Below are 144,179 nucleotides of genomic sequence, written 5' to 3'. Positions count from 1 at the left end.
CGCTTAAATTTGTCATAATTGAGAACTGGTTTATCTACTTTTCCTGCTTGTCTTTTTACCCCCCCCCCCCCCCCCCCATCCAAAAAAATGAAACATGTAGGTTTGGTATATTATCTAAAACACATATCTAACATACAGCGGTGGCGGCGCACGGGTAGTTTTGTACGGTATACCGTTAGGGTCATCGTGGTTTTACTTTATAATCGATGACGACAGTGCGATGGCGACAATACGATAGTGCGATAATACTGTCGGGTTGTCGCCATCGTGGTATCGAACTGTCGTTATCGCACTGTCGCAATTCGGCTTTTGAAAATTTTGAATTTCGATCATCGAGCTGGCTTGAAATTCAACTCCAGCTCAATATATATTTTTTTTTAATTTTAAATTTCAGTTTGGTTTACTTTGAATTTCAAAGTGCTAGCTCGATATTAATTATGCCAGTGTTAACTTCTCGATTAACTTCTTATACTATATTGTCAGCAGATTTAACGTACTGTACGTCATGCGAAAAACTGATGACCAGTTAAACATAATTATAGTAGAATCTGTTGACCAGTTAAACTTACAGTGAAAATTGCTGACCGATATATAGAGAAAATTATGTCTAGACGTAAATTTCGTATTTTTTAATAATGTTAGTAAACATAATAAATTCTATATCTTACAAAACAATAAAACCACTGATGACAAATTACAAATCTGAAAGAAATTACTTAAGTGAGTTAAGCAGTATTTTTATAGTGAACAATGTTAACCAGTGAGCTTTATAGATGAACTTTATTTGGATAAATAGAGAAAAGTTATTTGCCGTAAATCATATTTTCGGTATTTTCGCTTCTAAATTCAGCCACTATACAAAATTTTAGGGCAAGTATTTCAAATAATAATGTCAAAAAGAGAAATATATATATAATGTACTGTAAGTACGGTATTAGTTAATGCAAATTTTGTGTTTCAATTTTAATTATCATGTAGGGAAAACAATCTTAAGTTCTCTGCGACACGTGCTGTAAATTTGAAAGAAAACGGTTACTTTTTCAATCTCCTAATTCATTAATTTCTATAGCATGAATGATAGTAGGAATTAGGATAATCATATAAAAGTCAATAGTGTTTTATCATATACATCATAATGAAATATTGAAAAATATTGATGAAATAAAATGCGTAATTTTCATATTTTCAATGTAAAAATTCATTTTTCACTGCAGTGAAAAATATTCTACGTATTTTCACTGGTGTTTTGCCGGACTTTTGTCTTCTAAATGCAGCACAGACACAAAAGTTAAGTGGAATGTTTTCAAATTGTAATGTCAAAAAAGAGAAAAATGTATAATAAATTAAAATAAACAGATAATAAAAGTTTTTTTTTACTATAAATACAGGATTTATTTTAATCTTGTGGTATGAAAATTATCATATTTCATTCATGGCTACCGCCACTCCTGAAATATTTATTTTTATACCACTAGATTAAAATCAAACATGCACAGGTTGATGAGCAAGTGTTGCAAAGTTCACAACATAAAATACTCGGAAGGAGATGCCCAGTAAATATTTGTATATAGCTGCTTTAGCAATGATTTAACAGTTATGGTGGTTGATGTGTGCCATTTGCGAACCCGCCAAAAGAAAAGTTGAGAATTAACAAGTTAAAATGGCGGGTCGGGCATTAATAAAATTTTAATTATTAAACTTCGCCCCCCGCCCCCCCCCCCCCCCAGTAATCGGTAATCAGAGTTAGTAATAAAATGAGCACCCCGCCGTTTTATTTCTTAGATCTCGATCCGCGCGTCTGTGAATTCTTGACTTTTCTCTTTGCGGGGTCGCCGGGCGAAAAAACGAATGGCACAAATCAGACACCATAAACCATAGAAATATGTGAACCAAATAAAAACAACATGACTTTCTTAAACTTACACAGAAAAAAATCTGAACATATATGCAGAAAAATCAAGAAAGATGAATAAAGTACATACGAAATATTTTCAAATTTTAAGAGTTAATTGTTCATCTAAACAAAGTAAAAAAAACCTTAACTTAAAAATTTGTCTGAAAAGGATCAATATAAGCACAATAAAAAATGGCTTGTTCTACAAGGGAAAACTGATTTTGCATGACACGAGGTAATGTGTGGGGCGGGTTTTGTTTAAGGATGAAAAAAAGTAATACAATGAATTATTAAGCTAATTCTTTTAGCTAAACAATTTAGCAGTATGTTTGGCTACTTTTGCACATTGAATTAATGAAACAATGCAATACCTCTCGCATACATGTCACAGTGAATCAAACCCTCTCATATATATGGGGGCATTGAAGCAAAACCTCTCATAAATGAGGGGCAATGAAGCAAAGCCTCTCATATTTTTTCAAATCCCTCCCGAGGCGTGCAGAAGACACACGACAGGTCAATGTCAAGTCGTCTTAAATACCAGAGACGATTGGTTGACCTTTCGTGACTAACCCGGAGGGTGGCACTAACAAGAGTCGTTCTATGTTAACCACCTGTCTGCTGCCATCACGGAACATGATGCCTTGCCAGTATTGTCTTTTCCTGCAACGAACAAAGAACAGGCTTGAAAAAGACGTCACCGATGTGGCTTCAAGAGTGGACCGGCATGGACGGACATAATATTATGGAATGTCCGGGACCGAGCTAAAATAAAAGTAAAAACACACACAAAGCCTCTCTTATATACATTAGGGATATTTAAACAAAACCTCTCTCATCTATGGGAAATGTGTATGTACATGTCGTTTATAGGAATAAGCTACTATATATTACACAAATAAAACCATACGACTAGTGTACGACTTTCGTTACTTAGAAATGTATTTTAACGCTCTTTTAATGCTCTTTCCCCGTGTCTTCCGTCTATATTTTTATTACTATAAACATACATTGTATTTTAATGTAATAAAGTTAATTAGTTATAGTTGAGAAAATCAAAGTGGGTAACTGAGGTGATCGTTTGTTTGTTTGTTTCATTTTACGCCTTTTCCTAACAGTATTTCAGTTATATAGGCGGGTAGTTTCCTAAATGAGGTGATTCTATTTTACGAAAATTTTGATCAATCTTATCTAGTGTTTCCATAAAATGAGAGTACCATAATTGACTTTTAATCTAGTAATTATATCAAAATGAATTTTTATTCTCTTTGCCCTTTGGCATATAATAATAGGAAAAACATCAACGCGTTCATTCAAAATGCGTGCATCTTGTTCAATATGTTACATTTTCAAAACCTAACAAAAATCCATTTATTCAGTACCGACAGTATCTTGACGTACAGGAATGCGGCAAGAAAACGCAATGTTCTTTTTGTTTAGCTTGTTTGAATTGCGTTTTTATACAAACTTAATCAAACCGACTCTGCTGCTTTCATGTTATTTTGTTGTTATTAATGCTTCCAAATGATAACCCTTTTTCCAGATTTTAAATTATAATGTTACGGCAGCCGTATGCGCTATTTCATTTTTATTATACTCTTTTTCATTTTCATCAAATTTCGATTTATACAGGTGTTATATATCGATTCAAATTCGGCGTAACTTTTGAATTTCAATTCAATATTTCATTTGGCATTAAACTACATATTAAAATACATTTTGTAAGTATTTATGACAAGGATACGAAATTAATTAAAACATATTGTTTTATTTTATTGTTTTATTTATTATGTAAATTATTTTAAATGTATAGTTAAGCATACATTGCATACATGTTTAAAAATTATTTCATTGTTTTTTTTTTATTATGTCAATTATTTAAATATTTTAAATGTATAGTTTAGCATACATTGCATACATGTATACAAATTATTCTCTTATAATTCTCTTCTTATTATATATTTTGTCTTTTGTATCGTCGAATATTATTATCGTATAAGTACCTAATCTCACACCCAACCTATTCTCAAACCTTTCATTCATGTGCTGTTATTTTTTTACTAGAAGTGACTATGATGTCCTGAACTTGTGTGCATAAAAGCTTTGTTTCTGACAGACATGTCTGCTGATGTCAAATGAAAACAGTGCATAGGAACAAATATTTACATAACATATTTTATTACTTAGCGTAATTTCATACAAATTGCTATTACCTTTGTAAGTCCCATAAATACACCATTAACTATTTGTGAAAATGAATATTATAGACAAAATATCTTAAAGCAGGTAACTGCATTGTGTAGGGTACTTCATTGTCATGTGATAGTCATATAACAATCACTTCATTGACTAAACTAAACAGTAGAATTTTAGAGATACTTGAAGGGGTTTGAGATTAGGTTCTTTATTTTAAGAGGCCATGTTAGTTTTAAAACAGAGGGTTGTGCTTTTCCAAGATGGAAATAGAGCTTTTTTAATAGTTGAATTTCAGTCAAATTTTACAGAAATGTTACATAAAGATTAAAGTGTACATATGTAAAGACTTTTTATAAAGATATATTTTTATTTACATTAAAAGACCTCTTGAATGCTTAGAGGTTTGAGAACTGGTTAGTCCACGATACATGAAATCATATATCCATTAATATACATTAATTTGGAATAAAGAATAAAAGGTAAATAAATGAGCACAATATCTGCGTTATTTTCAACATGATAATATCTAATTAAAGATGACGTAATTGACTCAGGAAGTGAAGGTGTCAAACTGTCATATTATCCAGATTGTGCGATCTCAATTCTATTGAAAATGCTGGTCATTATAATTGTCCGGTTTCCTGTCATAAATTTGTCCGCGTGAAGTAAATACTCAAAGTGTCATGCACAACCTGTATAAAAACCAGATACTTGCCCTGTTCAAGTCAAATTCATCAGTGACTTACAATATAAACTTTATATGAGAAATATTTAACATATGCGTGTTGAAATTACGTTTTATTACCAAACATATCGGATCGTTTTACATATACAGGTAGACTTTTACTTAATCAGTATTATAATTTACTATATGTATTATTATTATGATTATTATTTATTTTTTTTAAATAGGTACTAATAAATTTTAACCGGCTTTTTAGCGTTTTAAATTATTTTTATAAAAACAGTCGATTTACTCAACTGATTAACAGTGTGCCGATTTAAAAGTAAATGTGTTACGATTCATTTGAAATACTGCACACTAAAGCTTTTTTGAGGGCATTTCTGAGACATAGGGGGCATTTGATAATTTCAATAACTACGTCATATGTTTACTCAAGCTTAAAAAATCTCTATTATGTAAAATACTATTTAATACGGGCCTGTGTCGGTGTGTTGATGTGACATCCGTTACCTTGAGTAAATGTCATCGAATACAAGCGCTTGTTATATCACTATTGAGCACGTGAAATGGTTGTTGTGTAAATTCTAAACTGGTTATTATTGCATTATAAATGTGAGTATCTTCAGTTTAAGATTATTTGTATACGAATATATGCGTGAATTTTGGAATTGTCTTGATATGAAATGCACACTTGTTCGTTGTTTGTCTAATGTAGAAGTACGTGTTGTCATGTGTAAAGATTGAGCCATGATTTGATTTTAGTATTTTAAGCGGTAGCAAGACACTTCACCCTCCAGACACTTCACCCCTCAAATTTTGAAGACACTTCACCCCTCAAGACACTTCACCCCCCAAAATCAGCAAGACACTTCACCCCTCATCCAATTTTTTTTTTAAATAAGCCATAAAAATGCTTTTGTATCATGTGTTTATTTTAATTATTTTTAGTATATATTTTGATTTATAATTTTTAGATTAATGGACAATTTACAGACATTTCTAAGAGTAAATATTTGTTTTGTACAGTAAATAATTCAGAAACAAATAACACATGTAATTACACATGTAATAATTACTTCAAGTCATTTACATATAACATGCAATAAAACATAACATTTTACCGGTTCTAAAAACCACATTCTTAAAAATGTCCATAAATTTACCCACTTTCTCCAAGAACTCCTCAGTCCTTGGCCTTAATTCATGATCATCGTATTGCCCACTGTTATACAAAGCACATCCATTATTAAGTGTTTATTTCATGTCACCTTGTTTATTCAACTTGTTGATTGGTTGTTTATTCAACAGTTAGATAATTGGATTAAAAAGGTATAATTGTATGAAAATGAATAAATAAATAATAGTGTATGTAAAATAAATAAATAAATAATATTGTATGAAAAATAAATGAATAAGTAATATTGTTTGAAAATAAATAAATAACTAAATAAATTATTAATATGAATATAAAAGAATATAAATGAATTATTTTTTTTCCATTGATGTAATAAATAAAAAAAAGAACAATTTGTATTTCCCTATTTTCTTAAAAAATGTTGCTAACAAATTATTACCGGTATCACATGCTATGTGTTGCCAGTTCAGTTTGTATTCATATTTTGCTTTCTAAATTCAATTCATTAAACAAGATACTGTCAAAGACACAAAGGAAGTGTGAAAGAGATTATATACTTAATATAATATATCAAAGAAAAAAATATAATATATCAAAGGAAAATTCACGAAAAGGTTCACACAATTTAATAAAAGGATTTATATATATCACTTTCACTTAAATTGAAATTAGTATAAAAAAAAATAAAGAATTAACTTACTAATAACTTTGTGACATGCAAAAGAACAATATATATCCATTTTTTTTTGTCAGTTACATGATAAAATAATAATAAAATATGTTAAAACAATAAACATACACAATCAATATTGAATACATTTAACATTTTCTACATAAATAGTTGTTTAACACAAAATAAAAAATGGGGGGTGAAGTGTCTCAATCAAATTTCTTAAAATGAGGGGTGAACTGTCTGAGGGGTGAAGTGTCTGCAAAAAAGGGCCTAGGGTGAAGTGTCTGGGGGGTGAAGTGTCTGTAAACCTTTTAAGCCAGAGTCTTTCAAAATTGTTTTGACCAATATTTGACTAGTTCTGAAATTCTGACCGAGTCTCTCTGTTTTACACCATAATATGATAAGATATATTGTGGGTCTGTTGATTTTTTTATGCATGATTCAATTGTTGAATACGTAGCTTGAAATGCTTTTACAAAGTTTTGAACCGACATAATACGTTTTTGCCATAAATGTGATCTGGGTTCAAGATTCCAGTCTAAGAAACTAGAAACTGTGTTTTTTTTCCTCTAAGGTTTTTGTTATTGCGTAAAGGATAAGGCATACTAAGCATACTATCTATGTCTCTATTCAAGAAGTATCAGATTCGATTAAATTCGAGCCCCATCTTGTCGATTAATTCACGATGTAAATAATGTTAAAAAAGTCAGAAAAGGCCAGAAAATATAAATTCAGTTTGATGTTGTTTTTGTACCATTGCTTTTCAAAAAGTTGAAAACCAATAGATAGAAAGGACAAACGTTGATTGCCGATTGTATACATAGTTATAAGACAGACCTTTGCTTAATCAGTGTATGCACAGGAGCTTGACATTCTTTAAAAAAATTGAAAATAAGCAAATAATAAATCACGGCTAATATACCCCTAAATATATTATTATATAGCTGCGGGTGTTCAAATTATTACTAGTTTATTTGTAGGTATATATATATATAAATTATTGATAGAATGTCAATCTCCTGTGGTGAATGCTTCATGCTGTAACAAAATATGCACACAAATTATATAGAGGATATTTGTTTAGTTCAGTGTAAGATCAGAATATATTTCACCGAGTGAGCACCAAAAGGTATATTTCACGAGTGGCGCAGCCACGAGTGAAATATGAACTTTTGGTGTTCACAAGGTGAAATATATTTCGATCTTACACTAAACTAAACAAATTTTCTTTTTATTATATGCAAAGAAACGTTTTAAAAAGACATTAAACATAATACTGAATGAAAAGCGCGCCAAATAATAATACAACGTGACGTCATTTACAACGTCACGTCATTAAGTTGGTACCCAGTACTGTGCACGCTGGTATTTCACTGAAACAACGTAAGGGGCTTAAATTCAAAACAGTGAAATTATCAAAGTGGTAATTTCACTGTTTCAAACAGTGAAATTACCAGTTTTATATCACTGATATATTTCTATAAACCACCGAAAAGCATGTAATAAAAACCTTTTATTCTTTTTATTAACTATTTTACACAAAAAAGTCCCGTTCTGTTCGATTTAAAATTCTATAGCTAGTTTTCACACATTTAATTAATGTAAATAGAATTAATATTGATGGAAAGTACAAAGCTGATCAATCATCAAGCCATTTTGAGCAGAAAAATTTAGTTTGACCAAAGATCGCTTTTCTTGACGGTTCATTGGTTTGACGAAAAATGCCGGTTTCACTAAACCGTACATCCTTGCTGTGTGATAAACCACGTGTTTATGACATGCTCATATTATATTTCTATATAGCATATTTGCGATGTTTAGAAAAAAATTTTTTTGGAAGTAACCATGATAAGAATCTATGTCTCTGCCAAAATATAAAATTCTAATACTGAGCACAAAATTTCAATTCAAATACCTGACACCAAGGATACCCTGCTGGTACTAAATAAGGGGAAGCCGTGTGACAATTGCGTCACATCTATGACAGGAAGGTTATTATGATCAATTTTAATCAGGATGTTTATTGATTTAAAGATTTTTTATTTGTATGGCTTAAGAAAGGAATAAATAACATGCTAAGTGCAATCGGCAACTGGCTTGTCATATTTTTTAATCTGTTTAATTGGTTAAATTAATAATTTCATGTTAATCATTTCATTGGTTAATAGTCCGTTTACACAGGAACTACATTTGTACTTAAGTAAGGAACCTTTCCCAAGAAAGTCAAGTGTGTTTAGATTGTTGATTAAGAATAATAGTAAATATAGATTTCTTAAATATACCAGGATTAAAAAGGATATATACCGGCTAATTAAGGTTAGATTATATATTAGTCAACATTATATTGTTTTAGTTATATTTGTAAAATATTCAAAATAAGGTTTTAAAGCACACCCGTTTTTTACGGTCTACACAGTTCTTTGACTCATCAATCTGTATTACTTTGTTTTTTATATTGTTCCTTTTTGGAAAGTTAGTTCTTGTCGGAATAAGTTGAAAAGTATTCGAGCAGTGTTAGAAATATGGACCAGTTACAAGAAGTACGGAGTCTATGACTTGCCACAATTTTGATACTTGACTTATTCTTGAACTGTCTTTATAGCTGGTTTGAACAAAGTAAATGGTCACTTAGCCAATTATCACTATTGCCGAAAAAGATGTTTACAATTCCCAAAAATATAGGCTATATTTATTGACGCTCATGTATACATACTCGTATATACACAGCTATGTAAAGATTTTATACATATCTTTTTGCTATCATTTTAACCAAACGTAATAATGCACTATTTCTCATTATATTTTTCTTAAATTTCATTAAGTTTTGATTCATTTTTCATCTATATAAGGTTTGACAATTTTTTTTATTGTAAAGGTTGACAACTGTTGAAAACAAATTGATTCTGAATCACAGACAAATTTCGATCGTGATGTTACCAAATCTACTTTTTATAAGGTTCAACACATGAAGTCATATACTTATAATTATACTTTCAATCCGTCGTACTATAAATCAGTGAGATGTTTTTGTGTCTGTAGTGTCATTCTAACATCATACAAAGTTTAGATAAGTTATGTTACATGTATACCATACACCTTTAATTTAATAATAAAAACCAAACACAAAGAAGTCGGGGAATCAAAATAAGCAGCCTGTTTTGAAGTTACTATCATACATATCAGCAGATGATTTATATAATATATCTCAATGTTGATCTTTTTTCCCTTATTTGATACTGCTGTCAGCTATCATTTTGGAATCATGAGAGAGGAGCATCTTATAAAAAAGCTAATTTTGTTCCACTTTTCAATATATTGTCATTATGTTGATAAGCTGATATTAATAATTCTGATTTTCTTTCAGGGAAGTCATGGATGTTCCAGGTAAAAATGCCATAAGACGAGATTCATTGGCAACAATCGCTCTGGGTTCTGAAGAGGATCCTCGCGTTTATTGTCAGCCATGCGATCCAGATGGATCTAGACTTCCTGCTTATGGATATTGTACGAACTGCTCAGAACATTTGTGTGAAACATGTTACACACTTCACAGAAAACATAAATTGTCAAGAGATCACACTCTACTAGACAAAAGCAGCATGCCCCAGATCCTGTCACCTGTTACTCCAACGCAGTCTGAAAATTTCACCAAACCTTGTCCTACACACAACATGGAGATGATCAAGTTTTACTGCCATGATCACAAGACTCTCCTCTGTAGTGTTTGTGTAACACTGGATCATAAACTAGCATCTTGTCAAGTCAAATATATACCTGATATTTCAGACACATTCATCAACAGCACAGAATATCAAGATATATTGAAGAGAATTAATGACGTAAGTGAGATATCTAACAAAACACTTCAAGACACAAAGAAAATGATTGAAAACTCAGACGAATCTTTGACACGTGCATTAGAAGACTTTATGAAATTTAGAACAAAATTCGACCAGAGATTAAATGAACTAGAAAGACAAGTCAAGGAGGCAGTAGAAGTCAATCAAGAGGACAACAAGAAAAAATTGACGAAACTAGAAACAAAATGTAAAGACGTTTCAAAGTCCCTTAAGTCATCCTCTGGTGCCATTCAACGCTTGAACAGATCTACACAAGCTAACGACATGTTTATAGAGATGAAACATGCAGAAGAGATTATAAAAGATTTCCAATATCAGAGAACTATGGCTACGCTCTACGATCAAAATATTGAAGTAAAAGATTACAACTTTGAACCGAATGAGGTCATATCATATCTGCTGGATGAAGAGTTTTCATTGGGAACATTACAAAGTGAAACATTGATAATCCCGGATATGAAACCCAGACAATCCTCATACATGGATAAAATCTGTGTCCTAACATCAAACGCTAAAGGTCGTGTGTGCTGTATACAAGGAATGACTCTCCCGTATCCCAATACTCTAATCCTCACAGATGACTACGTGTTAAAAATGGTTGATATAAAAACACAGTCGGTCATAGCTGAACATTTCTTTCAATACACTCCTCTAGATGTTGCATCGGTGGCACATAATAGACTTGCTGTCGTACTACTAGGCAATGAAAGTATACAGTTCATGTCATTTGCAAGCAAGAAATTCAAGATGAATCACACTGTGAAGGTTGATGGACAATGCTGTGGCATTAGCTGTCATAGAAATCAAATGGTGGTGACATTTCAGGACCCTCCAAAAGTTCAAATTCTTCAGATGAACGGGACTGTATTACACACTATCGAAGATAGATCTATTTTCAAGAGCCCAATGTTCGTCACAACATGTGATAGTTCTGTCTATGTATCGGATTATATTATGGAGACAGTTACCAGATTCAACTGGAAGGGTGAGATGGGAGACAGATATGCTTGTAGAGATAAGCCTTATGGGTTGACAATGTCAGAAAATGGCACTGTGTTTGCTTGTGTTGGAAACGGTACCATTATAGAGATATCCGGGGACTGCACTAGAGGACGGGTTGTTGTACAGGATTTAGAATGCCCTTCTTCTGTCTGCTGGTCTGAAGAAAGATCAACATTGTATGTAAGCAGCATGGGTTGTAACAGTCAAGATGATGGTACTACAGAAGATGACTTTATCAGTATGTTCAAATTGACCAAATAGGGGGTATGAAGATAAACATTCTGGAAATAAAGGAACCGAGATTTCTTTTTTTGATCTATCCGGCAAAATTATATAAATGTTATAGAACATCTTGGTGAAAAATAGACCATATTGGTGAAACAATAGAACATTTTGGTGAAACAATAGAACATATTCGTGAAACAATAGAACATATTGGTGAAAAATAGAATATCTTGGTGAAACAATAGAACATATTGGTGAAAAATAGAATATCTTATCTTGGTGAAACAATAGAACATTTTGGTGAAACAATAGAACATTTTGGTGAAACAATAGAACATATTCGTGAAACAATAGAACATATTGGTGAAAAATAGAATATCTTGGTGAAACAATAGAACATATTGGTGAAAAATAGAATATCTTATATTGGTGAAACAAAAGAACATATTGGTGAAACAATAGAACATTTGCAAAGAGAAGTTAGTTAGATATTAACTTTTTTACTTTTTAAAAGTTGCAAGGTATACTTATGATAACACAACCAAATGTTGTTAGATACATGTTTCATTGTTAACTTTAATCTATTCTAAATAATAAGATTTTTAACACTTTTTTTAATACTTTTTTTTAACAATACGCCTCTTTCCTAGCAACGGTTACTAATTAATATGCAACAACTCAGACATTGTAAATACTCCCAGTTAAATATTCCATACATTAAAAATTATAAAAGTATGTTTTAATTCTTATGTTGAAATAATCTTACTCTAAAGACAATATTGATTGTAAATGTATTTATTTTAGTAAGAAATAGAATAAAAATAAAAAACTTGATGGTCATGGTTTGTTGTCTTCTGTAAGCGTTTGTAATGAATATAATTGTTCTTCGGAGATCATTTATTAAAGATATTTTCTGTAAAGCAACATTGACACATAAAATAGATCATACCTCGTGTCAATATGAAAAACATATCCTGAACTTCCCCGCATTCAGCCTAGGATCTTTTCATTTGGGTGCTCGATTTTTCGTTTTTACATATATAATTATGATACTGAAATCCATTTAACTAAAGTTAATGCATAGAGCAGGGCAATCAATTTTTATAATTTTGTGGGATACAAAAATCTTCAAAAGACAGTAAATGAAAGTTTGTCAATCTCATTTTAGTGTGCTAAATCAGTGTTTTTCAAGTTCAAAAGCCATTGTTTAATCATTCATTATCTAAGCTCTGTACATCTTAATGTGTTTTCCTGTGAATATAGTATTGTTTCATAATTATTGTCAATAATCATTCCTATTGCCAAAGATCATTCCTATTGCCAAAGATCATTCCTTTAGACAATGATCATTCCTTAAGCCAATGATCATTCCTTAAGCCAATGATCATTCATATTGCGTGAAGTTATGTCAAAATTATGTTAGGAATTTATGAGATATTGTTTTAAGTGTAAGACCACATGCATCATAGCACAAAGTCATCTCTGACCAATTCGTATTCAAGAGAGATAAAATGAAAATTATGTTACTGTCCGTTTAAATGGCATTTTACAAATTAGTATGTAACTAGGTGTTTTGCCAAGCCACTCACTGTCACTGTGTAGTGATGTAACTGCTATGAAAACATTCAGCAGTGATTTTAATTGGATAGCACATGGAAATTTTGAATTCATTTTTTAATTGTCATTGCTTCGGTTAAAGTAAGCACACTTTATGGAGAAAATTGATGAAATAACGAAAAACAACATATTTATTTGACTGAATATTTTATTTTCATTTAAAAGCATCAAGAAAGATTTGAAAGACAAAATAGAAAGCTTGCAAGCAAAATATAAAGGAGTTTTGAATGTAAATACACAACTTCTATCTACTTGTTCATGTCAAGGAACTATAAAATATAAAAATTGCACCTACATGTATTTTTTACTTAAGTAAAACAGAATATTACAGACTTTTTACAGTATAAAAGAAGTCATCAAACAAGACAGCCAAGAAGTGGAACTTGTGAAATGGCTACTAGTTTTACTAGTTAAAAAAAATTCACTCGGTAATACATTGGTCCCATTTAAAAAAAAAAAATATTGGTCCTCTATATGAACTTATTATCACATCAATAAAATGGCCCAATTCATACTTGGGCATTTTATACTGAATTGACATATATATAATTTACAATGGACATTGGTTACTATTCCACCTATATCATTTACTGGCTCATTTTAAGTTGGACACATTTAAAATGGGAATTTTTATATTGGTCCATAACATTGTTCCCAAGATGATCTGGATATATTGGCCCAAATCTGGATATTGTTCATAATCAAACACAAGTATTGTTCAAAATTAACAATGAGTGATGTCCAAAATTAACTAAGGAGGGTTGTACAAAATTAACCATGAGGGTTGTTAAAAATAACGAGGAGTGTTGATCAATATTAACTGATAAGGGTTGTTAAAAATTAACCATGAGTGTTGTCCAAAATTAACCATGAGTGTTGTCCAAAATTAACTGAGGAGGGTTGTTCAAAATTATGAGAATTGTCAAAAAATAACCATGATTATTTAGATTTCAGCATAATTTTTAGCTCGACTTTTCTATGAAAAGGGGAGCTATCCTACTCGCCCCGGCGTCGGCGTCGGCGTCGGCGTTGGCGTCACACCTTGGTTAAGTTTTTCGTACCACCCCACTTTATTTCAGAAGTATTACAAGTATGGCTTTGAAACTTACCATACTTGTTCACCATCATAACCTCCATCTACAGACAAGAGTACATAACTCTGTCAAGGTTTTTGACAGAATTATGGCCCTTTTTTGACTTAGAAAGTGTATTGAGCTTGGTTAAGTTTTTTGTACCACCTCACTTTATTTCAAAACCATTGGAGGTATTGCTTTGAAAACTGACCATACTTGTTTACCATCACGACCTTCATCAACAGACAAGAGGACATAACTCTGTCAAGGTTTTTGACAGAATTATGCCCCTTTTTGACTTAGAAAATACATTGAATATGGGTAAAATCCACTTATTGCCTTAACCCTTTGAGATATTGCTTTGAAACTTTTAATGCTATTTCACATCATTACCCCATCTGTACGCAAGAGAAGGTAACTCTGTCAAGGATTTGTTTTAAAAATTAAGGCCTTTTATCGACTTAGAATCTTGGTTAAGTTTTTAGTACCAGTCCACTTTTTGACTGAACTGTTTGAGATATTAATTTGAAAGTTGGAATACTTGTTTACAATCATGATTCCCAAACATGTCCAGGAGAAGGTAATTCTGTCAAAGATTTTATTTTGAATTATGGCCCTTAACTGTCAATGTTTTGTATTATAGGCAAGCACTAAAAAACTTAAAAAATCTAAAAAAATTCATTCCTATCCACTTGTTCACTTTACCATAAATTATGTCATATAAACATTGCTGTAATATTCAAGGGTATCAAACAACTAGTTATTTTACCAGTAAATCATATAACTTATATTCAGTTTCGTGATGCTACACTGTGCTTACATACAGAAATTAGGAGCATTCGAAGATAGTGAGAATGAATGTGTTCAACGAGATGCCCCAATTGGTAAAAATATACTCAATGTCACGATTTCATGAACATTTAGCATGACATTAAATAATGAATTGAACTTCCTTCATGTAATTCAAATATCAGTTTACAACGCATTATCTACATAGTGGACCCACGAAAAGTAACCAGTCACCCACAGCCTGTGTGAAAGAGATCCACTTGTGACCAACTGACAACATCTAAAAAAGCTTGATAAAATTTATCTATTACTTGTATTATAAGGTAACTATAATACTTTCACATACAAAGTCAAATCTATATATTATGCTGATTGTACAAAAATATACTGCTTCCTTGGCATAGATTTCTTGAAAAATTATGTTATTATGTCATTTACCAAGGTGTTCTGAGTGACGTAAAAATACCTTATTCTCTCAAAGTGGGTTTAATACTATTAAATTTATTTAAGGCTCAACTCAGTTTTTTTTTCTTTCTTACCAGCCCTCTTTTGACTTAAACATTTCAAACTTTGCTGCAGTGTTCAAGGGTATCACACAATTCAGTAAAATAATTCTTCACTAAATATCTTAATGCTCATGGCCATTGTTCACTTTAAAAATACAGAGATTCTTGTATTGCCTTTTACTGCAAAAACTTTTTTTATTGGCAAGCAATAAAAAAGTCGAGCGCGCTGTCTTACGGACAGCTCTTGTTTAATCAGACCATTACAAATATATGTGGCAATATATACACATTTTAAACTGATTTGAAACTATTCTCACACATACAATTTATGCCGGCACAAGACCCCAAATATGTACTTAAGTGCACAATATTAGACACAAGTGGGTAATTGAGTAAACTTGAGTAGTTTTCTATAGTTTTCTGTAAGCTGTGTAAGTTATTTTATACTAAATTTTTATTTTAGTACTATATGAAGCTAGAAGCTTATAGACACTCTCTAATTTGTTCCTGGAACCAACCAGTGCTTTACAACAAGTGTTAAGTTTCTTGCCCAAGGAAACAATGGCTTGCCCCTGATGGGGTTTAAACCCATGCGGATAGGGATCCTTAAATTTCTAGTCTGACACTCGGTCATGCTGCCACACAAAACTGTGTAACTTGACATTTCAATATCGTAATTGTATGATATACAACACAACTTTGTAAACATTCTGGTAAATAAATTTTAAAAAAAAGTTAAAAGCAAGAAGACTTCTTACATTATGAAAAATTACCAATTTTTATAAATTATCAAAGGTAAATACTTTCAAGAAAAGGTGGGTAATAAATTCCTGAAAAAATATAAAACAGACTTTAAAATACACATAGGTTAATACTTGCAATGAAATATAATAAAAACTAATATATAAAACTTGTAAAGTAACAGTAAGACATTGATTATAGCTATATCTGTTAGCGACATTGTAATTATGTTTGTTTGTTTGTTTTTGGTTCATTATTTTTGTTTATTATTTGATGAGACAAATAATAATTGAGCCGCGCCATGACAAAACCAACATAGTGCATTTGCTACCAGCATGGATCAAGACCAGCCTGCGCATCTGTGCAGTCTGATGATCCATGCTGTACGCTAACCAACCCTATAACAAGTAGAGAAACTGATAAAGAACAGCATGGATCCTGATCAGACCCAGCGTATGCGCAGGCTGGTGTCTGGATCCATGCTAGTCACAAACCCATTATGTTGGTTTTGTTATGGCGCGGCTCAATTATGTAAAATTTCTTATTTAAAGTGAAGTGGGAGAAAATTACATTAAATTTTTATGGGAATATATCAGTATAAAAAATTGAAAACAATTTTTTTACCTATTTAAACTGAGTACTGAGTTACTTTTGATTTATACAGTGGCATATAACTTTCATATGCCCAATGTATATAAACCTTTATTAATATATTTTTATCTAACTCAGTTTGTCTATAATTCTTGTACAACATCCCATCAACTTAAAGTCACCGAGAACCATCAAGCTTGTGTAATCTAGCCAGAAAGCTTTCATAAATAAAGCAGTACAAAGTCCGAGGCAAGATTCAAACACAAAGTTGATGAGCAAGTGTTTCAAAGTCCACAACATAAAACAATTGGTAGTTGATGCCCAATAAATTTCCGAATAGCTGTTTAAGCAATAATCTAATCATAGAAATATGTGCAAGAAATAAAAAAACCAACAATATTACTTTCTTAAACTTACAGAGAAAATATATTGAACATATATGCAGAAAAAATAAAGGCAGATATAAAAGGACATACAAAATATTTTCATATTTTAAAAGTTAATTGTTCTTGTAAACAAAGTAAAAAAAATTCAACTTAAAAATAATATAAAGAAATTAAATCATTTTGACTAGAAATTATTTTGATTAATATATCTGACATCAATTTGATTAAAAATTAATAATTCTTTTATGAAAAGGATCAAGATTAGCAAAACAATTAGGCTAGTACTTCAAGTTTAACTGGCTTTATATGACGCTAGGTAGGGTGTGGGTGGGATGTTGTTTAATAATGAGAAAAGAAAGCATAACAAGCATTTCTAAAATCCAATCTTGTTTTACTATTGTTCTGACATTTTTTGATATCCAAAATGACATATACTTATGACATACATGTCACATAGTGAAATAAAAACCTCTCATAAATGAGGGGTAATGAAGCAAAACCTTTCATAAATGAGGGGTATAGAAGCAAACCCTCTCATATAAATTAAGGACATTTAAACAAAACCTCTCTTACATATGGGAGGGGTGATAAAGCAATGCACGACCACTCAATTTAAATTCTACTTCAATTCTAGTATATCTTTCCAATAAAACAACAATTTTAAGGACTATACAATATGAAAACAAAAAGAGAGAAAAACAGAATCTCTAAAGCACAGCTTTTGTCCTCTACAGCATAGTACTAAAATCTGCTTCAGTATATCTGATGTAATATTAATTTTGTGATATAACTACATGTATTTAAAAACAACATGTACAGGAGATTCAGAAGAATATAAATGCTTTGAGTATAATACAGCAAAAACATTATTTTTTTTTATAAAACTATTGTTAGAAGTAATGCCTCAAATTTCTCAGCCATAGAGAAGTAGATTTTTAAATTGAAAAAACAATGTAACAAGGTATACATGATGCCAAAATAAATTTAATAAAATTCTTTACAAAAATATTTCTTATGATATGACCTACTTTAGTATATAACCAAATTAAATACATATTTAAATAATCTGATAAATAAAAACTTTTAAAACTTTCCAGAGCCCTGCTTGTAGAAAAAGAAAATTACATAATTAGTCTAATATAATCCAGTAAACTATAGCAATATTTTAACATTATAGTACACAAACTGGATGAAAAGGAAAAATACAAAGAAACCACATGTCAACACCAGATAAATGTAAACAAAATTTTAATAAAGATATACCAGTTTCAAGCCTATCTGGTTCTTCATCAGGGCACAAATTTATTTTGAAAAATTCCAATAATTTTCTTTTAATTTCATAATCTTGTCTTCCATTTGCTGTCCTTTAAAGGTCCTGTCTGATAATCTGATGTAAATCACAGATCCAAAAATCTACATTTTTTTTATTACTTAGTACATAATTTAGTCCAATAATTTGTAATAAATTACAAAAATTCTATTGTTATTCATGATCATTTACAAAAATTGTCAAGTAACCTGTTAAAATTATAGGTATTTTTCATTATACAAACATAATGATTTGATGAGTACAGAAAATTTTCTATGCCTTGATAGTAAAATATTACAGAAAAAAATCCTTCTGGCTACAGCCAGCGATTAAATTGCCACAAAGTGTAATCAAATCAACTGAGGCACATTGCAAAATCCAATCAACAGAGGTGAATCATAAAAATTCCAAACAATTGAGGCAAATTTTCATAATCCAATCAACTGATGCAAATAATAACCGAGGTAATCCATAAATATCCGATCAACTGATGCAAATTGTATTTATCAAATCAACTGAGACAAAACATAATTCATAAAAAAACTGCGAAAAATCTTATAACAGTTTAACAAAAATGTGGTAAAATACAGGTACCAGTATATTTCATTTGTCTGCATTTTTTTGAGATATACATTTTGTACAATATTAAAGCAAACAAAAACACAAAAATAGTCTACTACATTTCAGCAAATATTAGCTAATATTTATCTTCCTATAATCTTTAGTAAATATTTTTTTTGTATGAACTACCGGTATAACATACAAGTTTCAGATACCACTAGCAATCACTCAAGTCAATTCATACTGCATTGTGTATAAATATTACAAAATTGTTCATTCACTAACAAAATACATAAAACAGGATATACACATGTACTAATCTAGGGAGGAAAAAGAAAGCTTAGAGCAAATACAAATATATATCTGAAACTGATAATTACACGCTGTTATTAAATTCAAACTATCTAATCCTTCTTAATAACATATCAACTTTATTTACATATCATTTTATTCTATAAATATTCTTAAAAACTACTACAGTTCTATTTCAAGTAAAAAATTAACAAAGAAAAGATAACAGAATTAAGGAATATGTTGATAAAACGTTGCTCCATTTGTAAACTCTGTGGCCATGATAATTTCTTCAAAAATTTCCTACAGTGTGTATAATATTGCACCAACAGATCACAGACTTGTAGTTGTATTCTACTTGACTTGTTCGTACTTGGACTTGTTGATATTCTTGGCGAGGCAGCATGCCAGCACTGCTCCTAGAAGCTGAAATATACCAATAGTTGTTGCTTCATGTTTGTTTTTAAGATCAGCAGGCTGTTAAGCATTTAGCATTTTTGTAAATAACAAACCACTAACTGATAATTTCTGTGAAGTTTTTTCAAAATCTGCCAAGACAGTTGAAATATCACATAATGCTTATTTCTATTTTTACCACTTACCATTTTACATTTCCTCAAAATTTGTACAGGACCACCTAATGATCATTATTCTGCAGTTTCATCAAAATCTACCATGTGGTTGAGAAGGAAATGCTGATGCTGAAAGTTTTTTTTCTATTTCTAACTCTGGTGGTCTTTTTTGTTTAGATGACCAAAACAATTTTAGAAGTTTATGTAAAGGATCACCTATGGATCATTTCTGTTTCATCAAAATACATCAATCAACTGTAGAGGAGATGTTACATATATTTAAGCTTGTTACTATTTTCAGCACAGGTAGCCATTTTGTTCGACAGACCAGAACAAGTTCAGTGATTTGTTAATTAATTCCTTTATCATTATCTTTTCTTAAAATCTTAAAAATTTTGTTTTATCAAATTTTGCTAAAAACAGTTTACTTATCTAGAGGTGTGCAGCTTAAAAAACTTTTTTTTTGGTTGGGTTTTATGTTGCACCAACAAAGTACAATGTATAGGTCATGGCTGGCAAATTCCAGCCTTGGTGAAGGAAGACCTCATTTGTGCCCCACTACATTTTTTCAGGCACAAACAGGCACCTGAGTAGAACCACCGACATTCAGCAAGCTGGATAGCTTTCTCATATGTAGGATCCCACGACGCTTGAGCAGCTTGAACCTACAGCGGTAATAGGCAAGTGGTTTGAAGTGAACGACCATAACCACTCCACCACGGACACCCCCTTTGAAGATTTAATAGTTATCTCAATGTAAAATGGAGACATAGAAATTTGAAATTTACCGAGTGTGTGCACTATCTTAACTCTTACACTACATACGGCACTAGATTTTTTCCATGCGCTCCCCTGAGCATTTTCAGCTCTATAATTTGCTATTCAGTCAATACATATTTTAAAATTATTTCTGAAAATAGTGAATCGTTTTGTCCAGATTTTAAGATGAACAAGTTCATTTTTAAATACTCAGCTTGTTATGGGTTAAAGGAATTGAGCTAGACATACCTGGAAGAAAGAGATTCCCAGTGCTACTCCACCAATCAAGGCCATGTTCTTCTGCATGAAACCAGTAACTGTGTCATAGCAACCCTGAAAATATTCCATAAATAGCAGATATCCAATGTGGGTTATTTCAGTATTGAATTTATTGAATAAATAACACTACTACTAAATGGTAGGGAGCAAGCCTTCAAGCATTTCATTCAACAATATAAATACCATAAGTATTATGATAACTTCAGATCCTTTGACAGTGGCAGTGCATACTGTTTACCCAAGAATGGTAATTTCTAATGGTTCTAAGATGGCTCTAAGTATGATCTTATTTTACCCTACAAAATAGAAGAGTTTCAACAGTTTATTTCAAAATACATCTGGGGCAGTACCAATATGCCAATACATACACAGTATGCAAAACAAATAGGCTATTATATACTAGTAATCAAATGGTCAATATACAAACTTCTTGACTTGACTTGTCTCCCTTTCATTGTTTTTCTTTTTCAATTACAACTGTTTTACAACAATGCCTTGAAATACTAATCTATGTGTTGTGTTTATAAGTTTATTCCATGACTGTAAGTAGATCTGTTTCACCAGTAAAAAAACTAGTCAAACATGTGCATCTCTTTCAAAAATATAAAACTAACCCTCATATTCTAATGCTAATCATAATATTGAAATGAAATCAAAATCAAAATCTTACATTGGTGTAAATATCGAGAGTTTTGTTCATAGCATCTTTAGGAAGATCAAAGTGTTTGCATTTATTCTGCTCAACTCTACAGCAAGACGCTGGTACGGTCATTGTCAGATTCTTGGCTCGCTGTTCAACTTCCCACGGTGTGGTAAACCAGTCTTGATACTTGTTCTCACCACAGCAGTGTAGCTGAAATATACAGAATAATATTCTACATTTCAGTATATAATAATTAAAACTAAACATTGTGGAATTTCAGATATTTTTTTACTGTTTTCAGCTTAAAAAAACATAAAATTATGAAATATCTGATCAAGTTTACTCTTAAATCTTAACCTCCTTAATTTCTTAACAGATTTCTTCCATCATTTTCAAAATAATCTTGGTGGCAAATATCTGATAAGTCTTTGAATAAATGTAATTACTTCATTACTCATTTAGCATATCCAATATAAAAAGAAAAAAGTGCATAAAAATCAAACATTACTAATATATTAAAGTCCTCACAAAATTCATTCAATAAAATTTAGGAAAAATTGTTCTTAATCCTATACTTTTTGAAATTCTTCAATGGATTGGTATAACTTTCATTTTTTCTGGAACTGTCCATTATCAATTTTAGGGATATCAAGTTTTTATGTAAACAGGATAGACCCTATAATCAAACTGCATACATTTATACAGATAAGCCTGGCACAATACTGGTGGCAAAAATTATCACTTTTGATTCTTGCAAGGTTAATATTTTTTCTCTCTCTGTTTTGGATACATTATACAAAGGGCATGATACTTACATTTTCTTGGAGACCGTTAAAGGCTTTGAACTTCAATGTATCTTTGTTGTACTGTTTCAGGGCAGTACCCAATCCCTCCTTGAAACCTGTCTCAAGCTGAAAACAAAGTGAAAAGATACATTTTACATAACCTTTAGCAAAGAATTACATGTCTAAGAATATAGACAATTATCTATTAAGACATAATAGCCAAATGATAAAGGTGGTCTTTTATTACAGGTAGTCTATTTATATCAGTAAGTATGCCTTATACACTGTAATTGTTTAAATGGGAAAGCAAAGTGTTATGGTTTAGACCCTTATTTTCTTAACATAAGTTAGAAGTTTAAATTAAGTTCTTGCATTAAAAAATGCAAGAACTGCATTGACATTTTCATCCTGATTTCTGTAAATTCTCTCAGTTGAAAAAAGTCTGAATTTTCACTTAATTTAACTGTGTGTTACCCAATGTAAAGCAAACAGAGCAATGCCTGAAACATGGGATCAGTGGCCTTGTGGTTAATCTGTCTACATCTAAAAATGGCTTAACCCTTACAATGCTTGAACCAAGTGACCAACCTTTACCACCAGTATAGAGCCAGGCCAGCCTGCATATTCTTACAGTCTGACCAGGCTCTATACAGTTGGCTGACAATATTCAAATTTTCATCTTAATATGCTCAAAATTGATAATCGATAGTTCCAATAATGGAAACTGGATATGACCAGAAAATCCCCAGGTCAAAAGTAAAACCTAATGTTTCCTCATTTCATATCACTGGTTATATATAGTTCCATAAAGTAGACTCGAAACATGATTGATACAAAAGTGGCAAATAGTTATCAACCATCAAACATAAACATAAATATGTTTATCCCTCACATGTTAAATAACTTTATTGGATATGTCTGTATTTCAATCTAGCACAAACCAATCAGTTTTTTGTTATGGAAAATTTCAAAATATGTCCTGACTGAACAGGGAGCAGTCACCATTATTTTTTGCACACATATGCAGTCTTTATTTTGGTTTGCCCTGGTCTGCTGGTTTCATGGGTATATTCAGTGACACAGGGTAAAGGTTAAAATGGGTCAAAGACAGATAGGGCCTTGTTGTATACCAAATATCATGAGCCTGTAATGTTACAAATATTTTTTACTATTGACCATTAATGTCAAAAATTTAACTAAGTCAGTAAACAGGAAGTGGCTGAGCGACAGACCCCACAGTATGGAACCACGTGTCAATGCTCTATGCAAAATATCAAGAGGCTGTGATAAGTGGTTGCTGAGAAAACTAGAAATGTGTCCATAGGACACGGATGCCCCCACACGCCACTGTTCTGTCAATCTTATGACTCTAGGTCAAATATTTTTTGGACTACATGTGCCACAAGTTGAAAACTAAAAATCAACAAAGGGCCATAATTCTGTTAAATTTGGTCGCAGCAAAAATTCCTTACTTTAAAACCATCTACACATTAAGGTTGTTCATCCCTGGAAGTTTAAGCAAAATCTGCCATTTGGTTTAAGAGGAGTTGCATTCACAAAATTTCTACATAGTATATAGTGAAAAAATCAACAAAGGGCCATAATTCTGTAAAATTTGGCCGCAGCGAAAATTCCTTCCTTTACTACCATCTACACCTTAAGATTGTTCATCCCTGTAAGTTTAAGCAAAATCTGCCACCCGGTTTAAGAGGAGTTGCGTTCACAAAATTTCTACATAGTATATAGTGAAAAAATCAACAAAGGGCCATAATTCTGTAAAATTTGGTCGCATCAAAAATTCCTTCCTTTACTACCATCTACACCTTAAGGTTGTTCATCCCTGTAAGTTTAAGCAAAATCTGCCATCCGGTTTAAGAGGAGTTGCGGTCACAAAATTTCTACATAGTATATAGTGAAAAAATCAACAAAGGGCCATAATTCTGTTATTTTTGGTCGCAGCAAAAATTCCTTCCTTTACTACCATCTACACATTAAGGTTGTTCATCCCTGTAAGTTTAAGCAAAATCTGTCATCCGGTTTAAGAGGAGTTGCGTTCACAAAATTTCTATATAGTATCTAGTAAAAAAATCAACAAAGGGCCATAATTCTGTTAAATTTGGTCACAGCAAAAATTCCTTCCTTTACTACCATCTACATATTAAGGTTGTTCATCCCTGTAAGTTTAAGCAAAATCTGCCATCTGGTTTAAGAGGAGTTGCGTTCACAAGATTTCGGGACGTACAGACGGACGGACTGACGGACGGACGGACGGACGGACAAGTGCAACGCTATATGCACCCACATTGTGGGGGCATAAAAAATTTCCCACCCGACACCTGACATTCACCATACTTTATCCTGGGTTTGCACCTGTGCAATCTGGCCACAAATGACAAATAATTATTCATTTGTACTTTAGTTATCAGTTTAGAGATTAAACAGACTGCATAAAGTGTCATCGTTATGAAACAAAACAACATATTTACTTTGTTTACAAATCAATAAAACTGAAACATTTACTGTTTTCCCAATAATTGCTTTTTGATGATTACACGTGAGAATCACTACAAGAAATGGAACAAGAGGGCCATGATGGCCCTGAGGTCGCTCACCTGTATATAGCCCCCCCCCCCAACGTTGCAGGGCCAATTTAACCCAAGGGCTTTTATTTGCACAAACTTGGTAGACACCCATAAGATGTTTCATGCTAAACATCTAAGCTCTAGCTCATTGGCCTTTTTAAAAGAAGATTTTTTTCAAGTTTTTACTATACACATATAGTTAAAAACAATGACACCCCTGGGGCCGGGCCAGTTTTGACCCCAGGGCTTTTATTTGAACAAACTTTGTAGACACTTACAAGAAGATGTTTCATGCTTAATATCTAAACTCTAGCTATTTGGGTTTTTTCAAAGAAGATTTTAAGATTTTGCTATACACATATAAAGAAAATCAATGACCCCCAGGGCGGGGCCAATTTTGACCCCATGCTTTTATTTGAACAACTTTTGTAGACACTCACAAGAAGATGTTTCATGCTTAGTATCTAATCTCTAACTATTTTTTTTTCAAAGAAGATTTTTTAAGTTTTTGTTATACACATATAAGGAAAATCAATGACCCCCGGGGCGGGGCCAATTTTGACCCCAGGGCTTTTATTTGAACAAACTTGGTAGACACCCATTAGAAAATGTTTCATGCTAAATATCTTAGCTCTAGCTCTTTGGGTTCTTTAAAAGAAGATTTTTTAAGTTTTACTATATGCATATAGGGAAAATCAATGACCCCCCCCCGGGGCGGGGCCAATTTTGACCCCAGGGCTTTTATTTGAACAAACTTGGTAGACACCCATAAGAACATGTTTCATGCTAAATATCTTAGCTCTAGCTCTTTGGGTTATTTAAAAGAAGCTTTTTTAAGTTTTTACTATATGCATATAGGGAAAATCAATGACCCCCCGGGGCGGGGCCAATTTTGACCCCAGGGCTTTTATTTGAACAAACTTAGTAGACACCTATTAGAACATGTTTGATGCTCAATATCTTAGCCATATCTCTTTGAGTTCTTTAAAAGAAGATTTTTTAAGTTTTTACTATATGCATATAGGGAAAATCAATGACCCCCCGGGGCGGGGCCAATTTTGACCCCAGGGCTTTTATTTGAACAAACTTGGTAGACACCCATTAGAAAATGTTTCATGCTAAATATCTTAGCTCTAGCTCTTTGGGTTCTTTAAAATAAGATTTTTTAAGTTTTACTATATGCATATAGGGAAAATCAATGACCCCCCCCCCCCCAGGGCGGGGCCAATTTTGACCCCAGGGCTTTTATTTGAACAAACTTGGTAGACACCCATAAGAACATGTTTCATGCTAAATATCTTAGCTCTAGCTCTTTGGGTTATTTAAAAGAAGCTTTTTTAAGTTTTTACTATATGCATATAGGGAAAATCAATGACCCCCCGGGGCGGGGCCAATTTTGACCCCAGGGCTTTTATTTGAACAAACTTGGTAGACACCCATTAGAAAATGTTTCATGCTAAATATCTTAGCTCTAGCTCTTTGGGTTCTTTAAAAGAAGATTTTTAAGTTTTACTATATGCATATAGGGAAAATCAATGACCCCCCACCACCCCGGGGCGGGGCCAATTTTGACCCCAGGGCTTTTATTTGAACAAACTTGGTAGACACCCATAAGAAACATGTTTCATGCTAAATATCTTAGCTCTAGCTCTTTGGGTTATTTAAAAGAAGCTTTTTTAAGTTTTTACTATATGCATATAGGGAAAATCAATGACCCCCCGGGGCGGGGCCAATTTTGACCCCAGGGCTTTTATTTGAACAAATTTGGTAGACACTCACTAGAAGATGTTTCATGCCAAATATCTAAGCTCTAGCTCTTATGGTTTTTTAAAAGAAGATATTTAAAGTTTTTTCTTTCGGTTGCCATGGCAACCAGAGTTCTGCATGGAATTAAATTCTTTGAACAATTTTTAAAGGTGACCACCAAAGGATCATTCCTGTGAAGTTTGGATGAAATTGGCTTAGTGGTTTATGAGGAGATGTCATTTAAAGTAAAAGTTTACGGACGGACGACGGACGGACGACGGACAGACGGACGGACGGACGCCGGACGAAAAGCGATCACAAAAGCTCACCCTGTCACTTTGTGACAGGTGAGCTAAAAACAGAGATGCAGATATTGAAAAAAAAATAAACCCCTCTAACTGACGCAGGATTAATATCAATGCACTTGCGGCAGTAACAACTTGCCTACGCCAACAGTACACTGTACAGGATTGCAGCCTACACATCTGCCTCCATGAAATTATATTGACTTCTAGGTTTTAGTTATTCTGACATAATTGAAATCACGTAATCTCAACTATTGGCAATTCAATATTTAGATCTGGAAGTTTGCGATGTTAGAAGCCTTCTTTGTCAACAAATGACAAAAAACCTCACCATCTCTGGTATAAATACTAAAAAATATACATTGGAAAAAGACTTCAATAAACAGTAGGCTACTTCCAGTCTAATCCAGTTTTGTATTGATTGTAAATGTTGTGTAAAAATATGTTCTAGTATGTGATGAATAAAATATGTTTAAACAAAAGTTGGAAAAATTCAATTCCAGCTATGTGATAAAGAATTCAATAAGAATCTCTGCACTTCATATTATAATACTCACAGTTTGATTACTATTTAACAGCATTTTGATATTGATATCACTTAGAATTATCATTAGCCAGATAATATATTAAATGCTGGGAAGGTGTATAAGAGCTTCAAGAATTCAATATGTTTTGCAATAGGTAAATTAATATTACAGTCAGCCAGATGTTACCTTATTCTTGTAGACAAATCCAGTCACTCCTGCGCTCAGTTCCACCACAAACACTAACACCAAGAAACACGCATACTGTAACAAAATTATCCAACAAAAATCATTCATTATTGCTAGATTATATGTTTGGTAAAAGAACTAAAATGTATGAAAATATTAATTATTTAAGCTTCTTTCATAATATTTTTATGTCCTTCAAAATTCAAAGCAATAGCTATGCTATGCTATACTATGCTAACCTATACTATGCTAACCTATACTATGTTTACCTATGTTAGCCTATGCTATGCTATGCTAACCTATGTTATGCTATGTTAACCTATGCTATACTATGCTAACCTATACTACGCTAACCTATACTATGCTAACCTATACTATGCTTACCTTTGCTATGCTATACTAACCTATGCTATGCCTTAAATTACTTTATACAATTTTCAAGCAAGTTTGAGTATATCAACTTTGTTATTTGTATTTCTGTGTTAATACTGGCAATTGTGTTAGTTAAGTTTGATTGCTATGCTATGACCACCTGTTTACAGGTCAAAAATAAACACAAACAACTATTATAGAAATATGTTGCAAATAATATCTTATTTGTGTCATCATTATCTATGAGTAATATATTTTTTACAAAAAATTTCATTAGTCATTTTGTGTACTCGATGTTCACTATGATAATGATTATGGATGCCGTCTGCTAAACAACAAACATGACTGTGTTTGCAAGAATTAATTTGATCAATCTATAGCTAGCACAAATTTTACCAACCTTATATCATACATAGATAATGTTAGCACAAGGAATGTTTGTAACACCAATAAATATCCAACAATGTCACCATAACAAAGCTAAAAACATGACTGATAACATAGGGAGAAGAAAAAATTCTATTATTTGCCTTGATGACCATGGCCAAATCAACCTGAAACACTAACAATAGGTAAAGGTTCATTGGCCTGGTAAGGTTTATGAGGATAATTTATGTTGTTTGAAGAAAATTGTTGACGCCAGGCAACAGACACCCCTACACCCCCACCCCCACCCATATCATACCAATAGCTGACCAAGAACATTCAGTTCTGATGAGCTGAAAGACAGCATAGCTCAACCGTAAGCACAGAGCATACTGTAAAATCCTGTTTAAACACCCCCGGTGGCTTAACATTTTCCAAAAGGGGGGCTATTATTACAACACATTTTTTCCTAAATCCAAAAATCATTGAAACTACATTTAGTGTTAGCAAGTGTTGGTAATAACATTAAAAAGTGTTAAGGTTTTAAGGTTCATATGATATATTTTTGTGTTTACTATAAAATAAAATGGATTCTGAAGGGTTTGATTTAAAATTATGGATATACTCATATGTTCAGCACTGATGAGTAGATTTTTTCCATATGAAAAAGCCTATTAGGGAAGGGGTGTTTGTTAAGAATTTTACGGTATTTTACGAAACAAATTAGATTCACCACGGACATACATGTATATCAGAATGATATCTCTATTCCAAAGGCAAACACTTCCATTTCAAAATCTTTAGGCACTATATCTAACATCAAAGATGATTTTAACACTATATTTGTTAACATTTATCGTACCTTAAATTTATAAAACATGTATAAATGACTAGTCACTTGCAAATTGCTAAATATGGTATTGTCACAAGACAATTATCGGATTCAACAAAACCTAATTAAATGATTTCGCTGCAGGAAAGAAAATCAAATAAATGTTTTCCCCCTCAAATCAACTAGTTCCAAAAATCAATACAATAGCAACTGTAGCACTTATTACATAACCCAGTCTTATCGACACTTTTTAATTCCCTAAAGAATAAAATCGACTTCTACGAATGAAATATATGTCTGTAAATTTCCAATTCTTAGAACCTGTGATTAAATGACAAAATAGCTGTCTGAGACTGGCATTTTTTTCATATCTTGATAATAAATAACCTCATGTAAGACAAAACAGACAGACATATAACAAATTTAAACTACATGTACATTCACTTTTGAGACTATCTCTATATTTTCTATAAATGTTAACCCACGCAGGGAAGTAGACATATGTTTTTTGTGACAATGATAATCCTTGATCGATCCAAAGTCTTATATACATGTAAAGCAAACATTAATATTGAAGATTGACCTAAAAGTGCATTGCAATGGGAATTATGTTTATCTCAGCATCAAGAAAAAGTTCAAAATTTCTTCTTTCTTAAGGCTTGTTTATTTATGCTTCCTTTAAATAATACATTCATTTTTCAATGATCAATAATTATACACTCTCACACAGATCATAAGAAAATATTTATGACTATACATATATTACATGTACATGTATATTGGCATATTAATGAATATTTTATACAGTAACTTAATTACGAAAATCTGTGAACTGCGATACGGAAAAAGAAAGGTAACATGCAATAATTCCTTTTCTCTCTTTCTATCTTCGGGTAAAACCCTGATAATTGAATGTTTTTATTATTTAAACCTTTGTACACTGAAATAATGAACTATTATTGACACAAATTGTGTCAAGTACTGGAAATTTTCATCAGTTAATTACTTCACCATCCATTATTTATTCATGAATGATGTCTCACACTGTCTCATATACTCTAACTATCATGCAGCATCATGTATCACAACTTTGAGATGAAAATTTCCCTCATTTACAAAACATGATTAATTTTAGCACTGTATGGAAGAGATTTTTAAATTTTTCACCTTTCAATAACAGAACTAGAAATATGTCTGAAAGACACAGATGCCCCTGTTATATATGTTAGGACACATAAACTTGCTATCATTTTATTTTATTTACATAATTATAATTATAATGTACATGTACAGGGCTCATCCGGAAGGGCGATTCAGGCGAAAACTTCGCCGTGTATATTTCCATTTCGCTCTCCCAATTCACCGAGTCCAATCGTTCACTATGTTTCCCAGGCGGAGAACGCATGAAGAGATCAATTTTACAGGTGGAAAACCGATACTGTGGTAAGAAAATTGTCTTCAATTTCTTTGAAAATGCATATTTCACAAAACTTTATAGCCTATTCTGATCTCGTATGATTATTTATCCGACAGGCATTCAAACTAGCCAAATCTTTGTCGTTAACTTATTAAGAACTCATTAAATCGACAACGTGCACACGAAGAAAAGTCACAAAAAATTTGGAAATCGGCCTCTTTGATAGCAATAACTTGACATCCAAGGCAAACACTTTCTAAACCCATTTGTAATCGAGCTCTTAAGGTTCTTTAAATTAAACATATTCCTCAGATCAAAACCAAAACCCAGTTCTTTTTCTATTTCCGTATTTTTGGAGTAATAATTATTCGTTTTTAAGGCGAATTTTCCCAAAATGAACGCAATTGACGCCGGGAACTTTTCATGTGGTTTCATCAGAATTGCAAAACGAAAGCATTGAGCAGGCGGCTTTTTTGGTTACCTCCGTTTTCATGGATAATCTCACTATGTTTATCCCGATCAAGCTGAACTTTAAATTCCACAAATTTTCGTTCCCAAATGTTTGAGCAATCAGAAGTCCCTATTTTTCATACCTTATGACGAATTGCTTATAAGCAATAGATGAAGGGTAATGTTCGGTTCTGTGGAAATATTAAATAAAATCCTCATCTTCTAAAACTTTAGTAAATATTTGCAAAATACCAACCCAAAATTTGGTTGATTGGACTTAAAATTTCCTTTGTTGTTATATAAAAGGATTTTTTGGGGAATGGGGTGGTTCAATTAAATTTATTGCACGATTGAAAAAAATTAGTTTTAAACAAAGGCTCTCCGGCTCTTATATTATTTTTTAAAACGAGTGAAATTTAAATTTCAGTAAATGAAGTTAAAAGGGAATTTAATATTCTATTTTATCAAATCCCAAAAATAAAGCCCCTTTTTAAAAGTAAAAAAAGGCCCTTTTTTTCATAACAGGGGCCTTAGTATAACGCAAAACATTTAGCGCGTTTTTTCCCCCTATGTTTGTATAAACGCAAATGAGGGTAAAACGTCAAAATTATGCACGGCCGTGCAATACCATAATTTATTTTCAAACTCCTCACGAGCGGTTAGGTCACGCTTTGCTACTTTATCTAATCCTGTTTACAAGGGGAGATCACTGCGTAGGGTGATTGACCATATTTACGGAGTCGCAAATCGGCAAACGGGTGTGTGATAAATTAAAGGATGTAACATACACTTAAAGATCCTGTGACTCAAAATTTTATGTTTCTTATATGAAACATCTTTGGCTTAAAATAAAAGAATTAACAATGTTAAAAGTTACAGAAAACTTTTTGATAAGGATATTGCCAAAAAAGTTTAAAAAATTTCCCGATAAAAAAGGAGATAATTAGAAATCTGTTTTTGCGGTAAAAAAAAATCAGTTTTACATTCCAATAAAAAATTTCAACAAACCTTTTTTCTCAAGAAATTTCATATTAATGTGTTTAATAATGTCAACTTCTTAAGTATATGTTTTTCATAAGAACTTGACTTTATATTCAAACTTTCGCAAGGATGTTACATCCTTAATTATAAAAACAGGACATTTAAGCAAGAATATATATATCACCTTTTCCTTACAACAAAAATGAACATAGCAGAAAAATGTTGAAATAACACATAATTTTTTTAGGTTCTTTATAAGTTTTTTCTTTTAAAAATAATACACTTTTTTTATTTTAATGAAGAATAGGCAAAGTTTTTATCAAAAATGTGTTTTTTAATTACCCTCCCTTTATTTACAGAACTTGTTAAATTTCGATAATATCTATGTAAGATTTGTAATATTGGGTAATTTCTTTATTTTGAGTATCAGGTTTATCATATTAAACATGCATTAGACTATTAAAGTTTTTGAGGTTACACAGGGACTTTAAAGGAGTAAAAATACATATAGAGAAATAATAGGTTGGTGCCGTGGATTGAGAAAGTTTATCTGGCGAGGCGGAGGAATTTTATTGGGTGAGCCGAAGGCGAACCCAATAAATTCCGGAGCAGAGCCAGATAAAGCTTTCTCCATCCACGGCACCAATCTAAATTATTCTATTTATCCTGTCACCGTTTTTTTTAAAGATTTTATTTAGGCAAACAACCTTTAATCACACTATCGGAAATGTTTTCTATATAAGACAAAGAAGGCCCTAATTTTTTCTACACCAATGCTGGCTCGCCGTTCTTATTATCTCCCGTGTATTTTCAACATTGAGAGCGCCAATTTTATTTGAAAAATGTGAATAAATAAAAACAATTTTTTGTCGAATTTTGTTTGTGAAAACTATCTAGAATGAAAGAAAATGGTCTAACTAAGAAAATGAATTCTGAATACCAATATCTTTTATTCAGTCGTTAACGTTGTAATCAAGACGTTTAAAGTATTGTTTACGTGACGTCACAAATGTAGCGCCAAACAGCAACGTGCAAAACAATCAAATCAAGTACGGCTATTCTAAAATGTCGCAAAACAGTTAAGTTTTTTACATTTATTTCACTTTAAATAATTTTTATTTCGCTTTGAAAATTCATAGAGTGAAATAAAATAAACAAACAAAGTTTTATCAACGTTCCAAAATTCGTTATTCTACACACAGAAGCATTTAAACGACAGTTTTTATATTTTTTCTTGAAAAGTAGTCCGGCAAAACATGCATACCACGTGAATCAAGTGCCGTAGATCATTAAAAATATACGACACCTTGTTATCGGGCCGAAATTTGAGACAAGTGACGGAATAAACGCTATTATTTGTCGTTTTGTCCTTTGTTGTATTTGTTGTTTAAATATTATGCATGTATGATAGTAATTATATACAATTATTCAGGATTCATGTTGTAATTATCAAAAGTACATATTTTGTAAAACAATAATTTTACAATGCGTGCAAAAGGATTTTTCCAAAGTGCCATGTAAGATTATTATATTAAGACCCAGCTTAAATGTCGTCAGTTGTTGATTTTATTCAATCATGACAAAACTTAGTTATCTCTCCGTTTTATGTATTAAACACTATTAACAAGTTAACAAGTTTTCGAGGAAACTATTATGCTTTTCTTTGTCATCTTAACAACTGCTTTTGAGGAATTACTTCAATTTTACAACGATCTTTCCCAACAGACCCGTCGTACTTTTGCTAATTAGCATATATATACAGCGTACAAACGTATATTTTAATTTGTAAAAAGAAGTGTCTCTCATTTATTTTGGAATAAAATTTGAAAATTTTAAAGTTTGAATATGTTAAATTTGTTAGATAATTAAGAAAAAAACTTGAGTTTTAAAAATACCACCTGCTCATTGGCGTTCACTTTTCAAACCTATGAAAACCACATGAAAGTTCGGCTCATGCGTGTCATTTTGAAAATTCGCTTAAACGATATTTATACTCCAAAAATAACGGGAATAGAAATAGAACAGGCTTTTGGTGGATGAGGATATGTTATAAAGTGCCTTTAGAGCGATACAAATGTTTTTAGAAGTTTGCTTGGATGTCAAGTTATTGGCTATTAAAGAGCGATTTTACCAATTTTGTGACTTTCCTTGTGCAGTTTGTCGATAATGAATCTAATAAAGTTAACAAAGATTTGGCTAGTTTGAGATGCCTGTCGGATAAAGTAATCATACGAGATCAGAATAGGCTATAAAGTTTTGTGAAATATGCATTTTCAAAGAAATTGAAGACAATTTTCTTACCACAGTATCGGTTTTCCACCTGTAAAATTGATCTCTTCATGCGTTCTCCGCCTGGGAAACATAGTGAACGATTGGACTCGGTGCAATTGATCAAAGAGAAGTCAACATCGCCGATAAAATCTTAATTCCCAAACAGTAATTACTTGGCGATGTAAAGAGCAGGGATTGTATCCGCCCATATGACGACTGCTAATTATCATTATCCAATCAGTGCGTCGCTTTATACTACCCGTCTACCTGTATGCAAAGTGATAAACCGCCTACTCTAATCAGTAAATAATGAGAGCATCGGCCCGAAACGGGTATAATTGTGTGACAGTTTTGCGAGTTTAATACGGGATTAGGCGATAATTATATATTGTTTTTTCCCGATCATCTAAACACGTGCAAAATAATCTTCCCTAATTGATATACACGCGGTGTTTAACCCAAGTAAAGGCGATGTGCAATGGGTTTTTCACGGCTATCACAAAACTGTTAGTCAATTTAAAATAATCAATTTCATTAATGATCAGCGACTGGATTAAAATCTTAATCATATGTTGAATGATTTCAGTCTGTTAACATCAAATAAAAATTGTTATGTCGCTCACGTCATGGCTACGAAATGCCCAAAGAAAGTTACTGATTCTGATACATCTACGCGAAAATTTAATTAAGCCAATTCGCAAAAATCTTACGATTGGTATATTGTAGACAATGAGAGTGTTTGGCATTGTTATCTTTGTAGAAATGCCAAATTTGACACAGCTTACGCACGTGGGCACGACATCCCCGAAAAACTACGAATCATGATCGGCATGAATCATGATCGGCATGCTACATATCGGTCGTATATCATGAGTACATGTATATAACAACAAAATTTGTCAGGAAAGAAGTGTTCTTATTGTTTCAATATAGATATGAGTTTTTAATGTCATAATATATGACGCTCAGATTAAGATTTATCAATATTGTAAATATCAAAAAGCATTATTATAAAAAAGATATTGCCTAGTTTAACATTTCATGAAAATAAAGGGAGGTAATTAGAAATTTATTTTCTATAATTTCTCAGTCAAAGTTTTCAATAAGAAATGAATGTATATAATTTTAGTGATCAAATATAATGTGCACAAATGTTTGCAGTACATATTTTACATATTCTTCGATGTTTGAAAATTGTTTTATAAACATAATTATAAGCACATAAATGTGGCATTACAACATTGAAGGTCATAAAAGAATTTCTGTAATCAGAACAGTGTAGACAGATATTGTTAGTCAATATCCAATGTAGATATTGTTAATCAATATCCAATGTAACTTTATCTTGTATGGAATGTGAAGAAAATAATAATATAAAATTAGTTTATTCATCATATTTTTTCTTACACATTATTATCAATAAATCTACATGAAAATACATAAAACAAATATTTAGAGAAAACTTATAAATAGCTGATAAATAGATTGTGTTTATATTATAGTTAAAGGATGTATAGCCATGCATGTTAATGCATACACATTGGGTTGTTTCCCTTCTCCCTATTTTACGCGAGGAAGTCACTTCTCCCTAAAATTTCCACCCAGGATGAGCCCTGATGTATATCAAATTACGGTACCTATACATTTTATGATACAAATATTTCAAGAAATGGACATAATGTTATGAAAAAAACATAATAATTTTAATGTTCTTTTTTAATTCTTATGAAATATTTCATTAGATATAGAGAAGGATTTTGAATGAGTGTAGATTTTAATACTGAATTTATAAAACAAGTTGAACTGTTGATAATAATATTTAAGAGCATAATATTGTTTCATTCAAAGAGTTGAATAAATTTAATATTGAATCTACACATACAATATTCTATTTATCATAAATCTAAAATAAGGAAGGAAATTACAGTTAAAAAGAGTAAAGGTGCCAATAGTATAGCGCTAACAATTAGTGTCAGAGTTTTAACACTATATTTTAAACGCAAATGACGTCACATCAAAGTGTTATTACACTAGTGTAATATCAATTTTATTAAATGGGTTTGTCATGAACAGGTTTAATCAAACTGACCCTGCAACATTTTCAATTTTGCTGTGTTAGGCTTTCTTTATGGATTCTGTTTTTCTCTATTCTATATTTAATTACTCTATGACATAAAGCTTTATACTGTAATGTATTGAATTATATTTGAGCAGGATTTCTATACAAGAACTATATTGCGACTATACATTTCATCATGATATATAATCAAACAGTTTCCGATTACTGTCTATGCTATGTAGGGATAGCCGAAAATAGCAGACTTTGAAGTCAATGTTACCACATAATCAATATGGCCGTTATACAATGCTAAAATCTTTTGCGCAAATTTTTCAGTCTGCAGAAGAAGAAAAATATGATCGTGTCATTAGTAAGATAAAAACGTAGACGCAATAGTCTGCTCCTTTAAGTATAGTATTTATGTAAAAGATTGCAGACGGTCATTTCCGCACAAGATTACTTTTTAAGCTGGGAAAAAGTAGGCTAACTGGAACAGGCACAAGAACAGTTTAGATTCTGTTTAATTAAGTATTCCAATCAAATAAGTTACTCTTACTGCTTTTGATCAAGATTATTATTATATGTGAATATAAAATTGCTGTGAATTTTAATAACTAAGCACTGAATTAACACCAACATAATCGCATAATCGCAATGCCTATGCTTTTCAGTGAAACATCAGCAGATTTGAACATATTCAGATTGAGTATGGTGCTTATTTTTTATCTATTTTTTTGTTGCCAAATTTGAGGGAGAAATTCAGCTTACTGGGTATTGCTGAATTGAAGATTTTTTTTCCTTACATTTTTCATTGCTTTTTTTTTTCTTTCTTTTTTTTTAATATCTGTAAATTGAAGAAAACAAGAGGGCCATGATGGCCCTGAAGTCGCTCACCTGTATATAGGCCCCCGGAGCGGGGCCAGTTTAAACCCCAGGGCTTTTATTTGAACAAACTTGGAAGACACTCATTAGAAGATGTTTCACAATGTTAAGTTTTTACTACACACATGTAATGAAAAACAATGATCTCACCCGCCCCCCCGTTCCCCCTCCCTCCCCTTTCCCCCCCCCCTGGCAGGGCCAATTTTCACCCAAGGGCTTTTTATTTGAACAAACTTTGTAGACATCCATAAGAAGATATTTCATGCTAAACATCTAAGCTCTAGCTCATTGGGTTTTTTAAAAGAAGATTTGTAAGTTTTTACTACACACATATAGTTAAAAACAATGACACCCCTGAGGCGGGGCCAGTTTTGACCCCAGGGCTTTTATTTCAACAAACTTTGTAGATGTTTACTAGAAGATGTTTCATGCTTAAACTCTAGCTATTTAGGTTTTTTCAAAGAAGATTTTTTAAGTTTTTACTATATGCATATAGGGAAAATCAAGACCTTCGGGGCGGGGCCAATTTTGTCCCCAGGGCTTTTATTTGAACAAACTTTGTAGACACTCACTAGAAGATGTTTCATGCTTAATATCTGAACTCTAGCTATTTGGGTTTTTTCAAAGAAGATTATTTAAGTTTTTGCTATACACATATAAGGAAAATCAATGACCCCCGGGGCGGGCCAATTTTGACCCCAGGGCTTTTATTTGAACAAACTTGGTAGACACCCATTAGAAGATGTTTCATGCTAAATATCTTAGCTCTAGCTCTTTGAGTTCTTTCAAAGAAGATTATTCAAGTTTTTACTATATGCATATAGGGAAAAACAATGACCCCCTGGGGCGGGGCCAATTTTGACCCCAGGGCTTTTATTTGAACAAACTTAGTACACACTCATTAGAAGATGTTTCATGCTGAATATCTTAGCTCTAGCTCTTTGGGTTCTTTAAAAGAAGAATTTTTAAGTTTTTACTATATGCATATAGGGAAATCAATGACCCCCTGGGGCGGGCCAATTTTGACCCCAGGGCTTTTATTTGAACAAACTTGGTACACACTCATTAGAAGATGTTTCATGCTGAATATCTTAGCTCTAGCTCTTTGGGTTCTTTAAAAGAAGAATTTTTAAGTTTTTACTATATGCATATAGGGAAAATCAATGACCCCCTGGGGCGGGGCCAATTTTGACCCCAGGGATTTTATTTGAACAAACTTTGTAGACACTCACTAGAAGATGTTTCATGCTAAATATCTAAGCTCTAGGTCTTAGGGTTTTTAAAAGAAGATATTTAAAGTTTTTTCTTTTGGTTGCCATGGCAACCAGAGTTCTGCATGGAATTAAATTCTTTGAACAATTTTTAAAGGTGACCACCAAAGGAACATTCCTGTGAAGTTTGGATGAAATTGGCTTAGTGGTTTATGAGGAGATGTCATTTAAAGTAAAAGTTTACGGACGGACGCCGGACGGACGCCGGACGAAAAGCGATCACAAAAGCTCACCCTGTCACTTTGTGACAGGTGAGCTAAAAATAATCGCAGCCTAATGTCATCTTACTCAAATTCTAAAGAAATTTTCTTCTTCTATTTTGCTATGTTTGTTTATAATTTGTTGTGCTTTTTCTATTCATTTTATTTTTTTAAATATCCATAAAATCAATTGAATAATAAAAAATCACAGACTAATTTCATCCAACTCAAAAAAGTAATGTTGTTTTTTGAGATACACAAATTACGATTATTTTGAGGAATATAAATATAGAATCATATAATGGTTATAAAAGGTTTCTTTAATGTAATAAATCTGTCTCAGAGAGTCACGCCAGTCTATATCCTCTCTGAGACCTTTATGTAAATTAATAAACAAACTATGATGGAAGAAAATCAGAATTCTGTAGTTGATAAAAAATGAAGTGAAAAAAAATTATCCAAATTCAAAATGTTTTCGTCAAATCTGTGTCTAAATCTATTTTAATTTTGAACAATCCAGTTACTTATTATTTGTTTTGCAACAGGCCATTTAAATTGGGAAAATTTAACAAAAGCTTTTAAACCATGATTTACTTTGATTCAAATGTTTGTTGATGAAACATATCAATAATAAAGGAGGTTTTTTCAAGTATTAACTACATGTAGCTTTTTACTTTCCGAAATCAGCAATTTAAGAGATAGTTCTTTCAAAAATCAAAGGGTTAAGGCCTCTACCCAATTAAGAGAAAAAAAAACCTGATCATGATTCTCATAGATATAGATTAATGCCAAAACAGTTTAGCTGGTTTGATAAAATTCACAATTTTAGGATTTTTTTTCTTTTTAATATTCTATTAGAAATTTTCATATGTTTTGTCAATATTCTGCCTGTATTTTACTAAAAATATATCTCTGCAATCCATGTACTAAAGATTATGTAAATATTAGCATAGCTCCTGAGCATGCGGAGCAGGCTTTACATTTAAGTGCTTTTCAAGTGCTTACAAGCCAGGAATGTCAGCATATAGCATAAATTATGAGTTTTAATGAAAATAATCACATTACTACACTACAATTTGTTCTCACGTTGAACACTTGAAATAAAATGAGAATTTGTAATATTACTGGATTTATACTGGAGCAATAACCTTCCCACTCCTCAAACCTTCTTTCACTCCTCAAATCTTTCACAGATATAGAAATCTTTTAACGATTAGGGTTACCTTGTGTGTTTTTATTTTATTTCTTTTTGAAATGTTGATCTTTTTTTTTAAACTGAAAAGTTCGAGATAAGATTGCTTATTTCTTATCAAGGTAGGACTATGTCTAGGCACAACACAATTGTATCTTTTCATCTCACATGTGCACACACTAACATTGTGAAATTTTATTAAAACCAGGAAGTGATCATAAAACATTATCTATTTTAAGCCATTTATGTACACCTAAATTTATACCCTGAAATCATATAAGAGCTTCATCAATATATAGTTAAAAAGCATAACTTTGAAAGAAATTTGTATACCTAAATATATATATATACATGTACTTTATATACTTTTAAATCATCTAAAAGTTTTGTTAATAATTATGATAATTTCAGAATTAAGAAAAATTGTCTTTACTTTGTAGTAGTGTACCTTTCTTTGGATCAATATACTGTTTGCTATTTCTTATTAATACAGATAATCTTATTTTTGGTGATTTCAGGCTTATTAAAATGTTTCAGTGACATTATGTCCATCAAAGAGCACACTGAACAAGTGAAAGTCAAAATTGCATTTCATTTTCCCGTAATTGCTTTCAGTTTTATTATTACCTTCAAAGGAACGATAAATAACTAACCTAAGGAAATGTCTATAAATATATGTAGAGTTTAATTTATAAAAAAGAGTTGGGCAGTCTTTTTAGGCAGATTTATATTTTATTCTTAACATATTCCATTATCAACTGTTGGTGATTCTGTTATATCAGTTTATCTTTTTAAATAGACAGTCAATTCAGCTCAACTTGACAATGAAAGAATGAGCATAATACTGTGTCAAAGTAATCAAAAGATTATTCAGTTGTGCATGTTTTAAAATAATAAAAGTAAATTTATGCAAAATTATGCAGTATGTTAAAGATAACCTATTCATTCACACTTACTCATAGCTATCTATACACAGTCACTAAATATTATAATAAATATCTTCAGCATATTGATAACATTATGATTCATGATTGTATATACAATAACTTTACCATGTAGAGAAGAACTGAATGACCTTTGACTGTACAACAACATCCAAATGATCCAACAAGAACTATGATAGCTCCAACACCAATGAGAATATATGGGGCTTCCTCATAATACACTGTTGACAGCTCCATATAAATATACAGCTCCACCTTTGCCCATATTCCTAGGGCTAATACAGCTATTCCAGAAATCTAAAATAAAAAAAGAAATGAACCGCGTCATAACAAAACCAACATAGTGGGTTTGCGACCAGCATGGATCCAGACCAGCTAGTCCTATAAATATGACGTCGCTTTGAGATATTTTTGCTTCTGGGCAAAGCAACGTCATATCGAAATTGCTCAAAAACCCATAGCATGTTCCGCCAGAAAATCGGGCGGAACGAAAAACAATGAAGACAGCGTGTATTTACATAAGTTTTGACCTATTTATGAACAAAACTAAAAAATAAATACCTTTTGTCAAAATAATTAAACTGTCACATCCGAAAAATCATGAATAAATCCTCTCATGTATTTCAATTCAGCCGATAAAAAAGTGGCGGCCATAAAGTGCGCGAAATCTGATTGGCTAATTCAAATGCAAGCGTTTAACTGAGTCAGAACAATCTAACAGAATATTTTTTTAATGAAATAATATATTTTTCCGTTCAAAAATTTGGAATTAATCTGTAAAGCACCTTGCTTAACCAGTATGGCTGATGGACAAAAATAGATTGATGTTTATATTTTATTTTAAATTGATAAGTACATTGTTTGAGAGTTTTTGTGTATGATTGAGCATGAAATTGAAAGAAAAGAAGATAAGCTTTTGAATAAAGCTTGAAAGGCAAGACAATAGACATTTTTTGAATTTTTTATGATGCTATGCGTTTTGGAGCAATAACTATTAGACGTCAGGCTTGACCGACATAAACTATAACAAGCCTGTAACGTCTAATATATTGGACTATGAGTATGAATATTTATGCTCTGATAAAACTTTGAAACATTGCTTTTAACATAGCATGATGTTTTCAAAAGGTTACTGAACCTGTCAGAGCATAACACTGAACGTCATATATTTCTGTCAACTTGATCTCATCTGTAGAAATTATTTATGCATTCATAATCTTATTCAGTTATTGAAAAAAAAATAATTTGCAGGCTAACACAGTAACAGATTAACTTACCCAAAAAATAAAATTGAATATTGTCAGGATAGTTTTTGTCAGAGCCACAGCTGGTCCAGACGATAATGTTGAACTTATCCTACCTCCAGCCATAATTAAACTCCAATACAAATGCTTAAATCGGTTAAAATATGGTAAAATTCAACAGCTGTCAGCCACTGAATCCAATCTTTGTGTACTGTAATACTAGCACGTCGTGACTACTGGTACGTAATGTTGGGTCCTACTAAACACTGCTAAGGACTGCTAAGGACCGCTAAGGACTGCTAAGGACTGCTAAGGAGCCACAAAGGACTACTAAAGAGGGCCAAAGGACCTTAAAATACCTCCTAGGCCATTCTTACATTACATGGTATTATTTTTAGTGAAAAAAAAAAAAAAATTTTAAGAAAAAATATGATTTTGGTGAAAATTTTATGAGTTGTCGGACCGCTAAGGACTGCTCAGATACATACAAAAGACTGCTAAGGAGGCACAAAGGACCTTAAAAATACCTCCTAGGGCATTCTTATAATACAAGGTATGTATGTTTAGTGACAAAAAATGTATTATTTTAAAGAAAAAATATCATTTTAGTGATAAAATTTATGTTTTTTGAAGAGTTGTCGGAACCGCTAAGGACTGCTCAGGTGCAACTAACAACTGCTAAGGAGGCACAAAGGACCTTAAATTACTTCCTAGGGGCATTTTTATAATTATATAGTAGTAAGTTAATAGATAAAAAATGTATTTTTGTAAGAAAAAAATATAATTTTGGTGATAGAATTTTATGTTTTTGATGAGTTGCGGACCCCTAAGGACTGCTCAGGTGCGAAAAGGACTGCTAGGGACCTTAAAAATATTTCCTAAGGAGGCACAAAATGACGCTTAAAATACCTGTAAGGGCATTCTTATAATACATGGTAATATGTTTTAGTGATAAAAATGTATAATTTTAAGGATAAATATCATTATAGTGATAAAATTTATGTTTTTGAAGAGTTGTCGGACCGTTTAAGGAATGCTCAGGTGCACTAACAACTGCTAGGGAGGCACAAAGGACCTTCAAATCCCTCCTATGAACATTTTTTATCATATATGGTAGTAAGTGAATAGACAAAAATGTATTATTGTAAGAAAAAAATATAATTTTGGTGATAGAATTTATGCTTTCGATGAGTTGCCGGACCGCTTACGCCCCGCGCTAAGGACTGCTCAGGTGCGTAAAGGACTGTTAGGCAGGCACAAAGACCTATAAATATTTCCGAGGGAGGCACAGAGGACCTTAAAATAACTGTTGGGGCATTCTTATAATTTCAATGGTAGTATGTTTAGTGACAAAAATGTATAATTTTAAGAAAAAAATATCATTATAGTGATAAAATTCATGTTTTTTGAAGAGTTGTCGGACCGCTAAGGACTGCTCAGATGCACTCACAACTGCTAGGGAGGTACAAAGGACCTTCAAATCCCTCCTAGAACATTCTTATAATATATGGTAGTAAGTTAATAGACAAAAGTGTATTATTGTAAGAAAAAAATATAATTTTGGTGATAGAATTTATGCTTTCGATGAGTTGCAGGACCGCTAAGGACTGCTCAGGTGCGAAAAGGACTGCTAGGCAGGCACAAAGACCTATAAATATTTCCTAGGGAGGCACAAAGGACCTTAAAATAACTGTTGGGGGCATTCTTATAATTCCATGGTAGTATGTTTAGTGACAAAAAATGTATAATTTTATGAAAAAAATATCATTATAGTGATAAAATTCATGTTTTTTGAAGCGTTGTCGGACCGCTAAGGACTGCTCAGATACACAAAAGACTGCTAAGGAGGCACAAAGGACCTTAAAATACCTCCTAGGGCATTCTTATAATACAAGGTAGTATGTTTAGTGACAAAAATGTATTATTGTAAGAAAAAATATCATTATAGTGATAAAATTCATGTTTTTGAAGAGTTGTCGGACCGCTAAGGAATGATGACATTATAATAGCATAATACAAGACAAAGAACAGTGGAAATGTCGACAATACTTAACATAAATATGGATTACTTAACATAGCATGATGTAATAGTGGAGAAAGTCATAATGACAAACTCTTCAAGTATAAATACATAAATGTTGTGTTTAACTGACATATATATGTATAGTATCACATGATACACATGTAAACCAAAACATATACTGGATAAATGTTTAAAGTTTTAAACATATGTGAAATTACATATATTTAACAAATAATAGATTATATATTTAAATGTACTGGATATATCCATGATTCTTGCCATATTTTAAAACAAGAAATGTAGAATATAATTAATGCATATTTGATATATATATAAATTTTGGTAATAACATAAACATAATGCAACTTAACAATTATGTCTACTAATTATTTGTGTATTATCTTTCTTTTCTTTTAAATTATCTAATTGAGGCCATGTGCATACATTTTCAAATTTAATAATTCTATGTATTTTGGCATATTTGGACCTCTCCAATAATATGCTGGTACTATGAAATTCTATTTGTCTTGTAAGATGTAATTAGAAAAACATTTTCCATTCCATTAAACATCATATACATATACAAATACAAATTTAAAAATCAATTGCAAGGTTTCTTTTTGTTCAAAGGATAAATTCAGGCTTTATCATAACATGTGTACACAAACACACATTCAAACATCAAGTTACAGGCACATAACAAGAAAGCTATATACAAACACACTAACACATATTATGACAAATCAAATTCAGGTTTTCATATAACCTCCTAATTCATCATATGTTTAAGATAAGATAAAACTTTCATACAGTTCTATCATATTCATAAAAACTGATATTTTTTACATATCGGAGACAGTGAACTGAGTGAGGCTTGGCTAATTAAACTCCTGACACTGTAAAGGAAAACAAAGCTAAGAAAAAATTCAAGGTGAAATAAATGTAAAAAATATTCATGCTTGAGTAATGAATGTTGTCTGACATCATAATGGGGTTAATAAATAATAAATATATGAAGTTCGATGTAGAAACTATTAGAAATGAAGAGGTTATTGCAAAAAACATTTTCTAAGTGCAAGGGGGACAATTTAGGGGGGAAATGAGTGCTAAATATGAGTTATCAATAGTCAGTCAAATATCATGTGGGTAATGATAAGAAACATATATTTGAAGTGTGAAAAAATACCTTAAGAAAAAAAGAAGTTATAGTAAAAAATTACACTTTTAAAGAAAGATATCTAAGTTCATGAGGAGATAATTCTTGAAATATTGATGCTTGAGTTGAAAACATTATCATCATAACAATAATAAGGAAAATATATTTGAAGTTTGAAGGTGATCCCTTAAAAAATTAAGAAGTAAATAATAAGTTCCAGGGGTGATTATTCTGTAAACATGGCTTCAAAAGTTATGACCCTTGTCACATAAGATGTAGTTGATGGTTATAATCATATACTTGAAGTTTGAAGTTGTACTTTAAAAATGAAAAAGTTATAGTAAAAGAACAGGTAAAATAGGGAACAATCCATATACAAACAAATCCATTCAATTTTCCCCACAAATCAAAATATCAAATTACAAGTCAAATCAAAACATCTATATACAAGTTCCAAACACATAAAAACATCTATATACAAACATATACCTTGACAAAATTAATGAAAGCTAATATATAGATGAATACACACAAATCAAATAATATTGCAAGTCTTAAAGACATATCAAAACATCTGTATTGATATACAGACATATCATGACAGAATAAAAGAAAAAAAGTTTTTATACGAATGTACAAGCACATATCAAATAGTGGATATAAAAAATATCATGGTGAATCACATACCATCTTTCTTATATGCCTAAATCATTGATCTAGGCTAGCATGCATATCTGTGCAGTCTGACAGATCAAATCTTTCAAAAGCTACAATAATTCATTGTAATACAAGCACATTTCATTGTATCAAATTTTAAACACATAGCAAAACATCTATATATAAACATATATTATTACAAAATAAATGCAAGTACACATATTTATGTTTAAGCACATATCAATTATGAAGCCGGTCTCATATCATAACTAATATATACAAAGACATACCCTGACAAAACAAATGCAAGTATATATACTTATGTTTAAGCACATAACAATTATCGAGCTGGTCTTAAACACACATCATAACATCTACATACAAAGACATACCCTGACAAAACAAATGCAAATATATATACTTATGTTTAAGCTCATATCAATTATCAAGCTGGTCTTAAACACACATCATAACATCTATATACAAAGACATACCCTGACAAAAAAGCAAGTATACATATTTATGTTTAAGCACATATCAATTATCAAGCTGGTCTTAAACACACATCATAACATCTATATACAAAGACATACCCTGACAAAAAAGCAAGTATACATATTTATGTTTAAGCACATATCAATTATCAAGCCGGTCTCTAACACACATCATAATATCTATATACAAAGACATACCCTGGCAAAAATGCAAGTATACATATTTATGTTTAAGCACATATCAATTATCAAGCCGGTCTCTAACACACATCATAATATCTATATACAAAGACATACCCTGACAAAAATGCAAGTATACATATTTATATTTAAGCACATATCAATTATCAAGCTGGTCTTAAACACACATCATAACATCTATATACAAAGACATACCCTTACAAAAATGCAAGTATACATATTGATGTTTAAGCACATATCAATTATCAAGCTGGTCTTAAACACACATCATAACATCTATATACAAAGACATACCCTGACAAAAAAGCAAGTATACATATTTATGTTTAAGCACATATCAATTATCAAGCTGGTCTTAAACACACATCATAATATCTATATACAAAGACATACCCTGACAAAAAAGCAAGTATACATATTTATGTTTAAGCACATATCAATTATCAAGCTGGTCTTAAACACACATCATAACATCTATATACAAAGACATACCCTGACAAAAAAGCAAGTATACATATTTATGTTTAAGCATATATCAATTATCAAGCCGGTCTCTAACACACATCATAACATCTATATACAAAGACATACCCTGACAAAAATGCAAATACACATATTTATGTTTAAGCACATATCAATTATCAAGCCGGACTTAAACACACATCATAACATCTATATACAAAGACAGTACCCTGACAAAAATGCAAGTATACATATTTATATACAAGCACATATCAATAATAAAGCCAGTCTTAAACACATATCAAAACATCTATATACATGAACACAGATCCTGACATTACATACAAATGTACAAGCACATAATTATTAAAAGAATATATAAACAAACACATATAACTATGAATCGATCGCTTTTTTTTATATACATGTATGTTGAAAATATGTATATTGGCTGAACAAATTGTCCCTTCTGCACAGTAAATGGACTATCTATGTCAAATAATAAAGTTATTAAAATATCACAGAAAGGATAACTATTTGGATGAATATTCTGCAAATTGTCAATCTTAAAACAAGATACAAACACCAAATCATTCTTAAATCAAATATGCAAACACATTTCCTAAAAAAAACATCAAAAATTCTATGACTTTCTAATCATTTTTTGTTAGAAAACCCAGAAATTACACGCCGCAGGGAGGCATTAGTTACATTTTTGGGGGAAATGTTACACTAGATGTTCAAATCTCATAGTCCCTGGGATTTCGGTTTTAATATAATGATAATAGCTATATTTGCTTTAAATAGGACATAATGTTCAATTAATGTAAACAAATAGAACAAATTTCAGCAAAAATACATAGAATCAAGCTCCTTGATCAAGGAGTTCCTTTCTTTTTGTATTTCAAAATGAAAAGTTGCATAGACATTTGAATGAACTGTTCTGAATTAAATAAGAACATTGATAATGAAAGGAAGATTCTTTATTTCCAGATAATGTATTACCATTGTGTTAAAGAAAATTATCATACAGACAGTAACTTTCTATATATATTTACAACAATATATAGTGATATAATCAGATTTATGTTTTTAATAGATATTATACAGACTGAAGTAAATTATAAGTTGTTATAAGCTTGAATTTCTATTTACTAAAATAGTAAATACCAACAAATAAAAATTTTCATTAATAAATTTACAGATCTGATTTTAAATTGTTGTAATTTATTTCTACCAATTGATCAAATTTTATTTTTATTTATGTGAAATGTCAGTAACATTATTATATGAAGATGTTATTATGATTCAGTGTTATAAGTTCATTATTTCCCAGTATTGATAGTTCTCTAACAGTTAATGTTTCAGTATTAATGGACTGCTGATCATTCATTAAAATTTATAGAGTCAAAATAATACATTTATTTATCTATTTATTACTACAATATAATATAAAAATACCCTAGGAAGTAACTTAAGGTCCTTTGTGCCTCCTTAGCAGTTCTTTGCGCACCTGAGCAGTCCTTAGCGGTCCAGCAACTCATCGAAAACATAAAATCTATTACCAAAATTATATTTTTTCTTAAAATTATACATTTTTTCTCACTAAATATACTACCATATATTATAAGAATGCCCTAGGAAGTAATTTAAGGTCCTTTGGGCCTCGCTTATAGTCTTTTGTGTACCTGATCAGTCCTTAGCAGTCTGGCAACTCATCGAAAACATAAATTCTATCACCAAAATTATATTTTTTCTTAAAATTATACATTTTTTCTTACTAAACATAATACCATATATTATAAGAATGCCCTAGGAGATATTCAAATGTACTTTGTGCCTCCCTAGCAGTCCTTTGTGCCCCTATGAGGTATTTTAAGATTCTTTGTACCTCCCTAGCAGTCCTTAGCGGTCCTCCAATTCATCGAAAACATAAATTCTATCACCAAAATTATATTTTTCCTTAAAATAATACATTTTTTATCTATTAACTTACTACAATATAATATAAAAATGCCCTAGGAAGTAATTTAAGGTCCTTTGTGCCTCTCTAGCAGTTGTTAGTGCACCTGAGCAGTCCTTAGCGGTCCGGCAAATCATTGAAAGCATACATTCTATCACCAAAATTATATTTTTTCTTAAAATTATACATTTTTTCTCACTAAACATACTACCATATATTATAAGAATGCCCTAGGAGGTATTTAAATGTCCTTTTTGCCTCCCTTGCAGTCCTTTGTGCCCCTAGGAGGTATTTTAAGATTCTTTGTACTTCCCTAGCAGTCCTTAGCGGTCCTGCAACTCATCGAAAGCATAAATTCTATCACCAAAATTATATTTTTTTCTTACAATAATACATTTTTGTCTATTAACTTACTACCATATATTACAAGAATGTTCTAGGAGGGATTTGAAGGTCCTTTGTGCCTTCCTAGCAGTTGTTAGTGCACCTGAGCATTCCTTAGCGGTCCGACAACTCTTACAAAACATGAATTTTATCACTATAATGATATTTATCCTTAAAATTATACATTTTTATCACTAAACATACTACCATGTATTATAAGAATGTCCTTACAGGTATTTTAAGGTCATTTGTGCCTCCTTAGGAAATATTTGAGGTCCCTAGCAGTCCTTTTCGCACCTGAGCAGTCCTTAGGGGTCCCGCAACTCATCAAAAACATAAATTCTATCACCAAAATTATATTTTTTTCTTACAAAAATACATTTTTTATCTATTAACTTACTACTATATAATATAAAAATGCCCTAGGAAGTAATTTAAGGTCCTTTGTGCCTCCTTAGCAGTTGTTAGTGCACCTGAGCAGTCCTTAGCGGTCCGACAACTCTTCAAAAACATAAATTTTATCACTAAAATGATATTTTTTCTTAAAATAATACATTTTTTGTCACTAAACATACTACCTTGTATTATAAGAATGCCCTAGGAGGTATTTTAAGGTCCTTTGTGCCTCCTTAGCAGTCTTTTGTGTATCTGAGCAGTCCTTAGCAGTCCGCCAACTCATAATATTTTCACCAAAATCATATTTTTTCTTAAAATTATATATTTTTTTTCACTAAAAATAATACCATGTAATGTAAGAATGGCCTAGGAGGTATTTTAAGGTCCTTTGTGCCTCTTTAGTAGTCCTTTGTGGCTCCTTAGCAGTCCTTAGCAGTCCTTAGCGGTCCTTAGCAGTCCTTAGCAGTGTTTAGTAGGACCGCGTAATGTTTGGGTGAGAAACCACTAAATTTCTAACATTTGGAAAGCCGTTAAAGTTGAGTTGAAAAGTTACATGTTTATTGTAATCGTGATTTACCAATAATTGTTGATAAAGAAAATCGTAAAGGATAAAATATAAAACTACCCGAATTATAAAAACACTGCCCCACTCTTCAAAAAAATTGATTATCAATACTATAGTATACTTTAAGTTAACATTTACAACCTGTCATTACCATGCACTCATCATTGGATGAACAGAATGTCATATCTTTATTTTGGTAGTATAAATAATAAAACATTCAGCTTTGTTGTATTTTTGGCTAAATGTGTCCTTCCTCTAAGGATAACTTATACTACAATGTTTAACAATTCATCAACAATAAACATTCTTTCATGATGATATATTGTAGTTAAATAATATGTCAGAGTTGGAGTTCCCCAAGAGATATGGTTAATTATTGCTTGGAAAGATATTAACTTCAAAACTCATAAATTCATTGCAGTACAATCAAACTATCTTTGTGTTTGTAAATTACAGTTTTGGCTTTCCTTGACCCATTACCATATATACATGCCTTTTAACTTCGAGGCCTCAAAAAAGTGAAAAAAATGCCATATTTAGACTCCAAACATTTGTTTTCGCCGTCCCCTATCAAGGGGGTGCCTGAGAGGGCCAGTGTGCCCTGTTCTGCTGGGGGTGTTTGAAGGGGGCAGCAGCCACCCTCATCTCCAATAAAATTTTGGACTTGTGAGAGGCCAAAATGGCTTCAGGTCCATCTAAACGTAACAGTTTTAACAAATGCTGAAAAGCCTTTGCATTAATTCTCCACTAAACATTCAAATTAGACTGCAAGTTATGGTGAATAATTGACCCTTGCTAATATTTACCTCAACATTTTTTTGTAGGTATACAACTCATGTAACTATGAATGTACGAAAATAAGTAAGAACTATGCATATAAAATAATCAGGAAACATTACACTTGCTTTTAATAAATTAATTCCACTTTCAACACATTACTGGTCATTTCTTGTCAGTTGCTCCACCAAATCTGATTTCTGGATAATTAACCCGAGAAATCACCAATTTCTCTGCAAGTCATGAACAGACTACTAATCTCTCATGGTTTGTAAACCGAGAGACAAATGGCAATAAGACTCAATGTCTGAGATCAATCGGATTAAAATCAGCACAACATATAGCCCAACAAATTGTAAGCTTTAGGGCTTTTTTTATATATACGATGGTCGCCCTTCGAAAAAGACAGACATCTATGAAATATCAGATTATAAAATCGGTCTGTCTTGCCGTCGAAAAATTGAGACTACACAACATAATGACAGTAAACGTTCCGCTTCTAGATCTGACCGTGACCAAATACAAAGTCATTTCTGGTGACCTTTCATACAGCCAATCATCGGCGAGCTTTCATAATTTTCAAAGCTATGTGGTTTCTAATTCTGGGAAAACCAATACTGAGTTGGTAATTTTCACAATTTCGAGAACAAACATGGTGTTGTCCATAGACAGGTAAACTGGCAAAACAATCTTGCCTGTTAAAAATTGACTATTATTTCAAGTTAATTTGTTAAAAATTACTTCTACGGATAACAGTATTTTTTAAACTTCTCCTAATGCCTATGTAAAAACTGGTTTGATTGCATGGCTAAAAATAGCTTTCTCGGGAAATTCGAATAAATAAAGACAAAACATATACATGTACGGTTGAAATCAGATCTACATGAAAGAAATAAGTAGACCTGAGCTTTAGTCAGATTGTGTCAGAGATCAACTTGTACAGAGAAATTTGCTTTGCCCAAGGATCTTACTAATGACCCCTGGATTGTCTACTTTCCTTATACAGCTAAGCAGGTGTTTCACAATCATGGACTGAAAACAGCAGTTACCAAATGTGATGGTTCTACAATGGTAGTGCACAATTAAAACAAACTAGAAAACAATTAGTGATTCAACAAATTTTATTACAAAATATAATCCATTTGTCAGTGTGAAAAATGTATTGCACTAGCCAACAATTTTAATAGCTATAGACTTACTACAGTCAAGCTTGTTATAAAATAATTCAAAATCTAAATGGTTCAAACTTTGTCAGGTTTTATGTTCAAAAATGAAAATATGATCAACTTTTTTCATTTTTTTACTAATAGCATGTATGTATGTCAATTGAAAGAAAAGATTTTTCATCTGCTGGTTATACACATCAGATTATCAAATGTTCCGCTTTAGGTTAAGTAAACTCCCAATGGAAATTTTCTGTGCTACAATGCTATCTTTGGTTATATTTATAGAATTAATTTAATAAATTTGAAATATTCTTCAAAAGTACAGTCAAACTTGTAACATATACCATTCCTAAGTAATAACATAAGTATGAAACCTGTTTCTAAATAAATGACATTTTATGTAGGCTCATAACAAAGACTAGGGGTGCCACGTTTATCTGTTTAAAACGGGTATGGTGTTTTTAGCTAAAAACCAGTTAGAAAATTCAATAACCAGTAACCAAGGTTAGTATTTGACTAAGGGGCTGAAAAGTTTTAAATTGATTCTTAATATTACCTTAGTTTTTTATAACAAGATATGACAATTGTTTGTATTTAAGTTGTACTCAACGATGTATTTTTTTACGATCTGATCGGATACAGTACAACCCTAGCAGAAAATAGTTACTCTGTATTTAAATATGTATTGTAGTCATTTTGATTACAACAAAATATGAACAAATTGGCAAATCTTGTCATACAGAAACAAAGTTAATGTTGAAAATCTAAGATTTTATTGGTATGGTCGGTTAGACGTTTAACAAGGTTAGGTAATTACATAGCCTTTTAAACGGTTAGCTATTTTCCAAACCGTGTTACCCCTAGCAAAGACTGGGCTTGCCTAACTGTGTTACCTCTTTTAATAAAGTCATTATTATTCAACAATATGAACTATTATAGAGAGAAATAAATTTTTAAAGGAAAAAATTGTAATTTAAACATAATTTCACTATAAAAAAGAAGCTATGGCTTTTTAATAGTTTCAATTATTTATATATAATAATATTTTAACATTATTAAAATATAAAAACAAATATAATTATATAAATAAATTACATGACTAAGTAAATGATGACTTCTTAACTTAAGCTACCCCTTGTTTTCTCCTAACTGTTCTAAAACAAACTACATTTCTGTACTTAATTATCTAATCTAAAATCATTAAAATATACAATGTACTTTTCTGTATTTGAAAGCTTTATCAGTGATTTTTCATTTGTTTGTTTGTTTGTTTGTTTCATTTTTACGCCTTTTTCCAACAGTATTTCAGTCATATAGGCGGGTAGTTTCTTAACCATCGTTCCTGGAGAGTTACACCAGTACTAGACTACCTTCCTCCGCGCTAAACTACCAAAGCATCTCCTGGGGATCGAACCCACGCCAAAGAGGTAACTGGATTAGAAGTCATCGACTCTAACCCCTCGACCATGGAGGCGGTCACTGATTTTCATTGATTATAACAGTTCACATGTTTATAATAAACTGCTTTATTAGTCCACAGGTACCACATTAATTTTATTGAAGCAGTAATACACCCCCTTCTCATAACCCTGCGGGAAATGATATGTTTTTCCACCACAGTGTTCTGTCAATGTGGTGCTTTTGTTTTTGTAACAAACAAAGTAGGGAGGTTATGGTCACTTTGCATTAAAGGCAAATTTAGTCAGCATTTGACCATTCAACAATTGACCATTTATTAAGAGTTTGAAAACCCAAATGTTCTAGTCCATGTAGTTCTCACAGCAGAGGGTGGGTTAGGGAGGCACAGGTAACAATTGTGTTCATATATTACTAATGAAATAAAAACTCCCCCCCCCCAAGTTTCTATTACAATACTATTATATAAGAATTATGAAATCAGTGTCATATATAAATGAAAGGTAAAGGACATAATGATAACCTGAGTAAGGTAATTTCTTGCATATTAGACTAGTGTTTCTATAAGTTTCACCCATGCTGGAAATTTTCATCTGGCATCTAGGGTGGTGTCACATGAGATGCATGCTTCATGTGTATTCTGACATTCTTGCGGTTCAGATCAAATTATTTTTCCCTCAGGTACCCACCCATTGGCATCAACCATACAAACCTTGTTACCACCCAGTGGTCGGGTACCCTCGGGACATATATTCTGATCCGAACTGTAACACATGACAGATATCATCAGTCTACTAACATGTCAGTGCTAATATCTCAGCATGTTCTGGTACTGTACACATTTCTAGCTATGATAATAATTAGAGAAGCTGCTATGGTCATAAAGTTTACACTTATTTCTACTTTTTGCTGTTTGAACATTTTTGACAGTACTTTAAGTGATCTGATTTCATGCATACCTTAATAAGCATTTGTTTGATACTGATTTGTGATTTTTAGACTGTCAATTTTCAAATACAAATAATGATAATAAAAAATCAATGCCAGTTTATCCTTGGGTAAAATTTGTCTTAGTTAAAACATTATATCTCAATGCAATATTATTGTTATATCATTTGACTACAGATGCAGATATGGGCATGAGGTATAACACCACTAAATGTTGCATTAGGCAGTCATTTTAAAATTATTGAAAGCTGTTTGTATATGAGAGTATTTCTTGATTCTGTCAACGCATTTCTTACACCGAGAGAAAAAAACAAAAATAAAAACCTAATTCCCATTTTCAAATAAGCAAAAAACCAAAAATTACAATGAGAAATACACAATATTATGATTATAAATCTAATAAACAATTAGAATAAATATCACATATTTCAAGCATATCTATAAATAAAAAAAAGATTTCCTAAACACAAAAGCTCTACTCCTTAACCCTTTCACTGCCAATTAGTATAAATATCACATAATTTTAAGCAAATTTTATGAGTGATTAAAGATGGAAAACCTAAAAGATTTCCAAACATCAAAACTCTATTCCTGAACCCTTTCACCATGAAAGCTGAACTGTATTATATTACAAAGCTCTTGTTTGGGGCATTTCTATGATCTATGACCTACAGGAATGCACCATAGGACATGAATGCTTATTTTTCACTTCATAGACATAGTACATATAAAACCAGCATTTTTATGGAAGAAAAAATGAACAATTTAAGATATGATACTATTTCTCTGCCTCAAATCAAATTTATGATAAAAATGTCAAATATCATGTGCCATAGATGGATATATGTGTTCTTTTAAGCCATTTATATGGTACTGTGAGAGTGGTATACCAGAAACATGGTACTGTGAGAGGGGTATACTGTGAGAGGGGTATACCAGAAACATGGTACTGTGAGAGGGGTATACCATATACATGGCACTGTGAGAGGGGTATAACAGAAACATGGTACTGTGAGAGGGGTTTACCAGAAACATGGCACTGTGAGAGGGGAATACTGTGAGAGGGGTATACCATATACATGGTTCTGTGAGAGGGGTATACCAGAAACATACTGTGAGAGGGGTTTACCAGAAACATGGTACTGTGGGAGGGTATACCAGAAACATAGATCTGTGAGAGGGGTATACCAGAAACATGGTACTGTAAGAGGGGTTTACCAGAAACATGATACTGTAAGAGGGGTATACTGTGAGAGGGGTATACTGTGAGAGGGGTATACTGTGAGTGGGGTATACCATATACATGACACTGTGAGAGGGGTACAACATATACATGGCACTGAGAGTGGGGTTTACCATATACATGACACTGTGAGAGGGGTTTACCATATACATGACACAGTGAGAGGGGTATACCATGTACATGGTACTGTAACAGTAAGAGGGTACATCATAATCCATCTTAAAGGCTGCTCCATTTGATCATTTTTATTCAATTAACAATGGACAGTTCATAGGTCAAAGAAAGACAAATTTGTTACATAAATTTAGCACAGTAAGTTTCAAGGATTCTAACCTACAAAACATTATTGAAATTTAAAAAAACAGTTTAAAAATGGAAGGTAATATAGGTATATGATCATAAAATTTACGAGTTACATGATTAGTATTAATTATAATAGATGCCAATAAACTTTTAAAAATATAAACAAAAATTTACTTTGAAACTTCATGAACTAATAACATGAACACAAAATGGAAATCAGCACAATGTATATGTATATATAGAAATGGAACTCTATGATATAGAAATGGTTTTAATGATTAACCAACCACATAGTTAAGCCCATTATACAGATTTTTCAGTGTTAAGTGTAAAATTCAAAGCAATTGCTAAAATAAGAAGCTAAATCGTAAATGGTTCATTGAATATTAAAATAATTTCTAAAAATTGAAGAAAAAAACAACAACAGCATAGCATAATGCAGGTACTTCAATAGTTTTTAAAAATCAAAAATAAAAGAAAAAGATGTTATTCATAAACAATGTTTCTTTCATAAATTACACGTGCTAGAAATGGCAAGAAAATATCTTTTACACCTTCAATTAACATTTAAAACACACAGACATACAAGAGGACCTGTGTAATTTGAAACTGATGGGAAAAAAATTCATATATCATTTTTTTGACAATCATACTGACTCAATATTCTAAAAAATAAAATAAGGTTACAAAATTAGCCATATGTGCATTAGAGTTTAACAATCAATAAATAATGAAACATTGTATAAGTTGTCAATCAAATAGACTTTGGCAAGGAATGCGATTCAATGAAGCAATCAATTATCAATCAATTATTAAATATAATGATTAAAAAAGGGATAATTCCAGTTGTAATATTTGTTAAAACACTGATCACAATATCTTATTTAGATAGATATTTTTTTTTAAAATGTAAAAAAAAACCACAAAAAACTAAGCAATTAAATTATATTTGAATAATATATTAAATTATTTGTCAATCAGTTTTCATTTCTATGGCATACTTCAACAGCCAAAATCAATTGTTGTTTTTTTTTAAATGTAAAAGTTTGGTTTTGTTTGTTTGAGGATATAATCAATATTCAATGAAAAAAAAAATGAAAAAAACCCATGGTGATGATTCTCTTATCTTGATCACATAAATACAAAGCATTTGTTTTAAAAGTGTATGATATTGTCTTCTTTTTCTTCTTTCTTTTATAAATTGCCTAATACCCATGGCCAATCCATTTACATTTATCTTAATTACATGTTAATTAACCATGGGTATCCAACAATAACTTATGTCCCCCAGGTGACAGTTCAATTCACCCTTGTCAGCAGTACAGTCAGCATTTATTTTGAATTTTTCCCCTATTAAAAACGAATGGTTATGTCCATATTGTACAGTGTACAATCCCATTCAAGATATTTGGCATGGTAAAAAGACTAAATCAATCAAGTCCAGAAATTAACATGGAAATACTAACAAATATTATATTTTGAGTTTAGCGCAGTGTATAAAAATAATGCCACAATTCCATTTTCTATTAAGGATGCTATATTCTAATCATATTCAACAAGATATGTTTGTAAAACATGTATGCCCCCTATCAGCAGCCAATTAGTCATGTGATAAGGTTATTATGCATGACTTCTGACCCAGTGATCAAACAATTAATAAGGGTTATAAAGTATCTACTGGTCATGACCTTGACCTTTTGACCCCTTGACCCAAAACTCAATAGGGTCATCTGCTGGTCACGACCAATCATCATACAAAGTTTGAAGTTCCTAGGCCTAGGCGTTTTTTTGTAAATTGATCAGAAACCGTTTTTACCTACAAAGGTCAATGTGACCTTGACCTTTGACCCCTTGACCCCAAAATCAATAGGGGTCATCTGCTGGTCATGATCAATCACCATGTGCCAAGTTTGAAGTTCTTAGGCCTAAGGGTTCTCTTATTATTGATCGGAAACCGTTTTAACATACAAGGTCAATGTGACCTTGACCTTTGAACCCAAAATCAATAGGGGTCATCTGCTGGTCATGACCAATCACCATGCCAAGTTTGAAGTTTCTAGGCCGAAGCGTTCTTTAGTTATTGATCAGAAAACCGTTTTTTACTTACAAGGTCATTGTGACCTTGACCTTTGACCCCTTGATCCCAAAATCAATAGGAGTAATCTGCTGGTCATGACAAATCACCATACAAGTTTGAAGTTCCTAGGCCTAAGCTTTCTGAGTTATTTGATCAGAAACAGTTTTTTACTTAAAAGGTCAATGTGACCTTGACCTTTGACCCCTTCACCTAAAAACTCCAATAGGGGTCATCTGCTGGTCATGACCAATCATCACACAAAGTTTGAAGTTCCTAGGCCTAAGCGTTTTTAGTTAATTGATCGGAAACCGTTTTTACCTACAAAGTCAATGTGACCTGACCTTTGACCCCTTGACCCCAAAATCAATAGGTCATCTGCTGGTCATGACCAAATCACCATACTCCAAGTTTGAAGTTCCTAGGCATAAGGGTTCTTAAGTTATTGATCGGAAAGCATTTTTACCTACAAGGTCAATGTGGTACCTTGTCCTTTAACCCCTTAACCCCAAAATCAATAGGGGGTCATCTGCTGGTCATGACCAATCACCATACCAAGTTGAAGTTCCTAGGCCTAAGGGTTCTTAAGTTATTGATCGGAAACCGTTTTTACCTTAAGAGGTCAATGTGACCTTGATCTTTTGACCCCTAGACACCAAAATCAATAGGGGGTCATCTACTGATCATGACCAATCACCATCTCAAGTTTGAAGTCCTAGGCCTAAGGGTTCTTTCATTATTGATCGGAAACCGTTTTTTTTACCTACAAGGTCAATGTGGACCTTGACCTTTGACCCCTTAACGCCAAATCAATAGGGGTCATCTGATTGGTCATAACCAATCACCATACCAAGTTTTGAAGTTCCTAGGCCTAAGGGTTTTTTGTTATTGATCAGAAACCGTTTTTAATTAAAAGGTCAATGTGACCTTGACCTTTGACCCCTTGACCCAAAATCTATATTGGGTCATCTACTAATCAGGGGCCAATCACCATACCAAGTTTGAAGTTCCTAGGGCCTTAAGGTTCTTTAGTTATTGATCGGAAACCAAATTTTTACCTACAAGGTCAATGTGACCTTGACCTTTTGACCCCTTGACCCCAAAATCAATAGGGGTCATCTACTGATCATGACCAATCACCATACCAAGTTTGATGTTCCTAAGCCTTAAGGTTCTTTAGTATTGATCGGAAACCGTTTTTTTACCTACAAGGTCAATGTGACCTTGACCTTTGACCCCTTGACCCCCAAAAATCAATAGGGGTCATCTACTGATCATGACCAATCACCATACCAAAGTTTGAAGTTCCTAGGCCTTAAGGTTCTTTAGTTATTGATCAGAAAACCGTTTTTGGGCTTACAAGGTCAATGTGACCTTGACCTTTGACCCCTTGACCCCAAAAATCAATAGGGGTCATCTACCTGATTATGACCAATTCACCATACCAAGTTTTAAGTTCCTAGGCCTTAAGGTTCTTTAGTTATTGATCTGAAACCTTTTTTGCTTTTAAGGTCAATGTGACTTGACCTTTGACCCTTGACCCCAAAATCAATAGGGGTCATCAACTGGTCATGACTAATCACCATACAAGTTTGAAGTTCCTAGGCCTTAAGGTTCTTTAGTTATTGATCGAAACCTTTTTACCTACAAGGTCAAATGTGACCTTGACCTTTGACCCCTTGACCAAAAATCAATAGGGTCATCTACTGATCATGACCAATCACCATACCAAGTTTGATGTTCCTATAAGCCTTAAAAGGTTCTTTAGGTTATTGATCGGAAACTGTTTTTACCTACAAGGTCAATGTGACCTTGACCTTTGACCCCTTGACCCCAAAATCAAATAGGGGTCATCTACTGATCATGACGCAATCACCATACCAAGTTTGAAGTTCCTAGGCCTTAAGGTTCTTTAGTTATTGATCAGAAACCGTTTTTGCTTACAAGGTCAATGTGACCTTGACCTTTGACCCCTTGACCCCAAAATCAATAGGGTCATCTACTGATTATGACCAATCACCATACCAATTTTGAAGTTCCTAGGCCTTAAGGTTCTTAGTTATTGATCGGAAACTGTTTTTTGCTTTTAAGGTCAATGTGACCTTGACCTTTTGACCCCTTGACCCAAAATCAATAGGGGTCATCAACTGGTCATGACTAATCACCATTACCAAGTTTGAAGTTCCTAGGCCTTAAGGTTCTTTTAGTTATTGATCGGAAACTGTTTTTGCTTTCAAGGTCAATGTGACCTTGACCTTTGACCCCTTGACTCCAAAATCAATAGGGGTCATCTACTGGTCATGACCAATCACCATACCAAGTTTGAAGTTCCTAGGCCTTAAGGTCTTTAGTTATTGATCGGAAACCATTTTTGCTTTCAAGGTCAATGTGACCTTGACCTTTGACCCCTTGACCCCAAAATCAATAGGGGTCATCTACTGGTCATGACCAATCACCATAAAAAGTTTGAAGTTCCTAGGCCTTAAGGTTCTTTAGTTATTGATCGGAAACCGTTTTTGCTTTCAAGGTCAATGTGACCTTGACCTTTGACCCCTTGACCCCAAAATCAATAGGGGTCATCTACTGGTCATGACCAATCACCATACCAAGTTTGAAGTTCCTAGGCCTACGGGTTCTTTAGTTATCACTCGGAAACCATTTGGTCTACGGACCGACGGACCGACAAGTGCAAAGCAATATACCCCCTTTTTTTCAAAATGGGGGCATAATAATTTCATATAACAATGTAACTGTCATATAAACATTTCCATGATGTTACTCCCATATAAACATTTCCATTAACATCATAACTGCATTCAAATCAAGATCCAAATTCTAATTTTCTAGAAAAATTCATGGGACTGACTTTTATGTGTTTGGCCTTCAATAAAACATAACACTGTTAAAACAGAAGTCCTGCATCAATGAAGTGTAGATGGCAAAATATCATACTAATAAAAAAATCACTCTGGAAATTAGATACTTCTGCTATAATCATAAATATTAATGCCACTTGTTTTGCAATATCAGTTTATTTAACTCGTACTACTTTGATACAGCCCATTAAATCAGCGCTGACTATAAATTCAGCTTCCGGCGACTTTATGTCCTTCGTTTCTTTATTGTTTGATTCCTCTATGGCAAAAAAATGGTTTGAGTTTGGAGCAAAAATGGCCACTGTCACTACAGCATTGTGAACTGAAATATACATAAATAATGAAAACATGTAACATTCAATAACTTTTTATCCCTAAGCAACTCTTTATTTTCCAAATATTTCATAAAAACCTTTGAAGGCTGCCTTTCCATACAAACATACTTAATGTAGGTACATAAAGGACATCCATTCAAATCTTATTACCACCAAATTGGCCTATCCCACAATAATAGTGGCTGCCACACTAGACAATTACTATAACCATTTCAATAGTATGACCTAGCCAAAAAGTTAACTCGAAACCTTCCACATTACAGGCAGGTGGTCTGATGTTAGGCAAAACTGAGGTAGCCATATACAAATAAGCTCCATTAGTTTAAACATATTTATTTAAGCTTGATTGCAAAACACATTCTTTCAACTTATATTAATCACTTTTGAGTCCGCTTCCTGGAACTAACCACTCCTGGTGTCATATGAAGAAACATGGTCGTGACCCAAGTAGGACTCAAACCCATGATCTCCAGGTTGAGAGGCAGACACATTAAGCTCTAGGTCACTGCTCCCCTTAATAAGTTCCATTACAAGCAATTTGTGAATAATTTAACAAAATGGATGAGGTTGGGGTAGTAGCAATTCTGTGTAATGTTTCATGTACTTAGTAATGTAAAATGCCTCACTAATATAACTAAATGAACAAAGAATTGCTATATAATATAAATTTACCTTTAAACGCCTCATAATAATCATTTCTATCTCTTCTGGCAGATGAGAATTTATCAAACTCGTGCTGTGTCCTCCACAAGTAAACAAACTGATCTTCTGAACCACATACAATATATTTCCCCTTACAACTGTTACAGTAAATAAAACAAAAACTTTAGTTAACAAGTTAAGATAACAAATATAATGAATGACATATTTCTGTCCCAGATACTGATCATTATTGTTAATCAAAAAAAAATATTAAAAAGTTGTAAGTTGTGAATGGATGATTGAAACTTTTCGTATACTTATACTTGGAGGGGGTGGGGGGTGCGCATTCAAACCCACTGCAGTGATGGGCAAAGTGATTAAATGGCATCACACTTATAAACTAATCTCTTATATTTAAATCAGATAGAGAGTTGGACAGTGAATCAGGTGATCTGGGTTCAATTCCCGGAAGGTGCAGTCTACTTTCCTTGTGATTGATCATGTAATATTTTCTTCGGTCATTTGCACTTTACTTCTGCTCTCAAATGTACAGAAGTAATCAGTTCGTTGCAGAAGAGAAAGCAACTAGTACAGGTAAATTGCTTGCTCAGGAATGTTGGAGTAGCTGAACTGTGCTCTGGTAAATTCAATGTGGCTTACTGCCGTGATCTGGGGTGAAAAACTACCAACATAACCATTATTTAATCAGGCAAAGCAAAGTCTAAACCTCTAAATATGAAAACTGATAATTTTTATGAAGGTAAACAAACAAATAATTTACAACAAATGTTGAAGGACAATCTTTTTCACACTATATTCTTTACCTAAAACCTGATCTTATTTGGCTACTGGTATTCGTTGGACCTTTATATTTACAGGTCAAGGTAAGATCCCTGAGATCATAAAGTCGAACCCGCGAATCATTGGAGGTCACCAAAACCTGAAATTGTATTACAAGAATTTTATCAAAGATAAACTATACCTTTCCTATGTATATTAATTAAGAAGCTAACTTGGAAATTGATATTTCTGCTCTTTACTTGAAACTTATCATATTTTTTTAAAAATATTTTTTAAATAATGAAAAGAATGAAAATTAAATATGTGGCTTTTAAAACAAGTCAGTCAATCAATATAATGCAATGGCTTTTTAATTTTTAGAAATAATTTGCAGCCATGTAAAGAATACGAAAGAAATAATTATAACAAAGTTTATATATAAGAATGCAAAAAAAATCAAATAAATAAATATTTCCATTTTCTTCACTGAATATAATCAGTTATTGGCTATTTTTTTTTATTTTTGATTGGGTTTTAGTAACTCCAACAGTGTTTCAGTCATATGGTGACTTTCCAACTTTCTTGGTGGAGAATGTCATAACAAGCCCTTCTATGCACTATGACAGGCACAAGACCGTAGTAGAGTAAAAATACCATTTTTTTTCTGTGAGCTAGCTGGATAATATTCACTATACACAGGCATTCAAAAATATTTTCAGAGTCACTCGTCTTGCAGGAAGAGTAGCTTCTAAATCCAATGTGCAAGCAACATTTCCTTTTTGTCCTGCATCAAATTCTCTTAAATTCTACTCGTTATTACAAGAGGACTAGTAATTTTGTATCTCTGTATAAACACTAGAGTTTAACTTAAGACTCTACCTTATCTTCACCAGGTAAAGGTTCAATGCCAGTGATTTTTTTCCCTCTAGAGTTCTTTCCCCTTGTTGAGCGTACATGAATCTGAGTGTAGTATTTCAAATGCTGAATAAAAAAAAACACAATGTAGTATATATAGATAACTCTTTGTCTTATAACTATTTAATTCCATATCATAAAGATGTCAAAGCATGAAAAAAAACCTCACAATCATCATTTGAAAAATACATTATTGGCATTTCTATGAAAATGATTTATTACTAGTTTTGACTTAACTATCTTGAAGATATTTCACTGGACAAAAAGTTCCATATACCTTAAACTATTAACATGATTTTATTATCAGGTAAAAATCATGCATATACAGATAATACAGATTTTTCTGAGCATTTTATGAATTTATAAGAACATGTATGTATAGATGTAACCAGATTTTCAACTAATTCTATAAAAAAATTTCTTACCTCAGTGCTATAAAATATGCATTTGCCATCATAAGTTCCAACCACAGCAAATTTTCCATTATGACAAAAGTTGGCAGTAGTTATAAGACTTCCACTTCCCACCTCATTCCACAAGGTCACTTTCTTATCAGGTATATTCCATAACCGTAACTTACCATCCAGTGAACCACTCAAAAAATAACGGTCATCCTGAAAAAAAATTACATCAACCGTTACAAGATATCAATGCTGTACAAAGTAACATACAGTTTCTTTATTAAAACAAATGACTTTTGGAATATAAGTGCACCTGACAATCTAATGTACAAGATATCCAGTTTGAGTCCAAATGACCTTGACATTAAATTTGATTTAGTTACCTCAAAAACAAGAATTATTAGAACAGAGCAAAAGCAATATGGATTATATATATCAAATTCATAAGGAAAATCTATTTGTTAATAGACGCTTTAAGATATTACTAAGTTTATAAATAAACAAAATCAGTTTGCACAGTCAGCATAGACACTGTTCAACAAAGACAGACACACAAATAAACAATAAATAATGACTAATGAATAAATAGTGAACTTACCTTTGGATGAAAGACTATAGATGTGACAAAATCAACGTGTTGAAATGTACAGAGACATTCTCTCCTAGATAAATGCCACAGCCGTACGGTCTTATCCATTGATGATGACAGGATAAAATAATTCTGAAAATATGGAAACACAAATATTTATTACCCTTTCAGAATTTTTCCCCCTTTTTGATTGGATACTGATCCGCCGAGAGAAATTGATATAACAGAGTCAGACAGGTAATATACACATTAAATTTCCCCTTTGGGTACCCAACATGCACTGTGTTGGTATGCATACGGTTTGATGTTGCGCCTCGGTAACGTCATTTTGTACTTAAGGGGTAACCTGTAGGAAATCTTATTTCGACTATTCATTTGAAACAGCAATGATTTATTTTAAAACTTGGGTGATAAAAAATCTTGGCAGGTAAAATATCCACATATATATCTCAAAAACCAAAATAACATATAATGTCAGTTTAATGTCTCATCATTATCAAATATATAACTCGAAATATAAAACAAGCACATTATGATGATCACATTTTATACACTTCTATGGTAAACTGAAACAAGGCAACAGTTTCTGGATTGGTCAGCAGAATGCCTGTGTAACATGACTGGGTGGGGAACCATATCAAATCTTAATGATGTGATATTTAAAGATCCTTATGTTGTAATTAGGGTACTAAAGTGTAATGTTATATATGTATAAAATTATTCTTCTAAAACAACTGTTAAATATGTACTGCAAATGTTTATATGTGTTATAATGTATAAGTAATCATTAAAATATATGCATTCATTTCTTATTGAAAAATTTGGCTGAGGCTTTATCGAAAATAAATTTCTTATTACCTCCCTTTATTTGCTTGAAATGTAAATTCCGTAATATCTTTACAAATAATGTGATATTATAGGGAAACAAACAGTCATAAACAAATTACAATCCTGCTCTTGTTTCTTACATATTATTCTACTGTGATCTACTATAGATCAAAAGGCAAAGAAACAAATTAAAGCTCTAAACTTTAATTAAAACTCTTAACAAGAACATCAGTTATGAAAGCTGCCTGATTTGATAAAGGTTGAAATAGCCTACAAACAAAGAAAATAAAAAACTAAACACACATCAAACTGAAAGCTTTTGTACCAAAATCAGCTAAGGACAGTCTTAAAATATAAAGCAAGACAAAAACTGCAAGAGAATATATCCTATTCTTGTACGTAAGAGTAAAATATGACCTACCTTAGACCATGACACATCTAAAAGATCAGCAGAATGTCCTCTATATTTACAGAATGGTTTTGTTTTAAATGGACCTTTTCTGTCTTCTATAGTCTCAGCAGTTGCCTACAATGTACATATGTTATCATAACAACAATCAGTAACAAAAATAAAACTCACATGATACCATAACTAAACTTTTCTGGGGGGTTGTGTTTTAAATCACACTGCAACTCTATAGTTCATATGAAAACTTTCATACTTTATTGGTAGAGGAAGACCTCAAATGCCTCTTAAATGAATTGTTTCAGGCACACCAGGGCACCTGAGTAAAACCACTGACATTTTGTAAACTAGTTGTATAGCTTCTATAAATCATAAAAAACAAAATCCCAGAGTCCAAGGCAAAGGCAAAATTCAAACCCTCAGCTGTGAGGGTCAAGGGAACGGAAGTCAGGAACCCTAACCACTCAGTTACAGGGGCTTTATTACAATAAGTAATGGATAATCTTACCATAGGTTTCCCGGTAAGTTTCTTAAACTAAACTCTACATCATAACATAACATTAATTAGTAAATGATACATTCACTGTACATCATGTGTGTTATCTGCATAAATAAAGCTTACAAAATACAATGAAAATTGTATCCATTTTTCAAAAAAATTCATCAAAAATATACTTTCAGATATGCATATCATTCTTAACACTGAAAAATTTCAAAATGGACAAATCAACATTATTTGTTCATATCTCAAGAAGAAAATTAGAACATAAAAATGTTCAATACTTTACATACCCCTAACTCCATAGAAGACTGGTCTGAAGACATTGATGGTATTGAATTGAGGCTTTCCTGAGATGGTGCCGGGGACACTTGTACTGAAATAATACATGGTATATGATTACACGTGGTATATGATTACACATGGTATATGATTACACGTGGTATATGATTACACATGGTATATGATTACACGTGGTATATGATTACACATATACACCTGGAAATAAGTGAAGCACACCCCTGAAGTTTTAAATTGGTTGTGATTTAAAGCACTGTCATGAGATGACGATTTACTTGAGCTTAGAAATAGTAATTTGATAAGTAGAGATAGCAATTAAGTAATCATAAACCAGAATTTATGAGTTTAGTTTATTCTTAACCAAATTATTGAAGCATAAGCAAATGTGTTATTTTTCACCAAAATTGTAAGTGCATATAATTATGATGTTGGAGCGTTTACATCAATTACGTTAATTTTTAATAACGTGTGTAACCACCACATGCCAGGATGATAGCCTCAACCCTTCTCCTCATACTACCAGTAAGGCGTCTAATGCGATTTTGAGGTAAATTTTGCCATTCTTGGTGCAGAGCTTATTCCAGTTGTTGCATGTTGACTACAGGTGGTTTGTACCATTGACCAAATAAAATTTAAATTTCAGTTGTGGTGGCAGGTGTGCTTAACTTATTTCCAGGAGGATATAATGCAGTTCATGCCATGTTACTACTGAATGATTCAATACCTTTGCTATTTTTATTTTTTTTAAATTCCCAAATTCAGTGTAAAGCAATGAAGCAAAATAATGGAACTGCATGTAGGTGAGACTTGTTAAATACCAGTATATGTATCCAGTTAAAATTATTCATATTCTTATAAAAGTTCAATGTTAATATATTTATATTTTTCAGTTATGGTAAATGCAATGTTAATAAAATTACTATCAGTAACAGCCACATAAGAAATTAAAATTTATCTTAATAATGATAACAGACAAGCTTTTCATCATATATTGTGTATTTTTGTAATTTTTAATAGGTTTAATGTACTGTTCTTTTTGGTTGTCTAAAACAAAAAAATAAAGTAGGAAATAAAGTAGGGTTCGTACTTTCTACGTATTTCTGCCTCATATCATCGAAGTAATTGAACGCTGAATCTAACACCCAAATCCTGAGAACGCTATCCTGACCTCCTGTAGCCTGAAAATATAAAAAGTTGATATACTATCTTATCACATAAAAATGATATTAATTACATGGCCGTGCATTTAAACATGACATCATTTGCGTGATACAAACATAGCATCAAGACGCGCTAAAATGTTAGCATTACATCATTATAACTAAAAAACCAGAATGGTGACCTCAATTTTTTCCCCCGCTTAATATGTTTCTAATATCATATTCTAACAACATGCCAAGTTTAAAGAAATTCTATTGAACAGTTTTCATTTTGCCTATATGTCTATATGAAAACTACCAAAAACGTTCTTAACAGTTCTTTATTTTGGTTTACGATAAATATAATTATATTCATGCAGATTCAATACTAAATTTATTAAACTTGTTGAATAAAACTATATTATTTCTGGCAAGCCTTGTAACTGAACTTGTGAAAAACTTACCAGCAATCTACCACATGGTGAGAACTTCATCACCCATATAGCTCCCTGAAATAATCACAAGTTAGTCATTTTATAATAAACTATGATATGTTGGATTATATAATGACGTTCCAGCTAAACTTGTGCCCCACCATATATTATTTAAGGAGCAAGTAGGTAACTTAGTAGAAACACCTAAGGAGCAAGTAGGTAACTTAGTAGAAACACCATCTTATCTCACATAGGCTAGCAGGATAGCTTTCTGGTGTAAAATAATCCAAGAACCTTGTGTGATGATTCAAACCATGATGGTATTGGGGAAATTTTGGAAATCAGAGATCTGACTACTAAGGTTCACTCAGGTCAGAGAACGTTAAACAAAAATGTAGTAGACATTTCAATAATCTCAATTCAGTAAAAGATATTAACAAAATACTAGATGTTTTTATTTCATAATTCAAATACAAAATGTATCTATAAATAAATGACTAAATTTGTGAGTTAATTCATACATAAACATATCATGCCTAAATCCTTTAAAAATTGTTTTCATACACATTGTTTACATATAAGATATTTAGAACATGTTTGTAAAATATTTTTGTTTCTATCTTCTAATATAAAAAAAGAGAAACAACATGTATTAAGTGAGAAACAACTTACTGTGTGTTCACCACTTAAGTCCTGTACTGACTTGAGCTGACCAAAATCATATGGACCTTTCTTGTTATGGTTTGCTTTGAACTGAAATAATGTACAACATAAGTCAATGGTATTCTTCTTTAATATCTTACAATATAATGGACTAATAATAATATTGCGTTTCATTTAAAAAGTCAGATTGGTTAAGACATTTGTTTAATAATTAGAATTCTACATAGCAATATGGCCTCAAAATTCCATTACACACAAATAACATATTTATTAAGCTACATTCATGACGTATGCCTCTAGTTCAATATATTACCATTATAATATTTTTGGCAGCACCAACACTGTTAAGGAAATTGGTGACTTTCCAGCTTTACTGGTGTAGGAAGATCTGTGCATTATTTCAGACATGAACTCAGGCATTTGAGTAGTACCACCAATGTTCTGTAAGCTAGAATCCAAAGTCTCTGGTGGGGTTTGAACCCACAGTGATGAGGGGCTAGTGGTTTGAAGTCAACAGTTTCAACCACTTGGACACCCCTTATCTATAATGGACATAGAAGCAGACATGTTTACCATAACAAAAATACTTGAAAATAAAACGCCTTGATTACATGCAAGTAAGATTATTCTAAAATGTAATTGCAGTACTACTAGATGTAACTTGTTCGACAGTTAATTCATGATTAAGTATTCAAATCTTATTACCTTAAACCTTCTGCCATCTTCAGAGACCTCCCCTTCTACTATAGTACTGCTTTCTTCTCCATGCATAACTGAAAACCAGAAAATAAAACAACAATAAAATATGAGGGTAATATTTAAATCGGAATACTGTAAATGAGGACTTACATCACAAATTAAAGGTTTGCATTAACATTAAATACAATTCATTCATCACATACCAATAATATTATAAAAACTGCATGATGACTGTTGTGAAGTTTCGTCAAAATCTACCAAGTGATTTAGAAGCAGCTTTTTAAAGGAATTGTGAAACTACAACAGACAATGACTTTAAGACCACATGAATCAAGAGATCAGAAAGCTCACATTTAAGCACTTCCCGCTTATTGTTTGTTTGTTAACATATCAATTTAGTTTTCATGCTGATTGCTACACATTTCTTGTCATATATTGGAGGTCAGTCCACAAAACCCACTTTCCTGGATAAGAAACCAGTTATTACCATTACTGATCCCATATGATTTATTTATCAGCAGAAAGAGACTGATGGTAAATAGACTGAATGTTTGAGCCGCCCAAGTAAACGATGAAAACAGTGATCCTGTATTCAACTCAGGTAGGTCAGAAAATAGAAATCTTTATTTTAGAACTTTAAAACAAAGGATTTCATCAACATGTGAGCAAAAATAGTTTACCAATTTCTTCATCACCAAACAGGAACTCTGACTGCATAAATTCTGAATGCATCATTTTTGTGTAATACATATTTAATAGTTCCACAATATAGATACATCACATCACACAGTATAATACAAATGTACCAAAAATACTTTGGAAGTTATACTAAACATTTACTTATTAAACAAAATATATTTATTAAAGAAAATCTTCACTTAAATCTTGACTTAAATTTAACATCCATAAGTCACATTTCTACTCCAATCGGTGTCCAATTCTTGCTAAGTTTATTTTGTTTACATTGCATCTTTTGCTTTTATGACAAAGGTCAACAAAGGTCATTTAGAGCACTATCTTCACTTGACGATAATCTTGTACAGGTCATGTGAAGGTCAATAAATTCACATCATTATAGCCTTAATTAACACTCATTCATTACTGCAGTGCATTGATTAACCATTTATCTTAATTAGCTCAATGGTATTGTCTCCTTAAATTAACCAAATAACCACATACAAAATAGTGCCATTCTTGGATACAGGACATTATCGATGAAGAAAAATAGTTCCTCTCTCACTATCCCATCACACTATCATTTGGTACATAAATGTGGTTCTAACTGGTTAGATCTATTTTCACTAATAATTAATGTAATTGGTTTATCTGGGGAGTGGTCCCATAGGCTTTGGTGTTGTTTTCGCCAAATGTAGACAGTAACAAAAAAAAACAATTATTTTTTTTATTATAAATTGTTTACTTGACTTGACTGCACAGCAACATTCAAAATAACAGGAAATTATATTAAATAAAGTGCATTGTCATGGTGCAATAAAGTCAAACAATCAATCTTTGTCTTGCTGTTATAGACAAAAGTTAGCAACTTTTAGCATAAAAAAGCTCAGGGTTTTTTTTACCATGAAAGAAAATAATTTCTGATACATTTAACAAATTTCAAGATATAAAAGCATCAAAATTGGACATACAAATCTTTTTATAAACACAAATGAAATGTTTTTTTGTTGTTTTTTTTTCAATGATAAAAAGTTAGCAATAAGCATCTGGCTGCTAAGATATCCTAGCACTCAATAAAAGTGCCCAGTATCTTAAAGCTGCATGCCTCCAGATGAGCAAAAATATTCTAAGAAATTTAAACTTGATAAAAATGTAAAAGATTTTGACAAAAGTAAAAAGATTCAAAATTCAATTTACATATTATGTGCTATTAAATTAAATTGATATGTGATTCAGCAATTATTATCCAGACTGAGTTAAAAGCATTCAAAACTTTTCATTTATAGCCCATTTTGCACAATAAAATGATTATTCTGGAAAAACAAAGTGATGATCTGAAATGTTGCACACAAGTTATTGGTATTGAAGTATATCAAGAGGTATAAATTCTCTGAAAAATATTCCCAGTACCATCATGTCAAAAAAACCTCAGTGGAGTCCCTTTAACCCTTTCCCCCATGAGCATATTGTGAAAAATGGCCGTTTTCACTGAAAAGCCTCCTGTTACAAGTTCAAACTGCTATGAAACTATGAAAAATGCTTCAATACTAATCAAACTTGGCACAAATGTTGACTGGAATGCTCAGTCTTAAATTTCCTGTTACCATGGCAACGAGGGGACATCTCAAAATTGCCAAAAATCACTATTTTGCCTCGATTTTTTCCATCAAAATTTATTTCAAAGTGCTGCAACTTCTCAAGGGATTGAGATAGAGTCAAAGGCTTTTCAGCGTTGGTTAAACGTTACCTTATGATTGACCTGGGGTCATTTTTAGCCTCTCACAAGTCCAAAATTTTCTTGGCGATGAGGGGACTCCGCCCCCCTTCAAACTTCCCAAACAGAAGGGGGCACATCCCCCTTCTGGCAACCCCCTGATGTATCTTTTGGATGGGAGGCGGCGCCGAAAAAATGCTCACTTTTTTTAGCAACATTTCTCAAACGAAAACATGTGTTTGGGGCCCCAATAGGACATTTTTTTCACTATTTTAGACCTAAAAAAAAGGGGGGGGTTGAAAGTACATTGTTTCGCGTATATATGAGGTAAAGGGTTAAAGTGTATATAGCTACATTGGGCTGTCTGGAATTAGTAAAATATTTGTTTGTATCTTGTTTAAAATCATACTAAAAACATATACATGTCCATGTAACTAAGGTGTTTTGAATAACAGAGGCAAATGTGATTCATTACACTGCTTGTAGCAACAGAAAAATAGCAATATTTTGTTTTTTTTTGAAAATCTTTCTAGAAATTATAACATGAACATAAAAACAATGTGACTGCAAAGTTTAAAAAAAAAATTTCCTAGCATATGTCATTAGTTAGGCTAAAAAGCAACAACAAAGAACCGCATAAATCTAGATATTCCTAGTTTGAATCTAAAGCTATAACATATAGCTATATATGCTTTAGCCTATACTTTTAACAAATTTATAACAAAGTTATGCTCCAGTGGGTATTAACGAGTACTCCTCCATTCATCGTCTGTTTTGCCAAGACAACTATAAATACATGTATATGGCATCATTCCAATACCTTATACACATGACATTCCTTACTTCAGATGCATGTCAGTAACTACTTAAAAACATGACATTCCTTTCTTACTTTATACACTCAACAATCCGTACTTTGATTTGAGTACTTCAGACACAAAACACACTTACTTAAGGCACACTATGTTCCTTACTTAGATACCACTCCTTAAGACATATGACATACATTCTATATGCATACAATATTTCCTACTCAGATTCCATTACTTTAAGCAAACAACATTTTTTACTTTTGACACATGACATTCCTTTCTTCCTGTACTCAAAATTTCTTACTATGATTCCATCACTATAGAGACATAAAACTCTTGACATATCTTACTTAGATTCAATTAATTCTGACACATGACATTTCTGTCTTACTTCACACACATGACATTTTTTGCATAGTTTAGGCACATGATATTCCTTACTTTAAGCATATGTAAATCCCCACTTACTTTCAGCTCATGACATTTTTAACTTGGTTTAATCAATGAAGGTTTTCATTGGTATTAACTTTACCAAACAATATTCCTGATAGAGTCCTTTATCAATTTTACAATTTTAAGAATTTTAAAAAGTTCTGATCAAAGAATTCAGGATCCATAGAAACATTCAATACTGATTCAAGTTCTTTTCAAACATGTTTTTGTCCGTGATTCAAACAATTCATGTCGTACATATATCATTTGTTATCAATGATTAAGTAACTAAATGGTTTGTTTTGTTTGATGATATCAATTTATTATCATACACTTCTTACATTTCTTTTTCAAGTATGTCTTTAGACAAAGTTCAGCATTTTTCAAGTACTTTGAAGATAGTAACCAAAATCAAGAACTTTTAAGGACATTTTTTTTTCATTTTCAAGCATTTTTGAAGTATGGGACTTAATTTTAGATACTTTTTTTTGCTGTAGATTTTTTTTAATTAATCAACTAACCTTGATCTGCGACAGACTTCACTTTACTGTATGTTTTCCCAACCTTTTTCCCAAACAGTCTCTTTAACTTTTTCCTAAAAAAAAATTCATATAATTCTCCTCTTCCAAAAAAATCGTATACATTACAAGAATATTGTAATTCAATGTTATACTGCCAATCAACAATTACCAGGTAGGAGGAGCCAAGTGGTTACAGTGTCTGCCTGTAAAACAAGGGACTGTGGGTAAGAGCCTTACTTGGATCAAAACTGTATCAGATCATATGACATCAGTACTGGTTAGTTCTAGGAAGTGGAGATTTGAATAACATTATTTTTGTTTAACCCTTTCGCTGCCAGAGGGTTATTTATTTATTGATCACCTATTTGCCAGAAGATTTTCTGAGAAATTACTATATCATTTATTAATATAATTATTATTACTTGTTACTAGTATTATAATAATTATATATGTTTCCAAATCTGCTAGTATAACATAATTATTGTCAATGGTATAATTATCTATATATTTATTATTATTATTATTATTATCATAATTATTATTATTATAATTATAATTATTATTATAGAAACAGCAAAAGTCATCCATATGGCAAATACGCCGAAAATAATAGGGACAGCATATGCCGTCCCTATGGCAGTGAAAGGGTTAAAAGAGAGTGTTGATAAATATATTTTGATTTAATTGTACAATTAGGTTTATGTACAATAGTTAATTGTCAGTCTGTAAGCAAAGTTTAAGTAAAACATTACTAGGCAGATACTTAAATAAACATTCCTACATAATGGATCAGAACATTTTTCTGATAAAACCTGAACGAATGAATGAACGAACGAATGATGCAATATATGTATATGTTTAAACAAATTGTTGAGTGTCTGTCGAAAGTATACAAGTTCTATTATTCTAAAAATTACATATTATACTTTCATTTTTCTACCTATGCATGTCATGTTGTTGTTGTTGTTTTCTATTTCGGAAGGCCACATTGGAAATAAGATATATATGATTGTTATTGTATGTTCTTAATGTGTAACCTTCTATAAATAAAGATATTATTATTATTATTATTATTAACTTCTTCTTGTGGAAAATATCCTAAGTGATTGTAGAGAAGGAATCTAAAGTAAATTATTTTTACTTTTAAAAAAGGGGAACCATTCAGTAAAAATCTATGTTTAATGAGAAATAAAGTTGCATTAAAACCTTGAACAAAATTATTACACTAACACTATTTAAGTAGGATGCAAACTGAAACAGTTTAAGCAGGATAACTTCCATATTCTGACAAAATTCCAGCTAGAAACTACATACCCTTTCTTCCTAACACTTTGAGCAGCTGTAGATAGCCCGCCCTCAGACCGACCATCATCATCTTTATCTGTACCGTCTTCACTATAAACAATATAATATATAATGATGTATAGTAAAACTTCTAAGTGTCAAACTTAAAGTTCGCTTAGTAGATTTTCTCGATGCATTCAAAATATGTTAATTATATCTACCCTAATATTTTTCAAACTTTTCGGATAATTCCATCTTTATTTAACAAAAGAATATATGTATACAATCTATGAGATCAAATTGAAAATCTATATTCATTCATATATTTATATTAAACATAGGATATATTCAGAGCAACAGATAAGGTGCGTATTTGCGTATTTACGCAATTAATTTTATAAAATACGCAATTGAATTTTTAAGAATGAGTATCAAAACCCATTAAAACAAATAAAAAACGCAATTGTCTTAAAAAACATGCGTATTATCATTTTCATCACCCCAAATTAATATGTCGTACGCTCGTAGTTTTGGACAAATCATATTGATATGCAAGCTATCCGAATATTCCCGAATAAATGCTTACTAATCAACGGTCTCCGGTCTTCGACGGTCCCCGGTCTCCAAAGACCGACTAAGTCATATCAATAAAGCATGACACTGTCGATTTGTCTACTCAGGTCGACGGTCTTTACAGACCAGCAGAGAAAGTTGATTTTGCAGAGACCGTCAATAAGTAGGTCCCACCTGTATCAATTGACGCTTTGAAAGCAATATGGCGTCGTACAAAACGGAAAATGATTTGAAACAAAACAAGAACTGTCGGAGGACAGTAACGCTCGACTATTCGAAAATTTGTCACAAGGGTGTTTCATTGAGTATAATAATGCTTACCTATATGAATACATAAAATTGTCCGAAAAGGTACAAACTCTTCAAGTTTCAATACATTCCCTTCAGTAGTTATGGAGATACAAGCTTACATGCAAAAACTTAACCAAGAATTCATGAGTCGAAAAAGGGGCATAATTATGCAAAGAAGCAAATCAGAGTTATGGGACTTGTACCAATCATCTTAGATAATCACAGAGACCAAGTGTGTGAAGTTTCAATCCATTCCCTTCAGTAGTTATGGAGATACCAGCTTACACGCAAAAACTTAACCAAGAATTCATGAGTCGAAAAAGGGGCATAATTATGTAAAAAAGCAAATCAGAGTTATGGGACTTGTGCCAATTATCTTAGATAATCACAGAGAACAAGTGTTTGAAGTTTCAATCCATTCCCTTCAGTAGTTATGGAGATACCAGCTTACACGCAAAAACTTAACCAAGAATTTCTAAGTCAAAAAAGGGGCATAATTATGTAAAAAAGCAAATCAGAGTTATGGGACTTGTGCCAATCATCTTAGATAATCACAGAGAACAAGTGTGTGAAGTTTCAATAAATTCCCTTCAGTAGTTATGGAGATACCAGCTTACATACAAAAACTTAACCAAGAATTTCTAAGTCGAAAAAGGGGCATAATTATGAATTAAAGCAAACCAGAGTTATGGGACTTGTGCCAATCATCTTAGATAATCACAGAGAACAAGTGTGTGAAGTTTCAATCCATTCCCTTCAGTAGTTATGGAGATACCAGCTTACATACAAAAACTTAAACAAGAATTTCTAAGTTGAAAAAGGGGCATAATTATGAAAAAAAGCACATCAGAGTTATGGGACTTGTGCCAATCATCTTAGATAATCACAGAGAACAAGTGTGTGAAGTTTCAATCCATTCCCTTCAGTAGTTATGGAGATACCAGCTTACATACAAAAACTTAACCAAGAATTTCTAAGTCGAAAAAGGGGCATAATTATGAAAAAAAGCAAATCAGAGTTATGGGACTTGTGCCAATCATCTTAGATAATCACAGAGAACGAGTGTGTGAAGTTTCAATCCATTCCCTTCAGTAGTTATGGAGATACCAGCTTACATACAAAAACTTAACCAAGAATTTCTAAGTCGAAAAAGGGGCATAATTATGAAAAAAAGCAAATCAGAGTTATGGGACTTGTGCCAATCATCTTAGATAATCACAGAGAACAAGTGTGTGAAGTTTCAATCCATTCCCTTCAGTAATTATGGAGATACCAGCTTACATACAAAAACTTAACCACAGGGACGCCGACGCCGACGCCGACAAATGGGTGACTGCATTAGCTCGATTATTCTGCGAATAGTCGAGCTAACAATCGTAAATAATCAAAAATCAATCAGAAAACAAACTTGTCAAAAATATTATGAAATATAACATGAGCATTTGATACAAAAAATAAAACAATTGTGAAAAGTTCTAGTAAATTGTTCATCCTATTTTCTTTTTAAAACAGTTTAAATTTTATTGATATTGAAACCATAAAATTCATATTTTCATAATTGAATACCCAATTGATCTTGAAATCATAGGGTATCCAGTTTGGGAATACCCAATTAATTTGAGCCAATACCCAATTCCAAAGGAAATGATGGAGTAATACCAAATTCACTTTTTAAGCTTATCTGTTGCTCTGTGTATTTATATAGGACATTATCATATAAATGGAGACTTACATTTAACGACTATAGCAGGCCTCTTGCAGGCTTTAGGATATTTTTCTGGACAATTTTAATACAAATCTTTAAGAAATTACAATGCATGTAAGATGTGATATCTAATATGATTTAATACAGCCAAAAATGACAAAACAAGCCAGCAATTTTGAGCCTGAGACGAACCTGGGATATTCATTTGTTCGTTCCATCATATGTAAAACAAGAGGATCTACACATTTTGGTAGTTTAACATCAGCATCTTTTAGTGCCACCATCTCCCCAGTGTCTAGATTCTTTACCATGACACAACTCAATATCTCCTGTAAATATACATCATGATTCCCCCATAGTTTATAATCTAAATAATTTGATATCAATTATATACAGAGAGGCTGCGTCACAATTGAATTTTTAATTTTTTTCAGGAGGAAAAGACCGAATCAGTAAAATCACAAACATATAATATAGTCATAGTTATTTCTATTTTCAAATTCTTTTTTACGCTTAAGTTAAAAAGGTTCAAAAATATTGTAACACAAAACAAGAGCTATCAAACAGGCAATGCACTCAATAATTTTCAGAGCTGGTCAGTTAAAAATTTGAGCAAATAGATGCAGTTGTTTGAGATTGACATGAGATTGAACGTGCTATATTATTACAATACAATACAATTGAACAATTATACAATATTGTAAACAATATATAATACCTCATCTGTTAATGGATTCCCAGAGCCCGATCTTGGTCTATTCATTGACTCCTTCCTCTTCACTTGATCATGACCGCTAGAATTTCTAGATCTACGTCTCTCTACCTTCTCTAAACTTGATGTTTTACTATGTCTGTAAATTAAATGATATATAATTACAGTTACTATTTGCATATATGCAAGTATGTTATTAGTTACAGAGATTTATTTGACAGGTTATATGGCCATATCTTAATATATCTGTAAACTTATATAACCCAAATCACTGGGATCAGGTTATATAGGCTTAAAATTAATGCAAACTTTGTTTTGTCAACAGTGACAAATCTTTATAACAAATTAAAGGAACTCCACTGAGGTCTAAAAGCATTAAAACATAAAATTTGAATTTGTTTTACATAGATCAACTGAGGCATTTAAAACATGAAGATAAAAAGAAGATAATTAAGAAATATACTCAGAAATAAATTGAAAATCGTAATTTTGAGGTATTCTTAACCCGATGTGAGTGAAAGTGTCATTTGCACAAGTAGAATAATCATTCTGGAAAAACTGATTAGGTGAATAATCTGAAATTTTGCACACAAGTTCTTGGTGTAGAAAAATATCAAATGAAACATTATTCTCGAAAATTATCACCAATCCAATCTTGTCAAAAAACTTCAGTGGAGTCCCTTTTGAGATAAATAAGCACTTCTTTACTTCAAAAAATGAAAATTATTTGATAAATTTATAGAAGCCATGTATACTATATATATTATTGAAATGCCACATTAATCCAATGAAAATCAAACATGCAACATTATAAATACTTTTATATCATAATCAATTTCTCGATAACATTTTTATCAAATTTCTTTACCAAAAAGTTGAGCTTTAACATAAAAGACAAGTGTTATAATACATATAACAGACTTTGTATTGGTACAAATAATTGTGTGATGCTGTAAGTTTCAAACATTATTTTTAATATATTTTTCTTTACCTATCAAGACTGGTATTTTTACTTTTCCGTCCCTCACGCTCAAAGCTTGATTTCTTACTCAACTTTCCATCCCTTTCCAAACTAGACCCCTTGCTGAGTTTCCGTTCCAGACTTGAGCCTTTATGGAGCTTTGAGTCTCGCTCAAGACTGGCCACTTTGTTTTTGCTCCCAGATGCATTATTTTCTAGAGTATCTCTTGGTGAGTCATGATCTGAATTGACTGCATCAATATCAGCTTGCTGCAAATCAAACATAAACATAATTCATAGACAAAAAACAATAAAAACAATAAATTATGTTAAATTCACTGTATATAAGTAAGATAAGATAAAGCTCTTCTATCTTCATGCATTTTGACAACACTACAAAGGTTAAATAATTTTCATATAACTTTATTTATTTAAAAATTCATGATGAACCTAGATTTAATTCTGTCCCAGCAATAAATCAAGACCAGAATACCAGTACACCAACTGAATATCCCTTTAACACATACACTAAAACTATGAAGAAATATATCTATATATTTTGCCTCAGTGACCTTGACCCAATCGACTTCAAATCCCACAATATATAAAAGTCCTTCACAGCAGTGATTTTTTAAAATAAGAAGTTAAAATTTGATAGTAACCAACAATTAAGCACTCCTGGGTGATTTAACATGCGCTGTAAAAAGCAACTGGCGATAAATATATAATGAGTAGTAAGCCATAATATCAGCTGATGGGCACACTGTGTAAGGTTACTTCACATGAGATAAATTATAACACAATGAGAAATGGTAAATAAGTGTGACGCAAGGACAAACATTTGACATATTTAACTGACCCTTTGGTTATCACCTTAGACTAATAATCTAAAAATTGCTTGCAATGAAGGTTTAAACTCCGTCAGAGGCAAGCCTTTGTTTCCTACAGTGAGGAAAATTATGCTCATTGTTTAGTGATGGCACAAGGAACAGATTGTGAATGTTTTTTGTAAGCTTATAGCTCCCTACTCCATCAAACTAATGATAGATTCTGTATAAACTAAACATGCTAAACTGACCTCTGTGTTGATATGTCTTTTTTTCGATCTTATTACTGTTGTCAGGTCCAGAGCACGCTGTAGGTCATCTGCCAACTGATTGAAATCATCTGACCCTCCTAAAATTCTCTCTGGTGGAAGGCCTGGAGATTGGGGTTCTAGTGACAGTGATAGACTAGGTGACTGGCTGTCGAGTGAACAGGTAGAATCATCCATGGGGATCAGGCTTGAAACACTGCTCCTCTGAGATGATGGCTATAATATAAATATTTTTATTTTTAAAAACATTTGAAACAAAAGAGATTTTCATTGTCAGTTACATATTGAGATTTTTATAACATTGCCAAAGATTTCTCTCCGCAAATGTTCAGAATGAACAAGCTTTTATCTTTATAAATTTGTAAGAACAATTGTTCCTTTTTTTAATTTCAGTCAAAACAGAAATACAAATGTACTCAATCAAATTAAAGGGAATCCACTGAGGTTTTTGACATAATGGGACTGGAAATATTTTTTTAAAGATTTATGTACTAAATGATATAGGTCTTGACTTGTATGTAAATTTTCTGGTCATTCCTTCACCTCACCTAGTTATTCCAGAATAATAATTTTTATTGTGCAAAAAGACCCAAACATGAAAAGGGTTGCAACACTTTTTACTCAAATCCTGCTAAGAAACGGACAAAAAATCCATTCAAAATTTAATTCTGAGTTCTTTGTAACCCTTTGTAGATTTTTTCATTTTAAGTGCTTCATTCAATATTTCTAAGATTTTCAAATATTAAGAACTCCAAGCTACAACAAAATTACACAATTTTAAAGAAAAAGCTTATGAAACATTGCTTTAATAATATTACCACAATAAAATTCAATTATATATAAATCATAAACTTTGTTATTGTGGGTTTTACAAGTTTTTATCATATATATTTCTGTTTAATTGGCCGACCTTTTTAAAATGTGGTGGGAAATTGTTAGCTGCGCAACACCTTAAGTCACTTACAACACCTACCAAGTTTTCTGGCGTTCCTGGTACTAAGGAAGTTGACAATTTCAACTTCTTCTTTTTTCTTGGTGGTGCCACTGGCTCTACAAACGCTGTCTTCCCTTCAGCATGTTTACTATTCTCACCACTAGAGGGCTGATAATGTTCACCACTAGGTGGCAGTATCACAGACTGTGCCTGAGCATTTGCTTGGAGAGTATTTGGTGGTGTTCTAGTTTTTGTACTGCGAACAATGTCCGGCTCATTGTCATCACTGAGCAGCTGAGTCTCTTGAAGGACATTCTCAATGATATTTTCAACATCAAAATTGTGGTCGACTGTTTCATACTTTGTTTTATCATCAACTAAATCATGCAAATGTTTGCTCACTTTTTGTTTTTCAGGTTGTGATGTATTAATATTTACTGAATAGTTGTTAAATTTATCACTTTGATCACTGTCTGTGGTGTTTAATGGCGGAAGATCAGTTACTCTATCCTCAGTGGCGTATTTATCCAAATATTCAGCACACATTCCGAGTCTATTGTTAGATTCATCATCAAGATCAGAGTCTGATGAAATTTCTGGACTTTCAGAGTTATCTCCCTTTTCGGTCATTTTCCTCCTCAATTCTTCATGTTTTCTTCTGCGTCTTTCCAATTCTTCCTTTTTGCTGGACTCCTGTTAAACAGACAACAAAAATACCCTCTCTTCCATTACCATTTTAAGATTGCATTTTGCTGGCAAACTTTATTTTATATTAATAAATAAAATAAACTTAGATTAAAGATATGTTACGTTTAAATATGATATTTCAGAATATCTATACTTTCAACTCAGTCTCTATGTAATAGAAAACTAATGTCACTTTGAAAACTTTACATGCTATAGGATAACAAAGTATGAATACAAAGTGTCATTTAATAAGGATCATCTTAGCTTGATCTATAATTTGGAATGCAGCTTCCCATACATTATTTGTTTACTTCTTTTTAAATTAGATGTATTCAGTGAGAATCTAGATTTCATAAAATTATTTTAGTCAAAAATGAGCAAAATATATCATTAAGATACAATTTTTGAATCATTTGTAGTAGCTGTTATATACCTAACAAAATCAAATTTTGTAGGCAGCAATAAGTTTAAATAAGTTTGTCATGAAAATTTTAATGTAGCAGAAATACAAAAGAATAGGTGAAAAATCATGAAAAAGTATCAAGTTTCCATAAAACATGACATTGTGACAATTTGGATGGGTCATACCCACGCATTAAAGGCCATATGGTGACTTTCCAGCATTGCTTGTGGAGAAAGATCTCAGGTGTTTTTTATGTACATTATAATCTGTCATAGATATTCCCCTGAATAGAACCTTTAACATTCAGTAAGCTAGATGTATAGCAAAACTAAACAGTGATATATGATACTGATACTATGATAGTCAATAAGGAAGTAACCACTCGATTTAGTGACAATCATACTTCACAATTTTGCACAATACTTGTTACTGTACAAGTATCATATTACCCAACACATCATCATGCAATATCCTCCTGTGTATAGAAAGTAACTCCCATAAGTTAAAAAAAAAAAAAATTATATTCCCTACAGCACTACAAAAAAGGTCCAGTTGGTTTAAACATGTTTATTTAAGCTCGATTGTGAAACAAGTTCTTGCAACTTATATAAATCACTTTTGAGTTCGCTTCCTGGAACCAACCAGTTCTGTTGTCATATAAAGAAACATGGTCGTGACCTGATTAGGGCTCAAACCCATGATCCCTGGGTTGAGAGGCAGACACCTTAACCACTAGGCCACCACTCCCCTTAAAAAAAATGGTCCAGTTAAAAATTGATATAACTGAAGTTGATTCAAAAACAAAGTCTGCTCCAAATATAAATGCTTTAATTTTCTCCAGAAAAAGTGAGCTTTTATGTATTTGCAACAGAACAAAGATTTGGCTACAGATAATGCTTACAGTTAATTTTCCTTTTTCAATTTGTCCCTGCTTCTTCATCTTAATGGCCTCTAGCCTCATCTGTAACTCTTGATCTTCACGTTTACGTCTAAAATATTATAATAATACATTTAATCATTCTTGTAATGTTTATACTGTACATGTATATATTTTAACAAAATTTTGTAATACTCTACAGACCACTGAAATTTAACAAGTCTGCAACTACATACTTATACTATTGTTCTGTTAACAATTACTAAATTATAATCAATTGAAACTGTCACATACAATAAAGATACATACAATTGTTTTAAATTGATTTAACTTAAAACAAGAGCAAACACCGGACATGGCAACACTTGACTTTTTTTAGTTTTTCTAAAAACAAACAAATAAAAGGTTTTAATAAATCTTTAAAAAAAAATAAAGAAAAAAATGTCTTTCAATTTTTTTAATCCAGTCACACTTGTTTTGTTCAAGTATGAATCATTTCCATAAAATTAATAAATGACAAAGTTAGAAAATACAAGAGGGCCATGATGGCCCTGAGGTCGCTCACCTGTATATAGGCCCCCCGCCCCCGGGCCAATTTTTACCCAAGGGCTTTTATTTGTTTATTTGAACAGACTTGGTAGACACCCATAAGAAGATGTTTCATGCTAAACATCTAAGTTCTAGCTCATTGGCATTTTTAAAAGAAGATTTTTAAAGTTTATACTATACACATATAGTTAAAAACAATGTCACCCCTGGGGCAGGGCCAGTTTTGACCCCCGGGCGTTTATTTTAACAAACTTTGTAGATATTTACTTAAAGATGTTTCATGCTTAATATCTAAACTCTAGCTATTTGGGTTTTTCCAAAGAAGATTTTTAAGTTTTTGCTATACACATATAAGGAAAATCAATGACCCCCCCCAGGCGGGGCCAGTTTTGACCCCAGGGCTTTTATTTGAACATACTTGGTAGACACCCATTAGAACATGTTTCATGCTAAATATCTTAGCTCTAGCTCTTTGAGTTCTTTAAAAGAAGATTTTTTAAGTTTTTACTATATGCATATAGGGAAAATCAATGACCCCCTGGGGCGGGGCCAATTTTGACCCCAGAGCTTTTATTTGAACAAACTTGGTAGACACTCATTAGAAGATGTTTCATGCTAAATATCTTAGCTCTAGCTCTTTGGGTTCTTTAAAAGAAGATTTTTTAAGTTTTTACTATATGCATATAGGAAAAAACTATGACCCCCTGGGGCAGGGTCAATTTTGACCCCAGGGCTTTTATTTGAACAAACTTGGTAGACATTCACTAGAAGATGTTTCATGCCAAATATCTAAGCTCTAGCTCTTATGGTTCTTTAAAAGAAGATTTTTTAAGTTTTTACCATATGCATATAGGGAAAATCAATGACCCCCGGGGCGGGGCTAATTTTGACCCCAGGGCTTTAATTTGAACAAACTTGGTAGACACTCACTAGAAGATGTTTCATGCTTAATATCTTAGCTCTAGCTCTTTGGGTTCTTTAAAAGAAAATTTTTAAAGTTTTTACTATATGCATATAGGGAAAATCTATGACCCCCTGGGGCGGGGTCAGTTTTGACCCCAGGGCTTTTATTTGAAAAAACTTGGTAGACATTCACTAGAAGATGTTTCATGCCAAATATCTAAGCTCTAGCTTATATGGTTCTTTAAAAGAAGATTTTTTAAGTTTTTACTATATGCATATAGGGAAAAACAATGACCCCCCGGGGGCGGGGCCAATTTTGACCCCAGGGCTTTAATTTGAACAAACTTGGTAGACACTCACTAGAAGATGTTTCATGCTTAATATCTCAGCTCTAGCTCTTTGGGTTCTTTAAAAGAAGATTTTTAAGTTTTTACTATATGCATATAGGGAAAATCAATGACCCCCTGGGTCGGGGCCAATTTTGACCCCAGGGCTTTTATTTGAACAAACTTGGTAGACATTCACTAGAAGATGTTTCATGCCAAATATCTAAGCTCTAGCTCTTTGGGTTCTTTAAAAGAAGATTTTTTAAGTTTTTACTATATGCATATAGGGAAAATCAATGACCCCCAGGGGCGGGGCCAATTTTGACCCCAGGGCTTTTATTTGAACAAACTTGGTAGACACTCACTAGAAGATGTTTCATGCTAAATATCTAAGCTCTAGCTCTTATGGTTTTTTAAAAGAAGATATTTAAAGTTTTTTCTTTTGGTTGCCATGGCAACCAGAGTTCTGCATGGAATTAAATTCTTTGAACAATTTTTAAAGGTGACCACCAAAGGAACATTCCTGTGAAGTTTGGATGAAATTGGCTCAGTGGTTTATGAGGAGATGTCATTTAAAGCAAAAGTTTACGGACGGACGGACGACGGACGGACGGACGGACGGACGAAAAGCGATCACAAAAGCTCACCCTGTCACTTTGTGACAGGTGAGCTAATAAACAAAATTCAATCATTTGACCTTGAATGTTAAGGTCATTTAAAGGTCAAGGTCATATCTAAAGTATTCAACATGTCTATCTGGTCAAAAGTGTTGTTTTGTCCACATATGAATTAAATCTGTACATAAATAACAAAATTATGACAATTTAAACAAAATTAAATAATTTGACCCTAACTGTCAAGGTCATTTTAAGCATTTAAAGTTTCAGACAAGCATGAGTAACAATGACCTGGTTTGTGAAAATTTGTATCAAATAATACTTTAGTGCTTTATATACTGTAGAAGAAAAACTTTGGATAAAACTGGATGCTGTCCACCAGGGGCGATCACGTTTATGATAAGACCCATTTTTTTAAACGGGCATATAAAAATGATAAAATAAGAAAAACACTTGAAAACCTACAAAATTTTTATATTACCTCTCTTCCTGTTGTCTTTGAAGCTCTAAAAGTTCCCTTTCTTCTCTTTCCACCTCACTGTCATGACACTCCGCCCTACTTTGATCAGCAATAAGTGACCTATAAACAAAAGTTATTTATAACACAAGTTATACAATAAATGACCTACCGGTATTTTAATTTTTTATCAAAAGTTTTGAAAATAAAAACAAATAAACATTTTGATAGCATTTTATTTTGATATTCAGCAATAACATGTAGTCATTGCAACAGTAAAATAGGCAGCACAATTTACAAACTACCTAAATATTGCCAAATTAACTCACAATATAACCCAACAAGCAATTACCTTCTACTATAAGATAAGCAGTCTTATATCAATCGATAAACATAGCAGTCAATTCCTATATCTATGTTGTTATTATAAACAAGGGCAACATTTTCACAAAATACGCCCATCACAAAAGCTTTTGTAAGAGACGTGGGCATATATAGAGGAGATATGCTCTGAGCAATATCCGGATATTTTATCATCTCTAGTGACCTTGATCTTGCAAATATTGACCTAAATTATATGTGTCACATTTGTAGTCATGATAGTTATCATTTCTGTTGCAACCCATCAATAAATGATGACTAAATGGTCCGCGTACACTAACTTCGACCTCTCTTATAATGTGACCTTGACTTTGGTAGCAGGACCTGGATTATGTGCGCAATACTTAGCTTCACAATAGTAGTCATGATAATGACAATTTGTGTTTCAATTCCACAATAAATGATGACTAAATGGACGGGAAGCAGTCCCAAGCTTAATGGCTTGCCCAGCTATAGACTACACGTGTATATTTGAAAAGGAAAAAAAAATATATTACATAGAATTCTGTACGTATCAGCAAAATTTTCATAATCATTTCTTTTTGGCCACCTTAAGGCAATGATAAAAGACGAGGAAGTCTGATTGAAAACAGATGCATAGACTGATTCCCTGTGCACTTCTAAGTTCTATGTCTACGTCCCCGCAAGGGGTTTGACATTAACGTAAGATAGATGGGAACCATAATAGGACAGCGAACCAGAAAAAATTAAACATATGAATAAAATACCGAATGACACATTTAAAACAGAAAAGGTAAAATAAAAAATGAACGATTATTTTAACCAACTACCCTGTTCATTTATAATATTTTTATAAATGAATTGATAATGTTGCTATATTTGTGTAGTAATGCTGCCAGTGTGAAATTTTGTCAGGTATCAACTTGCAACTTTGTATAAGCCAAAAGCTATAATCTATCAATGACACCAGCACTGGTAACTAACCGAATAAGAAACTTGTAGAAACTGAGAAAGTTACAAGCTTTCATTTCAGCTAAGTTTGACGTTAAAATGGTTAAACTAACATTTTAAAATTAAACACATGTCTACGTCCCCGTGAGTGGTTTGACATTAATGGAAGATAGATAGATAGAATAAATAGACATAGGTCTACTGATGTAAATTTTTGTAAACAAAAAAATCTTGCCTATTTGGTGTGACATCTTCAGCATCATAAAACTCATCTAATTCACTGTCTGACGACATATTCTTTGCTAAAACCAAACTTATTATAAATAACCAAATTGAACTGAATCGGTATCTTTATAGTTACGGCTTAATCTCGTATAAAATCAATTAATGACTGCAGCTGTCACAAGCTGTCACCCATTTTCGTCCATTTTGGATTCATGCAGACTGCTTCTTCTATCTTTAGCTTAAAGAAAAGCTTTCTTTCACAAAAAGAAAATAAAGTGTATACCAGTCAAATATTTAGATTGGTCCTCTGCTGCAATTACGCGCACAGGTAACTGTGAAGGAAGCCAGGAACCATAACCCGGTTTTCCCAGAACGCACTTTTGTCTCAAAATGGAAGAACTAGCGGTCGAAATACGAGGGAGTAACGGTGCTTTTTACAAGGTAGTAATGCATAAATTCTCAAAATTGTTATTTTAATAACTTATTTGGAGAGATTTTAATCAAATACAATAAATGGAACGCATGTTACTTGATCATTTATTCATTTATCTTTTGTGGTAAACTTGGAATGCATGGCCGAAAAGTTCCAAGTTTCAGTTTCTTTTTCTGAAAAAATAAGAACTTTGTTTATAAAAGATTGTATAGGAGCTTTAAAAGTTAAAATCTTTTTAAAGAAAAATTTTGCAGTAGAAAGTGAAATAATTTTAAACTACTATCCAGCACTTTCAGTGGACAGAATGTTATGTTCTTTAAATGAAAGTGAGGGTAGTTAAATACAGTTTAATACTGGACACTGGTCCTAATCCCTATCTTTGCAGTAGCCTGCTAGTCCATGGCTAGTTGAATTTGGGTTAGCCTCATTGAATTATAGCAAGACGCTAGCACTGTTTGCCTATGAAAAATTGGTAGCGAATCACCTTATTTTCTGAAAATGAAAAGATGGAATTCCATGGCAATAAAGAAATAAAAACTAAAAAAAACTGTATAAATCGTTACTTTTGACTATACTTTCTACTTTAAAAGTTTCACACTTTTGGACTTTTTCCAAAACTTATTCAGGCTAGTACATATAACCAACCACTGGATGGAATTGCTCATAGTTTTCTGGCCCTAAATTATTTGACTGTTAAGTTTATATGTCTTTGCAAAGCAACATCATATTGGATTTGTTTTATAAATCCATAGTATATTCATGATTTTCTTGTGGAACGATTTACACATAAGTCAGCGTATTTATTTTTTAAATTGTAGCTGTTTATGAACTAAAGTAAAACAGAAATACCTTTGAATGCAGTTATAACATGACATGTCTGAAAATATTTAAAATCCTAATATATTTGAATTCCTATCAAATCACTTACTTTTTTATTATCTCAGCTGACAGCATGCCCAGTCACGCACAGTCATGTGTAATTCACACAGAAAATACAACGGGTATGCATATTTATTGCTGATGATGACTGAACAGAATCGGCAATAAAATGCAGGGTTCCCTCTGGGTCAAAATTAGTTTGCGCCACCAAATTCGCCAATCAGAAAAAGTTGGAGCCAATGGCTCCAAAGTTGGAGCCAATAATTCTGCAAGGGAGACATGCCTATCTTTGCTAAGATATGCTAGCAGTTATATATCATTGTGATTACAAACACATATTTATAATATTTCATTTTATTACAGCTGCACATGTTTATTATCTAAAATATAGACATAGTATTATATGGTTTTCAAATTCCATTTAAATAAATACACATGACAGCATAAATGTAATCACGAACATCATGTTAAGTTAGTCATGGTAGGTCCTGTTTTCCACCGTTTTGCCAGTATAGCAGTTCTTCTCACAGGCTGGACTGAGCCAAGATCTTTCCCAGCTTCTACCCAACAATCTGGTAATCTACTGATACAAAATAAAAAAAACAACATTACTATAAATTCACTTCATTTAAAAATCAATGAGAACAAAATATGAAATAGATACAAAGTATTTTTAACAATAACAATTTTGTTAACTTTAGTAGGGCTTGCATGTGAATAGACACTTCTGCACTTTACAATCGGATATGAAAATATAAACATTGCAGTAAGCCAGTAACAGTGGCTTTAGATCAATCATTAGTGAAATTATTCTTTTAATTCTCATCCGATTTAATATTCAAACTGTAATTATTTTTAATCAGTTGACGAGTCGACTTACCTAAAGTTCAATGTTTGTCAACATCACGGACGATCTTGAATGCACTTCTCTGTTCGCCACTAACACCTGTTGACCACACATGTACAGTAATTATCAGTGCTCCGAGTCAGAGAATGAAAGACGTAAATTGTTCCAATTAACACATTGACACTTTCATCTTCACATGCTCCCGAAGTGTCACACAATTGATGACATAATTGATTAAACATTACCCAATTATACAGTTTGATAAACAAACTAATAGCGCGTGACCTTTCACATTTGGGCCGCTTATGTAATTGACGCGGCCGCTTATGACATTTAAGTGTACTAGTTGTCGGATGCTTTTATCTTACGTTGGTGCCAGTTAAATTCGCCAATTAAAGATTTTTTGCGTCAGAATTAATATTTTGTCGCATTTGGCGCCATTGGCGAGCGACAGCGGGAACCCTGAAATGGAGGCCTGTGACCTATGCTATAATTTTCAAAATGTGGTGGCTAGTAATTCAAAACACTTGTAAAGTGCATGGTCTTTTAGTCAGTTCAATTCACCAACTAGCTGCCTTTCATAAATTATATTACTATAACAAGCCTGTACATCTAATGTTTTGGACAAGAGATCTGTCACTTCTCCCTGAGAAGTGGTGCTGCCTGCAGTAAAAAAGACCATGGAGTAACTTTAAAGGCAATATTTTGAAATTCACTTGTCCATAACAAAGAACCAACTCAATGAAATTGTCAACTAAAAGACTTAAAGATTACTGTAAATATATTACAGTACGTCTGTTGTGGCATGGTACATAACACATCATATAAAACAATTACAGAGTCAAATACAATGGTCAGCAGTTTAGTTATTTCACAAAGGCTGCAGGGCATCTTTTAACAAACATAACACTTAGTCTTACTTCAACCTTTTTTTTTTTTGCTGACTACTGAAGATAAAAGCAACTTTATGATAGAAAAACTTATTTTCCAGGGATATATAAAGAATATTCATGATGAAGAAGTTACTGTTGCTTTTGAAAATGAGTAAGTATCAACTTTGACTTAAGAATCTTTTTATTCACCCACCGAGGCTATGGTATACCAGAGTAATTTAAAGTCACATCAATTTGTCTATATCCAACCTGTCAACTCTAAAAGTCCTATACAGTATAAAGGATTTTCTTTGCATGTGGCTGAAAGTGCCCACCTGAATGAAGCAATGTGCAGAACCCATGCCTACCTTGTGCTGGCTCAAGGTCAAGGTCACACTTTAAGGTTAAAAGAGAGAGCTAATTGTCAGAATTATAACTTTTGTGCTGACTATACTATAGACTAATACCATGATTATCCTCAGTCTAGGTTCACATGTACAGCTAAAAAAATGCATTGTGCAGAAAACATGAGCACTGCCATTGCTCTGGTTTAAGGTCACTTCTAAAACATTGTCATATCCCCTTCATAAATTCCCTGAAGGATTTTTGTTTTAATTTTGGCTTGAATGTATATCAGCAGGGTGATATGTAAATACCATGCTGATGTCGTGCATCCCGTGGTCCATAATTTCCCATTTGAAGAATGAATCCATTTCATGTCACTCATAATCCTAATGCCCCCTTTGTTCACATCAAAAGATATGTAACCGATGCCTTTGCAGTGCCGGTTAGTCAAGTTAAAATATTCACGACAATTTTGCTTTACTACTATAAATCAAGATTTCTTGAAAGACTTTCTTTGAAATAAGCTAAAATTTTACATGAAATCTTGTGTCATAGAGATAATTCTTTGTCATAGAGATAATCCTGTGTCATAGAGATAGTCCTGTGTCATAAAGATAAGTCTGTGTCATAGAGATAATGTGTCATAGTGATAATCCGTGCCATAGAGACAATTCTATGTCATAGAGATAATCCTGTGCCATAGAGATAATCCTGTATCATAGAGATAATTCTGTGTCACAGGGATGATTGGGGTAATTATTCATCACTGTGTTACAGCTCTAGTTTAAATCAAGTTAATCTACCAATACTGCATGCTTAATTCTTTTAGTGTTTTTTTTTGGGGGGTAATAAAGTTACATAAACTATTATAATCATTGTTAACTGTTTAAGATCTAAATTTTATGAGAATTTTAAGCAGTAATTTTCTAACTTGTAAATGATATGCTTTCATGTGTTTTTCTACAAAAATTGACTGGACATAATAATTTTAAAACTTATATGTCTTTATACTCTTACATATAGGCGATTTGCTTCATGTTTCAGTTGGCAGCCCCCTAGGACAGTCAAGTTAACTGAAGTTCGTCCAACACCAAATAAACTCACAGATAAACAAGAATATAAGGAAGGAGACCAAATTGAGGTAATATACCTGTAGATAAATGCTGGAAGTATTAATGTCATCTAAACCAATTTAGAAATGCTGTTCAATGTATGTGTAGTTAGACAATTATACTGAAATTGTGTATAGTTCAAAAATGTTGAAATTGTCTTTTTATAGTAAGTTATTAATTTTACATATTGTTCAAAAATGTTGAGTTCTGGGTTGTATATTGTTCAAAATGCTTAAATTGTGAATTCTTTAAAAATGTTAGTTGTGTATTGTTCCAAAATGCTTATTAATCAGTTATTAGCAAGAAAAGGATTAGTTCCTCCTTCAATGCTTTAGAGGTATAAAACTGTCTTGGTCGGTGGGGGGTGTCTGAGATTGGTAGTATTTGTTTTAGTCTTGATAAAAAAAATACCAATTTACTTTGATTGTGAGAATGGTGTTCATTAAATTATGATATAAATATAGGTGGCACATGCCAGGTAACTTACGAACCTATTAAAATTAGATAGATAATGATTAATTTTACTCTGTTTTCATAAATTTATAATTCTTGTGCATTAAATCACAGTTAAAACTCTCCAAAGAAGACTATAAGAAAAGGCTGAATGCTCTCTTTGAATTATTTACTCTAAACCATTGTATTGTTTGATTAACTTGAAATTTTTATCATTAGAAAACGCACTATTAAATTTCAAAATGTCAAGAAAATATTGTCTTTTCATTAAGTTAATGATTTTAAACTGTATTAGATTGCTTATTATTAATATTGAATATGTTTTAAATTTTGAAGGGTGTTATTGGGCAGCATTATGTCATTGATATATATCGTTGTGATCTCTGAAGTGTCTGTTCGTGAAGAAGAAATTTTCATGATTTTAGTAAATCCAATCTTCCCATCTTTCCGTTTCCTTGATAAAATATCTTCTATCAGATAAGCAGGGGAAGGAAAAGTTCAACATTTTTATCAGTTCTAGAGTTTGTAAACATCAAATTTGACTCATAGTTATCTTAGTGAATATCATTGGTACATTACTTGTAGCCTAGTAGACTGGTAGAATTTTTAGAATTCCAGACTGCTTATATCATTATAGTATGTATTTCCACTGCCAGTAAACACAAACTGTAAACCAGTCAGCTGTAACACACCTGAGGAATATCAGAGTGGAAAAAAATCTTCTCTTTATCATTTTGCCATTAGTTCTCTCCTTTAAAATATCTGTTTTAGTTTTGTCTAGGAAATGTAATATTTTTATGGATATTAAAGTTTTGGAATAGGTCTTAGAGAAAAAATACATTCTAAATAAAGCACATTTTTATAACCTTTTATTTAGAATCGATATGGTTTTATAACCTATTTTATTGAAAGTCATGATGAATTACTGGGCTATGGTTTTCAAACATCAAATTTTTTTATTTTCTATTATATAATGGAAAATTTATGATAAAAGATTTCATCAAAGAAAGATTTTATATGAATATGGATTGTATGTATTCTTAAGGAACACGTTATAATTGAGTTAACAACTAATGCTACTAAAAGGTACATTGTTAATGCGCACTGAATATTTGAATGAATTGTAACATTATATTAATGAATTTAAGAAAAAGTATGCTGGTGAATAGTTGAATGAACTTGTGCTCTGATTATTATCGTTAATGCCCTCTTATTCGTATTAGAGTTACCTAAATAACTGTTTGACTATAGTAATGACCAGTTAAGAGTATAGAATACCTAGCCTACGGTTGTCTGGTTCACAGCTATACAGGCTGGCCTGGCAACCTACATACCTTTATGATCAGTACACCCATGCTATCTGATCATGGTCTGCACTGTTAGTTATTCAGTGTGTACATATTTTGAAATTTTTCCTCAAAATGATGAATGGTTTAGTCCTTCCTATACCGATCAGTACATGCCATGCTATCTGAACTTTGTCTGCACGGTTCAGTGGGTACATATTTTGAAGTTTTCATTTAAAGTAATGAATGGTTTAGACCAGATTTGTTAATGTACAAGTCCATATGATAAAGATAGGGTTAAGATTTTTTGTATTCATTCATATGGTGTAAAAATGGAAGTAAAACTGTTCAGCTTTGTGAGTATTTCAGCTCAGTCAGCGGCATACTACACACCCTGCCTAGATTTTATTTCTTGTTCAAAAGATAAGAACTCTTGAATTTCTTATAATCATATGAAATGATTGAGCAGTGAGGAATTTACCATCATGTATTTCTGATTCAAATGTTTATTAATGTTTGTTATCAAACACAGCAACAGTTTTCATGCAATACTTGTCTAGATGATAACCGATAACTTTTTTTATAGCTGATATGTTATCTTGACATACATTTGTATATAATATGAAAAAATTTTCTGCATCTTTTGGCAAATACTGATACAAATAATTTATGTCATTAGGGGTGCAAAGGTTATTTATTTGTAAAATACAGAAGATTTGTTTAGTCTGATTCAGTGTTTTTTTTTTTTGGCAGTCTTGTAATGTATTCAACAGTAAATATTGAGCAATATAGAGAACAAATAGTAGCCTATATTATAGTGTATTTAGTTGAGAAAATTGGCAGTAAAGATGTCATGAAGAATTCTGATGAAGGTGATACACAAATACAACTGAACACTGATTATCTGTATGATCTCACAGTATATATATAAAATGCTGTGGTAAATATATATATACATACAACAGTGAAATATTTCCTCTCTGTGATGTATAATCAGAAGGTGCCCTGGGTCGGAACTGATACATCTGTATTAAAAGATGTTCATCTAGAAAGCCAGATTGGCATATCAGATAATAGAAGACTTTACATGAAAACATCAGATCTCTGTGATTATAAATTTTGTGATTTTTATATTATATTGAAAATTATTATTTGCCCAGTCAGCCTTGTGATGATGACTTTATGTGCAGGCATGCCGGATTTAATTGTGGTGGTATAGAGAGACCTTTTTCACCACTTTATTCAGAGATCTTTTATGTAAGCTTGTTTTTTTTTTGGGGGGGGGGGGGTTTCAAAGAGTAACTCTGATTTCTGATATACTGAAATATATGTCATAGAAAGGTCAAGGTCATATTACTCTGTATGTAAGATGTTTATATCTGTGTATCAATACATTGATATATAAATAAGTGCTATTACTCATACATTTTGAGAGCTCTTTTGCTTCTGCTTTATATAAGTTAAGATGATGGCATTTTAGAAATTAACAATCACAGAACTAGCAGTTAATAAGATATTCAGTATAATATGGAGTATAATTTTTGACTATAATTTGATTGTCAGATGTAGAAAAAAATAATGTAATTTTAAATCTTGTATATTTGGCAGTTTCAGGATCTCCCTCAGGATTTAGCATTTTTCTAGTACCAGCACATTACATTTTATATTACCCTTGAAAATATCACATCTGGAGCTCTGTTCTACAAAATAGTTTAAATTTTCTTGGAAACAATCACTATCATCTGTTTGTAAAGTAAACATAAAGATTTATATACCAAAGAATTGTAATTCAATTTTAGTTTTATTGAGAGTAAGTGTTGAAGTCATTCATATTATTAGCATAGATCTTAAATGTTATTTGAGTTTCAATATTTTATTTTCATTTATTTCAAGTAAATGTCTGTAATTATTTGAAGAGAGATTGATGTTAAGGAAGTTAAAATTGAGGCTTAAGTGAAAAGTAAAAAACTTCTTTAATTGTTCCTTTGACCAGTATGTTGAATTGTTTAATGTTTAAGCAGAGTTTATCCTTTCACTGAAGGAATTAGATAATCATCGGCTGCTATCGATATGTCTATTATTTAATACTTATACCGGTAGTCTATATTAGGGTCAGCAAAGTCTTTTATCCCTTTATATTCTTGAAATGTGTATGACATATTGATGTATATTTGTTTGTTTCATTTGGGCGGGATGACATTAAATTTAACAGCATTTTGGTCACATACAGGTTTGCAAACTGTTGCTAAGAAATATTTCTGGATTCAGTGAAAATACTTACCAGTACTATGTTTTTTACAAGGAAATGCCAACGTCTCCATATGAAAAAATGCAATAGAAATGAGATTATAATTGTATATAATGTCTGACATAATGTGTTCATGATCTATGGCGTGGGGTCATCCTCTACCAATGACAAGTACAGAGTTTGCATATATACATTGTACTAAACCAAAAATTAATAACTTGAATAAATAGTAAGAGGAGTGTTAATTCAGTATTAAGTCAAGATTTTATCTGAGCTGTTTATTTATCTGTACTTTTATATTTGTTTAAATCATATATTACATAACTATGTATATTAGGATATAACTAAAGCATCATATCAGATATTTATCTAAATTGTTGAAATTCTTTCCTAGTTGTATCTCCCAAAGTAAAAATGTATATATCATGTCCATAGGTAGATATGAAATGAGATTTAACCCTACTACAATAAATACCTTAAAGGGACTCCACTGAGGGTTGTTTTTTGACATGACAGAACTGGAAATATTTTTTTGGAGTTTAATTTAACAATAGCTTGTGTGTAAAATTTCATATAATTTCACTCTCTCTGTTTTTCCATAATTATGCCCCCTTTTGAAAAAAAGGGGGTATATTGCTTTGCACTTGTCGGTCCGTCGGTCCGTCGGTCCGTAGACCAAATGGTTTCCGAGTGATAACTAAAGAACCCTTAGGCCTAGGAACTTCAAACTTGGTATGGTGATTGGTCATGACAAGTAGATGACCCCTATTGATTTGGGTCAAGGGGTCCAAAGGTCAAGGTCACATTGACCTTGTAAGCAAAAACGGTTTCCGATATAACTAAAGAACCTTAAGGCCTAGGAACTTCGAAACTTGGTATGGTGATTTGTCATGATCAGTAATGATGACCCCTATTGATTTTTGGGGCAAGGGTCAAAGGTCAAGTCACATTGACTGCTTGTAAGCAAAAACGGTTTCCGATAATAACTAAAGAACCTTAAGGCCTAGGAACTTCAAACTTGGTATGGTGATTTGTCATGATCAGTAGATGACCCCTAACGATTTTGGGTCAAGGGGTCAAAGGTCAAGGTCACACTTGGACCTTTTTGTAAGCAAAAAACGGGTTTCCGATCAATAAGTAATAAGAACCCTAAGGCCTAGGAACTTCAAAACTTGGTATGGTGATTGGTCATGAATCAGTAGATGACCCTAACGATTTTGGGGTCAAGGGGTCAAAGGTAAGGTCACATTGACCTCTGTAAGTAAAAACGGTTTCCGATCAATAACAAAAGAACCCTTAGGGCCTGGAACTTCAAACTTGGTATGGTGATTGGTTATGACCAAAAGCGATGACCCCTATTGATTTTGGGGTTAAGTTGGTCAAAGGTCAAGGTCACATTGACCTTGTAGGTAAAAAGGTTTCCGATCAATAACGAAAGAACCCTTAGGCCTAGGGATTCAAAACTTGATATGGGATTGGTCATGATCATAATGACCCCTATTGATTTTGGGTTTTTAAGAGGGTTAAAGGTCAAGGTCACATTGACCTTTGTAGGCTAGGGACTTCAAACTTGATATGGTGATTGGGTCATGATCAGTAATGACCCTATTGATTTTGAGTTAAGAGGGTTAAAGGGTAAAGGTCACATTGACCTTGTAGGTAAAAACGGTTTCCAGTCAATAACGAAAGAACCCTTAGGCCCTAGGGACTACAAACTGATTGGGTGATTGGTCATGATGCATAGATGACCCTATTGATTTGGGGTCAAGGGGGGTCAAAGGGTAAGGTCACATTGACCTCTTAGGTAAAAACAGTTTTTCGGGATCAATAACTAAAGAACCTTAGGCCTAGAACTTCAAAAATTTGGTATGGTGATTGGTCTGATCAGTAGATACGCCCTATTGAAATTTTGGGGTAAGGGGTCAAAAGGTAAGGTGAATTGACCTCTTAGGTAAAAGCAGTTTCGCGATCAATAACTAAAAGAACCCTTAGGCCTACAGGAACTTCAAACTTGGGTATGGTCGATTTGGTCATGACAGCAGATGACCCCTACTGATTTGGGGTTAAGGGTAAAGGGAAAAGGTCACATTGACCTTGTAGGTTAAAATCTTTCCGATCAATAACTTAAGAACCCTAGGCCTAGGAACTTCAAACTTGGTATGGTGACTGGTCATGACCAGCAGATGACCTATTGTTTTTAGGTCAAGGGGTCAAAGGTAATGTACATTGACCTTGTAGGTTAAAAACGGTTTCTGATCAAACTTAACTAAAAACGCTTAGGCTAGGAACTTTCAAACTTTGTATGATGATTGGTGGTACACAGAGCAGATGACCCTTTGCGTTTTGGGTCAAGGGGGTCAAAGGGTCAAGGTCACATCGACCTTGTAAAGTAAAAACCGGTTTTTTCTGATTCATAACTTAAGAACAGCTTAGGCCTAGGAACTTCAAAAATTGGTATGGTGATTTTTCATGACTACAATTACCCCTTTTCGATTTTGGAATCAAGGGGGTCAAAGGGTCAAGGCCCATTGACCTTGTAAGTAAAAAGGTTTCTTGAACAATAACTAAAAGAACCCTTGGGGGCCTAGGAAACTTCAAAACTTGGGATAGTGATTGGTCAATCAGCAGATTGACCCCTATTGATTTTGGGGGTCAAAGGTCAAGGTCACAATTGACCTTGGGGTAGTTAAAACGGTTTCGGATTCATAATAAAAGAACCCTTAGGCCTAAGGAATTAAACTTGGGGCATGGTGATTAGTCCATGACCAGCAAAATGGACCCCCTATTGATTTGGGGTCAAGGGGTCAAAGGTCAAGGTCACAATTGTACCTGTTTAATGTAAGTTAAAAACGGTTTCTGATTCAATTAGAGTAAAAACGCTTAGGCTAGGACCTTCAAACTTTGTATGATGATTTGCTTGACCAGCAATGACCCTATTGGAGTTTTTGGGTCAAGGGGTCAAAGGCAAGGTCATGACCAGTAATATTGATTAAACCCCTTATTAAATTGTTTGTAAACTGGGTCAGAAGTCATGCATAATTACCTTATCACCATGAATAATGGCTGGCTGATAGGGGGGCATACATGTTTACAAATATCTTGTTATTGTTGGTAAATTGGGCCCAAAACGGGCCCTTTTTTTTCAAACAGTTTGTGGGGAAGCAGCCCAGCCCTTAATTTTGGGGAAAAATTTACACTGGTATAATTTCAAAAGGGGAAGAAAAAATTAATGTAAATTCAATTTTTGGGGAAAACTGCATGATTTTAAAGAAATTTTCTTTGGGGAAGCAGCCCTATACCGGCCCCTGTTATAGAAGGTAAAAAGGCCCTGCAAAATGACCCTAAATTAAACACTTTTCACTGGCAAGGCTAAGAATAGCACAAAAATAAGATTTTCAATTTACATGCTGAGTATATTTCTTGCTTATCTTTTGCATATCTTTCTGATTTATAAGTGCCCCAGCTGGTCTATGTGAGAAATTCAATTTTTATATTTTAAGGCTTTTAGACCTCAGTGGGACTCCCATTAAATGGACTTGTCCATCTTTCATGCTGGTCAAAACCATTCATAGTTTCTAGGGAAATTTTCAAAATAAGAAATGTGACAGCTGATTGTGGTCTGCACTGGTTGCCTGGGCAGATTTAGCTGTCACTTACAGCAGGCATACAGTTCAATCAATTTTAAACATGTTATTGTTAATTTAACTTTAAAAGTATAATAAAGAATATTTATAAAAAGCCAGAAAAAATATATTATATTGAAGCATATAATACTCCCAATATATATAATATATTTTTTTCTAAAAATTGTTATCATTTGAACATTATGACAACTCTAAAGCAATTGATTAAAGTTATGGCAAATTAAAAAAAACTCAGTTAAAATAAATTTAAAACATTCATTAGATGTGAAAAAAATCTTAAAACAGTTGATTTAGTTATGACACATTTAAAACATTTCATTCATTTATAACATATTTAAAAGCATTTTGGTTCAGTTGTGATTTTATTCAGCTATGACACAGACACTTTAACCCAAACATGAAATTGTGCACCCATCATGTATTTCATGCCAACATGTTTCAAATGATAACAATAACAAGAAAACCTGCTGTAAACATGTATACAATGCTATATTTTTGAACTGTTACCCAGATTTCCATCTCTGGGATTATTCCAGTGGTATATTACTTTTCCAGATTTACCTGGACTTTTTTTCTCACACTGAAATGCATTTCTAATAGTTTAATAACATTAGCAAGGCATTAACAGTCTGTTCATTTCATTGATACGCATTTATGTTTTAATGATTGCTGAATATTGAATTGTTCATGAAATTAATTATTGAATTTATATGACTGTAAAGTTTGGAACTTTAAAACACCTGTCTTTTAGTGATAATTAACTTTCATTGTAAGATTCAATAAAGGAATAGCAGTCAATATTGGGTAATGAATATTTTTTATTAAAATTTCCATTGAAAACCCTTCCAGAAATGAAATTAGTATCTGTCCTTTTGGGAATGCTGGGTAAGTAAATTCAAAAAGACATGGCCATAGCAAAACCACCTGCATATAGTGCTTAAATATTATGAAAATTGGAATATAAGACCCAATAATGCAAAATTGTAATTCTTAAATGTTACCCCTTTTGAACACTAGCTCAACTCTTCATAACAGGATGGGTCTGACATGTTCCCAAATATTGAGGGGGGAAATCCTGTGTAAATAAATGTCAACTTTTTACCACATCTATCTTTATCAAGATATTATTTTTAAAGGTGGATCAATTGTATGCAATACTAACACATATAGACAAAAAGAATTCAAACTTTTCAACTTTTCATGATCTAAGGAAATTCAAGGAATAAAAAAATACAGGGAAAGGGGTTTGCTGCACTGTAATAATAAGCCACCAAACTCTGGATTTTGGAGTTATCTGCCTGTACATTGTAAATTGTAAAGCAAATTTAATAGTACAGCATAGCTCTTTGTGAGAATATAATGTTCCCGTAGCAAGTGGTTGCCAATATTATTAGAAGTTTTGGAAAACTTTGACTTCAGGAATTCCGCCTACAATATTGCATGTTTCACTGAATACTTTTGAGATCAGTTTCCAGAATTTCCTGTGAATACAATGATCAGCACTATTGAGAATAATATGCTTATCTAATTGTAAGACAAAAAATAAATAATTATATACCTTCTTGTGTATTTATCTAATTAACTGACGGTTATAAATAAAATGAAAAAATTTCTAAAAAAGAAAAATAAAATGCAAATGTTGTTTTAAAGGGGTAGTGATAGAAGATGAAATCCATTAAAAAAATAATTTTGGGGGTTTTAAAAATTTGGGTATTCTTGCAAAATGATTTGCGTATATATATTTTTTTTTTCATGTAAAAATTTGTAACAAAAGGGCTATGGGCTATTATTGGATTGATGTTTGGGATTATTTAAAAAATTTTTTGACAGGTTTTTGCAGCTGTTTAAACATATAATGTTTTGTTAAAAAATAACAGATTTAAAATAAATTTACCCAAATAAATTTGTCTTACGCAGTCTTTGAATAATCAAACAGTATTTTTCCCAAGCGGGGTGGGTTTTTTTGGGGGTTACTTTTCCCACCTTCTTTTCCAGAAATAATGTAAAAATTAAAAATTTTAAAAATTTAAATATAGCTTTTTAATTTGGAATTTGATTAAAAATTAGGGCATTTTTTTTTTGGGGCCAATTTGGGGGCCTTTTCCCCTTTTCGGGAAATTTTTTTTTTTCCCCCTTTTTTGGAAAATTTCCCCAAGTTGTGAAGATAAAAAGAAATAAAAATTTTCGTCAACCCTAAAAACATTAGTGCTTACATTTGGGGTTTTTTTAAAACCAAAAAAAAAGGTACATTATAAATTTTCCTTGAAATAGTTGTAAATAAAACAGGGGTTCTTTTTATTTTATAAAAACAAAATTTAATGTTGCTGTATAAAAAACAGAATAAATTGTTCGGGAAACAAAATATTATTCTCCCTGTTTTTAGGCTCACCTGTCAAAAAGTGACATTGGTGAGTTTTTATAAATTCGTTTTTTCCGTCCTTTTAAAAACCCTTTTTTAAAAATTTTTTTTTAAATTCCTTTTCCCCATGCCTTCAACTTTAAGGCATTTTAAACCTACCATATTTATTTCGTAAAGCATTTTTGATGTGTAAAAATTTTTAAAAAATTAAAAAAAATAATTTTTGCAGCGGGGTATTTTAGCTTTTTATATAGCTTAACACTTTTCAATGTAATATCTGTACATTACAGGTTTTAGCAAAGACACAAGATGATGAGGCATTGGGTTGGTGGATGGCGAAGATTAAGATGTTCCGTGGAGAGTTTGCAGTGGTGGAATATGTTGGCTGGGATAAAACATACTCTGATATTGTACCTATGGAAAGATTACGGCCCATAAATGATTTGTAAGTTGGGAACTATCTAAATATAGTATATCATAATTTAAATTTGTTTTATGTTCAAGGTTATTCAATTAAAAAAAGGTTTTGATAAACATATTTTTTCCGGAAGAAGACTAAATGTCAAAGGCAAAAGCAAGTCAAGCATTTGTTTTTATTAAACAGAATAATTATTATATAAGTTTTTTAAAATACAACCCCCAACTGAATTTTTTTAACTTTAGGGGCTAGTTTTTTCCCTATTAATTTTTTAACTGTGTTTAAGTGTCTTTCCCCTTTTTTGGGTCCTCGTAACCCTTTTTCTACCATTATCCCAAAAAATTAAATTTTTTTTTTGAGATTTTTGAGGAAAAGGGTTTAAAGGGCCTTCCCATCCCCTTGAAACATGAAAAATTCATTTCACTGTCAGGTTATGTAAAAGGAAGGAAAAAAAATAAAGATAAATGAATTTAGTTGTCAGTAAAAAAACCACACCTTAACAAACATTGAGATTTTTAGCTCACCTGAGCATGCTCAGGGTGAGCTTTTAGGATCGATGATTGTCCGTCGTCCGTCCGTTCACATTTTGTTGTTAACACTCTAGCGGTCGCATTTTTGCCTCAATCATCATCAAACTTGGTCAGGATGCTTATCTAGTTGATAGCTCGGATGAGTTCGAACATGGGTCATCTCTGATGAAAAACTAGGTCACAAGAGCTAAAAATAGAAAAACCTTGTTAACACTCTAGAGGTCACATTTTTTGCCTCAATCATCATCAAACTTGGTAAGGATGCTTATCTAGTTGATAGCTCGGATGAGTTCGAACATGAGTCATCTCGGATGAAAAACTAGGTCACAAGAGCTAAAAATAGAAAAACCTTGCTAACACTCTAGAGGTCACATTTTTGCCTCAATCATCATCAAACTTGGTCAGGATGTTTGTCTAGGTGATAGCTTGGATGAGTTCGAACATGGGTCATCTCTGATGAAAAACTAGGTCACAAGAGCTAAAAATAGAAAAACCTTGTTAACACTCTAGCGGTCACATTTTGGCATCAATCATCATCAAACTTTGTCAGGAAGCTTGTCTAGGTGATAGCTCGGATGAGTTTGAACATGGGTCATCTCTGATGAAAAAGTAGGTCACTGGAGCTAAAAATAGAAAAACCTTGTTAACACTCTAGCGGTCACATTTTTGCATCAATCATCATCAAACTTGGTCAGGATGCTTGTCTAGGTGATAGCTTGCATGAGTTTGAACATGGGTCATCTCTGATGAAAAAGTAGGTCACCGGAGCTAAAAATAGAAAAACTTTGTTAACACACTAGCGGTCACATTTTTGCCTCAATCATGATCAAACTTGGTCAGGATGCTTGTCTAGGTGATAGCTTGCATGAGTTCGAACATGGGTCATCTCGGATGAAAAACTAGGTCACCGGAGCTAAAAATAGAAAAACCATGTTAACACTCCAGTGGTCACATTTTTGCCTCAATCATCATCAAACTTGGTCAGGATGCTTCTCTATTTGATAGCTCAGATGAGTTCAAACATTTGTCATCTCGGATGAAAAACTAGGTCACAAGAGCTAAAAATAGAAAAACCTTGTTAACACTCTAGCGGTCACAATTTTGCCTCAATCATCATCAAACTTGGTCAGGATGTTTGTCTAGTTGATAGTTTGGATGAGTTCGAACATTGGTCATCTCGGATGAAAACTAGGTCACAGGAGCTAAAAATAGAAAAATCTTGTTAACACTCTAGTGGCTACTGTTTTGATCCAAATATCCTGTAAATTGGTCTGAAAGTTTGTTTTGATGATTTCTAAGTCAAGTTCGAACATGGGTCATCTTGGATGAAAAACTAGGTCACACCGCCAAATATTGAAAAACCTTGTTAACATTCTAGTGGTCACATTTTCGACTCAATTATCATCAAACTTGGTCAGGATGCTTGTCTAGGTAATTGCTCGGATGAGTTCGAAATCGCATGTGAAACTAGGTCACCGGAGCTAAAAATAGAAAAATCTTGTTAACACTCTAGTTGCTACTGTTTTGATCCAAGTATCCTGGAAATTGGACTGAAAGTTTGTTTTGATGATTTCTAGGTCAAGTTTGAATATGGGTCATCTGGGTAAAAAACTAGGTCACACTGCTCAAATATGGATAATCCTTGTTAACACTGTAGTGGTCACATTTTTGACTCACCTGTCATGAGACTTGGTCAGAATGCTTGTCTAGGTAATTGTTTGGATGAGTTTGATGGGTCAGGTGAGCGATCTAGGGCCATCATGGCCCTCTTGTTTTCTTTAAGATTATGCTTTAGTGAAGGCTACACTCTGTCAGATACAATTTCAACAATGTTATTTTTGCTGATTTTCAAATTTCAATGATAAAAAAAAACATGCATGATTTCATTGTTTTCAGATGTCCTATAACCAAAGATAGTTTCTTTAAACATGTAATAGAAATTCCACCTGATTTACATGAAATGTAAGTATGCTCTATTTGTTGGTCTATCTGATTAATAAAACTATACAAGAATGTTTTATGCTTGACTTATCCAGGAGAATAGTGAGAGCTATTTTATTCACACAGGCCAGGCCTGACACAGGCATCAGTGTCACAGTCAAACTTTCGTTAAATTTTTGCTTGCAAGTTGGTTTCACAAAAGCTACTAATGTGAATGGGTTGAAACTTCACACATTTTTTGAGAGCATAAAACTAATAGGTCACTATTAAAGACCCATAACTTTAATATGGATATTGACAGAATTATGAACTTAGAACATTTTTCATTATCCATACTCTTGTTTTACTATTAAGCACTGAAAATAGTTAAGCACACTGTCCTTCTGACAGCTCTTGTTGAAGATTAAATGTAGATAAAAATTCAGAGCATTAGAAATGATGCCGTGTGTTTGTATACTAAGTATCAGAAATGATGTCATCTGGTTGTATAGCATTGGACATGATGTCATGTCTTTGTATAGCATCAGAAATGATGTGGTGTTTGTTTGTTTCAGATGTGCAGATGAACAATCCCACGTTGAGTTTAAGAAACATGTTGGTGGGTCGTGTATTTTATTTAGTGCCGAACAATCAGCTTTGATTATTTTAGTAAGCCAAGCACATTTTGTATTCTTATTCTGTGACTATAATATAGATCTTTATATCAGTTAAAATATACCAAAACAACAGATATTTCTTTAATCTTTACTAGTTTCGACAGAATAACGTACAAAGTATTTGACGTCACGTCCGTTAGGACGCCAACGTGACAAATTTGCGCAAAAACGTGAATGTAAAGTAATTAACAAATGGATTAAATTTATAGTAATATTACTAATAAGGGTTACCCAAGTCTCACACTTTATGGTGATATTACAAACAATAATGATATGATATCATAGTCTTTTATTTGAGTTCTATTGCAAAAGTTATTATTTTATTTAACCCTTTCCCCCATGAGCATATTGTGAAAAATGGCCATTTTCACTGAAAAGCCTCCTCTCACAAGTTCAAACTGCTATGAAACTATGAAAAATGCTTCAATACTAATCAAACTTGGCACAAATGTTGACTGGACCATTGCCTTTGTAACGACAGGCTCAGTCTTAAATTTCCTGTTACCATGGCAACGAGGGGACATCTCAAAATTGCCAAAAATCACTTTTTTGCCTCGATTTTTTCCATCAAAATTTATTTCAAAGTGCTGCAACTTCTCAAGGGATTGAGATAGAGTCAAAGGCTTTTCAGCATTGGTTACACGTTATCTTATGATCGACCTGGGGTCATTTAAAGCCTCTCACAAGTCCAAAATTTTCTTGGCGATGAGGGGGACTCCGCCCCCACTTTCAAACCCCCCAAACAGAAGGGGGCACATCCCCCTTCTGGCAACCCCCTGATGTAATATTTGGATGGGGGACGGCGCCGAAAAAATGGTCAATTTTTTTAACAACATTTCTCAAACGAAAAACAGTGTTTGGGGCCTTAATGGGCATTTGTTCACTGTTTGAGGCCTTAAAAGGGGAGGGGGGCAAAAAGCCGTCGAAACACGCTTATATAAGGGAAAAGGTTAATGTAATTTACCTATTGTTGTCCTCTGCCATGCCAACATGGCATGCTATGCACATCTTGGGTACTTAAATGGCCAATTAATTGGAAAAACATAATAGAATCTACTTGGTTTACTCAAGCACCGATGTGAGGTAGTAAAAAAGTCTTAATATTAGCCTCATTGACCTTAAACCTTGTCAAAGGTGTAAGTCAATTAAAGGTATACATCAAATACATATCTTAAATGTCAGTCAATAAATGAAGGTTGAATTATGACAAATAGAAAAAAAAATCTATTTTATTTTAATAGAAAATCTATTTTAAAATATGATAAACAAGATCAACAAGGACAGGCATCGTTCAGTGAAAAAAAAGCTGTCTTAAGACTTTACTTTTGTTAACTAATTGTTTTGATTCCTATATGTAAAATATCAATTGACTAACATTGTATCATTCAAAAGATTTCTGTTCATATTGATTCAAAACTATGTGTTTCTTATTGCTTAGAAATTCTGCCCAGAGGCTTATGATTAAATACCACAAGATTTTTACATTGTTACCAGGGGCCTTTTCTAAATAAAAAATTACCACATTTTTTCCCAAATAATTTTTCAATTTAAGCTAGGGGCCTTTTCCCTCCAAAAAAGAACTGGAGAAGGCCCTGCATTATCATGATTATGTCAGACATCAAATATCTAAACCATGTGTTGTTTAGTAACTGTTGTTGTTTTGAGTTTTTTACCCCTATAAATATATGATATTTACCTATTCTTGCCCATCAAGGGTAATTCAAAGATGTAATCAAAATTAAATATTTTGTATAAGTTTGTTGATGTATTATTTCAGTCAACCAGTTCTACTGTGATACATAGAGCTTCCATGATGGGAGATATGCATATTAGAAATTTACGTCAAAAAAGTCTGTTACGACAGCGAACAGAAGAAGCTGTAAAAAAATTACAGGTAAGATACAAGGCCCAAAGTTTAACTGATTTGACTGGATTGTTCCTATCTTCATGTTATGATGTTTTGTTGACTTTTGCACTTTTTATTAACTTTATATAGTAGGGGTGTCGTGTTTATCCATTTAAACAGGTACGGTCAGTTTTTTAGCTATAAAACGGTTAGAAAATTCAATAAGGTTAGAAAATTCAATAACTGGTATCTGGGGTAAGTAATTGACTAAGGGGCGGAAAAGTTTTAAATTGATTCTAAATATTACCTTAGCTTTTGTATGACAAGATATGACAATTGTTGTACTCAACAATGTATTTTTTCTGGTCTGATTGAATACTGTACGACCCTAGCGAAAAATAGTTACTCCATTTTCAGATATGTATTGGTATCATTTTGATTACAACAAAATATGAACAAAATGGCCTATCTTGTCATAAAGAAACAAAGTTAATGTTGAATTTCTAAAGATTTTATTAGTATGGTCGGTTACACGTTTAACAACATTATTATGCCACCGTTTAAATGATTAGCATTATTTCTAACTGTGACACCCCTACTTTATAGACTGAAATAGATTTCTTGTAATGTAATGTATTATCTTTGATATTTTGAGGAGTTTTGTAATTGTCTATTTTTCTATAACATTCAACATGGTTTCCTTTGTACTTCTGCATGCTTCATTTTAATACATACCTAAAGGGAGCGATTATTATATTTTTTAATGTTGACGGGATTATAACTTTTTTTCTTACATTTGATTTGCTTTACATAAATACTTAAAATAATAAGAAATGTCATTGTGTACTAGATATTTGAATTGCATGCAAGAAATTTTGTAGGCACATGCTTTTTTGCTTGGAGATTAATCATTGATTTGAATGGGTACTGATACGTTCCAGGAAGTAAAATCGAGAGAGAGCGCTTCAATTATGCTTCAAGCTTTCATCTCAGTAAAGCTCAAAAAATTTGCAGGGCTGGCAAAATCTGATTCCAGCTTACTTGTCCCTATCAACTGAAGCATGTCCATATGATACTTGAAAGATTAATTCAGTAATAATTTCACTTGTGAATACAAGCTGTAGGACAACCTGAGCAATATGGAGGGTCAGTTTTGCCACCCTTGACCAATATGTTTGAAAAAGAGAACGTTAAATTTCATTGTAAAATTTCAGTTATAAAAATTTTTTATGTAATGAAGTTTGACAATGTGTTTTAGGAGTTGAACATGTACATTCAGGTTAGTAAGGCCAACTAAAACTGCCTAGCTTTCAGCTATCTGAACCTGATGCAGCCAACTCTATGCAAATCTTTCTTACCCACCTTAAGTTTATTAAAGTCAGAAATCTCTTCTGTCCTTGCTTTTAACATAATTGTTATGCTTTTCTTTTCAATCAACCGGTCAGTGATATTTAATTTTGTATATTACATGCATATATAGGATATGACAAGTTCATGGCTTAAAATTTTAGAAGAAATTAAATTTCGGAAAATTTATTGTGTTACTTACCTAAAATATGATTTCCCTTTCTTCATTTTTAGCTCACCTGTCACAAAGTGACAGGGTGAGCTTTTGTGATCGCTTTTCGTCCGGCGTCAGTCCGTCCGTAAACTTTTACTTTAAATGACATCTCCTCATAAACCACTAAGCCAATTTCATCCAAACTTCACAGGAATGTTCCTTTGGTGGTCACCTTTAAAAATTGTTCAAAGAATTTAATTCCATGCAGAACTCTGGTTGCCATGGCAACCGAAAGAAAAAACTTTAATTATCTTCTTTTAAAAAACCCAAAGAGCTAGAGCTTAGATATTTGGCATGAAACATCAATTAGTGAGTGTCTACCAAGTTTGTTCAAATAAAAGCCCTGGGGTCAAAATTGGCCCCGCCCCAGGGGGTCATTGATTTTCCCTATATGCATATAGTAAAAACTTAAAAAATGTTCTTTTAAAGAACCAAAAGAGCTAGAGCTAAGATATTTAGCATGAAACATCTTCTAATGAGTGTCTACCAAGTTTGTTCAAATAAAAGCCCTGGGGTCAAAATTGGCCCCGCCCCAAGGGGTGATTGATTTTCCCTATATGTATATAGTAAAAACTTAAAAAATTTTCTTTTAAAGAACTCAAAGAGCTAGAGCTAAGATATTTAGCATGAAACATGTTTTAATGGGTGTCTACCAAGTTTGTTCAAATAAAAGCCCTGGGGTCAAAATTGGCCCCGCCCCAGGGGGTCATTAATTTTCCCTATATGTATATAGTAAAAACTTAAAAAATCTTCTTTTAAAGAACTCAAAGAGCTAGAGCTAAGAAATTTAGCATGAAACATGTTCTAATGGGTGTCTACCAAGTTTGTTCAAATAAGAGCCCTGGGGTCAAAGTTGGCCCCGCCCCGGGGTTCATTGATTTTCCTTATATAATTTTTATGTGTATAGCAAAAACTTAAAAAGTATTCTTTGAAAAAACCTAAATAGCTAGAGTAAAGATATTAAGCATGAAACAACTTCTAGTGAGTGTCTACAAAGTTTGTTCAAATAAAAGCCCTGGGGTCAAAATTGGCCCTGCCCCGGGGGTCATTGATTTTCCTTATATGTGTATAGGAAAAACTTAAAAAACATCTTTGAAAAAAAACCAAATAGCTAGAGTTTAGATATTAAGCATGAAACATGTTCTAGTAAGTGTATACAAAGTTTGTTCAAATAAAAGCCCTAGGGTCAAAACTGGCCCCGCCCCAGGGGTGTCATTGTTTTTAACTATATGTGTATAGTAAAAACTTAAAAAATCTTCTTTTAAAAAACCCAATGAGCTACAGCTTAGATGTTTAGCATGAAACATCTTCTTATGGGTGTCTACCAAGTTTGTTCAAATAAAAGCCCTTGGTTAAAATTGGCCCTGCCGGGGGTAGGGGAGGACAGATCATTGTTTTTCAATATAAGTGTGTACATCATGAAACATCTTCTTATAGGTGTCTTCCAAGTTTGTTCAAATAAAAGCCCTGGGGTTCAAACTGGCCCCTCTCCGAGAGCCTACATACAGGTGGGCGTCCTTAGGGCCATCATGGCCCTCTTGTTCATTTTCTGTCTAAACTTGTTTTCTAAGTGAATCTGGTTTTACAGTCTGATGAACTATTTACATGTCAGAAATATGGCCACCTTGTCAGAAATATGGTCACCTTGTCTGAAATATGGTCACCTTGTCTGAAATATGGTCACCTTGTCTGAAATATGGTCACCTTGTCTGAAATATGGTCACCTTGTCTGAAATATGATCACCTTGTCTGAAATATGGTCACCTTGTCTGAAATATGGTCACCTTGTCTGAAATATGGTCACCTTGTCTTAAATATGGTCACCTTGTCTGAAATATGGTCACCTTGTCTTAAATATGATCACCTTGTCAGAAATATGATCACCTTGTCTGAAATATGGTCACCTTGTCTGAAATAAAGTCACATTGTCTGAAATATGATCACCTTGTCAGAAATATGGTCACCTTGTCTGAAATAAAGTCACATTGTCTGAAATATGGTCACCTTGTCTGAAATATGATCACCTTGTCTGAAATATGGTCACCTTGTCTGAAATATAGTCACCTTATCTGAAATATGATCACCTTGTCAGAAATATGGTCACCTTGTCTGAAATAAAGTCACATTGTCTGAAATATGGTCACCTTGTCTGAAATATGGTCACCTTGTGACGTCTTTAATATGATAAACTTGTCTTAAATAAGTGATTGTTGAGGATTACAGGAAATTTGCTAACAGACTGTTTCAACACTTAATGCTTTAATAAGTACCTGACAGAAAGCTGCAAGCTGCTTTATTATCACACACTTCATATATGTCTAGCACATGACCATACTGTAATCATAGAATAATGCACCAAATTTATCATTCGTCCAGCATAGTGTAATATGGATTCATCAGCTATATTTTATCATGGATTCATCCACATATTGTATCATATGTATCATATTGGTTAATTCATGTTTTATCATAAATTTGTTTTTCATATTCATATTGTATTATAGATTCATCCACGATATTATTTCCTGGATTTATTACACACTGTAATCAAATACCATATTGTATCATGGAATCAAATACTGTATTTTATTATGAATTTATATTCCATAGTGTATTATGGAATCATATCAATTTTGAAATATTTTTGAAGATAGTTGGGTCGTTTCTAAATAGATCTTTCAGCCTAGCTTTTGGCAGTGTGTGTTTGTGGTGAACAATCAGAATGAAGTGTATCTAATTGCAATAGCTAACTAATATTTGGAATTGTATTGCAATTAAAATGGATTTAATGAAAAATTAATCTCTTAATCAAAATCATAATATAATATCTAGTATTAAAAGATATTTTGATTTTACATACTAATTAGCTAATTAGAAAACATTACCCTGTTATTTAATGTTTTTTGTGCACACTGTCAAAACCATACATTACACTGTTAATTACACATGCACTTTTATTTTGAGCACATTTTAAGGGTAAATTGTATAAATATGTTAAACATAGAAGTTCTGAACATCAATTTTTGTTAAAAGTTTGCCAATTCTAGCTGAATGGTGATACATTTTTGAAGATATATTGTTTTCAAGTTCAATATTTTATGAATATAAGTACTTGAATAAATAATCTTTTACAATTAAAAAATAAACCTATGTTATTAACCCATTACTTCATATACACGCCTTTTAACGCCTTTTTCACCCCCCCCCCCCCCCTTTTTGTTGTCTCAAATGATGAAAAAATGTCTTATTTAGGCCCCAAACACTTGTTTTTGTTTGAGAAATGTTGTTAAAAAAAGTGACCTCTTTTTCGGCGCGGCCCCCCAACCAAAAGATACATCAGGGGGTTGCCAGAAGGGGGATGTGCCCCCTTCTGTTTGGGGGGTTTGAAGGGGGGCGGAGTCCCCCTCATCGCCAAGAAAATTTTGGACTTGTGAGAGGCTGTAAATGACCCCAGATTGATCATAAGGTAACGTGTAACCAACGCTGAAAAGCATTTGACTCTATCTCAATCTATTGAGAAGTTGCAGCACTTTGAAATCAATTTTGATGGAAAAAATCAACGCAAAATAGTGATTTTTGGCAATTTTGAGATGTCCCCTCGTTGCCATGGTAACAGAAAATTTAAGCCTGAGCATGTTGTTGCAAGGGCAATTGTCCAGTCAACATTTGTGCCAAGTTTGATTAGTGTTGAAGCAGTTTTTATAGTATTATAGCAATTTGAACTTGTAACGGGAGACTTTTCAATGAAAACAGCCATTTTTCACAAAATGCTCATGAAGCAATGGGTTAATGAAAAAAATAAAAAAATCTACAAAACAACAATTTATCTTCAAATTTATATGACAGGCCATGTTTAAACATGAAAAAACGCGATTTAGGGTAATTTCAAGTATTTTCATCATTTTCTGTTAACCCATTACTTCATATACACGCCTTTTAACGCCTTTTTCACCCCCCCCCCTTTTTGTTGTCTCAAATGATGAAAAAATGCCTTATTTAGGCCCCAAACACTTGTTTTTGTTTGAGAAATGTTGTAAAAAAAAGTGACCTCTTTTTCGGCGCGGCCCCCCAACCAAAAGATACATCAGGGGGTTGCCAGAAGGGGGATGTGCCCCCTTCTGTTTGGGGGGTTTGAAGGGGGGCGGAGTCCCCCTCATCGCCAAGAAAATTTTGGACTTGTGAGAGGCTGTAAATGACCCCAGATTGATCATAAGGTAACGTGTAACCAACGCTGAAAAGCATTTGACTCTATCTCAATCTATTGAGAAGTTGCAGCACTTTGAAATCAATTTTGATGGAAAAAATCAACGCAAAATAGTGATTTTTGGCAATTTTGAGATGTCCCCTCGTTGCCATGGTAACAGAAAATTTAAGCCTGAGCATGTTGTTGCAAGGGCAATTGTCCAGTCAACATTTGTGCCAAGTTTGATTAGTGTTGAAGCAGTTTTTATAGTATTATAGCAATTTGAACTTGTAACGGGAGACTTTTCAATGAAAACAGCCATTTTTCACAAAATGCTCATGAAGCAATGGGTTAACATACTATGTTTCCTGAAGAAGAAAAAATCAGGGGAGCTTACATTCGGCATGTTTATTTCTGCACCTTTCCTTATGCACTGTTATTATTTTTTGTGCTGCCTTCATTGACTTCAACTGTCTATATATTTGGTCCATAGATACTTCAAATATTTGGTCCATAGATACTTCAAATGGTTTTCTATCCATAGATAGGGATTGATGTTGATTTTATCATGGTTTTAAATGTTTCTGATAATGTTAAAAATAGATTATATTTTTTATTTCTCCTCATAGAGCACAATGACTAAGCTATTTGATGTGTGCTGAACATTTTGGTTTGCAGTATAAGTTAGTCTTAACGTTTAAGCTGCTAGAACCAGAAATGGTCAGCCTTTGCCAACAGTATAGATCCAGGTCAGCCTGCACAACCCTTTGTCTGACCAGGCTTTACACTGTTGGTATCTCATATTTTGTTCTTTGATATTAAAATATCTTGAAACCCTAAATAAACTTTTCAAACTTCAAAACTTGGCAAATCCGCTTACAAAATTTAGCAGTATTTGTTGCAGTGTTAAGTGTGAAATAGAAATACTGCTGAATTAAGATGATAAGTTAATGAACTTAGATGGCTTTTTGCCAATTTTTCGACACAAGGTGCCCCTTTGGTTGAGTTCAAACTTATAGCCCTCCAACAGCCTGGGTTCAAACCCAGCTTAGGAATTCTTTTAATTGAGGAAGCTATGCAGCAGTTAGCATGGTTGTACTTTAAGTGCACACTTATGCCTAAAATAATAAACAAAGGGATGACTGATCCTAAGGTATATCTCTATCAATTAAGTTGAAAAATTTACATTGTCAGTGTAACTTTACACCCAAGATACCTGCCTACTGCACATATCCCACAATGTAAAAAAGAAATCACACATAAATTTGCATATACACTAAACCTTGTCTATATATCATAATCCTAATCTCCTGTCGGTTTAAATTCAACAGATTATTTAGACAACCTTTTGCCTCTTGTGGCTGAGGAGTTGCCTTTAAGAGCTCAGGCATCAGAATTGCAGCCACTGTTTTACCCTGCCTGATCATAAGGGGAAACTAAATTAGTTCAAATTTAACAAAAAGTTTGTTACACCTGAGGTTACCCAGAATCATCTTCATTATGTATTATCTCAATTGCACACAGAGTTTTGTTGTACTCCTCACACTACATAATGTGCCTGGAGTGTTAGTCATTGTACAAAAAATTAAATTATACAAAAAAAACATTTTAATTAAATAACATTTCTTATATTTTGTTAATTATGCATCATCCAATAATGACCCCCAAAATGGCATGCTATATTTTTATTGCAAAAATTTGGCATTGTTACTTTTATTGTTGCGATTCTGTTACTTTTGTGTTACAATTTTTCTTACTTTTTGTGTAACCTTTTTTCAGAGTACAAAGATAAAGAGTGGTCATGTGGAAGAGTTTAGTGTGGAGGAATCATTGATGGGGCTGGCTATAGGCACGCATGGGGCTAATATTATGCAAGCACGGAGAATTGAGGGTGTAACAGGAATAGAACTTAATGAAAGTACATGTACATTTAAAGTACATGGAGAGGTAAGGGGTGAAAATTTTAACAAAAAATATGAGTTATTCAAATTAATAATAATTAGAATAAATCTGCTCCTACAATGTTGACTCCAATTAAAACTTTATTTTAAAAACCGGTTAAATAAGTTGACAAAATATGAAAAGTATCATAAGGTTGAGTATATAAGAGTACTAGGCTTAGAATTGTTGATTATCGAAGACTCTGTCTCTACAATTTTTAATTGGTGACTTAATTAGAACCTGCTTTCCAGTTAGCTCAATAGGTAGAGCGTTGGACTGTGAATAGGGCGACCCGGGTTTGATTCCTGGATCATGAAATCCTTTCTACAGTCATTTGCACTGTACCTCTGCTCTGGCATGTACAGAAATTTCAGCTCCTTGTGAAAGAGAAGGCAACTAGTACTGGTAAACTGCTTGACAGCCTGCCCAGGAACGATGCAGTTAAAGTGTGGTGAATTCAATGTGGCTTACTGTCGTGATCCGAAGTAAAAACTACCAGAACAGAAAAAATATAAAATACAAGATGTCAGAAATAAGAATAAAAAATAAAATGTAGTTTTTATTTGAAACCAGAAAAATTGAACATTTCTGATGCAATTTCAGTCTGAGGATGCGTGTAAGAAAGCTCGTGCCATGTTAGAATATGCTGAAGATACATTTCAAGTTCCGAGGGACCTTGTAGGTAGGTTATTTGTGAGTGAATGTTGTAAAACATTGGCTGAAAAATAATAGACAAATCTATATGATTACTATGATTTTCAAGTTTTCGGGGGATGGGATGTGAATTAAGTTGCACTGACACAGGTGCCTCTCTGTGCATTATTATAGGCACAAGTGGGCACTCAAGTTTAATCTGCCACATTTTTTTTTAGTAAGCTATAGAGCTACCCCACATGACAGAATTCTTACTCTTTTGTGGGATTCAATCCTATGGTAGTTAGATAGAAGTAATTATAGGTTAGCAACCATAACCACTTTTTCTCAGTCACTTGAAATTTGATTGTAAAGAATTTTACACCATCCTTCATCATTTCAGAAGTTTTGTTAGTAGGAACATGATATTAAGTTACTTTATCATTACAATTTACTACATGCTGAATGGTATATAGCAGAATTAAAATTTAAACAGTTACTGTAATGTTTTGAGAGCAATTTTGTGTTGATAAATAGGGCTTCCCTAACCTGCTGGAAACATCAGTGACTTTGCCACCACGTATAAAACCAGGGTATGATGCACACCCATGCAGTCTGACTAGGCTCAATTAATACTGTTGAATGACCAACTTTCCAATTTTCATATTGATATGCACAAAATTGATGATGGAGTCATTGATAGCTCCAACAGTGGAAGCTGGACATGTTCATGTAAGAATTTCAGTGAGTTGAGGGTTAATTTTTCACATTTTTCTGTCTTTTTTTTTTTGGTGATATTTATAAATGTAGATTTGCTTACATAATGTTGTGACACTGTTCATGATTGTTTTTATTTACTTTCAGCTAAGGTGATAGGAAAGAATGGGAAGAACATTCAAGATATTGTAGATAAATCTGGTGTAGTGAGAGTAAAGATTGAAGGTGATAATGAGAGAGATGCTCCCAGAGAGGACGTAAGTTTTGATTTTCTTAAAATCTCCCGTACTGCAGGGTTTTCGTTATTGGCGATCCATATTATCTGTTGAAATGTTATTAATATCGGTTGTATTTTCAGTTTGTAGATTGAAATGTCCTCTCGATATTTGACCATATTGGTTATTTTCGTTGGCACATCTGTTGCCTCACATAAAAATGAAAACCCTAGTATTGTATCGCAGTGCTTATGTAAGGAGAACTATTCTTTTGGAGTACCTAGTCTTGCCTTAATATTATACAAGTCTTCCTCATTATGAGATCCTTGGTCAGGTTTTTATATTACTGTAAAATGGAATGGCTGTGACTCTAAAGATTCACAGATAATTATCCCAAATTGCTTCCAAACTTTTCGAAATTTGTACATCAGATTTAACTTACCCAGATAACGGATTGTTTAAAATGAGGGGTTGGCAATTGTCCGCCCCTTTAAAAATCCTTTGGTCGTGGGAAAAATTTTCCACATTGGCCCAACATACTTGGTGGGGGGGGGGGGCGATTCTCCCGCTCTTGGCCATCTGTCCTGGGGCAATTATCCATTTACCAACTCTAGCCTCAACCCAACCTATCAGTTTCTAGCACTTAATTTAAATATTATGAATGCATTAAATCTCTTTTATCATAATGACACTATCATTATTGTAGGTCCAGAGCTATCACATAAAACAACACAAACTGTAACATTGTTAAAATTTTTGGTGTTAAAATAAAATGTATTGAGGATATTTGATTGTTTTAAAGATATGCTATGCTTTTCTTTATGTAAAATACTTATATTGCAGAAATTCATTAAATATAGGAAATTTATACTGAATATATCTAGTTTGAATAAGAGGCAAAAAGATGTTTGTTTTACATTTAAAAGGAAACTATGAAGAAATTTTCAGCATTTTCAATTATCAAATTTGAGCATGATATATCTTTAAGTAAACCAAGCTATATATCTCTCTAAGAACTGAGAATTTTCAAATATTTGTAAGATCTATTCCATATTAACTAAAAACCAACAAATTTTCTATTATTTTACGTCTTATTTTGAGTGTTTGCATTTCATTCTGTAACTACGATAACTCTTTTTCATGGAACTTTTTTTTACTCCATCTTTTCTTCTTGTTAATTATTCAATCATAGTTGCCCATTATCAAGCATCTTTTTTTGTTTCCATTTAATTAAGCACTACTTTCATATACATACACACCATATGCAGTGCTCATAGGGTTTAATTAACACATGATTTTATAGATTGGAATGAAATAGATCAGGTTTTATATAAATGCCTATATAAAAGGGACCTACCATCATTTAAATATATAATAAAAAAACAGAAAAAAACAAAAGATTGATGAATTCAAGTAAGACGGCAGTGACGGGATGAGGAATTTTTTATCTTATTTTAGTATGGTAGCCAGATGTCCCCATTGCTTCAAAATCGGTTTGTATAAAAGTCTTTTACATTTTGTCTGTGTTAAACGTAATTAAATGTTGTGCAACACCAATGCACTTTTTATTTCTTTCTCTTTTTTTTTATTATCTAGAAGTAGAACGGTTGCGGGAATTTTAATATGTGCTTATTTATTAGGTTAATTGTCATGATACTGCCATATGAAAAACAAAGTTCTAAGAAATATTAATTCTAGGCTGACATTTACTAAAAAAGAAAAATGGAGGTTAACCTTGATCAGATGGTCTCTCACTGCTTTGAAACAAGAACTGCTTATTTTGTAACTAAGTTATTTCAATATTAAAATACATTTCAAGTATGATGTCTACAGATTAAATAATTAAAACTTTCATCCATGATGGTGGCGTTGAAAAGTTGTTTCTGTCAACAGTAAGGATTAAGAAGTGAAATTTCTTGACAAGCGTTGTTTATTCCTAATTAACCCTGTAACATTTCTCGTTATGTATTTTATATACCAAAAGTAACAAAATAAAGATTTTAATGGGAAGTATAGATTATATGAACAAATGCTGCGTGTTGCAAAAGTAGGGTTTAAACTTTAAGAAACCAAAAATGTGGTCAGAATTTTTGTCTTAATATTTAAGCATGATTTTTCATCCAAGATGAACATAACTTATATTATAAACTGTCTTTTGACAACAACATTCACAGTCTTGAAACATGAAATTTATTAGTGAAATATAATATTTTATTAAGTAAATCAATGTATAATTAATGATAATGGGGTAATGAAGATTCATAGAAACTTAAAACTTGATAACATTTGAATTTAATATAATTAATGACGTTTAATTTGTATAAAAAAAAAAGTGTAGATCTAATTTTGTTTTTATCACTGCATGCATGAATGTTTTTAACTATTTGTAAATTTGTTTAAAATGTTTTATGTCCCTTGATTAAATCAAAGAAAAAGGCAAAAATATAGAAATGGCACGGTTTTATTAAAGTTTGTCGTGAAAATCAATGGAGACCTAGTTCTTGTATTAAGAAGCTTATTCCAGATTGTTATTTCAAATTAAAGAGTGGCGGCGTGACCGAGTGGTAACACGTCAGACTAGTAATCTAAGGATTGCTAGCAGCAAGGGTTCAAACCCCCAATAGGGGCAAGTCATTGTTTCTATGAGCAAGAAACTACATTAATTGCTTAGTACTGGTTGATTCCAGGAACAGATTCAAGAGTGTTTCAATAAGCTTATAGCTGCCTACACAATTAAACTAAAATAAATTTGTATCAACTAAACTAAGTTATAGAAAGTACTTTATCTCATTCCCCCCCCCCCCCTTTTTTTTTTCGCTGTTTAGATTGTTGTGAATTGTTCTTAAGAACCTGCTAGATTTGTATTATGGAATTACCCAGCTTTCTATTTTGAAACTATCCATTATAATTGTAAGGACTGTCCATTTTAAATGTGAGGAACTTCAAGATATTATAATAAATGATGCTAGAAATCGGTAAAACAGCATAGAGCCTGATTACACTGTAGACATATGATGTTTGATGTGACATCATTTGTGGGATGGGCCTGTCATATAGCTTCTAGTGATTGAAGAGTTGATCAATGAATTATATTATGAAAGGCACGGTTATCAAAGTGCCAAAACTTAAACAAGCTATACTAGTAGTATGAATAACAATGTGTCTAAAGATAGAATTATAGACGTAAATATTTATCATGTTGGAAGAAGTAAATGACTGATGGTCCCTTTTATATCGGTATTACATTAATATCTTGTATATTAGATTTTTCTTAGCAATCTAAATGTACGGTAAAAAAATAATCATAATAAAGCATTGTATATAAATGTTTAATCACTTCCTCATCTTTTTTGCTTCTAAACATCTTCCCTGCAAATATTTAGGCATGGGTTTGGCCTGCTATGACTTTAGAGCTTTGATATTAAATCTGTGACATGTTATTTTTATGATGTCTTTTTTTCAGATATGAAGAATATAACTATAATTAAATATTTGTATATTTTCTCCTATTCTCATTATCATTCTTTGTGTATATCCATGTTTTATAGTCAGAAATTACATTTACAGCCATCAGTGTACTATTATGTGGCTTGAAAGTCACATTAAATGGCTGCCAGAAAATCTTGATGTTGTCAGCCACATGCTGATGTTTATTATGTATATCAAATGTAATAAATGTAATCCTATATTTTGTTTTAGGTTTGTAATGCATGGATTTAATAGGAAATTGAACTGTTTTCACTCAGTGATATATAAATATATAACAGGGTTATTAAAGGCCCACCTTACCTCAGAAATACTGTCATTTTTATTTTTCAAAAAAAAGAAAGAAAAAAAACTTGCCATGATTGGTCTCTTGTTGCAAGTTCCAAAACAATACTCATTTGCCATATTGCTGACCTAACTTTGCTTCTTTTACTCTTTTGGTAGATGGTATAATTATAGTGAATTAGTATTTGTATGGCATTCAAAATATTTTTTTGTTTACAATTTGCTACCTTAACGATACATTACTGCACATTCAGTGCTACTTTCTTCAGCTGTTAAACATCTAACCTGCTCTAAATCATTTATTAAAGCATTACTAAACACATGTTTGACATTTCTAAAAAATTAAATAAATATGGATTTCTGAGGCATAATGTGCTTTTAATACATTATCTTGATCTGGGACTTAAATTTGACTTCAGTTGATTTTATTAGTCTCGGATGTCACAAGGTATAGAAGCACCAAGTGTTACCCATTCTAGTGAAAATCCATGAGAGCGATAATACAACTAATAAATCAATATACTCATATATAGTATCCCTATTATTATAATTATGCATTCTTGTATCCAACTATAATGTAGTGGCATTACATCATAGTCATTGCTGCAGATCACACTGTATTACTGAATTTCCTTCAGTCAGATTGTCTTTATATACATAATAATGATAACAATAATGATGTTAATTATAGTAATAAAATCTTTATTTAGAGAAGGTAACATACAAAGTTTACACAGTAAGAGAATATGTATATACTTATTTTCAGTACAGCCTTCTGGTTCAACAATAGCAAAAGAAAAAAAATACTAGTAGATCTATACCAAATTTTAAATCTTTTTTGTACAAACAAAGAAAAACTAAAGTATATTCTTATGTATAAAAAACAAAACAAAAAACTTTGTGACAAAATGGTCATATTAAAGCTGCATGCATGATCATATTAAAGCTGCATGCCTCCAGATGAGCCAAAATATTTTAAGAAAATCAAACTTGAGAAATATGTTCTAAGACTTTTAGAAAAGTACAAATATTCAAGATTTATGTATGGTAATTATTTACATTTTATGTGTGATAAATGACTGATTTTATAGTATCTTTTACTATGTGACTAATACTGTAAGGCTAATTTTCCATAGTTTGACTTTTTCAGTAATTTATGTGGATTGTAAGTTATGTTTTTTGCAATGTGTAAATTACTTTCTTTCTTTACTTCATAATATTTTACTTTTAAAAACCTTTCAGACGTTGGTACTGTAGGAATAAATTTCTTCACATATATTGTGTATATGAAAACAAATTTGACCATTCACTTAAATCATCTGTTCATGTTCCTAATTTTCATACATATGTATTGTCAATTTTATTCCTCGAAATGGCTGCCGCTTGCCAAGGGAGATAAAAATTTGTAATAGTCGAGAATTATCTATACAAGGTACTGGTGGATAGGACAAAGGAGTAAAAGCAACTTTGAACTTATATAGTATATACAAGTTGAGATAAAGTGTATTCAGAAGTGATTGATTAGATTGTAATTCATGTGGGCTTGTTTTCTTCTCTTTTTTTGCAGGGTCAAGTGCCATTTGTGTTTGTGGGAACTGTTGAAAATATAAATAATGCTAAATTACTACTGGATTATAATCTGGACAGTTTAAGGGTAAGTCTTGTCGTTGAATCATTGGTATATAGATTGATTATTCAAAGAGAAGTGGGTCTATCCATCTCACTATTAAGTATTATTATAGCTTGCATGACTTATTTACGTTGTAGCCTTATGCAGGTCTTTTTTCCCAGGATTTTGGGAACATGACCCATACCAATGGAATTGGGAATTTTAGCGATGTTTTGTTGAAAATTGGGAAAAACGCATGACTTAAATTCTGCAGTGATTAAATGAATGCAAATGAATGCAATGAATCGCTGTCTAGGATGGCATCTTTAAACATTTAAGTACCATAACAATGCAGAAGCCCTTATTTTCAAAGATTTTATTATTTATTATTCAGTATTCTTATTTTTAACTTTTAATTGCAAATTTTTCCGTGTGGATTGGGAAAATAATATATTATTTTCAATTGGGGAATATTACCAAATATTGGCTATAAAATAAGCACAAAAAAATCCTTGTAATGTGATGTAGTATGGTAACAAAATGTATGTCTTATGACACATACTGGGTGTTTAGTGATTGGTTGTATATTTGAATATATTGATTTGTCCGATGTGATAAATGTGACATTCCACCCTGGATGATAGAACAAAATGTTCACCTTTGATAAGGTTATTTCAACCTCGGCTGACATTTGGTGAACATTTCCGTTCCATCACCCACGGTGATATATGAAATTGATTACTATAAACTTTAAATGGGAAAATGAGGTCACAAATTATTGCATTGTAGGAAGTTGAAAGGTTACGGCAAGAAAAATTAGAGATAGATCAACAGCTACGTACCCTAGCAGGGCCTCAATCTGGACCTTACTTCCCTGGTCCAAGAGAAAGAAGGTAACCATTATAATATACATATCATTACTATAAAAATGAAAAAAGAAATGTAAAATTCCTGTATTTTGTTGATAACTATTATAATCGTGTGTTTACTTCCAATAATCAGACGTCAGTTGTACAGCAAAGAAATAGATACATTTGTATAATAATAAAGAAAGGATAGAAACGATTTGCAATAATTATATCAAATATTAAAGAAAATAAAAAAGGCTGTAGTATGTTGATAGATGTAAGAAAACCATGTTTATTTGTGTCCATATTTCGGGCTTTATCTGTGCTGGAATTTAATAAACATAGGGCAAATAAAAAAAAATGAATTTGGAATAAAAATGTTAAATGTTTTTATATCAAATTTGTTTGATAGTTACAAATTGTGATCTTACAGGGACAGCAATGACCCATATTCCAGTGACAGAGAACATGACAGGAGGGGAGGTTACAGAGGGGGTAGGGGTCGTGGGCGAGGTCGAGGAATGAGAAGATTCAACGATAGATTTACAGGTGAAAAAAAACAAATCTTTGTAATAAACGTGCTGAAATAGTACACAAGATGTTGAAATAGTGTGACCAATCAGGGCTTTTTTTCCTTCCATAGCAGGGGCTGTTTTAGGGCTGCTTCCCAAAGAAAAATTCTTTTAAATCATGCAGTTTGAATTTACATCAATTTTTCTCTTATACCAAGTGATTTTTCCCCAAAATTTAGGGCAGTGCTGCTTCCCCAACCTGTGAAAAAAAGCCCTGCCATTAGTCTGTTACACATTTCTCACAGAAACTTCTAAAGCGAAAAATGTTTTACAATTAAGGCAAAAGTTTTTGATTATAGTACTTAGTATTTTTTTCTCAGTTGAACCATCCAACATTCACACCTCAGCTTCTAGGCTCGGCCAATATAAGTGACATTAATAAGTTGCAGCGTTAAAGTTTTCAAAAATACTGTGTATCTGTCTATAAGAATTAAATTAGAGAAGAAAGTTATGGTGAAGGCAGACATACCTGCTCAAGATAACAAAGAGAAAAATGTGACACTCTTTCCGTGCAGACTTTTAAGTTAACTTAAAGTTTTCAAAATTTTGGCCAAAACAGTACCAAAAATATCCCAAGGGTAAGGCAAGATTCCCAAAACAGTGGGGAGAAAAGGCCTGGTTAGTTTTACTAACACATGTTGTTTTATTTAGATGATGCAGAGATGCACGTTGGAGTTGGTGATTGGAACAATGAGGTTGTGAAAGAAGAACGTAGACAGTCTGGTTATCTTACCGACAGTATTCTTAGTCGCGGAGGTCGTGGTGGGTACAGAAGCCGAGGCCGACCTCGAATTCCAAGAGGTCGTGGGGGTTATTCATCTAATAGAAATTCAGGTAAAGTACTTAAAGCTTGCACGCTGAAATGAAAGTGAGATGTGATATCTATCTGTATTAAACATATTAATGAGTTAAATTCATGTTTTTGTTGTTAATTTTATTTTCCATTTATGTATAGTCTAGAAGCATGCATTTTTAGAGAGAGAAAAAGATATGAAATTAAAATTTTATTTTAAGGTTTGCATGCAAATATGACAATTGCCAGTATGATTTATTATATTATAATCTATTTGTTGTTTTGTTGTAAGCTTAGCTTGTATTTTTATCTTATACCAGCAAATTTTGACCACATTACCTAACTGTTTAGAATATGTCTTACGTGGGTTGATTTAAAAAAAAATAGAACTTTAAATTCTTTTATTTGATTAAGAAGTCCATCTGGCTTACAGAACATTGGTGGTTTTACTAACTGGACTTTGTGCATGAAATATTGCAGGGAGAGGAACCCCAGGTCTTCCTCCCTAGTAAAACTGGAAAGTTGCCACCACTGTGACCTTAATTAAAATTGTTGTGACTTAAACTAAATATAAAAAAAAATCTAAGATACTGATATATTAGTGTAATAACAGTGAAATTCAATGCATGATGACCCTATCACATGACTGTCAATAGTTTTAAGGATGCCAGTAATTATTTGAGGCAAGTCAGCTTTCAGCCACACCAAGAGTTGTTTTAAAGCAGTTTTGTTCATCATGATTTTGCAAAAGTAGGCTGCAAAAAATTCTGCATTTGCCAAGTGTTTTGCGAGCATCTGTATGTCATCATATTCCTGTCTTGCAGGGATTCAAACCTTAATAAACAAGTGTAGCGCAAGTGTTCTACCATTTATATAGGGACCGGTATAATGTATGTTTATGATAACATTATCAATTACAGATTACGACGGCTGGTCTCATTATCCACCTAGACATACTAGAGATACCAGTTATAGAAGTAGGTTTTTGTCTTACTTAAAAGTCAATTTTTGAGTTAGCAAATTTGCTTTTTACTGTGCTTTGTATGCATTATGGTCTTGTCCTTGCCGATTTTCAATTTGTTCGTATTTAGCTGCCCTTCCGAAGAAAAGCAGAGCTATTATCATGACCAACTTGTCGACATTGGTTAACCTATATGTTTTATAGGTTTTGATTTATTTAACATTTCCTTTTTGTTTTCATTTATTGTCAATAACTTCAATACTTACATTGTGAATACAGTGAAATTTAATTTGGACAATCAGTAATGAGCTACCTGTCACACCAATTTTCAATTTAATTGGTCAATAGGTACCTGTTATAGCAAAACATAACAACAGACTACTGTTTACTATCAAACACTGAGAAAAAAGGGAGCAAATTGTTCCATGTAACCTCTTATGAATCTATGGGATATCAAAATACTCTTAAAATCCAGCAAACAGAATAGTTCTCTCGGACTGTAAGATAGGCAGGCTGACCTGACATGTTCTTGTGACGTAGGGTAGTTATTATCTCCACTTGCATGCTGTGAGTTCAAACACTTTGATTATACATTTGTATTTGAATAATATGATAATTTATGAATGGAAGTTATTTTATCTCCCTGCATGTGTGTTTACAATTATTTTAGCATCAAAGTAGTGTAATTAACAATTAAGTTGAGAAGTAAGTATGTTAGTATTGAATTCTGCCTTGGACTTTGGAAGTTATCCAGCTAGCTTGTGGAAGGTAGATGGTTATACTCAGGTACCCATTCTTGCCTAAAATGATGCACAGAGGACAGCTAAGGTTCTTTTTCACCAATAATGTTGGAAAGTCACCATTGCAGAGTTTGTGTGGCTTGAAACCCAACAGAAAAGATATATGGAGGGATGGAAATGGTTTTAACATAGCATAAGAATCCTGATTTAATCCTTAACCCACTGAATGTGTGCAATGGATTGGCCCTGATTTGTACATGCTGAGGTTAAAAAAAGAACGTTGACATGCAATATGATGTCTATGAATCAAATGACATTGAATGAAATCTTTTCTGAAAATAGTTCAACACATTTACAAAAGTATAGAAAAAGGAATAGTTACTGATATTCTTGCATTATCATATGATATTGCAGGATTTATTCTTAGAATGCTTTGTAGTTTACAAACTTTCCTATACAATATGACAATATTGCACTCATATAATAATATCTATTTTCTAACACACATGTCAATGATATATTTATGATAAGTTGTTGTTTATTTCAGCGTCATATGACACAGATGATCGTTATGATCGTACAGATAGATCCCGTCGTCGTATGACAGATGATGATGACACCGTCCTAGATAATGCTAGCGTCAATAGTCAAGATCAAGGTATGTATAGAAATTAAAACTTGTGTCATATTTTTCTTTTAACTCTTTTTTACGTGCAAGCAAGCTTACAGAACGTCAGTGGTTCTACTCAAGTGCCCGTTCTTGTCTGAAATAATGCATTGAAGGGCATGAGGTCTTCCTCCACCATTAAAGCTGGAACGTCACCATTTCACAAATTCTGTGTTGGTAAGACATAAAACTCAATCAGACAAATAAACAAACTTTTTATGTGCTGATGGTCTTTTGTAATAGAAGAATGTTTCATTACAAAGAAGTACCCCTTCTCTTAATTTAGAAAGAAGATTATACTTAGCAAAAAAATAACAATATAACATTGCAGTTTATGTTGGCTACTCTGTCAGTTACAAATTGAAAATGAAACATGACAAAACATGAGGAAAAAATAAGCAGTAACTTTCTCACTTAACTTACTTATAATTCCAGGATTGTTTCCATACCATAAATTCTTTTGTAGGCTCATATCACTTCTACTTTAAACATCTTGCAGAAAAAAATTCAGACTACCAAACTGATCTTCTTTCTTTATTTTTTTTTAGCTCATCTGTCACAAAGTGACAGGGTGAGCTTTTGTGATCGCTTTTCGTCCGGCGTCCGTCCGTCGTCCGTCCGTCTGTCCGTCCGTAAACTTTTACTTTAAATGACATCTCCTCATAAACCACTAAGCCAATTTCATCCAAACTTCACAGGAATGTTCCTTTGGTGGTCACCTTTAAAAATTGTTCAAAGAATTTAATTCCATGCAAAACTCTGGTTGCCATGGCAACGGAAAGAAAAAACTTTAAATATATTCTTTTAAAAAACCATAAGAGCTAGAGCTTAGATATTTGGCATGAAACATCTTCTAGTGAGTGTCTACCAAGTTTGTTCAAATAAAAGCCCTGGGGTCAAAATTGGCCCCGCCCTGGGGGGTCATTGATTTTCCCTATATGCATTTAGTAAAAACTTAAAAAATCTTCTTTTAAAGAACCCAAAGAGCTAGAGCTAAGATATTTAGCATGAAACATGTTCTAATGGGTGTCTACCAAGTTTGTTCAAATAAAAGCCCTGGGGTGAAAATTGGCCCCGCCCCGGGGGTCATTGATTTTCCCTATATGCATATAGTAAAAACTTAAAAAATCTTCTTTTAAAGAACTCAAAGAGCTAGAGCTTAGATATTTGGCATGAAACATCTTCTAGTGAGTGTCTACCAAGTTTGTTCAAATAAAAGCCCTGGGGTCAAAATTGGCCCCGCCCTAGGGGGTCATTGATTTTCCCTAAATGCATATAGTAAAAACTTAAAAAAATCTTCTTTTAAAGAACCCAAAGAGCTAGAGCTAAGATATTTAGCATGAAACATGTTCTAATGGGTGTCTACCAAGTTTGTTCAAATAAAAGCCCTGGGGTGAAAATTGGCCCCGCCCCGGGGGTCATTGATTTTCCCTATATGCATATAGTAAAAACTTAAAAAATCTTCTTTTAAAGAACTCAAAGAGCTAGAGCTTAGATATTTGGCATGAAACATCTTCTAGTGAGTGTCTACCAAGTTTGTTCAAATAAAAGCCCTGGGGTCAAAATTGGCCCCGCCCCGGGGGGTCATTGATTTTCCCTATATGCATATAGTAAAAACTTAAAAAATCTTCTTTTAAAGAACCCAAAGAGCTAGAGCTAAGATATTTAGCATGAAACATGTTCTAATAGGTGTCTACCAAGTTTGTTCAAATAAAAGCCCTGGGGTGAAAATTGGCCCCGCCCCGGGGGGTCATTGATTTTCCCTATATGCATATAGTAAAAACTTAAAAAATCTTCTTTTAAAGAACTCAAAGAGCTATGGCTAAGATATTGAACATCAAACATGTTCTAATAGGTGTCTACCAAGTTTGTTCAAATACAAGCCCAGGGGTCAAAATTGGCCGCGCCAGGGGTCATTGATTTTCTTTATATGTGTTTAGCAAAAACTTTAAATCTTCTTTGAAAAAACCCAAATAGCTAGAGTTTAGATATTAAGCATGAAACATCTTCTAGTAAGTGTCTACAAAGTTTGTTCAAATAAAAGCCCTGGGGTCAAAACTGGCCCGGCCCCTGGGGTGTCATTGTTTTTAACTATATGTGTATAGTAAAAACTTAAAAAAAATCTTCTTTTAAAAAGCCCAATGAGCTAGAGCTTAAATGTTTAGCATGAAACATCTTCTTATGGGTGTCTACCAAGTTTGTGCAAATAAAAGCATTGGGTTAAATTGGCTCTGCAACGTTGGGGGGGTGGGGGTTGGGGGGGCTATATACAGGTGAGCGACCTCAGGGCCATCATGGCCCTCTTGTTCTATTTGCAGACTACAGTGACAGTCGGTCTGGTACGGAGCGTCGCCGTAGAAGAAGACGTATGAGACCAGGCAGAGGTAACAGTAGTGCAGCTTCCGGTACTGAGACCGACACAAGTGTATCTAATTATCCCCGTGGTGCTTCATCTAACCGTGGTAAAGGAGCTAATTCTAGGAATGATGCACGAAACGAATCTCCAGTCCCCAGTCCTAAGGCGGCCAACGGTGAAAGTCAAAATGAGTCGGCACCCAAGGAACAGCGAGACTCTAGAAGGGGTGGATTCAATAACAGACCTCCAATGAGGAATGGTAATGGAGGAGCACCTAGGAATTCCCAGCAGAATGCTGGAGATGCAGAGAATAAAGGGGGGAAAGTCAGCCATGAAACGTTACCACCTTCTGGAGCTGGTAAAGAGCAGATGGTCAACGGACAAAATTGAGTTCTTCAAAGTTGTGATTTACAGACAATTTATTTAAATTGTTCATGAATATTATCCAACTAATTTATTCAATTCAGAAAGTGTTCGCTATAAATTCATTGGCTGATTTTAGAATGTAGAATAATTAGACAAGAAGATGAAACCAATAGAAGACAGTGCTGTACGAGGATTCGCTTGATTAGCAGACGGTAAAGAATGTGGAACATGTTCCATTGCGTTTCACATTTCTTAACCGAACAATGACAATTTCTCATGATTTATGACACCAATGCTGAACATGACCAATGCAAACCTTGAAAAAGACATTTAACCCATCAGTGTAACATGTCATCTCTCAGCCTTAATATGTAACATCGGCAACATGGACTTAAAATAGTAAAACACTTTTTCTTACAAAGGATGAAATACTCTTTGGAAAAGGATAGGTAAAAGCTTTCAGAAAAAAAGATATCTGCAAGTGATGATGCATATTTATCAGAAAAGACCAGAAATAAGACACAAAATGCAGAAACAAAATAAGAAACAGATAAAAATATGGCCTGAGTGAAATATTTGATGCTTTTAGACAAAAGCATAATTGTACAGAAGTTAATTCAAGTAAAGACAGAAAATGTTTTTTTTTTAAAAAAAAACGTTTTGTACTGGCCTATTATTTTTATTTATAAATATGAACATATGCTTCATGCAGCCACTGTTCTTTTATCTTTTGTTTTACATACATTTATATTAATCAAATGGCAGGAAACCACTGTTGTCAGGCTCCCACAGTGTTTTATACACTAAGATTGGGTTTTTTTTTTACTTTTTCTAACTATTTAAATATCTTAAATTGTTAATATATATACCGGACAATAACATTTCAATTTTATCAAACTTAACAAATGATAAAAGAAGAAATATATGTGGTGAAACAAAAAATAAGTGAACAGTGGCATTAGCATTTCTTGTATAGAAAAAGGACAGAGAAAATAAACCCTGGATTTTTGACAGAATAATCTTAGATAGATGTCTAGTGGATGACTAATTGATGAACAAATGTTATGATAATATATATGATTTGCTGTGTTTTTAAATCATAATGAGAAAAAGTTGTCATGGTAACCAGAAATCCCAGTTTCATTTTTATGCCCCCACAGAGTGGGAGCATATAGCGTTGCACTTGTCCGTCCGAGTGTCCGTCCGTCTGTCCGTCCGTCCGTCCGTCAGTACGTCTGTCCGTACGTCCCAAAATCTTGTGAACGCAACTCCTCTTAAACCGGATGGCAGATTTTGCTTAAACTTCCAGGGATGAACAACCTTAATGTGTAGATGGTAGTAAAGGAAGGAATTTTTGCTGCGACCAAATTTAACAGAATTATGGCCCTTTGTTGATTTTTTCACTATATACTGTGTAGAAATTTTGTGAACGCAACTCCTCTTAAACCGGATGGCAGATTTTGCTTAAACTTCCAGGGATGAACAACCTTAATGTGTAGATGGTAGTAAAGGAAGGAATTTTTGCTGCGACCAAATTTAACAGAATTATGGCCCTTTGTTGATTTTTTCACTATATACTATGTAGAAATTTTGTTAACGCAACTCCTCTTAAACTGGATGGCAGATTTTGCTTAAACTTCCAGGGATGAACAACCTTAATGTGTAGATGGTAGTAAAGGAAGGAATTTTTGCTGCGACCAAATTTAACAGAATTATGGCCCTTTGTTGATTTTTTCACTATATACTATGTAGAAATTTTGTGAACGCAACTCCTCTTAAACCGGATGGCAGATTTTGCTTAAACTTCCAGGGATGAACAACCTTAATGTGTAGATGGTAGTAAAGGAAGGAATTTTTGCTGCAACCAAATTTAACAGAATTATGGCCCTTTGTTGATTTTTTCACTACATACTCTGTAGAAATTTTGTGAACGCAACTCCTCTTAAACCGGATGGCAGATTTTGCTTAAAATTCAGGGATGAACAACCTTAATTTGTAGATGGTAGTAAAGGAAGGAATTTTTGCTGCGACTAAATTTAACAGAATTATGGCCCTTTGTTGATTTTTTCACTATATACTATGTAGAAATTTTGTGAACGCAACTCCTCTTAAACTGGATGGCAGATTTTGCTTAAACTTCCAGGGATGAACAACCTTAATGTGTAGATGGTAGTAAAGGAAGGAATTTTTGCTGTGACCAAATTTAACAGAATAATGGCCCTTTGTTGATTTTTAGTTTTCAACTTGTGGCACATGTAGTCCAAAAAATATTTGACCTAGAGTCATAAGATTGACAGAACAGTGGGGTGTGGGGGCATCCGTGTCCTATGGACACATTTCTAGTTTATGTTCAAATTTTGTTTTTTGTTTTTTTTAGGTTTATTTTTTTCCATCATTGTTTTATGCTATGTTTCAAGGCAGATTTTTGTGTTGTTTGGATTAGTTTTTTAGATGGAAAGTAACATTTTATGCACTGTTTTCAGTATAAACTGTATAGAATACAAATAATGCAAGCTACTTGCAAGCACAATCTTGTTTAACTTACCATACCCTGATCGTAGGTACAACTTTATTTTTTTTTAATTGAAGCAAGTTTTACAGTTACATTTTCCTTATCATTTTCATGATTTAAACATCAGAAAAAGGTTATAGACATTTTATAGTCGAAAAGTATATGAAAAAAATAAGTTGAAATTAACAAGAAATTGCTTTACTTAGAAGAAAATACAAAAAATTAAATATGTATAATCATAACCTGTATACAGGGTCATAGAACTTTTTCTCTCTCTTTGAATGCAGACATATGTGTATATTTATATTTTAAAATTATAATCAATAATCTTTGCTTAGCAACATAAATTAATAGATTTTTTCAAAATGATTTTTTTTATATGTATTATATTCGTAAAATATTTATATATTTTTCCATGTCCAGTTAGATAAAAGTTGTTTTTTTTTGTCATAGGAATTGTTAAACTAACCTTTTTGTTTCAAAGCAATTTGATCATAAGTACCATGTAAATTTTGAGTGAAAGATGTCAGTCATTCTTTAAATTTTACATTCAAAAGATGGGTTTTTTTCACAACTATATGTATCTGGTTTTGTTTGATATACATGTATTTTTGTTCAAATATTATGTTTTCATTTTTATTTTCTTTCTTTGTATTTGTTTTAAGCAGTATTTAAGCAAAATGCAATAAAATGCACATATTTTACAATATTACTCAATTTTTCTTTTTTTTGACTTACATCTATCATTTTTATACACTTTAGAATTCACTATATTTTCTTTTTATTTCTCAAAGAGATATTAACTTAAGGAAGATTAAAATACATATTGTGTATGATTGAAGAAAATTTACAGATAAAGGTTGTGTGCAGAATAAATGAAGTTTGTCCGTGGTTATTTCATCTGTCATATATTTTAGGTAACTCTTAGAATTTAATGGCAAAAACTATGGCAAATTTATTTCAGGTTATTTTATTTTTATCATCGTTATTATCTCCCATTCAGTGCCATTTTCATACTGTTTTCACCTTCTTTTCTCACCACTTGCCTTTCTAAAGAAGGTAAAACTATTGACTTAATAGTTATAACTACCATCTCACCGTAGTCTGGCCTTAGACATACCTAGTGATTTAAGTGAAATGACCAAAATTTTGTTTTTCAGTTAGGAGAGTTTTATTTAGTGACAGTACCTTATTAAGACTTGTTTATTAATGTAAAGTGCCATATTGTAAATAAATATACTGAAACCATTAACATTTGTTTACAAAATGAAGATGTATGAAAGTAAAAATTTTACATTAACAAGAGTAATGAGGTACCTTTAAAATGCTCTTACAATTCAGGAGTTTAAAAGAAAAGTTTAAGTGAAAATTTCACATTAACAAGAGCCACTTTTGTGATGAGGTACCTTTAAATTGCTCTAACAACACAGGAGTACAAGTTATGCCTCTAACGTTGATAGTCTATATTAAACATTTTTCGGAACCAATTTAATGAAATTTCTCTATTGTTTCTATAAAAGAGGTTATTAAGTCTGACTGCAGTCATTAAGCAAAGGTAACTAGACCCACAATTGGTTCATGGCCGAGAGGTTCAGGTTGTTAACTTCAAACCACATAAACCTAACTCCTGTGGATTTGAATCTCGACAGGGGTTTGGATTCTCTCACTAAAGGAATCTGTGTAGCTAGCTTACAGAATGTTGATGGTTATACTCCGGTGTCTGCTCATGCCTGAAATAATATACAGAGGGGTACCCGAGTTTTTTCCTCCATCAGTTAAGCTGGAAAGTCACCATATGACCTATACTGTGTAAGTGTGATATTAAAACATTACCAAAAACAGAATGTTTCCTTTTGACATGCTTTAGTGAAGATGTTTTCAATTACTTTAAAAGACACAAGTAATGGTTTTCAAAAATTTTACCCAACTTTTCACATATTGCAATGGTTTTTGTAAGAACATTGAAATTGTTCTTTCAAAGCTGTAGAATGATTTTTCTTCAACCGTCTATTATGGATTTTAAGAAAATATCATAAGTGATATTTTTTAAATCATTCCGGACGAACAAACAAACCATTTTAACCATCTTCTTGTCAGCAAATGCTCCCATCTTTCAAACAGCAAAACAGCTGACACGTGAAAAAGAACAGTGAGACATTTAGGTGTTTTCATTTGTATGTTTAGTTAGATTTATTACTGTAGTATTTGCATTCATATCATTGTCTATTTATTAAGCATATCATATAGTTTATGAGAGGTTAGTTTTTGATAAATTTGTATGTTAGTTGATAAACCATGTTATATTCTATGTAAAAAAAATATGACTGATGCAAATTTGCTCTGGTCCTGTCTTGTCTTGTCCTGTCTCTGAAGTGATGTCAATGGCTGCAGATGTTAAATCACTAGCCCCTCAATGTTTTGGGTTCGAATCCCCCTGGAGACTTTGGATTCTCTCATGTGTGGATACCAGTCAGCAAGATCATTGGACGTTCATGGTGTTCTAGAGCTTACTTGTCCCAGAAATTATATACAAAGAGTTTGTAAGATTTTTACTCCGGCAGTAACGAACAGTGTTTATTTTTGATGAAACTTAAAAATCTATAAGTATTACAAATTTTTGTATTGCTATCGGTGTCTTTATCTTATGCCATCACTACTTAATTTTGTTAGTTTGAGCCTCATTATGTTAATGCAACATACCTTCGAAAGAGACCTTGATTATATGACCTTGACCCCAGAATGACTTATTAAAATTAAAAAATAAATTTCAGTTATTGCACCATATCCATGATATCTGTGAAGACATTTGCATTTTGGAGTTTGTGTTTAATGAATATAATATAATATTTTTTAGCTTGAAAATGTATAGATGTGGTAGACTTTTGAAGAAAATATGTTTAAACTTTGTGTTTGTTAATTTTAAATGTGTAACCTTTTCTTTTCTTTTTTAATATTTGTGTTTTGAAAGTTGACGTTGATAGAATTTGTTGGGTTTTCTTGTTTATCATGTTTTTTATAGGTTTAATGTAAGTCTAGTTTAGCAACAAGCAGTATAAAAAAAGTAGTCAGGAATGATCTCAAACCTAGAACTAAAATAAATCATTAAAGCATATATCCCTGTGTTAACTATAAACTGCTTAAATCATCATTTATAATGGCACAGTAGTTATCTAATAACATGTAACTTACATAGAACAATACGAGGGCTTGGTGTAAAAAGGTTGTAACTCACATGAAATAAAAGAGGAGTTACGACTCTTTCACACCAAGCTGTCAAATTATTATAGTTAAATAATCTTTAATTTTAAGGTATATATCTATACATACATTTCATTGAATTACTGTTTATTGTGTGTTTAACTGATTGACTTAACCATTTATCATGTTGAATGTTCACATAATGGACTTGTCCAGTTTAGATATAAGTAATTCAAACAGTATTTTTGCATGTCAACAATGGTTGGTTAGAGAAGGATTTTAACCCTTACCCTGCTGTTACTGGAAATGTCTTTGCTACCAGTATAGAACCTTGTCATAGTGGACACCTGCACAATCAGACCATACTGGAGTCTTGCAGCCTGACCTAGCTCTATACTGGTAGCAAAGACTTATCACCTTTCTGTTTCAGCGGGTTACGAGCTGAAATAATGTAACTTGTGTAAATAGATGGAATAGTAACCTGAATTTGTAAAGGAAAAGAACAACATGTGAAATAGAAGGAAATAGTTAATTAAAAATGATCTTTATTATTTCATTATAATTTATGAAAGTACATTATTTCATTACAATTTATGAAAGTACAAATGTTATTGTAAGTAGGTCACGAGTTGTGAAGGTGAATTATGCTATTTTTGTTTTACAATGTTAAGATAACTTGTTCAATTATTACAAATAAGTGATTTAGATAGATCAGTGTAAATAGTGATTTCATTTTTATATAATACATGACTTAATATGGACATATGTACTTGATTGGAGACAGTTGTTATCTGTTTGTTTGTTTTCTCTTCACAAATGAATGATTAAATAATTATAATGTTGTCATTACTAAATGAACATGGACAAGGACATGAGCAAGTTCTGATTTGGCATAGATTTATGTCCTAAGATTTGGCATAGATTTATGTCCTAAGATTTGGCATAGATTTATGTCCTAAGATTTGGCATAGATGTATGTCCTAAGATTTGGCATAGATACATGTCCTAAGATTTGGCATAGATACATGTCCTAACATTTGGCATAGATACATGTCCTAAGATTTAGCATAGCTACATGTCCTAAGATTTGGCGTAGATTTATGTTCCAAGATTTAACATAGATTTATGTCCTAATATTTAGCATAGATTTATGTCCTAAGATGTGGCATAGATATGTGTCCTAAGATTTGGCATATATTTATGTCCTAAGATTTGGCATATATTTATGTCCTAAGATTTAGCATAGATATATGTCCTAAGATTTGGCATAGATTTATGTCCTAAGATTTGGCAAAGATTTATGTCCTAAGATTTGGCATAGATACATGTCCTAAGATTTAGCATAGATTGATGTCCTAAGATTTGGCATAGATACATGTCCTTAGATTTGGCATAGATTTATGTCCTAAGCTTTGGCAAAGATTTATGTCCTAAGCTTTGGCAAAGATTTATGTCCTAAGATTTGACATAGATATATGTCCTAAGATTTGGCATAGATACATGTCCTAAGATTTGGCATAGATACATGTCCTAAATTTTAGCATAGATTTGTGTCCTAAGATTTGGCATAGATACATGTCCTAAGCTTTGGCATAGATACATGTCCTAAGATTTGGCATAGATTTGTGTCCTAAGATAAAGCATAAATTTGTCTCCTAAGATATAGCATAAATTTGTCTCCTAAGATTTGGCAAAGGTACATGTCTTAAGATTTGGCATAGATTTGTGTCCTAAGCTTTAGCAAAGATTTGTGTCCTAAGATATTGCATAGATACATGTCCTAAGATTTGGCATAGATACATGTCCTAAGATTTGGCATAGATACATGTCCTAAGTTCTGGCATAGATACATGTTCTGCATACCAACAAGATCAGAATTAAAAAGGGAAAGTTGATTTAAGGGAAATTCACTAACGTCCTCAATTCCGGTAATTTAGTTTATACTTATACAACCTATTAGAACTGGAAGTGCCAGGTACAGAGAATAGGGAGTAATATTTCATGTACTGTATTTAACCTGTGGTAAATAAGACAAAACATGCTAGCATAATGCATGGATAAACTACCATCGCCCAGTGTGTTGAGGAAATTTTGATTATGCAATCATCACTTGAGTTTTGTGACCATGATACAAGAGTTTTTAATGATATTTAAGTACCACACTTGTAAAACTTTTTGAAAGGGACCCGCAGAATGATCAAATAGAAATAACTTACTTAAGCAAAGTGTAAATAGTGTTCAAAGAATTTGAGAATTAATGATTACAAATTTAGATTTGAGGAAAAAAAAAAGAAGATTGTGGGCAAGTGGCAAAAAAGAATTGTCACAAAAGCTATTGTTTTGACAAGTTAAGATACTAATCTTGTAAAATAGACCTCTCCTGTTTTGAGTTTAAAACGGTCTACTGTAGATTTCATTGACTTATGTACAGAAAATGATAAAATTAAATAACTGAATATTTGGTATAGTAAAGGGTCAATTCAAAGGGTTCTTATGAGACCAGGAGAAGAAAATGACATCATCTAATGATTTTACAAACCGAGAAAAGAGATGATGGCGGCCAAAAAATTTGGGAACTGTCAATGGAAGGAAAAACTTTAATTAATTGTTGTTTATTAACATCTAACTTTCTGTCAGTATTCTTTTTTATAACTAAATGAATTTGAGAGTCATATACTATCATTTATTACCATGGTAACTGTTTGATGTTTTATCTTTTGAAAGTAAATATAAGTTATGTTTGTTCCTCCTTTTTTTTCATAATAAAAAGGTTAAAGACACTGCTTCCTTTACTAATGGAAAGTTCCCCTTATAATACCACAGAAAATAGTAGTCTTAATAAATAAAATATCTCTATACTGAGGGACTCTAAATCAGACTTTTAGTCTTTAAAATTGGTTCAATCAGCATTGCTTTGAAATAGTCCATGTGTCCTTGTAAGCGGAACTTTACTGTATTTTTGTGTTGGTGAATTTGAGATGAATTTGGACCTTTTTAGCTCGACTATTCGAAGAATATGAGAGCTATTGTAGTCGCCCCGGCGTCGGCGTCAGCGTCCGCGTCGGCGTCTGCGTTGGTTAAAGTTTTTTGTAAAGTCAAATATCTCAATTATTACTCGAGATAATCAATTGAAACTTACAATACTTATTTATAGTAACAAGGTACATCAGATTGACAAGTTGGATAACTCTGCCTACAATATTGACAGAATTATGCCCCTTTTTAACTTAGAAATTTTGGTTAAAGTTTTTTGTAAAGTCAAATATCTCAATTATTGCTTGGGATATTCAATTCAAACTTACAGTACTTATTTATAGTAACAAGGTACACCAGATTGACAAGTTGGATAACTCTGCCTACAATATTGACAGAATTATGCCCCTTTGGAACTTAGAAATTTTTGTTAAAGTTTTTTTGTAAAGTCAAATATCTCAATTATTGCTCGAGATATTCAATTGAAATTTAAAACACTTTTTTATAGTAACAATGTTCATCAGTTTGCAAAATTGCATAACTCTGCCTGCAATATGTGCAGAATTATTTGCCCCTTTGAAACTTAGAAATTTTGGTTAAAGGTTAAAGATCTTCAAAGATATTTACTTGAAACTTTACACATGCACTTAGGGTCATAATTGGAGGGTCATAATTGTATGTCACTGACCAAGTTCCATAACTCTATCTTGCATTAAGGCTGATTCATATCCCCTTTTCTACTTAGTCTCTTGGTTAATGTTTACATGCAAGTTTTACATATCTCAATAACTATTAAAGATATTTATTTAAAACTTAACATATGCATTTAGGGTCATAATTGTAGGTCACTGACAAAGATCCATAATTCTATCTTGCATTTGGGCTGATTTTTCTCCCCTTTTTCAACTTAGAAATTCATGGTAAAGTTTTGCTTGTAAGCTGTTATCTCAATAACTACTGAAGGGTTTGTGCCTTTTTTGGGACAATTTTATGCATTCATAATAATAAAGCAGTGATTTACTTGATAAAACATCTTAATAACAAGCCTTTGTACCATTTCTGTCAAATTTATGTATTCATAGGTAATTAGTATTATTATACTCAATAAAACACCCTTGTGACATTACCTTCCGAATAGTCAAGCCAATACTGTATAATTAGACTCTCTCTAAGGCCTATAACATGAATTTATAAAAAAAAATTAGCCCTTTTGTGAACTTAAAAAATTTAACATTATCAAGGCTCTTTTGCTATCAAGCACTTAGAATAGTCGAGCGTGCTGTCCTACTGACAGCTCTTGTTAATGTTTGTTAAGAAATTACTTGAGCAAAACAAAAGTCTGCATGCCTCATTGGCTGAATGGTTATGCCCTCTTACCTCGTAGAACTTGCTCCTTGCTCTTTACTACTAGGGGTTTGAATCCCAACAAAGATTTTAATGACTCTATTTGAGTGCTTGCTGGTACTTGAAATTGTATACAGTGGAGCTCTTGTGGACTTTGTCGGTAAGAACAGCTGAAAAGTAGCTATATGACAATTAGTGTCCATGTGACTTCAGACCAAACTTAAAAACAATGTCTTGTAATTTGATGGACTAATGATTTTGTGACTATATAAATGTAGTTATACTTTTGTCACTTGTGTAAAAACCAATCATGAAGTACCATTGTGAATAATATATTTCATATACAATAGACACAAGCTTTATATTTTATGCTTAACAGGTGATTTCATAAGGAGTTGATATGCAGTGAATGATATAGTTTATATTTCATTGAAAGGCACCTGTATCTCATTACTTGGCATATGATGAATGGACACATTGTACATGTAGGGAAATAAAGGCCTCTGCAGAAATTGATACGTTTTTTTAGTTGAAACAGGAAGCAGCTTCTTGTTTCCTAATACAGTCCCACCTGCTCTAAAAGAGCGTTGATGGTGAGTGACTTTGAAGCAGAGGCCATTGACTTTGACACCAATAAGATGATGACATTATAAAAGTATTATTATTTTCAGAATTTGACACATTTTTTTAGAGATTATTAAAACATGTAGGTTTTGCATGTGCTTTTGTTCCATGAGTTTTTTTTATCATAAGATGTCATTGATTTACCGTTTTGTATGAAATAATTCGACAATAAATATTTGAATTTAGTTAAATGTGTAGTTTTTATTGAAGTCTTAACCCTTGTATTGTTCAGTTCTGGAGTCTTTATTACCAGTACAGGGCCAGGCCTATGCCTGTCTGAAAATTCAGTGCAGTCTGACCAGGCTCCATAACTAACATTATTTAATCCTGAATTAATCTTTGTCAGTTCCATTATTTAAAGATGGACTGACAAGTCCATATAAGAAATTCTGTAGTTGAGGAAAAGAACACTATATTAGAGCATAAATATGATTGGAATTATTTCACTTAAAGCTGAGAAAAGTGATTCGTGAAATTCACCCTGTTGAACATGTGTCCCAGATCAAAAAATAATAATTAAACAACGAAGACATAAAAAAAACTGAGGTGATCATATCATGCCCTTGACAGGTGTTTATATATACCCTGATGTTAGTTAACGGAAAATATAGCTTCCTTTTTAGCTCGACTTTTCTATGAAAAGGGGAGCTATCCTACTCGCCCCGGCGTCGGCGTTGGCGTCACACCTTGGTTAAGTTTTTCGTACCACCCCACTTTATTTCAGAAGTATTACAAGTATGGCTTTGAAACTTACCATACTTGTTCACCATCATAACCTCCATCTACAGACAAGAGTACATAACACTGTCAAGGTTTTTGACAGAATTATGGCCCTTTTTTGACTTAGAAAGTGTATTGAGCTTGGTTAAGTTTTTTGTACCACCTCACTTTATTTCAAAACCATTGGAGGTATTGCTTTGAAACTGACCATACTTGTTTACCATCACGACCTTCATCAACAGACAAGAGGACATAACTCTGTCAAGGTTTTTGACAGAATTATGCCCCTTTTTGACTTAGAAAATACATTGAATATGGGTAAAATCCACTTATTGCCTTAACCCTTTGAGATATTGCTTTGAAACTTTTAATGCTATTTCACATCATTACCCCCATCTGTACGCAAGAGAAGGTAACTCTGTCAAGGATTTGTTTTAAAAATTAAGGCCTTTTATCGACTTAGAATCTTGGTTAAGTTTTTAGTACCAGTCCACTTTTTGACTGAACTGTTTGAGATATTAATTTGAAAGTTGGAATACTTGTTTACAATCATGATTCCCAAACATGTCCAGGAGAAGGTAATTCTGTCAAAGATTTTATTTGAATTATGGCCCTTAACTGTCAATGTTTTGTATTATAGGCAAGCACTAAAAACTTAAAAAATCTAAAAAAATTCATTCCTATCCACTTGTTCACTTTACCATAAATTATGTCATATAAACATTGCTGTAATATTCAAGGGTATCAAACAACTAGTTCACTTTAAAAATACAGAGATTCTTGTATTGCCTTTTACTGCAAAAACTTTTTTTATTGGCAAGCAATAAAAAAGTCGAGCGCGCTGTCTTACGGACAGCTCTTGTTAAATCTGCCAACTTACAAAATCAGTATATACATGTAAATACCTATAATACATACTGATTTTTAACAGCAGAAAGACCTATATTTGGGACATGACCGCACTTGATTGAACATCCGATTTTCGAAATCAAATAGAGAAGTAAGCGTTGAATAGTATGCAATTTAATCCTTTTAAATCGTAGTAAAATCTATGTCATAATTTCTTTTATAGCATACAATATGGACAGAAACCATTGACCACATGTAAACAGACGTAAATAACCTTTTAGTTTAGCTTGTCTTTTGTAAGAAAGAATTAAAACAAACGGGACTAGACACAGTTGTTTTTGAAGGAGGATTAGAAGTGTTTAAATCGATTTATTGCCTGTGCTAAACGTATGTTTATCACGTAAGTTTGTAATTCCAAACAACTATAAATCAATTTAGGACCGATTTTTCAAAACTTGTACAATTTATGACAGTTTATAAAACTGAACCTCCAGTGTGAGTTTGTATTACAGTGATTATTAAAGGAAGTTAACATAGTGTAACGGTTTTCACTCCATTTTAAAACAATGGGTTGCGGATCTTCGTCGGCGGGCACATCAGCTAATGACAAAAATGAACAACAGCCGAAACAAGCAACAAATAATAGCACAAAAGAGAATGCAAATAAGGATACCACACAAAAGAAAGCAGAGACTAATGCACCTAGTAACACTACTAGTAACCAGTTTATGAATGAAGCTATACAGTCGCATAATAAGTTAAGGTAATTAACTTTCGTAATACTCAACAATGGTAATAATTTTCAACTTTATTCCCCCATATTTTTAACTTTATTTTTTCCCCAACAATTCGTGATTGTAGTTCTTCCGTATTCAAAGTTCTAATTCAAAATAAAGCATGTAAATATAATACATGTAGCACAATGCAGTCTCCGCATTCACAAAAGGAATAAATTTATCTGAAGAACTTTGCGTTTTGTGAAGACAGAAATTCGGAATGTTTGAAATAATCTTAAGAATTATCTATATGATCAATCAGTTTGATTTTGAAAGAAATTGAGTTGGTTTAATAAAAATTCAGATTAATATAGTCGTCGTTCAGATTTTATTAAAACAGGTATTGAGATTGACTGACATGGAAATCTTGATTTGTTTAGTAGGAAATTCAGATTGATTGACATGGAAATCTAGATTTATTTAGTTGGATATCCAAATTGATTGTCATGTAAATCCAGATTTGTTTAGCAGGAAAACCAGATTGATTGACATGGAAATCCAGATTTATTAAGTAAGTAATTCAGATTGATTGGCATGGAAATCTAGATTTATTAAGTAAGAAATTCAGATTGATTGGCATGGAAATCTAGATTTATTAAGTAAGTAATTCAGATTGATTGGCATGGAAATCTAGATTTATTAAGTAAGAAATTCAGATTGATTGGCATGGAAATCCAGATTTATTAAGTAAGAAATTCAGATTGATTGGCATGGAAATCCAGATTTATTAAGTAAGAAATTCAGATTGATTGGCATGGAAATCCAGATTTATTAAGTAAGAAATTCAGGTTGATTGAAATGGAAATCCATATCAAATTATAAATTTAAATTGAGTAAAATGAAAACTCTTTAAATGTTTCTGACAGTTTCTTAAGTATCAGTAAAGTTAGTAATATTCGATGTCGTTTTGAAAATTGAAAACCATTTCTTAGACGCATTTAAACAAATGTTACTCTTAATCTTTAAATCACATGCTGTTTTTTCATCTGCTGTTTTTTCCAGTAGACTAAATTCAATTTGTCTTGTTCCTTAATTTGTAGCACTTGTGACTTGGATGATATCAGATATACTAAATTTATGTCTAAAGTAAAGGAACAACACTGAAGTAAAAAAAAAGCATGAACAAAAAATGAAAATCTTACATATATCAACTGGGGCACTTCATATATCAACTGGGGCACTTCATATATCAACTGGGACAA

General features: G+C 32.5%; 5 protein-coding genes across 8 annotated transcripts in view; 3 read left to right on the top strand and 2 right to left on the bottom strand.

The window, feature by feature from the left end:
- Positions 1 to 5,247: 5,247 nt before the first annotated feature.
- Positions 5,248 to 12,420, top strand: LOC132735887 (uncharacterized). Its single transcript, XM_060722915.1, has 2 exons — positions 5,248 to 5,387; positions 9,948 to 12,420. Coding segments are annotated over exons 1-2 (1,761 nt in total). The 5' UTR covers positions 5,248 to 5,385; the 3' UTR covers positions 11,707 to 12,420.
- A 3,485-nt stretch (positions 12,421 to 15,905) lies between these two features.
- Positions 15,906 to 42,632, bottom strand: LOC132735868 (tetraspanin-7-like). The gene is made up of 7 exons (XM_060722882.1): positions 42,433 to 42,632; positions 41,264 to 41,452; positions 27,919 to 27,993; positions 22,603 to 22,698; positions 21,815 to 21,997; positions 21,115 to 21,198; positions 15,906 to 19,960 (listed from the first exon to the last, which is right to left on the bottom strand). Exons 1-7 carry the CDS (start codon positions 42,523 to 42,525, stop codon positions 19,889 to 19,891), a joined length of 792 nt encoding a protein of 263 aa, XP_060578865.1. The 5' UTR covers positions 42,526 to 42,632; the 3' UTR covers positions 15,906 to 19,888.
- An 18,444-nt stretch (positions 42,633 to 61,076) lies between these two features.
- LOC132735869 (WD repeat-containing protein 44-like) lies at positions 61,077 to 88,418 on the bottom strand. Its single transcript, XM_060722883.1, has 22 exons — positions 88,190 to 88,418; positions 86,686 to 86,784; positions 83,834 to 83,921; positions 81,882 to 82,535; positions 80,891 to 81,124; positions 79,844 to 80,082; positions 78,859 to 78,991; positions 78,333 to 78,469; positions 75,602 to 75,682; positions 74,288 to 74,361; positions 70,140 to 70,207; positions 69,444 to 69,524; positions 68,802 to 68,846; positions 68,286 to 68,376; positions 67,192 to 67,274; positions 66,415 to 66,519; positions 65,175 to 65,297; positions 64,601 to 64,789; positions 64,140 to 64,241; positions 63,305 to 63,420; positions 62,511 to 62,638; positions 61,077 to 61,825 (listed from the first exon to the last, which is right to left on the bottom strand). Exons 1-22 carry the CDS (start codon positions 88,246 to 88,248, stop codon positions 61,659 to 61,661), a joined length of 3,096 nt encoding a protein of 1,031 aa, XP_060578866.1. The 5' UTR covers positions 88,249 to 88,418; the 3' UTR covers positions 61,077 to 61,658.
- Positions 88,419 to 88,481: 63 nt separating this feature from the next.
- On the top strand, positions 88,482 to 130,625 carry LOC132735870 (RNA-binding protein FXR1-like). 4 transcript variants are annotated; one of them, XM_060722884.1, is made up of 18 exons: positions 88,482 to 88,620; positions 91,330 to 91,382; positions 92,600 to 92,696; positions 102,948 to 103,102; positions 105,502 to 105,567; positions 106,101 to 106,194; positions 107,980 to 108,096; positions 109,307 to 109,327; positions 115,572 to 115,739; positions 116,337 to 116,415; positions 117,231 to 117,340; positions 122,637 to 122,723; positions 123,468 to 123,571; positions 123,960 to 124,075; positions 124,750 to 124,932; positions 125,812 to 125,868; positions 127,140 to 127,250; positions 129,578 to 130,625. In XM_060722884.1, exons 1-18 carry the CDS (start codon positions 88,570 to 88,572, stop codon positions 130,003 to 130,005), a joined length of 2,097 nt encoding a protein of 698 aa, XP_060578867.1. In that variant the 5' UTR covers positions 88,482 to 88,569; the 3' UTR covers positions 130,006 to 130,625. The 4 variants fall into 4 exon arrangements, with proteins under 4 accessions (XP_060578867.1, XP_060578869.1, XP_060578870.1 ...); XM_060722886.1 differs by lacking the exon at positions 125,812 to 125,868; XM_060722885.1 differs by lacking the exon at positions 109,307 to 109,327 and having other exon boundaries at positions 88,483 to 88,620.
- An 11,768-nt stretch (positions 130,626 to 142,393) lies between these two features.
- Positions 142,394 to 144,179, top strand: part of LOC132735881 (Golgi-associated plant pathogenesis-related protein 1-like) — a 5,930-nt gene continuing 4,144 nt past the window's right edge. Inside the window, exon 1 of the mRNA XM_060722898.1 lies at positions 142,394 to 142,964. Within this exon, the coding sequence (XP_060578881.1) occupies positions 142,768 to 142,964 (197 nt within the window). The 5' untranslated portion in view covers positions 142,394 to 142,767. The remainder of the gene's footprint in view (positions 142,965 to 144,179) is intronic.

The sequence above is a fragment of the Ruditapes philippinarum genome, unplaced genomic scaffold, assembly GCF_026571515.1.
Source record: "Ruditapes philippinarum isolate M1 unplaced genomic scaffold, ASM2657151v2 ctg500_1_1_1_1, whole genome shotgun sequence".
NCBI classification, from domain to species: domain Eukaryota; kingdom Metazoa; phylum Mollusca; class Bivalvia; order Venerida; family Veneridae; genus Ruditapes; species Ruditapes philippinarum.
The sequence above is the reverse complement of the archived record's forward strand: the minus strand, read 5'-3'. Positions and strand labels throughout refer to the sequence as shown.

Bases quoted from the DNA above. Each gene is read 5' to 3' on its own strand.
- LOC132735870 (XM_060722884.1), top strand. From the start codon at position 88,570: ATGGAAGAACTAGCGGTCGAAATACGAGGGAGTAACGGTGCTTTTTAC. The intron at 105,568-106,100 runs GTAAGTATGCTC...TGTTTGTTTCAG, and splicing joins CCACCTGATTTACATGAAAT to ATGTGCAGATGAACAATCCC. The intron at 125,869-127,139 runs GTAGGTTTTTGT...TGTTTATTTCAG, and splicing joins TAGAGATACCAGTTATAGAA to CGTCATATGACACAGATGAT.
- LOC132735868 (XM_060722882.1), bottom strand. From the start codon at position 42,525: ATGGCTGGAGGTAGGATAAGTTCAACATTATCGTCTGGACCAGCTGTG. The intron at 41,453-42,432 runs GTAAGTTAATCT...TTTTTATTTTAG, and splicing joins TATTCAATTTTATTTTTTGG to ATTTCTGGAATAGCTGTATT. The intron at 22,699-27,918 runs GTAACATCTGGC...CTTTGTTTTCAG, and splicing joins GATTTGTCTACAAGAATAAG to CTTGAGACAGGTTTCAAGGA.
- LOC132735869 (XM_060722883.1), bottom strand. From the start codon at position 88,248: ATGTCGTCAGACAGTGAATTAGATGAGTTTTATGATGCTGAAGATGTC. The intron at 86,785-88,189 runs GCAAGATTTTTT...TTTTGTTTATAG, and splicing joins GAAGATGTCACACCAAATAG to GTCACTTATTGCTGATCAAA. The intron at 69,525-70,139 runs GTAATAAGATTT...ACATTATTTCAG, and splicing joins AAGATGGCAGAAGGTTTAAG to TTCAAAGCAAACCATAACAA.